A 126,135-nucleotide genomic window follows, 5' to 3' on the forward strand; every position below is an offset into this window, starting at 1 on the left:
TGTTTAAACATTAGGCATATTGTACAGGAATACAAAAAAGGCCTCTGAGCAAATAAGAAACAGCATTTCGACTGTGGCCATAATACTCACCGAAAAACGGTGTTTAGAAACTTTGAAGAGTGCTCAGCAGCGTCCAGAATTAAATATATGATCAGACCAACTACCTTAGTCAGATGAAATGAGATACCAAGGGTCAAAGCCACACTGACCATGCACCGCCGGGCAGGTTTGAACCAGTTGGGGTATCTAAAAATTGGATAGTAGACAAGAAAAAATAATAATGTGTCCAACACTAGGTGGGACCATAGAAAAATTACAAAAGGGAAGTCAAGGAGAAAGAAAAAAGAAGAAAAAAGGAAAAAGACGGATGAAAAAAGTATATATGAAAAGTATAATATGTATAAAATTTGACTGATATAGCATACCTTAAAAGAGGTATAAGGGCCTAGGCATTCAGAGGACAATTCCAAGAGCTGGAAAAGGGGAACGCCCTTAGATAGAAAATATTGGGACACCAGAAGGTAAAGGGTCCATGTGAATTCCCTCCTAACTGTAACAAGTCCAGAAAATATAAACGGTAAAAAGTATATATATAAAGAAAGAAAAAATTATAAATATAAAGAAACAAATAAATGATAATATTATTGGTTGCCAGATAGTAAACTAAAAGATTTAATAGGCACTTGGTTTGTAGGAGAAGTAGTTGATATTTCAAAAGGAACCTGACATTAAACAAAAATATAAAAATATAAGCAGTGATTTTTACCTTGATAATAAAGGACTGGATAACAAGTCAATTCACAAAAATTGCCACAAGATGGCAGCGTTGAGCGTTAGGCTGGAGCGAGGAGTGAGGAAACCCCCACAGTGGAACAGCAATCAGCTGTTGAAAATACAAAACCACTCTTAATAGAGGCATGGTGGCAGACAAAAATAAGCAAGGGTAATGAAGGAAAAAGAATTTGTGTACATACCCAATGCTTGACTAGCAGATGGAACGATCTTAGGCAGTGAAATGGTGTATAGGCCCCCTGGACGTCCGTCCTGGCTGGCATTCAACAAAGAGCAACTGCATGCACAGGCTCTTGTTGAATTTAAATACCCCGCGCGGATGACGTCACGCTAATTGACAATCATCCGACAGGCCAGAAAACAATACACTGCGCATGCGCGTGCGCATGCGCACAGAGAGCCGCGATCAGGCTTTCTGAGTGGATGGAAAACAAGTGTATGCATATGGTGTTTCCCAGATGGAAAAAAGAAATGGGGAATTTTTAACACCATATTGAGAGTGCCATCACACATTCTAAAGTCTGGATGAATAACATCTGACCGGATAGTGTGATGGCTTACCTGGCCACTGGTTCATCTGCTCAACGGCGCATGGCACTGTGGTGACAGGTGGTAAGGCAGGCATAAGTCTGAACATATATAGACGCTGGATGAGCAAACAATAAGAAAAAATGATGAAACATTTATATAGAAAGACATGCAAAATACATGTATAACAGGATTGAATCCATCATAGAGTGGACATATACAACACAATAAATAATGATCATAGTACTGTTTCTACTTATTAATGACAAATCAATAAGGAAACTGCACAAAATTTGTCACAGAACACACTTTTAAAACCTGGACATTGGGAAGGGGAAATGGGGGTGGCCCAAACCGGGGCCACTTTGGCCACTAGGACAGACTAGCTTAATGCTATAGCTTGATCAGGTCACAAGAGATTTGAGGTATTAATTAACCGTATTGAGATTATTACATAGAGAGAAGTGAAGTCAAAACCATTTAGATATATAATGGTCAGACCTAAAATAATAAAACGAAAACCAAAACAAAAACTAAAATACAACAAAAGAAGAAATAATTATGAATATTGTGCAGGTAAACAATCAGCGTTGGAAAACCACCGTTGGTTTGATGGATCGATCTCTAAATATGGGAGCTGCCATACAGGTCCCTCAAAGGAAGGGCCTGTATGATAGTACCTCATTGATCCCCGGTAATTTAGTGGCGCCCAAGCGCTCTATCCACAGGGTCTCCCTCTGAAGAATAGATTTGTCCCAGTTACCCCCTCGAGGGTCACGCGGGACAACCTCCAAAACAAGAAATTGAATAGAAGATGTGTCAAATTTATGAAATAACCCCAGATGGCGACTTATCGGTGTGAGCATCTTGGCGTATTGCGAATAATAAATGTGATCGTAGATCCTTTTCTTAAATTTACGTAATGTTTTTCCGACATAGTAAGCCCCGCATTTACAGGTCATTAAATAAATGACCCCCTCGGTGTCACAACTGGCCTGAAAGCGAGGTCTAAACGTTTCCCCATTGGGCAAGCTAAATTTGGTGCCAGCTTGCACCCAAGGGCAATAAGCGCAATGGCCGCATTTAGAAATGCCTGGACTTCGATTATGGATCACAGGATTGGTTTTTGCTTGATAGAGGCTTGATGTTAGTTTGTTACCAATTGAGGTATTCTTCCTAAATACTATTTCTGGTCTGTGTTTAACATATTTACCAATGGTGACATCTTCGCTTAGGAGGTGCCAGTGTTTTTCTAGGCAGCTACGTAGTTGATAATGTTGGGACGTGTACTTTGTTATAAATCTAGTGATTTGTTGATCTTTATTGTCTATTTTTTGAGGGTGTATAAGAGAGGGTCTATCTCGATTGAGAGCTTTGTTAAAAGCTTTTCTCAAAAGAGATTTGCTGTACCCTCGCAGTAACAAACGAGAGCGTAGCTCATTGGCCTGAGATCTAAAGTCCGTATCATGTGTACAGTTCCTCCTAAGTCGGATGTACTGGGCATATGGAATACTGTGGATGAGATGTGTCGGGTGGCTGCTTTGGGCGTGTAGCACCGTATTCCCTGCTGTTTGCTTTCGATAAAGCCTGGTTGCAATGTTGTTAGAGGCATCTCTGTATATTAATAAATCCAAAAATGATAAAGTGTCTCTATTATATTCAAAGGTAAATTTTAAGTTGAATGTGTTTTTGTTCAAACAGCTTATAAATTCATGTAAACTTTGTATAGTGCCTGTCCATATAAGAAAAATGTCGTCGATGTATCTATACCAACACAGGACCTGGGCCATGAAGTCATCGTAAGCCTCATTGGAGGCTATCTCCCTCTCCCACCCCCCCAGGTACAGGTTCGCGTAAGCCGGTGCGCAACAAGTGCCCATGGCTACGCCCTGTACCTGGAGGTAGTGGGAGTCTAGGAAGGTGAAACTATTATGGTGGAGGATAAATGACAACAGTTTCAAAATGAAAGATTGAAATTTCCAGGTACGATGATCCTCCTTCATGAGGAAGGATCTGATGACTTCAAGGCCCAGGCCGTGCGGTATACTCGAATACAATGCCTCAACGTCAATGCTAACAAATGTAGCGTCTGATGGCATTGTAACGCCATCAAGATGTCGCAATAGGTCTGATGTATCCTTAACATAGGATGGGAGGCTAATAACATAAGGCATCAGAAAGAAATCCACCAGTCTGCTGGCATTTTCAGTAATTGACCCTATCCCCGAGATGATGGGTCTACCCGGTGGTTTGGATTTGTTTTTATGGATTTTGGGGATAGCGTAAAAAATCGCCTCCCTAGGAAAGGCAGTGTTTAGATATTCATAGGTTTGTTGGTCAATTAGGGCTTCGGAAAAGGCAGAGTAAAGTAATAACTTAAATTCTAAATGAAACTGGGCAATAATGTCCTTTGAAATCGGTCTGTACCAAGCTGCGTTTTTGAGAATGTTGAAACACATTTCTTCGTATTGGTCACACGTAAGTAAAACTATATTGCCTCCCTTGTCCGAAGCCTTAATGACTGTGTCCTGCCTAGCCTGTAGGGATTTAAGTGCTTTTTGATGGTCAATACTGAGATTGGAAGATGTGGATGATATAGGCATATTTTTAACCTCATGGACCATAGCAATTAAAAATGCTGAGACTTGTTCGTTAGTGTGTAAATCTGGGAATTGATTTGATTTACGCTTAAAAGCACTGATGTCTTTTTTGCGTGGTAGAGAGTTAGCATTGGTTTCACTGGATGTGGGGATGGCGGTGCCTTCATTTTCCTCAAGTAACAATATAAGATCCTTCAGGGCTCTAAATTCTTTCATTGTATATTTTTTGATTTGCTCTGAAAGTTCTCTCTCAGCCTTGATTCGTTGTTTGTCAGGATCGAAAATGTGTTTATAGGTAAGTTTCCTAGCGAACAGGTAAAGATCCTTGATCACCTCATATTTGTCCATGTTGTTACTTGGGCAGAAACTTAAACCTAGTTTGAGGACGGCTAACTCATCATCCGATAGGGGGTATGGTGTGAGATTAATCACACTCAATTCCTCATAGGTGATGCTCCCAGGAGGGTCTCTCCTAAAGGGATCTCCGATTGTATTAGACGTGTGTGGGCGATTCGATGTGAATCATTGCCCGGTGCATTGAGAGAGCGTGATTGATGGGAAGGGGTACCTAGCATACTAGGTATTCCCGTCTCCATCAATGCTTCCTCTTGATGCAAATTTGCGTTGGATTTGGGGGTTTGCACTGCACTGGGCGGGTGGAGTTGTTTAACCGCTTTAGCTGCTAGGGGTCCCGTATACGAAAAATGGGATAGTCCTAAGTTCTGTGAGGACCCTTCACCTCTATTGGAAACACCCTGTGAGTGACCCTGCATGGGATTGAAACCTGCCACAGTAGTGGGTTTCTTTTTGGTGCTGGGTGTGTTAGGATGCCCACCACCTTGGTATTCCCTCTTACGTGTCCGAGAGTTCGCTTGTGCTGCCGTCGATCTTTGTTGCATCTGTGAAAAAGAGGAAGAGGATAAGGATGAGTCAGATTCAAAGTCTTCTTCTGATAGCCCTGAGTTTCCAAGGCCAGGTGGTGGGTATTTGCGAGAGCCTCTACCTCGGCCCCTGGCTGGAAAATCCCATCTATAGGCATAGCCTTCAACAAAAGCCATGCGATCTTTAGCCATTTTTGACTGTTTTTTTGAAATAATACTCTTATTAAGTTTATCAAGAAACACTTTTAGTTCTTGATGTTTATCGGCATAAAGGGGATGAGTCTTGACATGCTCATATTGGGTAATGAGAAGCGCTAAATCGCGATCTAATATGTTGGTGTCTGATTGGTATTGAATCAATAACAATTGCATGCATTCTTTGCTGCATTTATTCAAGACTCCTTCCCAGGAGTTTTTTAGATCTTCTGAGGCATTTTTAATAGTTGGAAACATTTGTATCCTTAAGCCCATAGGGCTAATGTTTTCTTTTATATATTCCTTGAAAAATTCCATGTGCCAATAAAGGTTTGATTTCTTTTTCAGTAAATATTTCAACTTGCCAAAAAATAGCCTTAGATCATCAACATCCTTATTGGTACCATTGTATGACGTTTGGAACTCGGTCATTAATCCTGACCATGCAGTGCCTACAAAGTCCATACTTACTCAAACCCAATTAAACCAAATGCTAAATAAAGAAAAAAGAAGAGAACAGGTAACACACAGAGATTATTGTCAGCGCTGAATGCCAGCAACAATATATATGGTTATTGCTTAGAATAATCAATAGTGGCATGAGGGGGATTTCCAGGTTTAAAAGGGAGTTTCTGTATAGCAACAATTTTTTGAATACAAAAAAATATAATAACAATAAGAAATTATATGTGTGGGTAAATACGTATACACATATAAAGCGTAAATAGGGCCTAGTCAACTAAGTGGTGACTAGAAGGTGCTTCCACCAATATATATATTTATATTTAGAATTACGATTGCCCTGGGGTGGTAATCAAACACCCCTTAATATAAGGTGCCACATCCTGAATAATGTAGATAAATAGAAAAAGACTGTGAAGTCTGAGACTAGGAGAAAATGGACTTTGTAGGCACCAGATTTTTTTAAAAAAATATAAATAATTTTAATTTGAACAGTACATTAGCACAAAAAACACTGAACAATTGCTCAATTTGATAATCAGAAAAAGAAAAACAACACAAAATACAAATAACTCAATTCCTGTCCCTTTCAGAAAGACACCGCTGATAGCCACAGGGCTAGATGTAAAAATACACAATAAGCGCTGGGTGGCGTTGTAGACTTCAAGAGATGGTGCAGGAGGAGTTTGGATAAAAGTGGGGATCAGCTCAACATGTTTCGCGACGTTGTCGCTTCTTCGGGAGCTTCTGGGTGTTTAAAAGACAAAACAGTGTTGTCATTAGAGATGTATATATATCCAAATACAATACAATATTGTTTAAACATTAGGCATATTGTACAGGAATACAAAAAAGGCCTCTGAGCAAATAAGAAACAGCATTTCGACTGTGGCCATAATACTCACCGAAAAACGGTGTTTAGAAACTTTGAAGAGTGCTCAGCAGCGTCCAGAATTAAATATATGATCAGACCAACTACCTTAGTCAGATGAAATGAGATACCAAGGGTCAAAGCCACACTGACCATGCACCGCCGGGCAGGTTTGAACCAGTTGGGGTATCTAAAAATTGGATAGTAGACAAGAAAAAATAATAATGTGTCCAACACTAGGTGGGACCATAGAAAAATTACAAAAGGGAAGTCAAGGAGAAAGAAAAAAGAAGAAAAAAGGAAAAAGACGGATGAAAAAAGTATATATGAAAAGTATAATATGTATAAAATTTGACTGATATAGCATACCTTAAAAGAGGTATAAGGGCCTAGGCATTCAGAGGACAATTCCAAGAGCTGGAAAAGGGGAACGCCCTTAGATAGAAAATATTGGGACACCAGAAGGTAAAGGGTCCATGTGAATTCCCTCCTAACTGTAACAAGTCCAGAAAATATAAACGGTAAAAAGTATATATATAAAGAAAGAAAAAATTATAAATATAAAGAAACAAATAAATGATAATATTATTGGTTGCCAGATAGTAAACTAAAAGATTTAATAGGCACTTGGTTTGTAGGAGAAGTAGTTGATATTTCAAAAGGAACCTGACATTAAACAAAAATATAAAAATATAAGCAGTGATTTTTACCTTGATAATAAAGGACTGGATAACAAGTCAATTCACAAAAATTGCCACAAGATGGCAGCGTTGAGCGTTAGGCTGGAGCGAGGAGTGAGGAAACCCCCACAGTGGAACAGCAATCAGCTGTTGAAAATACAAAACCACTCTTAATAGAGGCATGGTGGCAGACAAAAATAAGCAAGGGTAATGAAGGAAAAAGAATTTGTGTACATACCCAATGCTTGACTAGCAGATGGAACGATCTTAGGCAGTGAAATGGTGTATAGGCCCCCTGGACGTCCGTCCTGGCTGGCATTCAACAAAGAGCAACTGCATGCACAGGCTCTTGTTGAATTTAAATACCCCGCGCGGATGACGTCACGCTAATTGACAATCATCCGACAGGCCAGAAAACAATACACTGCGCATGCGCGTGCGCATGCGCACAGAGAGCCGCGATCAGGCTTTCTGAGTGGATGGAAAACAAGTGTATGCATATGGTGTTTCCCAGATGGAAAAAAGAAATGGGGAATTTTTAACACCATATTGAGAGTGCCATCACACATTCTAAAGTCTGGATGAATAACATCTGACCGGATAGTGTGATGGCTTACCTGGCCACTGGTTCATCTGCTCAACGGCGCATGGCACTGTGGTGACAGGTGGTAAGGCAGGCATAAGTCTGAACATATATAGACGCTGGATGAGCAAACAATAAGAAAAAATGATGAAGCATTTATATAGAAAGACATGCAAAATACATGTATAACAGGATTGAATCCATCATAGAGTGGACATATACAACACAATAAATAATGATCATAGTACTGTTTCTACTTATTAATGACAAATCAATAAGGAAACTGCACAAAATTTGTCACAGAACACACTTTTAAAACCTGGACATTGGGAAGGGGAAATGGGGGTGGCCCAAACCGGGGCCACTTTGGCCACTAGGACAGACTAGCTTAATGCTATAGCTTGATCAGGTCACAAGAGATTTGAGGTATTAATTAACCGTATTGAGATTATTACATAGAGAGAAGTGAAGTCAAAACCATTTAGATATATAATGGTCAGACCTAAAATAATAAAACGAAAACCAAAACAAAAACTAAAATACAACAAAAGAAGAAATAATTATGAATATTGTGCAGGTAAACAATCAGCGTTGGAAAACCACCGTTGGTTTGATGGATCGATCTCTAAATATGGGAGCTGCCATACAGGTCCCTCAAAGGAAGGGCCTGTATGATAGTACCTCATTGATCCCCGGTAATTTAGTGGCGCCCAAGCGCTCTATCCACAGGGTCTCCCTCTGAAGAATAGATTTGTCCCAGTTACCCCCTCGAGGGTCACGCGGGACAACCTCCAAAACAAGAAATTGAATAGAAGATGTGTCAAATTTATGAAATAACCCCAGATGGCGACTTATCGGTGTGAGCATCTTGGCGTATTGCGAATAATAAATGTGATCGTAGATCCTTTTCTTAAATTTACGTAATGTTTTTCCGACATAGTAAGCCCCGCATTTACAGGTCATTAAATAAATGACCCCCTCGGTGTCACAACTGGCCTGAAAGCGAGGTCTAAACGTTTCCCCATTGGGCAAGCTAAATTTGGTGCCAGCTTGCACCCAAGGGCAATAAGCGCAATGGCCGCATTTAGAAATGCCTGGACTTCGATTATGGATCACAGGATTGGTTTTTGCTTGATAGAGGCTTGATGTTAGTTTGTTACCAATTGAGGTATTCTTCCTAAATACTATTTCTGGTCTGTGTTTAACATATTTACCAATGGTGACATCTTCGCTTAGGAGGTGCCAGTGTTTTTCTAGGCAGCTACGTAGTTGATAATGTTGGGACGTGTACTTTGTTATAAATCTAGTGATTTGTTGATCTTTATTGTCTATTTTTTGAGGGTGTATAAGAGAGGGTCTATCTCGATTGAGAGCTTTGTTAAAAGCTTTTCTCAAAAGAGATTTGCTGTACCCTCGCAGTAACAAACGAGAGCGTAGCTCATTGGCCTGAGATCTAAAGTCCGTATCATGTGTACAGTTCCTCCTAAGTCGGATGTACTGGGCATATGGAATACTGTGGATGAGATGTGTCGGGTGGCTGCTTTGGGCGTGTAGCACCGTATTCCCTGCTGTTTGCTTTCGATAAAGCCTGGTTGCAATGTTGTTAGAGGCATCTCTGTATATTAATAAATCCAAAAATGATAAAGTGTCTCTATTATATTCAAAGGTAAATTTTAAGTTGAATGTGTTTTTGTTCAAACAGCTTATAAATTCATGTAAACTTTGTATAGTGCCTGTCCATATAAGAAAAATGTCGTCGATGTATCTATACCAACACAGGACCTGGGCCATGAAGTCATCGTAAGCCTCATTGGAGGCTATCTCCCTCTCCCACCCCCCCAGGTACAGGTTCGCGTAAGCCGGTGCGCAACAAGTGCCCATGGCTACGCCCTGTACCTGGAGGTAGTGGGAGTCTAGGAAGGTGAAACTATTATGGTGGAGGATAAATGACAACAGTTTCAAAATGAAAGATTGAAATTTCCAGGTACGATGATCCTCCTTCATGAGGAAGGATCTGATGACTTCAAGGCCCAGGCCGTGCGGTATACTCGAATACAATGCCTCAACGTCAATGCTAACAAATGTAGCGTCTGATGGCATTGTAACGCCATCAAGATGTCGCAATAGGTCTGATGTATCCTTAACATAGGATGGGAGGCTAATAACATAAGGCATCAGAAAGAAATCCACCAGTCTGCTGGCATTTTCAGTAATTGACCCTATCCCCGAGATGATGGGTCTACCCGGTGGTTTGGATTTGTTTTTATGGATTTTGGGGATAGCGTAAAAAATCGCCTCCCTAGGAAAGGCAGTGTTTAGATATTCATAGGTTTGTTGGTCAATTAGGGCTTCGGAAAAGGCAGAGTAAAGTAATAACTTAAATTCTAAATGAAACTGGGCAATAATGTCCTTTGAAATCGGTCTGTACCAAGCTGCGTTTTTGAGAATGTTGAAACACATTTCTTCGTATTGGTCACACGTAAGTAAAACTATATTGCCTCCCTTGTCCGAAGCCTTAATGACTGTGTCCTGCCTAGCCTGTAGGGATTTAAGTGCTTTTTGATGGTCAATACTGAGATTGGAAGATGTGGATGATATAGGCACAGTGCCATGCGCCGTTGAGCAGATGAACCAGTGGCCAGGTAAGCCATCACACTATCCGGTCAGATGTTATTCATCCAGACTTTAGAATGTGTGATGGCACTCTCAATATGGTGTTAAAAATTCCCCATTTCTTTTTTCCATCTGGGAAACACCATATGCATACACTTGTTTTCCATCCACTCAGAAAGCCTGATCGCGGCTCTCTGTGCGCATGCGCACGCGCATGCGCAGTGTATTGTTTTCTGGCCTGTCGGATGATTGTCAATTAGCGTGACGTCATCCGCGCGGGGTATTTAAATTCAACAAGAGCCTGTGCATGCAGTTGCTCTTTGTTGAATGCCAGCCAGGACGGACGTCCAGGGGGCCTATACACCATTTCACTGCCTAAGATCGTTCCATCTGCTAGTCAAGCATTGGGTATGTACACAAATTCTTTTTCCTTCATTACCCTTGCTTATTTTTGTCTGCCACCATGCCTCTATTAAGAGTGGTTTTGTATTTTCAACAGCTGATTGCTGTTCCACTGTGGGGGTTTCCTCACTCCTCGCTCCAGCCTAACGCTCAACGCTGCCATCTTGTGGCAATTTTTGTGAATTGACTTGTTATCCAGTCCTTTATTATCAAGGTAAAAATCACTGCTTATATTTTTATATTTTTGTTTAATGTCAGGTTCCTTTTGAAATATCAACTACTTCTCCTACAAACCAAGTGCCTATTAAATCTTTTAGTTTACTATCTGGCAACCAATAATATTATCATTTATTTGTTTCTTTATATTTATAATTTTTTCTTTCTTTATATATATACTTTTTACCGTTTATATTTTCTGGACTTGTTACAGTTAGGAGGGAATTCACATGGACCCTTTACCTTCTGGTGTCCCAATATTTTCTATCTAAGGGCGTTCCCCTTTTCCAGCTCTTGGAATTGTCCTCTGAATGCCTAGGCCCTTATACCTCTTTTAAGGTATGCTATATCAGTCAAATTTTATACATATTATACTTTTCATATATACTTTTTTCATCCGTCTTTTTCCTTTTTTCTTCTTTTTTCTTTCTCCTTGACTTCCCTTTTGTAATTTTTCTATGGTCCCACCTAGTGTTGGACACATTATTATTTTTTCTTGTCTACTATCCAATTTTTAGATACCCCAACTGGTTCAAACCTGCCCGGCGGTGCATGGTCAGTGTGGCTTTGACCCTTGGTATCTCATTTCATCTGACTAAGGTAGTTGGTCTGATCATATATTTAATTCTGGACGCTGCTGAGCACTCTTCAAAGTTTCTAAACACCGTTTTTCGGTGAGTATTATGGCCACAGTCGAAATGCTGTTTCTTATTTGCTCAGAGGCCTTTTTTGTATTCCTGTACAATATGCCTAATGTTTAAACAATATTGTATTGTATTTGGATATATATACATCTCTAATGACAACACTGTTTTGTCTTTTAAACACCCAGAAGCTCCCGAAGAAGCGACAACGTCGCGAAACATGTTGAGCTGATCCCCACTTTTATCCAAACTCCTCCTGCACCATCTCTTGAAGTCTACAACGCCACCCAGCGCTTATTGTGTATTTTTACATCTAGCCCTGTGGCTATCAGCGGTGTCTTTCTGAAAGGGACAGGAATTGAGTTATTTGTATTTTGTGTTGTTTTTCTTTTTCTGATTATCAAATTGAGCAATTGTTCAGTGTTTTTTGTGCTAATGTACTGTTCAAATTAAAATTATTTATATTTTTTTAAAAAAATCTGGTGCCTACAAAGTCCATTTTCTCCTAGTCTCAGACTTCACAGTCTTTTTCTATTTATCTATATTGTTTCTATTACGCAAAGAGTGGGGGCTTTGGAGAAGGCATTAGAAGCGAGACAGCACATAAGGGCAGACGTGGCAGAAGAAGCAGTAATTGACCTACAATTACAGGTGGAGGTTCTAGAGGACAGGAGTCGTAGTAAGAACGTACGTATAAGGGGGGTCCCTGAACCAGCAGAAAATGAGGACTTGGATATGAAAATTAGGTCTATTTTTGAAATGATATTGAAAATCCCGCAAAAGGAGATTGAAATTGAGAGGGCCCATAGAACTCCTGGCCCGAAATCCTTAAACTTAGAAAGGCCAAGAGACATAATCTGCCGGTTACACAGGTACCAACAAAAAGAAATGATCCTTAGGATGGCATGGGACATGCGGGACGTGGTGTATGAGGAGGTGCATATTAAAATCCTCCCGGACGTGTCTCGCGCTACGCTTCAGAGAAGAGCATGTTTGCGTCCATTGCTAGATTTGGCTAGAGAAAATGGGTTTACATATAGGTGGGGATATCCTCTAAATGTAACGTTCCGTAAGCCTGGGGCTGCGTTCACGCTTAGAACTCCCCTGGAACTACCAGATCTGTTCCTGTTTATGGAAAAACCACCTATTCAGATACCAAACTGGCTATTCCCTATGTCGTACATGGGGAATAGAGGAAGACCCCCAACAAGGCCAGGACACAGACAAGGAAAACCCCCACAGACTTATACCCAAGAGGACACCAGCAGACAAGGTGACCCTGTAATTGGGTAGGTAGAGTAAAAGCCCAGACCTACAGAAGAAAAGAAGAAGAGATAACGAACAGCGGGGCTGGAAGGAGTAAATGAGGAGTTAATGAGTTAGTTGGGAAAACAGGGGGCCAGGATTAAATTACCCTACAACCTATTATTTTTAATTCCTTTTTTTTTTTTTTTTTTTTTTTTGCTCCCTTTCCCGGAGGTACTTCATACATGACCCTGGCTCCCTATGCCCCCCCCTTCTTTTTTCCTTTTTACATATCTATATATATTTTTTCTGGAGGGGGAGGGGTTAGGGTGAGGAGGGACTGGTCGACAAGAGTTGAAAGAAAAGGGGATCCTATCCTTAGTACCTTGAAGTAGAATTATCGGGGCGGACAAGAAAAAGGACTAAATGGACTAAAAAGACTAAAACTTTTCCAACTGGGGTGTAATAAATAACTCAAGTGTTAAATATACAGAGGGTGGGGGTTGGTGAAATCATGTGAACAAGGGGTAGAACAAAGAGGGCATATTAAGGGCAGGTTAAGGGGGGGAGTAAAGGTGGTAGTAGGCGGGCGGACGGAGAGGGGGGAGCATAGAGGATTATATACTTTTTTTTTTTTTTTTCACTCACTTCTATTTTTTTTCTTTTTTTTAGGGGTTTTCCCCTTTTTTTTTTTTTTTTTTTTTCAGTTTGTAAGGCACTGGTTCTGCTACTAGGGTCAGTAGCAATACAACAATAATGGCATTAATAACTAATAACTAAATACACTTAATACACTCTAATACACTCTACTATCAAGACACAGACACACACAGCACATAATGCACATAACGCACAATTCAACAGGAAAGTCGCACACAGATTATAAACACCAACATTAGACACAAATAGGTCACATTAAGGGCACAATAGGCCACAATAGGCCACAATGGGCCGCCGCTGTGGGGCACAAGGTGGGGGGGTCTGATTGTGGGCCCAATCGCGGAGGTTCCACCCCCTTTTTTTTTTTTTTTTTTTTTTCTCACCTGCACTAACGGAATACTACACAGGAATGTATACGCCCGAATTGGGGGCCACGAATAAGGGCTAGTGGGATGTGGCTTTTTTTAGAGGACACAGCACTCTTTCTCTAGAAAGGTTTTTTTTTTTTTTTTTTTTTTCTTTTTCTTCCTCTCTCTTCCTCTTCCCCTCCCCCTTTTCTTTCCCCTTGTATGCGGTATAGGTAGGCGTATGTGTTTGCGCGTTAAGGCGTAAATATATACAATATATATACACAATATATACACAATCCCCGATAAGCCACCTACCTGTAATGATCACATGGAAGTTAAGACTCAGTTGGGAGGGGGAAAGAAAAAGGAAAAGTCCCCCCCCCCTTTTCTTCTCGTTTCTTTTTATCTATTTTTTCTGTCTGTTTTACGCGGTAACCATATCATTTTGTCTATCCCATTCGATTAGAAGGGGGAGTGGGGGAAGAGGGGGAAAATGGGACATGTATATGAGCGCATATTAAATGTATGCATAAATGTATATAAATGTATGTAAATGTAAATTTATTTAAATATATATCCCATAAGTTAAACATACTAATGTACTAGTAAGGGGATAGGGGGAGGGGGGTAAAGGCAGAACATGTAAAGGAGGGGATGATGTAGCAGAGAGCAAAGTGAATGTAAGGATTACTATTTGAATGTTTGGTTGGTGATAGCTCTCATGCTCTTTTGTGAATCTTGCTGACCCCCATCTTGTACTGTCTCTATATGCCACCCGGGCATGATGACATGTAAGGAAAATGGGTTTATTTTCCTCTCTTTTCTTTTTTTTTTTTTTATTAGAATGAGGATATGGGAGCCGGCCCCTCAGTACTCCTTTCAGTATCCTTCTTTTTTCTGTTTTTTTCTTTTTCTCTCTTCTCTTTTTTTTCTTCTCTTTCTCAGATGAAGCGAGGAATATAGAGCAACAAAGTGCAACATAGTGCATTATGACTATTGTTTCTGTTTTAAGGAGTCTAGAAGGGTACCGTGGAGAGGCCCAGCTCCAAGCTCTCTCTTTTTTTTTCTATTCTGTGGCTAGCCTGAATAGTGGTTCCGCTCTCTTTTTTCTTGTTTTATGGTTTAGAGCCAGGGGAACTGCTGTTTTGTGCTGAACTTTTATTTTTTCTCTCTCTTTTTTGTCTCCCTCCTGGGGAGGAATACTCGCGCACGCCTGTGTTCAGAGGCCCTCGGATACCGGTTCAGCTTTATGGTGTGAACAGGCTCTTTGAGGGGGTTGGGACGCAGGGGGGCACGGGTTCTACCTGGGGTACACGCCCCTAACCATAGGCTGACGCTCAAATACCGTGTATACGGTGAGTGTTAATTAGCAGATTGCTAAATATTAGAGTTTGATCCTACTCTTTTTTGTATTTTTTTTTTTTTTTCTTCTCTCCCTTTTCCCTCTCTCCCATTCCCCCCTCCCGCCCATATCCTCCCCAATACGACTAAAGGGAATTGAGATGGAGGCTTTAAATATTCTGTCACTGAACGTAAAAGGATTGAACTCACCAGAAAAAAGGAGGGTCCTTATGCATGACCTGCAAAGACTAAGGGTAGACATGGCATATATACAGGAAACCCACTTCAGAGAAGATAAAACCCCGATCTTAAAAAACAGGTTTTACCCAACTGTATATCACGCTACAAATCAAGAGTCAAAGTCAAAAGGGGTATCTATCCTTATAGGAGGGAGAATTAAGTGGACATACACGGATATGATGAGAGACACGAAAGGGAGATATCTATTTGTGAAAGGTAAAATAGGAGGAATCGGGGTAACATTTGCCAACGTATATGCACCGAACGAGCAACAGGAAACTTTCCTGGGTAAAACGATTAAACGTCTTCAAGACTTCTCAGAAGGTCACCTGATACTGGGAGGGGACTTGAATATCCCGCTAGATCCCAAGATGGATACATCAACGGGAAAGTCATCTATCTCTTGTGGGGTTAGAAATCGTCTCAACCAAACTCTATTTAAAAACCAGTTGACTGATATATGGAGATTGCTACATAACAAAGAAAAAGACTATACATTCTACTCTTCACCACATAAAACCTACTCTCGAATAGATCTTTTTCTTATCCCACATGCCCAATTACATTCAGTACGATCAGCTAAAATAGGATCTATTACATGGTCAGACCATGCCCCGATTTTTCTGGAATATGAGATACAAGATTATAGACAGACTAGATCTAACCAGTGGAGACTAAATGAAAGTCTATTGCAAGACAAAAAAACTCTAGAAGAGGTAATTAAAGAATTGGAATGTTACTTTAACACCAACGATACCCCGGAGTGCGATCCCGGAATTATCTGGGAAGCACATAAGGTGGTCATTAGAGGGGTTCTAATTAAACATGGGTCTAGAATAAAAAGGGAACGTACGGAAAAACTGAAAAAGTTACTGGAGGAATTGGCCATGTTGGAGAGTAGACATAAGCAGGCAGGATTTACAACAGGAGAGGAAGAGGTGGTGAGGAAAAGAAGGGAAATTACAGATCTTTTGTACTATAAAGCTCAAGCAGCAATACAGAGGTGTAAAAAGTATGCATACGAATCAGGAGATAAGTGTGGGAAGGGATTGGCTAGATTATTACGTGAACAGAAGACGAGTAACTATATCCCATGTATCAAACCATTAAAGAAACAGAAAGTTTTTAAACCAAAGGATATAGCGAAAGAGTTTCAAGAATATTATAGCTCTCTCTATAATATAAAAAGTAAACCCCCGATCAAAGGAAAGATCGACCAGTATCTTATGGAATCAGCAATACCAAAACTAATGGAAGCAGATAAAGAGAAGCTAGATGCCCCTATAGTTGAAGAAGAAATCAAAGTAGCAGTTAATTCAATGAAACAGGGGAAAGCGTCTGGGCCCGACGGGTATACGGGTCAATACTATAAAACTCTATTCCCATCGCTATTGAAATATATGACGAAATTCTTTAACGCATTAGGGACATCAGCTAGCTTTACGAAAGAAACTTTACTGGCCTATATTTCGGTGATACCGAAAGAGGGGAAAGACTTGAGTTTGTGTGAAAGTTATAGGCCGATTTCGTTACTAAATTTAGACGTGAAAATCTTCGCTAAGATCCTGGCAAATAGAATACAACAATATATCCCAGAACTGATACATTTGGACCAGGTGGGATTTGTCCCCACACGGGAAGCACGCGACAACACGATACAAGCCATTAACTTAGTACAGATTGTAAACAAAACACAGACACAATGTGTACTATTAAATACAGACGCAGAAAAGGCCTTTGACAGGGTGAATTGGAGCTATATGAGGGCAGTTTTACAACATGGAGGTTTTGGAGATAAAATGATAAAATGGATACTGTCTATGTACTCTGGCCTGACGGCCCAAGTTCGGGCCAACGGAATAGTATCAGAACCCTTCCAGATATGGAATGGTACAAGACAGGGGTGCCCCCTGTCCCCGCTCCTCTTCGCCCTGTCGCTAGAACCCTTCCTGTGTACCGTACGCTTAAATAAAAATATATCAGGAATACACATAGGAAAAAACCATTGCAAAATATCTGCATACGCAGATGACATGCTGTTCACACTCACGAAACCACTGATCTCTATCCCGAACCTAATGAGGGAATTCGAGAAATATGGCTCTCTCTCGAACTTAAGTATTAACTTCAATAAATCAGAAGCAATGGGAATTAACGTCCCACAAACATTAATAAATCACTTAAAACAAAAATGTAAGTTTAAATGGACAGAAAAAGCATTAACATACCTGGGTATACAACTTTCAGGGAGAGTAGATAAGATTTTTGAATTACATTTTCCACCATTGCTTCAGAAGGTGAAGATACTACTGGATAAGTGGAACCAGGGGTTCCACACCTGGTTAGGCCGATGTAATGTCATTAAGATGAGTATACTTCCAAAAATCCTTTACTTATTGCAAACATTACCAATCCATATCCCAGCGCAGTTTTTCAAACAATGCCAGAGAGTCATCTTCAAGTTTATTTGGGCACACAAAAATCCCAGAATACAAAGAAAACAACTAATGTATACCAAACAACAGGGAGGTCTGGGAGTGCCAGATATACGGAAGTACTACTATGCTGCCCACTTGAACAGATTAATAGACTGGAATAGGCACGCAGACACTAAACTCTGGGTACAAATTGAACAATCCCAATCTAAAACGCCATTAGAAAGGGCACCATGGTGGTATGCTTCATTTCCAAAAGAACTTAACAAAAACCCGATACTGGGAAATACAGTGAAGATATGTGTAACAGCTTTTTCCATGATGGGCATGGACCCTAGGACCTCTCCACTATACCCAGTACTGGGAAACCCCCTTTTTCCCCCGGGAGATGAGGATGGAGTTTTCCGAGACTTAAGGGAGGGGGGGTGTAGACAGGTAGTGAGTTATATACGAAGGGGAAGATGGCTCACAATAGCTGAACTGATGGAACAAGGGGGGGGATTCCATCTAAAGTTTTGGAATGCACTCCAGATGGTTCACTTTTTGAATACATTACCAAACCCAGGGGTTTTCAAAAGACCAACTACGAGAATTGAAAAAATGTGTAGCGAGAGGGGAAGATTACAACATACACTATCATTATGTTATGATATATTGACACAGTCAGGGAATCATCCTCTGAAATGTGTCCAGGATTGGGAACAGGAACTAAAAAAGGTATTTAGCACGGAACAGCGACAATGCATATATAAACGAATACATAAAACATCAATATGCGCAAGGACACAGGAGACAAATTATAAGATATTCGCGAGGTGGTACAGGACACCGGAGAGATTAAACAAAATCTTCCCGGAGGTGTCAGATAAATGTTGGAGGTGCCTGGGGAACAAAGGGACGTTGTTACACATATTCTGGGACTGCCCTTTGATAAGGAGCTTTTGGCTGGAGATTAAAAGGATACTTCAGATATGCTCAGAATATGAGATACCGGAAGATCCAGAATTCTACCTCTTACATGTGAACCAAATACAAGAGAAAGCATATAGGGAGACAAGTCTAGGTCATCTATTAGATGCTGCAAAAATGTGCATAACAAAAAAATGGAAGTCCTCAACATCACCCACAATAGAGATGTGGATAAATAAAGTAAAAGAAATCAGTAAATTAGAAGAATTAATACAAACAGCACAACACCAAAAGGAAAGATATTTAAGAATTTGGACACCCTGGAAATCTTTTATAGACTCCAGGGCTTGAGGGGGGGAATGGGGGTGTGGGATAATGGAGAGAGTATGGGCGAATTTTTTTTTTTTTTTTTTTCTCCTTTTCTTTGTGGTTTTGTTCTCTTTTCTGGTTTATATATCTTTTTTTCTCTTTCTTTTCTTCTCTTTGCTCCTCTAACAGATGGGTAGGAGTGTTTAGGATCACATCCATAGGTTAGAGGGGATACGCTACAGAACGCAGTGACAAGGTCAACCTATGTGAATTGTATATATATATAATGAAGATGTGTACAACAACAGTATCTTAAAAGTAATAAGCACTGCTATAATTGTATAATGTATAATGTTTTATTAATGTGTATCTAAATAAAACAAAATAATCAGAAAAAAAAAAAAAAAAAAAAAAGATATCCAAGGAATTGAGAATACCAATCAGCAGTGTTCAAACTCTAATCAAGAAGTGGAAAATGAGGGGTTCTGTTGAAACCAAACCACGGTCAGGTAGACCAACTAAAATTTTAGCCACAACTGCCAGGAAAATTGTTCAGGATGCCATGAAAAACCCACAAATAACTTCAGGTGAAATACAGGACTCTCTGAAAACATGTGGTGTGGCTGCTTCAAGATGCACAATAAGGAGACACTTGAAGTATGGGCTGCATGGTCAAGTCGCCAGAAGAAAGCCATTACTACGCAAATGCCACAAAGTATCCCGCTTACAATAAGCCAAACAGCACAAAGACAAGCCTCAAACCTGGCACAAAGTAATTTGGAATGATCAAAACAAAATTTTGCTTTTTGGCCACAACCATAAACGCTACATTTGGAGAGGAGTCAACAAGGACTATGATGAAACGTGCACCATTCCTACTGTGAAACACGGAGGTGGAACACTGATGTATTGGGGATGTGTGTGCTACAAAGGCACAGGAAATTTGGTCACAATTGATGGCAAGATGAATACATTTGCATTCATCAGTCAGCAAGCTCCGCATGGGACATTTCAAAATGACAACACGACAAGGCCAAGTCGACCTGTCATTGGCTACAGCAGAATAAAGTGAAAGTTCTGCACTGCACCCAGAGGAGGCCTCGATCCAAGTAGATTCCCCCCTGCAGAGGGTCTCACAATTCCGGTACTTGGGGGTGGAGATACATAGGGACCTGATGCAGTTTACCCCCCTCAATTTGACCCGGATAGTGTTCCGCCTGACCCAGAAATGCGCTGCCTGGAGGTCGCTGCCCCTCACCCCAGTAGGCAGGGTCAACCTAGTTAAAATGTCCTTACTGCCTACATTTTTGTATATTTTTAGACAATCACCGGTACATATCCCTAACACATCTTTCAAAAAACTAGATACCTTGATCATCTCGTTCATTTGGAATGGCAGTGTCCCTAGAATAGCCAAATCTACCCTCCAGCTGCTTCTCTCGTTGGGCGGCCTCACCCTACCCTATTTTCTTAAATATTATTGGGCCGCAGTAATGGACACGTTGCATTGATGGCTGTCGGAGGAGCAAACCCTGCTTCTACAATAGAGGCGGCACTGCTCGGGTCCTATTCAGAGTTGAGGAATTTAATACACCGCGGACCCAGGTCAAATCCTAACATTACTCCTTCGATGAAAGCTACCCTGAAGGTTTGGGAAATTGTTAGGGACAAGGCCCTGAGGTCCGACATGTGGTCCCCCGCACTCTGTTATGGGGGAACCCGAGGTTGTCGCACTTCCAAACTGTCCCTGATCCGGTGCTATGGGCCCGCAATGGAATCACCACGTTGGCAGACATAATGTCCCCCGCTGGTTTGCTCTCCTTCGATGCCTTGAAGCAACAAAAAGGCCTAACCGCATGTTCTTCAGATACCTGCAGCTTCGGCATGCCTACCGCTCCCAGTTTCCCACGCCACCGTGGGGTGGTTGATGTAAAAAACTCAGTTGGCAAGTTGAACGTTACGTGCGACCCGCTACTCATGCTCATGGAATAGTAGACATGTTGGCGGCCCCTCAGGCCAGGAAGCTGTTTGTCGATCCTGCTGCACTGGAAGGGATCTGCTCCCCTATCTATACAATTTTGGAAAACCCTCATTAACAAGGCCCTCCCGGCTATACAAACTGACATATCTGGGCTGCAATTGCCCCCAAAAAATTGCCAAAATATGGGACTCTTGGGTTCGCAGGGAGCAGCTGGCCTTGGACTAGGAGGTGGAGCACAGGGTCACCGCCATACACTTAAAAAAGAAAAGAGCTGGGACTTTGTATGAGGCCTGAGACAGTTAAGTCAAAAAGGCCTCCATCTCTGTCAATACGGATATTGGAAAAGGGGTCGGGACTTTATATGAAGCACAAAATGAGCTAGTGTGTCAGATATCTATAAATGTATTAAATATATTACAGTAAAAAATACATAGAACACCATAATGCATATTCCATCACCAGGGGTCAAGTCCTGCGGGAACGCGTGGGAACGGAGTCCCTGCACTTTTTTCACAGCAGGAACACAGTTCCCTTTGCAGGACTAGAGCAGCCAAGCCGCCCGAGCCAATCCTTCACTAAGCGGTGATGCCCAGCTCGAATCACTGTCAGGGGCAGGCAAACCTTAGTAATCCTTTATGTTCTTTCTAAATCCCGCGATAACTTGCGGCAGACCTCCGCAATGTCTCCTGGGAACAATGACAAAAGCTCCCAGGAGACATTGCGGCATCGAGGAAGTGATAGAATACCCGCACACTACCCGATGAATCCATATACAGGTAGGGGCCAGTAACATAAAGGATTACTAAGGTACAGTGGATCGAAAAAACATGCGGTTTAGTAATTATGCATATGAGCGTATAATTTATTTTTTGGTGGGGGAGTGGATCTTGGGTGGGAGTTCCCACACTTTTTTCCCCAGGACTTGACCCCTGTCCATCACCCAACATGATTAATACATTAGTTTATGAAAATATTAGATAAAACAGTAAAATCATGAGGTAAAGCTACATGATTCAGTGTGATTGATGCATCCGAAGCTCGGCGCGTTTCGCAGCTCGGGACACTCATCAGGAGCTGATATATAACGAATGTCAATAAAAAACAAGAGCATTGTACCAAATAATGAGTTGTGCTTATTGTAACCGCCATACACTTGTTCATAATAGATCTTGACTATATTTTACTGTAACTCTCACACACTGCCATTGCCCGATCTCCTTTCCTCATGTCCATTGAGGGGTATGCCCCCCCCCCCCCACGTGCCCCCTGAATCCCACAGTAAGGGGGAAAAAAGGAGGGGGAGAAGAGAACAATTTTTTATACAAAAAACATTTTTGGGCATCTCTGAAATGCATGTAAGGCTAACCTCAAGTTTTATGTTGTGACTATACTACTTGATGTACACTCTGCCCTCTACCTTCCTGCCCTGCTCCCCCCCCCTTTTTTTCTTCCTCTTTCCCCACTAGTTTTTAGAAGGAAACATTGATGACTTTGTACCATTTACCTTGATCATTTTGTATGTTGTATCTATGACCAATGACTAATGTCTACGTTGTTTTTTATTTGTTCTTATGGAAAATAAAAAACTTTTCTGTTAAAAAGTAAAGGTTCTGGGAGTGGCCATCTCAGTCTCCTGACCTCTATATGATTGAGATACTCAAACATGCCGTTCATACAAGACAGCCCAAGAATTTACAGGAACTGGAGGCTTTTTACCAAGAGGAATGGGCTTTACCATCTGAGAAGATAAAGAGCCTCATCCACAAATACCACAAAAGACTTCAAGCTGTCATTGATGTTAAAGGGGGCAATACACAGTATTAAGAACTGGGGTATGTAAGAATTGGTATTAAGAATTGGTGAAGCAACACATTTCTTAATTGTACACCACAGGGTTGGGGCAATACATATACTGGAAATGCGCATACAGACACAAACATCACTAAAAACGTGAAGGTCCAGTGATTTCCAAATGTGATAAAAAAATCAATGTGAAAAAAGTGAATCTATTCCAGACTTCCAGAAAATTCCAGACTTCCACCAACAGGATGCACGATTCTCAAAAAGCACACATGTCCTTGTGCTCTTCTCCACATGAATGAGCCTCTTACCAGATTGTGTTGATCCCCAATCAGACACCTTTCACAATGAGGCAGTTTTCATGCGTTTTTAGCTAGAAATAGCGCCTGTAAAGCACCTGAAAACAGCCTCCCATTCATTACAATGGGTGCTTTCACACACGGGCGGTGCACTAGCGGGACATTCAGAAAAGTTCTGCAAGCAGCATCTTTGGGGCGGTTTGGGAGCACTGTATACAGGGAGTGCAGAATTATTAGGCAAGTTGTATTTTTGAGGATTAATTTTATTATTGAACAACAACCATGTTCTCAATGAACCCAAAAACTCATTAATATCAAAGCTGAATATTTTTGGAAGTAGTTTTTAGTTTGTTTTTAATTTTAGCTATTTTAGGGGGATATCTATGTGTGCAGGTGACTATTACTGTGCATAATTATTAGGCAACTTAACAAAAAAAAAAAAAAAATATATACCCATTTCAATTATTTATTTTTACCAGTGAAACCAATATAACATCTCAACATTCACAAATATACATTTATGACATTCAAAAACAAAACAAAAACAAATCAGTGACCAATATAGCCACCTTTCTTTGCATGGACACTCAAAAGCCTGCCATCCATGGATTCTGTCAGTGTTTTGATCTGTTCACCATCAACATTGCGTGCAGCAGCAACCACAGCCTCCCAGACACTGTTCAGAGAGGTGTACTGTTTTCCCTCCTTGTAAATCTCACATTTGATGATGGACCACAGGTTCTCAATGGGGTTCAGATCAGGTGAACAAGGAGGCCATGTCATTAGTTTTTCTTCTTGTATACCCTTTCTTGCCAGCCACGCTGTGGAGTACTTGGACGCGTGTGATGGAGCATTGTCCTGCATGAAAATCATGTTTTTCTTGAAGGATGCAGACTTCTTCCTGTACCACTGCTTGAAGAAGGTGTCTTCCAGAAACTGGCAGTAGGACTTGGAGTTGAGCTTGACTCCATCCTCAACCCAAAAAGGCCCCACAAGCTAATCTTTGATGATACCAGCCCAAACCAGTACTCCACCTCCACCTTGCTGGCGTCTGAGTCGGACTGGAGCTCTCTGCCCTTTACCAATCCAGCCACGGGCCAATCCATCTGGCCCATCAAGACTCACTCTCATTTCATCAGTCCATAAAACCTTAGAAAAATCAGTCTTGAGATATTTCTTGGCCCAGTCCTGACGTTTCAGCTTGTGTGACTTGTTCAGTGGTGGTCGTCTTTCAGCCTTTCTTACCTTGGCCATGTCTCTGAGTATTGCACACCTTGTGCTTTTGGGCACTCCAGTGATGTTGCAGCTCTGAAATATGGCCAAAGTGGTGGCAAGTGGCTGCTCGCTTGACTTTTCTCAGTTCATGGGCAGTTATTTTGCGCCTTGGTTTTTCCACATGCTTCTTGCGACCCTGTTGACTATTTTGAATGAAACGCTTGATTGTTCGATGATCACGCTTCAGAAGCTTTGCAATTTTAAGAGTGCTGCATCCCTCTGCAAGATATCTCACTATTTCTGACTTTTCTGAGCCTGTCAAGTCCTTCTTTTGACCCATTTTGCCAAAGAAAAGGAAGTTGACTAATAATTATGCACACCTGATATAGGGTGTTGATGTCATTAGACCACACACCTTCTCATTACAGAGATGCACATCACCTAATATGCTTAATTGGTAGTAGGCTTTCGAGCCTATACAGCTTGGAGTAAGACAACATGCATAAAGAGGATGATGTGGTCAAAATACTCATTTGCCTAATAATTCTGCACTCCCCGTACAGCGCTCCCAAAACGCCCCTGCCCATAGCAATGAATGGGCAGCTCTTCGGAAGTGCTGCAATACAGGAGTTTTTAACCACTCCTTTAGGGTTAAAAGCACCCTGCTAGTGGCTGTAAAGCACTGCCAAAATGATCGGCGCTTTAGCGTTAACGTGGCCACAGCCCCAGTGTGAAAGGGGTCTTACAGAGACCAATAAAGCATATGAACACTAGGATAATTCCAGGCTTTTAATAGCAGATTTTCAGCATCAAACACCATTGAAGGAGTCCCCAGACACTTCCAGTATCAGTTGGCTTGGCCGGATGGCCATGCACAAATCATATGCAGGATGTTATGCAAATAAACAAAGTCTATACATAGTGTAATTTTGTATTACACGTTTATTACATAAAACAGACCAGTACTCACAATTTAGCAGGTATAAAATGAAAAACCCCTGCAGAAGTGGCGCAATGACATCATAAGCAGAGTCCCTTGAGTCTGGGGACTCCTTCAAAAGTGTTTGATGCTGATGATCTGCTATTGAAAGCCTGGAATTATCCTAGTGTTCATATGCTTTATTGGTCTCTGCAAGACCCCTTTCACAATGGGGTTGTGGCCACGTTAGCGCTAAAGCGCCGCTCATTTTAGCAGCACTTTTCAGCCACTAGCAGGGTGCTTTTAACCCCAAAGGAGTGGTTAAAAACTCCTGTTGTGGCGTTTCCGAAGCGCTGCCCATTTATTGCAATAGGCAGAGACGTTGAGAGCGCTGTATACAGTGCTCCCAAACCGCCCCAAAGATGCTGCTTGCTGAACTTTTCAGAAAGTCCCGCTAGTGCACTGCCCATGTGTGAAAGCACCCATTGTAATGAATGGGAGGCCGTTTTCAGGCGCTTTACACATGCTATTTCTAGCTAAAAACCCATGAAAACTGCCTCATTGTGAAAGGGGTCTGATTGGGGATTAACACAATCTGGTAAGAGGCTCATTCATGTGGAGAAGAGCACAAGGACATGTGTGCTTTTTGAAAATCGTGCATCCTGTTGGTGGAAGTCTGGAATTTTATTTACCTTTGTCTGAATAGATTCACTTTTTTCACATTGATTTTTATCACATTTGGAAATCACTGGACCTTCACGTTTTTAGTGATGTCTGTGTCTATGCGCATTTCCAGTATATGTATTGCCCCAACCCTGTGGTGTACAATTAAAGTGGAAGTAAACCCATCGATTTAACAGTTTCAAAAAACAGTTACATTCCCGGCATTCCAGGAATACTAACTTCACATTGGTTGTGCTCTCAGCCAAACTGTCAAACCATCCAATGACTGGTGTCATAACTAATCACATGTGCAGCACCATGGCAGTTGAAGATTAAACAGGGGCCAAGATGGCAGCTTCCTTGGCTGAAAACGATAGGAAGGTTTTGTAGATCTCCACCCAGCGATCTAGCTACTTAAATCAATATATATGTTCCACAGAGACACATTGTTACAAGGGCATGGGGACAGGTTTGAGAACACTGTATGCATTAGCATGAACTATAGGTTCTGGATGTCGTTTGCTATATAGGACCTAAAGGATTTCAATTTATGTCTAGCCATGTACGAACCAAGATTGTACATGGTAGTTCCCGAGTCCATTAGCTGCTCAGTTTAGACCACGCATGTAACTGTCATGATCTGCTGCAAGTTTAAGGGGCGAAATCCTGGTTTGCATATTATAGCTGATATTAGCGGCCTATGCCAACTTCAAAAAGTCATGTGCTAGAAACCCTTTTTTGTGCGGTGCAATTTGAGCCCATACAAAATTAATGGGCTCAAATCGCACTGCAAAAAAAATCACGGAATTTGGACAAGAATGCGGTGCGATTCCTGACCAAATCACATCGTTTCCCCAACACTGCTCCTGTGTGAACCCAGGCTAACTTTCTGCCTGGACCCAGAGGGGGAGAGGAGATACCCATACTTCAAATCCCAGAGCTGTCAGTGAGAAGAGTAGGGATGATCAGAGGTGCGAGGTGAGGGGTTAACACGCAGGATGAGATCATGTGTACAGTGATGGGAGGTGGCCAGCTGTGCCATGTAAGGAGCGCATAATGGGTTAACGCTGGTGACATCACTCCTCTCCCTCTGGCTGTTAGTGCCAGCTAGCTGTGGAGTGACACACTTGTGTGCCAGGCTCTGGTCACATGGCCTCTGCTCCAGCTCCAACACCATCCACTTCCGCCGATCCTCTGGGCCCTGCAACACTTCTAGAGCTCCTTAACGGCTGGCAACTCATAGCCCCAGCAGATCCATCCAAGGCAACAAGACTGCAACCCCACCCTCCAGCAAAGGGAAGTAGATCTGGTAAAAGTTGCCTCCAAATCATGTCCCAGATCGCTCCACTTCCAGAGAATACTCCCCCCCCTCCCCCCATAGGTGACTCCGACCAGATCTCTGCTACACAAAAAGACCAGGGAAGAGGGGACATACGTCATCATCACCTTTTGTTGTTTGTGTTAAAAGAGGAACTACACACAGTGACTGGAGCTTATTAATCAATCATTCATTCATATCTACAGGTTAAACTCGAAAAATTAGAACATCGTGCAAAAGTTCATTTATTTCACTAATGCAACTTAAGAAACTAATCATGGATAATGATCGACTCACCTGTATCCTTCGCAACACTACTAAGAAATTTGATGTGACATCGGATCCGCGGATATGATATGCATCTTCATCCTAATACACTTCTGGCTGACCCTCCTTTTTTACTTCTTTTCCTTTCTCCTCTCTTTAATGTTTATGGTTTATCAGATACTCTTATAGATACAGGATGTCTTGATAGTACATATGTTTCCATACTGTGAAAACGTAGGGGGAAGGTGCACAAGGGAACCTCCCCTCCTCTCTTCCCCCCCTCCTTTGATTTTTTACTTTACACCTTTTCCCTGTGCTATACTCACTCCCAGAATTACATGCCTAAGTGCCTAGTTGGGACTCTACGTAGTTGAGGCCAGATTCAGGTAGAATTGCGGCGGCGTAACGTATCGTAGATACGTGCTTTGCGCGAAGTGACGTCATTTTTTCGAACGGCGGCGACGTGCGTAGCGTACTTTCGTATTCCCGGACGTTTTACGCAAGAAGGAAAACATTTTTAATTTTGACGCGTGAACGACGGCCATACTTTATACAGAACATACGTGTGCTGTGTAAAGTTAGGGCACCTAAAACGACGACTAACTTTGCGACGGGAAATTAGACTAGCAGCGATGTAGCGAGCGCGAAAAACCGTCGTGGATCGCTGTAACTACTAATTTGCATACCCGACGCTGGTTTACGACGCAAACTCCACCCAGCGGCGGCCTGCATCCTAAGATCCGACAGTGTAAAACAATTACACCGGATCTAAGGGCTATCTATGCGTAACTGATTCTATGAATCAGTCGCATAGATACTCTGAGAGATACGGAGTATCTGAGATACTCCGTCGTATCTCCGCTGTGAATCTGGCCCTTAATCCCTAATGAATCAGATGTTAACCATTATAAATCCTCTTATTACACAAGAAAAGCACTAATTAGCTCCTTGCTCAAAATTAATTTTTACGCTACAATGAAGTTTAAATCACCACACCATGACCTGGTCCATCCTGAGCAACCCTGTTACCAGAAGCAGCCCCTTACAATTTGTGGAGTATTAATTCAACCCCCAAACCCCTTAGACCAGGAAATCACGCAATTGTTTCAGACGAAACTCAAGTCCTTCTTTTCAGCAAATATGGTGGAGAACCATCAAGGAAGCCTTACTTCTGGGCTTGGCTTGAACACCAAGACCTACACAGCATCCAACTCACCAGGGCAACAGGAATGAGGAAAATTACCTACACTGCAACACCAGTCAGGCGCTAAAAATACTGTAGCTGACTTTTAATATAAGGGCACTTACCTGTCCAGGAATCCAACGGTGTCCTCGCACAAGCTGACTTTTCACTCAGCTATCGGGTGTTGGCACCACCATCTTGACTGAGGGAAACCATCAGTGAAGCCTTGCGGCTACACAGCCGGTTCCCTACTGTGCATGGGTGAAGCCCGCTGCACTTTGCAAATGGGCCAGCTGCGGGGGCCAAACTTCCAGCTCAGTTCGCTGTGATAAACTGAGGCAGAAGGGGGAGGGGGGGGGTATCTGTCAAAAGCAGGTACCCGCTTCCCCCCCCAAAAAAGGTGCCAAATGTGGCAGCGAAGGGGGGGGGCAAACAGAGCTTCCACCTTTGTGTGGCGCTCCTCTAGCTTTAAGCCTTTAGGTGAGTGGAAAGGTTGAGGCTGGGTTCACAACGTTATTAATTGGATGCTGCTTCACTGCATCCAATTCGCAATTGCAGGAGACATTGACCGGCTCTCAATGGAGCTGGGTTCACATATCTCCACAGCAGGTCCGGTGCGTTTTGCACAAAAATGCTGTGCGTCTTTTGGTCCGTTTCAGTCCAAAGTTCGGGCTGAAATCGGACCTGAAACGGTGAACCAGGACACACCGTACCCCTGCTGTAAGACGCATGCAAATCATATGTGAACCCAGCCTGACATTCAGGTCCATCATAAAGTTTAACATGTAAAATCATAAATTGTTAGCATACAAAAACCAGACAATTTTATTTAATCAAGTTTTATTTTATTGTGAAATATTGGATTTAGAAAAAAAATATACAAAATGCCAACAGTAAGATGTGCAAGTATAGTATCCCAATAATCTATACAGGTGAAAAAGCTGACTGCGTCATGTTGACACTGCATATCTGGACAAATATACATAATGTAGGTATGAACAATGCGTATTCACAAGCTCTGAATGCACAAACAGATCTCACTGGGCAATATCACTAAACATCTGAAAATATCCTCGGAGTAAAGCACAATACAGTACGTCTCATCTGAGCCACATGAAAAGAAATTCATTTGTTTCATTACAGACCCAAGAATATCATTCAAATATTTTTTTTTTTTCATCCATTTTATACATTTTTTTTTTTTTAAGTTAGAAAATGAGGTTAATATAGTCATATTTAATGTGGACTAATACTGTGAAGCCCCTAAAACAAAAGAAAAGATTTTAGAGCCTTACTCCGCACAGTGTAAAAGCAGGGCAGCAAAATAAAAAATATATAAAAAATAATATTTTGTTTTCTGAAATGGAGACATGGATGTAGCTGTAGACTTGTGCTGTGACAAGCAAGACTGAGCAATTCTCACTCTATACAAAGGGAAAAATGTCCAACACTGTACAGACAGAATTAAACAGATTAGCTAATAAATACAAGGTTGGTTGTTACTGTCCTTTCTACCATGAAAAAAAGGCATAAAAAGGTGGAGTAATGCAATAAAATAAAAAAATACCTGATGAAATTATATATTTAGAAAAAAGTTAATTTTTTTTTTTTAACCTTCCTTTACCTTCTTGACCTACAGATCACAATCCAACCACCAAGCGATAAAATCTAACTTATCTTAAGTTAGTCTTGAATAAAATAAACATATGTATATAGAATATACAAATTTATAATGTACTGCAGTTTTGATTTCTCTTAAATAAGCTAAATATAATAATTCAGACAAATCCGGTTCACCACTAAGATTAAATAACCGCATAAAAAGGCAGACTTGCTTCCAGGGTTGCAATCAAAATATATTTGGATTTAGACTCTGGCTTTTTTTTTAATAAAATACAATTTGAAGCTAAAAGACAAAAATCAAGCAGCATTAAAAGGAGTTTAGAGGAAAAAAAAAAAACAAAAAAAAAATTACAAAAAGCTAATGGAAACGGCTGCTGGCAGTTGTTTTGGATGGGCATGTTGCAATAGAAACATAACAGATTTTATCTGGATAATCAGACCCGTTTAAGCCCACTGATTAAATATTTAATGAATGCAAATCAAAACTATTAAAATTATTGGTTTGGGGTTTTTTCCTCCATCATACTTGCCTAGATCCGATGCTGCCTCTACACTGAGAACCAAGCAATCAAACATCGCCAATGGATCAGCTCTCATAGATCCCTGAGCAGAGAGCTGCTGACTGTCAATCATTAGCTCTCCGCTCTGCTCCTCCATGTTCACTGGAGCGCTGAGCTGTGGAGGGGCAGGGAGTGGCAGTCTTAGGCTCTCAGTGGCTCACTTAGACGGAGACGGCATCAGTCCACTCCCATTGTTGGGATGACGCAGTGCCTGGACCGATTGCTATGATGTCCGCAGAGAGCGGACTTCAGCCCACTCTCTGCTGAAAATGGGTCACAGGAGTGCAAAAAGAATTGCATTTCTGTGACCCATAGGAGAAGCCCAGCCAGATGAGCTTCGGCTGGACTTCTTTAATTTGTCCCAGACCTAGGCTGGCCATAGTCATTGCCTTTCAGTCAACCAGCAGGTTGTACAAAACCAAAAACACGACCCGAAATCCCCATCCACACACTCAATGTGGCTGGGGATCCCTCACTCCGATCTATTATATTCCAACATTGGGGAGACTTCCCATCTGTCAGAATACAGTCATCAGCAATGCCAGCTATATCAAACTGCCCATACAAGGATTGAAAATGGCTGAACCGGTTAAATTTCACTTCAAGTATGGCTGGTTTTAAGGCTCCTTCAGGCCAACCCCATTGGGCAGCATTGCTCAATAGAGTCACAATGCATAGACAAGGTATTTCACCTAAAGTCCTACTGGTTCGGCCCACACCAATACACATTGAATAAAAGTAAGATAGATTGTCTTTTAGGCAGATCAAAAAAGCGGCAAAAAAAAAAGTTGAAATAAATGTCATTTTGTGACATTTCAATAAAGGTGTAAAGATAATAAAAAAAAATAAAAAAAAGTAGCAGAACAGCACAATGCTTTGCACAGCCCCTACACAGCAGCAGACAGGTTTTCTACAGAGCAGAACACATTCCTATTGGTGTAAATAGGCACTTTAGCTGGCCATACACTACTTATTTATTTTTCCAATCGTTTAATGGATTAGTGGGGTCAAATTGATAGTTATTTTTAAAAAGAAAAGAATTTTAATATTTAAAAGCAAAACAAAAAAGACGCTAAAGTACTCGTGAATGACATTCGTCAAGCGTTTCATGGCATTATCAAATGTGCAGATGAGATTTTTCATATGAATATTAGTTAGCCACCAGTGTATGGCCAACTTTGGGCAAGCAGTAAAAGAACACCACTTTACAGCACCAAGGCCCAGATTCACAGCCAAGATGCGACGGAGTATCTCAGATACTCCGTCGTATCTCAGATACTCCGTCGTATCTCTCAGAGTATCTATGCGACTGATTCATAGAATCAGTTACGCATAGATATCCCTAAGATCCGACAGGTGTAATTGTTTTACACTGTCGGATCTTAGGATGCAATATCGCGGCCGCCGCTGGGGGAAGTTTGCGTCGTAAACCAGCGTCGGGTATGCAAATTAGTAGTTACGGCGATCCACGGCGGTTTTTCGCGTTCGCTACGTCGCTGCTAGTCTAGTTTCCCGTCGCAAAGTTAGTCGTCGTTTTTGGTGCCCTAACTTTACACAGCACACGTATGTGCTGTATAAAGTATGGCCGTCGTTCCCGCGTCTAAATTTGAAAATGTTTCCTTCTTGCGTGAGACGTCCGGGAATACGGAAGTACGCTACGCACGTCGCCGTTCGGAAAAATGACGTCACTTCGCGCAAAAGCGCGGCGGAAAATTCAAAAGGGAGCATGCGCAGTAGGTCCGGCGCGGGAGCGCGCCTAATTTAAATGGCACACGCCCCTTTGAATTACGAGAGAGAGAGAGAGAGAGAACTGTATACACTTATCTATTTTTGCCATTGTAATGGTTTATGGTCCGGGGATGCAAAGATCTATTTTGTATTTAAGGCTGCAGTGGACTTTAATGGTACCAAACACTTGGGAATTTTTTATTAATAAAAATTAGATTTAATTCCATTTACAACAAAATATTTAAAATACATAAAAAAGCCCTTTAGAATGTCTTGGGTCTAACTGCAAAGACTGAATTTACCACTTCACTCAGTAAGGACTGTATTTAGCGCGATCGACATGTTTTGCGGAACAATACAGTGGCGGGTGTGCGGCTCGAGGGAGAGTGAGGTTGCAGGTCCACAACCTCTCCTCTTGATGTCCCAGTGGCAACACATTGCACTGCTGTGCGAATGCCCGTTTTGGGGCGGGCCCGGTGGCATCACACGCCAACTGGCATCACATATATATGGGGTTTGTGCAGTTCAGATTGTTACTGCAGCCCTGGGATATTATGTCTTTCTCTCTGTGGGTAGCAAGTTGTTTACCTGCTTGTAGAATATAATTTCCATGGTTACTGGCTAGTGGCTTACGTGGAACTTACTTATTTCATGTATTAGTGGATCCCTTTTCTTGGATCAGGTGGACCCGTGTGCAATAGTTTCAGGACAAGCTACTTTGTCTCTACCGATACTCATAAAAGGTGAGCCTTGTGGATCCCTATGCTGGTATTATTGGATAAACATTATGGCTATATGGTTGGTGGCGCTATGCAGCACATATAATTTTTTTGTATAGGATTCAATTGTTCTTCACCCTTTGATATGGACCCATATATAACTATATTGTTACCTTGCACATTCAGGTCTATCAAATATGCATCTATAAGAAGTTCTCCACGTGTATGTATGTATGTATGTATATATATATATATATATACACACATACATACATACATACACACACACACTATATATATATATTTATTTATATTGTGTGTGCGCGCGCAAGGTAACAATATAGGAGTAGTCCCCCTGTTTTGAACTAGCATACCTTTTGAACCAATATATCTATGCATTTTATTGTAACACTAAGATTTTGAGAGAACACTTCTCTCTATAGTATATGGTAGCCATTATAGTTTTTTTTTTTTTTTTGCAAAATAACTTTATATAAAATTATATTTTATTATGATTAATGTGTTTGTCTTTTTATTCTTAGTATGTCAAAATTTGCTCTATAAACATTGTATATATGCAATATTCTCCTGAAGAAGCGGTGCATTGTTCCACGAAACATGTTGAGCACGCTAAACACAGTCCTTACTGTGAGAACTGGTAAATTCAGTCTTTGCCGTTACACCCGAGATATTCTACAGAACTTTTTTTATATAAATAATGTATGTATTTTAAATATATTGTTGTAAAATGTGTGAATCAGTACCGCTTGGACCTTGAAAGCTTGTCCTGAAAAATTGTATGTTAGTGAAAATAAAAAAAGTATCACGAACAGTACTCAATTTTCTCTGTAAATTGAATAAAAGCCAACATTTTTATGTACAATTTGTTTCCCAAGCGTTTGTATGGTACCATTAAAGTCCACTGTGGCCCCAATACAAAATATTTTTTCTAAATTCATAGGATGAAGGTTACCTACCTACCTTTTTTTTTTATTTATATTTTTTTAGGCACTCCAATTAACTATCATAAAATCAATAAAGTTTTAATAAATAAAAAAAAAAATAGAAACCACAGAATATTACACAACTTATCACCCTCCACCCAACACAAATGTAACAGGTTTGCTTTGTGGGAAATGAGAAGAAATAAAGGAAAACATTTGAATATTGTTCAGTCAAACGATTCTGCAGAAAAGGTTGGGGTTATGGACACGTGGTGTTCTATAAAATAAGCTGCAAAAAAGTAATTAAAACAAGTGTATTTTTTTTAAAGCCTCAATGTCTACTCTAGGCATCTCTGTACATATGGCACAACCAAAAGCATCAGGGACTGTAGGAGAACACCTATAGAAGTGATCCCCAAGGTGACAGGGTCACTTTAAACAGATAAGCCACCACAATCAAATAACACCCAACTTCAGCAAGTCCCATGCTGGTCTTCAGATAGTAGTCACGTAAAGTAATGCTAAAAAGTCACTCGATTACACCAGATTTATTTTTTTAAAGTAGACCATATTTGCTTTATACATATAGGGCTAGATTCAGAAAGAATTTACGCCGGCGTATCTATTGATACGCCGCGTAAATTCAAAGCTGCGCCGGCGTATCTTCTTTCTGTATTCAGAAAGTAAGATACGCCGAAATTAGGCTACGATCCGACTGGCGTAAGTCTCTTACGCCGTCGTATCTTAGTTGCATATTTACGATAACTGCTAAGTGGCGCTTCCGTTAATTTCAGCGTAGAATATGCAAATTAGCTGGATACGCCGATTCAGAAACATACGTGCGCCCGGTGGATTTTTTTATGTCGTTTGCGTAAGGGTTTTTCCGGCGTAACGTTACTGCTGCTATATGAGACATAGCCAATGTTAAGTATGGACGTCGTTCCTGCGTCTAATTTTGAAAATTTTACGTCGTTTGCGTAAATCGTTCGCGAATAGGGCTTTGCGCAAATTACGTTCACGTCGAAAGCATTGACTATTTGCGACGTGATTAGGAGCATGCGCACTGGGATACGTTCACGGCCGGCGCATGCGCAGTTTGTGAGAAACGTAATTTACGTGGGGTCATGTTTTATTTACATAAAACACGCCCACCTCTTGACAATTTGAATTCGGCGCACTTACGCCGGCAGATTTACGCTACGCCGCAACTTACGAAGCAAGTGCTTTGTGAATACTGCACTTGCCTCTCTAAATTGCGGCGGCGTAGCGTAAATAACATACGCTACGACCCGCACAAATTTACGTCCCCCTACCTGAATCTAGCCCATACTTCAGTAGCAGCAACTACTACTGGAAAACAGGACTTGAACAGGCCACTGAATAGTAATGAAAGGTGTGGAGCTAGATTTGGGACAGCTCTATAATGTCCCAGAGAGCCTTCTTAAAAAACAAAAACTACAGGATGCAAAGAAAAAACACATTTCAAGTCGTCATAACATTTAAATAGTAATTTTGATGCAACTTGTGCACGTGTGTGACACATTTAAATGTTAGACTTGCAATGGGTGGAAACAATCCAGTACAATGACTGTGCAGATCTGGCAAATAAATGGCCATGTGATGCCCAACCAGCTCATAGATGTGAGGGTCAGACGTCGCAGGTTTTGTTCATGTAAACTGTTGGCGCTATATAAATCCTGTATAATAATAATAAATAAAAGTATATCTTAAGAATATGTAAAACGCAACATTTTATATTCCTGATGTGCCTGTTGTACCATGTACTTTGTACGAAAGGGTATCCCGTTCTCTTTGTATTGCTCATTTTGTGTGAAATCCTGCCAGTCACTCTGCTTTCCTATTAATAGCTGACCACACTAGGCAGAACACACCATGGTCAGTTCTCTAGCTATGCTGGGAACTCAGGCTGCTCTGCTCCAATAATCAGACTTGTTCTGACATCCCCTCCCCCTGCACACCCATTCACTGAGAAGATCAGCATGTTGTTGCTTTTCCTCCCCCAGCTCTTAAGCAGCTGAGAACAGAGGGAATGTTATCACTTCTAAAACAGGGGAAAATAAAAAGTATTTACCGTATTTATCGGCGTATATCGCTCACTATTTTCCCCTTAAAATATGGGGAAAATCGTGGGTGCGCGATATACGCCGATAGCCGCTTCCCGCGCTCTGTTTGAAATCCTGCGACGACATATACCGAGTGCAGTACACTCGGGTACATTCGGCCAGGTTCGGCTTTGCTCGTGCTCACGCATAAACATCACAGAGCGTGAGCTAAACCGAGCCTTGCCGAATGTACCCGAGTGTACTGCACTCGGTATATGTCGGCGGAGGCATTCGAACTGAGCGCGGGAAGCGGGGACTCGACGTGAGGCGCGCGCTGGAGAAGCCGGGAGGACACCATCGAGGCCGCAGACGGACGCCGGACCGGACGATGGACGCTGGGAAGACACCAAAACTGTAAGTAATAAAATCATATAACTTTTTTTTTTACAGGAATTTCGGGGGCAACATTGGGGGTGCGCGGTATACGCGGGAGCGCGTTATACCGCATAAAAATACGGTATCTTTATTTTTTTCTCTATACACAAAAGTTTTGCCTTTCATCTTAGAGAAGGAGTACAGCCAAATAAGCTTCAGCCCCTCAACCACTTTAGCTGAAAAGACAGCAGCCGGGGGTGTGCACATGCTACATGCGTGTTTTGCTACAGAAATCCCTGTTACTTTTGGCGGGCAGTACCATCCACCAAAACACAAACCAGTCAATTAAATAGAGGCGTACATCAACCATGTGCAATGAAAGCAGTCGAGGTGCGGTAGTATATCGTTTAGGGCAGGGATATGCAATTAGCAGACCTCCAGCTGTTGCAGAACTACAAGTCCCATGAGACATAGCAAGACTGACAGCCACAAGCATGACACCCAGAGGCATGATGGGACTTGTAGTTTTGCAACAGCTGGCGGTCCACTAATTGCATATCCCTGATTTAGGGGGTTACAACAGGTGGTGAGGAGGCAATACAATGCCTCCTCACAGCCTGTCAAAAGCGCTCTAAATCAGCAAAACGAAAGTAGATCGCTCTTCAGAGATCAAACGCAAGTGTATACGATTCCCAAGACTATAGTTTCCCTTTTTAGGGGTAAAACACACTGCCGTTAGATCAGTGTTTCTCAATTCCAGTCCTCAGGCCCCCCCAACAGGTCAGGTTTTCAGGATTTCCATTATTTTGCACAGGTGATTTGATCAGTTTCACTGCCTTAGTAATCACCACAGCCTTTTCATCTGAGGGAAATCCTGAAAACCTGACCTGTTGGGGGGGCCTGAGGACTGGAATTGAGAAACACTGCGTTAGATACAGAACAGAAGACATTAATAGCTGGATTCAGGTAGATGGGCGCATCTTTCAGGCGGCGTAGCATATCGTATTTACGCTACGCCGCCTTAAGTCAGAGAGGCAAGTGCTGTATTCACAAAGCACTTGCCTCCTAAGTTACGGCAGCGTAGCGTAAATGGGGCCGGCATAAGCGCGCTTAATTCAAATGAGGATGAGGGGGGCGTGTTTTATGTAAATGATTGGTGACCCGACGTGATTGACGTTTTTTTTACGAACGGCGCATGCGCCGTCTGTGTACATATCCCAGTGTGCATTGCTCCAAAGTACGCCGCAAGGACGTATTGGTTTTGACGTGAACGTAAATTACTTCCAGCCCCATTCACGGACGACTTACGCAAACGACGTAAAATTTTCAAATTTCGACGCGCGAACGACGGCCATACTTAACATTGGCTAGGCCACCTAGGGGGCAGCTTTATCTTTACGCCGGCATACCTCTTACGGAAACGGCGTATCTTTACTGCGACGGGCGCACGTACGTTCGTGAATCGGCGTATCTAGCCATTTGCATATTCTACGCCGAACTCAACGGAAGCGCCACCTAGCGGCCAGCGTAAATATGCACCCTAAGATACGACGGCGTAGGAGACTTACGCCGCTCGTATCTTAGCCTAATTTAAGCATATCTGGTTTCCAGAATACGCTTAAATTTACGACGCCGTAGATTCTGAGTTACGCCGGCGTATCTACTGATACACCGGCGTAACCCTACATGAATCTAGCTATAAACCTAGAAAAGGTAAGTTGGCTATGCCAACTAGTGTGATCTCTCATTAGCTCAAGCAAACCCCTAATGAAAAGAATCAGCAATACATTCCTTTCATGCAACACATGGGAGATGGACATGATTACAGCAAAACTACCATTCACATTGAGATATACACACCACAAATCTTAATGCTGACAAATACATAATATGTTGCCTCATTCTAAACAGCATGAATCGACACAAAAATAAAATGCAGAACACAAACGGATCAAAGAAAATGCATTCCTATTTTATAACTGAAAAGACAAATCTAAGGGCCTGTTTAATCTCTGCAATTCTACACAGCGGCCGCCAGAGGTAACCTGCAGAACACGGGGGAAATGACCCGAGGTCACGGGAGGTAGATCACAATACTGGGCCACAGTGCACTCTCATACAGTACATGTTACCGTTTTACCATATGCTTTCAGGCTTAGAGGAAAAATGGTAAAAACACGAAAAACAAAATTAAAAAAATAAAAACAAAGACACACACTTTTGTGTATTCTCAACTCAAACAAATGAGAGAAAAAAAAAAAACACACACACAACACATTCACGCACATCTAAAAACAGAAATGATACTGTATACCATATAAGTTGTAAACAAGGATTAGGGGTAGAGGTTGACCGATATATCGGCTGGCCGATATTTGGCGTTTTTTAATTAATCGGCATCGGCCGATTTGTGCTTTAAAAAGGCAGATTTAAACTTCAGCACCGCGACTTGCAAAAAGCTTCTGTAAGAGCCCATTCACACCTCCGCGACAAAACGCCCGACGCTCGTGCCGCTGGAGGGGAGAATTCCCATTGCTGTCTATGGAGATGGTTCACATCTCATAGACGCCGTACGCCTGCAAAAAAGTCCCGGACCCTTTTTTTCAGGCGGCATTGGCGTTCGGCCATACAAAGCAATGGGAAGGCTTTGTTAAAAGTTACACACTCGCGGCAAAATATGCCGCGTACGCGGCGTATCTTGTCGCGGAGGTGTGAATGCAGCCTAATAGAAGTCAATGCAAGTTGCCTGAAGTTTGCCATAGAAGACTTCTCTCTCCTGGGCAGCCTGCCAAGTTTTGAGAAAAGTTATACAATGTTGCTACTTATCAATTAACTGAACTCCGTGTAGGAGAGTTCTCAGTTTAACCATTTAAAAGCTAAATCTTTTTTGACACTTGTAGCTTAAAGTAAAAATCCTGTATTTTCTGCTAGAAAATTACTTGGAACCCCCAAACATTATATATTTTTTTTAGCAGAGACCCTAGGAAATAAAATAGCGATTGCTGCAATATTTAATGTTACACGGTATTTGCGCAGCGGTCTTTCAAACATATTTTTTGGGGAAAAAATATACTTTAAACAAATAAAATAAAAAATAACTAACTAAACAGTAAAGTTAGCCCATATTTTTTTTTTCGGCCAAAAGTTCTCATTACCTGTTTTTGTGTATTACATTTTTTAAAAAATGTAATACACAAAAAAACAGGTAATGAAACATTTTGGACGAAAAACTAAATATGGGCTAACTTTACTGTTTAGCCCAGAAGCGCCTGAAAAAAAATCGGCCTAACATATCGGCAAAAAAAAAAAAAAAAAAAAAAAAAAAAAAAAAAAAAATCGGCATCATAAATTGGCTATCGGCCGCCGCGATTTCTAAATATCGGCATCGGCCAGAGAAAAACCCATATCGGTCGACCTCTAATTAGGGGTCATGTCACACCAACAACTTTGCAACAGGTTTGTATCAGCTACAGACTTGCTGCTGCGACGTTACCTAGGCAGCTACAATCCCTGGTGTGCCGTGGTCATCAGCAGCTGCACCCCAGAACACTACAAGATAGTACTGTAAAATCTGAACTCCGGGATAAGAAAATATTCTCTAAATACAAGTCATGTGTATTCATATATGAACCTTGGTGTGCTTGCAGATTTCTACAGCAGTAGCCTCCGAGTCAGTTTCTAGTAATAAAGACCTCCTTGTAAAAGGTGACTGGTCTTACATCAACCCCCCGCTACAGTCATCCTATAGGGGGCAATGTACAGCACAGTGATTATTTCAAACATTACAAAAGGGTAAAAAACTGGGTTTGTACAGGCGTTTGATGCTCACAAAGTAGGTTTATATTCTTTGTGAATTTTGAGAAATACATTTGACATTTGTGTGCCTGGACTTCAGTTTGATATTGGCAATTCTGAAGCTAGCTTCAAAAACCATGCAGCATGAAGGACATAATGGGCCATTTCCAACTACGCAACTGAAAAATCACCAGTGACTGCTAATTGAGGGAATTGGGGCAATGCCAAACCAGACGTCATCCCTGCCCAGGCAATGAAAGCGGCCAGCAATCGAGACCTGGAAGCCGGTCGCCCAAAGAGGTCAATGGCTGGTTGAGGAACTCAGGAACGCCACATCGCTGGAGCCGAGTATAATTCCACTTTAAAGTGGTTATAAAGCCCAAATTATTTTTTACCCTGATGCATTCCTTGCATTATGGTAAAGAATGTTAAAGGCATCAGTATCCTCTTTAACCCACCCTCCTCCTTTTTTACTTGCCTGAGCTGTGAATGTCTACCATCACTTCCTGGGCTCACAGGCTTTGCTGATGCAGTGGCTCCCGCTACTGTCAATCAAAGCCAAAGGATGAGGGAGCAGGGGCAGGGAGAAAGTTCTGCTGGCTGGGTCAAGAAATGCAATGAGGCTCAAGAGTGAACACGTGTCCCCATAGAAAGCGGATTGCTATGGTGGCACTTGACGGAGGAAAAGGGAAAAGGTGCTCCGGCAGGTGACCTGAGAAGAGGATGTTAAGGGCCGCTCTGTGCAATGGAATTGCACAGAGCAAGTTTATATATATATTATATATATATATATATATATATCAAAAATAGACACACACAGGGTATGGAAAGTATTCAGACCCCCTTAAATTTTCCAGTCTTATCTTGGAGCCATTTGCTAAAATGATTTAAGTTCATTTTTCTAAAATGATTTAAGTTCATTTTTCTCCTCATTAATGTACACACAGCACCCCAAATTGACAGAAAAATACAGAATTGTTGACATTTTTGCAGATTTATTAAAAAAGAAAAACTGAAATATCACATGGTCCTAAGTATTCAGACCCTTTGCTCAATATTTATTAGAAGCCCCTTTTGATCCAATACAGCCATGAGTCTTTTTGGAAAAGATGCACCAAGTTTTTCACACCTGGATTTGGGGATCCTCTGCCATTCCTCCTTTCAGATCCTCTTCAGTTGTCAGGTTGGATGGTAAACGTTAATGGACAGCCATTTTTAGGTCTCTCCCAAGATGCTCAATTGGGTTTAAATCAGGGCTCTGGCTGGGCCATTCAAGAACAGTCACAGAGTTGTTGTGAAGCCACTCCTCCGTTATTTTAGTTGTGTGCTTAGGGTCATTGTCTTGTTGGAAGGTAAACCTTCGGCACAGTCTGAGGTCCTGAGCACTCTGGAGAAGATTTGCGTCCAGGATATCCCTGTACTTGGCCACATTCATCTTTCCCTCAATTGAAACCAGTCGTCCTGTCCCTGCAGCTGAAAAACACCCCCACAGCAGGTTGCTGCCACCACCATGCTTCACTGTTGGGACTGTATTGGACAGGTGATGAGCAGTGCCTGGTTTTCTCCACACATACCGCTTATAGAATTAAGGCCAAAAAGTTCTATCTTGGTCTCAAACCAGAGAATCTTATTAATCATCTTGGAGTCCTTCAGGTATTTTTTTTTTTTTTTAGCAAACTCCATGCAGGCTTTCATGTGTCTTGCACTGAGGAGAGGCTTTCATCGGGCCACTCTGCCATAAAGCCCAAACTGGTGGAGGGCTGCAGTGATGGTTGACTTTCTGCAACTTTCTCCCGACTGCATCTCTGGAGCTCAGCCACAGTGATCTTTGGGTTGTTCTTTACCTCTCTCACCAAGGCTCTTCTCCCCTTATAGCTCAGTTTGGCCGGACAGCCAGCTCAAGGAAGGGTTCTGGTCATCCCAAACGTCTTCCAGTTAAGGATTATGGAGGCCACTGTGATCTTAGGAGCCATAAGTGCAGCAGAAATTTTTTGGTAATCATGGCCAGATCTATGCCTTGCCACAATTCTGTCTCTGAGCTCTTCAGGCAGTTTCTTTGACCTCATGATTCTCATTTGCTCTGACATGCACTGTAAGGTCTTATATAGACAGGTGTGTGGCTTTCCTAATCAAGTGCAATCAGTATAATCAAACACAGCTGGACTCAAATGAAGGTGTAGAACCCTCTCAGGCTGGGTTCACACTACTACACTACTTTCATCCTACTTTGCTCTGCTACATTGGTCCTACACTGATCCTACATCCATCTGACTTTCATGAACAGGATACTACTTTGATCCGACTTTGTGATAGTCTGACTTGTTCTTTGACCAATCAAAACAATCCCTGAGTGAGATAAATTCCTTTTACTGCTGCTGTGATCACATGTCGGATGTCAAAAGTCGGATCGTTAGGACAAGGCTCCTACTTTGGTCCGACTTCAGTGATATTCAATGGGCTGAAGTAGGATCAATGTAGGACCAAAGTAGTACAGGGAGCATTTTCAAAGTCAGACCGACTTGTGTAGGACCAGTTAAGACGGCTCTCATAGGGAAACATTGATTTTCACACGTCATGCTACATGAGCTCCCAATGTAGGACCGTTTGTCGGACAAGTGTGAACCCAGCCTCAAGGATGATCGGAAGAAATGGACAGCACCTGAGTTAAATATAAGAGTGTAACAGCAAAGGGTCTGAATACGTCGGACCATGGGAAATTTCAGTTTTTCTTTTTTGATAAATCTGCAAAAATGTCAACAATTCTGTGTTTTTCTGTCAACATGGGGTGTTGTGTGTACATTAACGAGGAAAAAAAATGAACCTAAAATGATTTTAGCAAATGGCTACAATATAACAAAGAGTGAAAAACTTAAGGGGATCTGAATACTTCCCGTACCGTATGTGTATTCCACATACAGGAAGCCCATAAAGAAAAGGAGTTCCATTACAGATATGAAATGGTTTAGGTGGAGCTGTGATGCTGCAAAGGCTAAAAAGGTTTACATCAGTGTGCTGCATTACCATTACCCTACATATAAAACTTACATTTTGATAAAATCGCACCAAAGCTATATAGTTTTGATAAAAGCGCATTAAAGAAGCAACACGCAAATTTAATGCATCACACCTAAAAACAAACACACTTACAATAAACTGGAGGCTATACCCAAACCGCAGTCAGTTGTGAGGGTTTTACAAGGACTCACGTCATGGTTAGCTCTAGAGCAGTGGTTCTCAACCTTACTAATGCCATGACCCCTTAATAAAATTTCCCAAGTTGTGGGGACCCACTAACTGTAAAATTATTTTTGTAGTGTGGGTTGTCAGCATCCAAGGCTAGCCAACTAATTTGCACCCCTAACCCACGAACATTTAGCACTCTGAGTCCTTTCCACTCGCACTGTATTAAAACCCGTTATGGTACATTTTAGGATGTACCACTCTCTCAGGAGATGGGGTCCCCTACAGCCCCTCCCACTTCACATTACTCAACAGTCAGCTGATCTCTAGTCTCTGCCCCCCAGCCATGCCATGATCTGAATGGGTGGCTGTGAAGAGGCCGAGTGGGCAATTGCTCGCTCCAGGGACAGCCCCGGTGGGCTTTCAGAGACAGCCCTGCTAGGCAGCCGCAAAAAGGCTGGGAGAGTGGTACGGGCTTCAAGAACATCCCAGGATTTGGTGACCCCTGGCAAATCGTCATTTGACCCCCATGGGGGTCCCAACCACCAGGTTGAGAACCACTGCTCTAGAGAAAGTCACCAGTACGGTTTTGTCCTAAACGTCTTTATGGTGTGGAAAAATTTGGGGGCGGCGGTGGGGATAGGAAAATAATTGGATTCTCTTGGTGCTTATTACATTTAAGGCATAATCTAGGCCTCCTCCCCACTCAACAGAAAAGACCCAACAATGATATGCCTGGTCCTTTGGCACAGAGGTATATATATTATATATATATATATAAAAAAAAAGATAAAAGAAAGGTCACAATGGCACCGTCAAACGTATACTTGCTTAGGCCCCTTTCACAATGGTGCAGGGGCAGAGTCATGAGTAAAACGCCGCTATTTTTAGCGGCGCTTTACAGTCAATTTTGCAGCGCTATTCGGACACTAGCGGGACGCTTTTAGCCCCCGCTGGCGGTCAAGAAAGGGTTAAAAACCACTGCAAAGCACCCCTGCACAGACACTTTTCCGGCAGTATAGCCACAGTGGCCCACCGATTTCAATGAGCGGTATATACACTGGAGAGACAGAGTTTCAGGTCGCTTTGCAGGTGCTATTTTTAGCAATATAGTGCCTGCAAAGCGATAATGTGAAAGGGGTCTTAGAACTTTCCTCTATGTGCATATAAAATGCATGTAATGGTTTCTCAATGGTGCCAGTCACACTGCGTGTTTGCCAGCATTATGGTAAGTGTTGCTGTGTTTAACTAGACATATAAAATGTCCAATACATGCAAATGTGCCTAAACCTGCTTTAACCCCTTCAGGCCCAAGGGTAAACCAAATGTTAATGCCCAAGCACAATTGTTTTCTTGCAACTTTGACATGTGTTAGTAAAACTAATATATATATATATATACACACATATATACACACACATATATACATACATATACCACAACTCCTTTGTGCATCCAGGTAGATTGTACCTTGATTTTCTTCAAGACAAAATTGGGCTATCCTTTTATAGGAAATGGTAAAGTAGATTTTTTTTTTTTTTTAATGCAAGCTGTATATCTCTTGTTACAACCACAAATCAACCACCAAAGAGCAACTCAAAATAAATTCTCCTGTTCGCAGCAATACCACATGTGTATGAGATAGAGAGGTGATAGAGGCTACCACAGCGATCAGGCGACCCAGAATCAGGAGTTCCTGGCCCAGATCATTACATAGTGCTTGGTGAGACCCCGGTATCTGTGCTGGGAGCATGCTGTGCGCCGCACTCCCAGTACAAAAACCAGATAGGCATCTATGCACCCCCCATGGCAAAAAGCCCAGTCCAGTGAGGCCCGATATATGCGTTAGGTCAGTGTGAATGGGTTAAAAACAGAAATTGTGCTACAAAGCAGGAAAAATGATCCAGAATGATCTACTTCTCCTGTGTTTAGAAAAGTTAAAGGCATTAGAGCCGATGTAAATGAGGCTTTAATCTCTACCTTTACATGAATGGGGAGTTGCTCTGTGATCTACAACCCCTAGCCTTTTAAATTTCCACAGAAGACTTAAGGGCAATGAAAAGTATGAGAACATCTGTAGGAAAGCATCTTCCCAACATGTGGATAATTAAGAGAAGAACTGTCATAATTATTCATAAAACTGAATAGCCACCAACCCCTACAACAACCAGTCCTCAACACAGCCGATTTCTGATGGGGATGGACACTACATGCAAACCACGCTTATTCTAGGAATTATTAATCCAAAAGCTGTAAATCACGGAACAGTCTTCCATTATGAGGAAGGTCCAACTTCAAATATAAGCTAATGTACTAGATCTTTCATCCATTTATTGATGGTCTATACAAAATAATAAAAAAAAAAAAACACACACCTATAAATTAAAAAAAAGAACACCAAAAAAAAAGGCACTTGCAAGTAAAAATACACAACAGATTTTTAATAAAAAAAAACAAAAAAAAACCCCTACACCTTTTGCTTTCCTGCTGGCACTGTACAAGTGAAAAAATTTGCAGTTTCCCTTCTCTTAAGAAAAAAAGACATATAAAGCCGGCCCGGCCATACACGGTTCGAATTTCAATTTTTTTTTTCGAAAATCGTATCAAAGAGTTTTCGTACGAATTTTGCACCGTTAGTGGGCTGCAGCAACAGCCGATTTTCGTGCGGCATTCAAATTTGAGGAATCCGACATGTTAGAAATTTTTGGGAAAATTTACGATTTTCTATTTTCTCAATTAAGGGAGAATCGTGTAGAATGTAATAGAAAAAACAATGCGCATTTGCAAGAAAAGAATATTCCAGGCCACAAAAATGCTTTTCTGTAGCAACATGAAGGTTTGGTCGGCCGAATTTCAAAAATCAATGGTTTCATCATCGGATTACAAAAAAAAAAAAAAAAAAATGTTCGAAAATTGTCGATGTTTGAAATTAGACCGTGTATGGCCTGCTTTACTTGGATAAATCTTTAAAAAATAATTTACACAGTAGTTTGTATTTTAAAGAAGAACTCCACCCACAAGCTTAGGCCAAGAGTGTTTGGTAATCAGTCCCCACACCCCCAATATGCCATGCTGGTCACATCAATTCTCAAAAATGTTAAAATGGAACATGGGGTAACATTTTTAAATTCACTAAAAAAGCCAACCTTACTAGCAAATACTTTTACTAGGCAAAAATGTGACACTACAATACACTTTAAAGGGGGATGTACTACATGCATAAAATGATTGTGTTCCGAAACGTCAATTATCTTTTTTTTGTAGAATAAAGATCAAAATGTTGCATATAAACATAACTTGGTACAAGCAGCCATGCATGGTGACGAGAACCATTTTTTACTACGGTGGTGTAAGGTGTCCAGTGTGGTGACCTGAACAGCTACACAGATACATGTTTCAGCGGAAGGGCCACTGTGCCTGTCTGGAGCGTATCACAATTTACAAACACTGTATTGTAAAAAAGTACACAGTGTTTATTTTTTCATAAAAAAAAATATTAAAATAAGACAAGTAATCAGACCAAAATGATATGAATCAGCAATTTATAAACTCATACATTTTTAATTAAAATTGATCAAAAAGCCATAATTCTTTCCTTTAATGTCCTTTACACATGATTAGCAATATTCGAGCGGTCAAACAAAACAGGTGCAATTTTTCAGATGCAATTAGAATATCAAATTTGGGATTGTTCACATAATTGGATAGGAAGTTTTGTAGCCACTCTGCAGTTTGACCTATACACAAGTGATAACATATATCTATAATAAAATGAGCGAAGACATAAAACCAAGAGTAAAAGTACTGGAGAAAACACTGTCCGAGGCTTCTTCCAGTGGCATGGAGGTATGGCACTAAACTCTAAAAAGTAAGAGATAGGAGTGCAGTCTGGCTGATCCTCCTTTTACTACAGAACAGATGACCAAAGAGTGGAAACCCGACGGACTGAGACCCCTCCCATATAGTAACTTGGAACGGTCAACTCCTCCCCCAGTACCCCAATCTTAGACTCTGAACTGCTTCCTGACCATTAAAACCTAATAGGTCTTTCAGACGAGTGCTGCACTTAATGGTCATTGCCACAATAGCAATTCAACACTGAAAACATGATTGGTATTTTCTGCTCTGTCCCAAAATAAATCATGGGTCTTAAAATATTTGCTTCACCAAACCCTTCTGCCCAAACTGTTATGGGTGGAGTCCCCCTTTAACCCTTTCTATGACAAAGGGAAACCAGCAGCACGCCATCTTCCATAGCATTTTACCTGTTGCTGATGGCAGAGGGTATAAAGCACCATCATTTAAAAAAAAAAAAACATTTAAAAAACACCCAATTACCCCACCCCCCCAAAAAAAGTAATTTGTCACAGCAGATGTAAAGCGCTCATAAAAATTTGAGCACCAATAAAAAGCCAGCTGCCGATCCGTTTTATTTTTTCCCATTTTTTTTATGTTATTGCCTTTTCCCCCCATCTTAGTGATGCTCTTCCTCCACAGCTGAAGTGGATCAGAGGTGTCTTCAAGCCAGTTGAAGTTGGTTGCGTCTGAGCGCTTTATAATTAAAAAGAGTCCAGGATTCACTATAAAATAGGCTTAAAAAAAAAAAATGTTTAATAATAATAAAAAAAAAAAAAAAGAAGAAGATTCCCTTGTGACTAAAACCATTTTAAGGGCTTCACAGACCAACACTGCATGTCCTCCTGTTAAACAGGTCCTCAAGAGGTCAGGATGCTGCCACTTTTATCAAATTTTTTACCCTTTGACAGAGATGCAACTTGTTTCAGCAAATCCCGGTTTTTGCCCTAAAGACCAAAGAGAAAAAAAAAAAAAAAAGTTAGGACACATATATCCAATCAACTCCCAGTGTAATATGGAAACGTTCAGTCAGCGTTAGCTCCACTATTGACTAAGCCTGGTACACACTAGCAGGTTTTTTTTTCTTCCATTTAATCCAGTGGTCTGAGCTAAAAAAAACAAAACCAACAAATAAAAACCCACACAGAAGAGCTCGGGAGGAGCCACTTTACTAACAATCCAGATGTTATTACAGGCATCTCACCTGCTGAGCTATTGTGTTCCGACAGGACGACACCCCCAACCACCCCCCCCCCCCCCCACCAGGACACACATGTCAGGGGTCTAAACAGAGACCCCTGACATCTCTCATTTGAGACAGAGAAAGGGACAGAGGACATTCATTCCCAAGTCCTTTTCTCTGCATTGAAGATGAATGGAGAGAACGCAGCGTCTCCCCTCCATTCATACACTGAGCAGAGTAACAGTCAGGGATGATCGGTGCGAGGGGGGGGGAGGGTAAGCTGTGAACACCAATGCCCCCCCCCTGCATGGCTTTTCATGTGAAAGCCGCGGGAGGGAGAGAAGCAGATGAAAAAGCCATGCAGGGAGGATCGGTGCTCACAGCTTACCCTCCCCCCCTGCACCGTGAGCGCGCTCTGTTTTTACAATGAATGCGCGTTGCCTCCTCTATGCACGCTCTGGCCAAGGGGAGTGTAGAGGTGGGCAGGGCATCTGCTGACATCATGACCCCGCCCACCAAGCGCCGATGACAGACCCACCCACTGAATCTGCTGTTTTTGGGGACATCCAACTAATAAAACGGGACACATTTGACTGGTATGGATATATGCAGGAGGCATGTATCGCCTTATAGATCAGCACTATGGCAGTAGTTTACAATTGATGAGAGTGGCTTTACATCCACTTTAATATATTTAGCAAATGTTTGTTGATTTTCGATTTTTTAGATCTTTTTAAAAATGGGGCGGTTTTCAGGTTCTTTTGCGCTGGAAATAGTCTCTGCCAAGCACCTGAAAACCACTCCCATTCATTGAATTGTGACTTCTCACACTGGGGCGGTGCGTTTCGAAAAGCCCTGCAAGCAGCATCTTTAAGGCGGTATGGGAGTGATGTATTTACCACTTCCAAAACTCCCTGCCCTAAAAACTGTTTCGGAAGTGCCGCAACGAGCGGCGCTTTAGTGCCAACGTGGCCCCAGTGTGAAAGTGGCAAGAAAAAAAAAAGTTGTTTATGTTTAATTGGATTATTTAAACTAATACATTTTGGAGGTCTGTACAGAATAATTTGTCCCCCATCGCTGAACAGGTACACTTGACAGTTACTGAAGAAATGCATCTTGGGACTTCAAGATATGAATTTTATACATAGTTACATTGGTGCAGCTTAGACCGTGTACCATGCCTGGCCGATGCCCATTGAAGCTGCAAAAATCACTGAAGTAGACACCACTAAAGTAATGCTGCATTCTGAACTGAGCATTTAGAGAATGCTTTGCAGAGCGTCCGTGATCCACATCAAATCAGACAATGCTTGCATTCTTTTAGAAAACGTAAAGCATTCTCCAAATGGCGCCTGTGTTCAGACTGCAGCAGACCAGCCATTTAGCATAGGACCTGGAAGCTAGTCAGGATCACTGGATGAGTGGTGTATACCAATAGCGTATATTGTTTCCAGCTTGCAGAGTCAGCCAGTAGTACCAAATATTTTTTATTTAAATAATGCAATCCCCATACCTGTTTTGTGGGCTGTATCACTACACATGTCAGAGTTTTTTTAAGCAGAAACATGATAGTTCTTGGACATTGCGCCCACATTTATGGAACCAAGAAAGTTATCGAGTTTGCGGCTATTATCATGAATTTATGGTATACACATTTTCATTGCTCCAAACTAGACCAATGTAACATGTATAAAAATATCCATACCTGGAATTCCTCTTTGAATTCCATGGGGAGGTAAAGCTGCAACTTAGACATGCCTCCAAGAACGCAATGCAGAGATCCTCCACAGTCGATTTCAGCTTCTGGCACACTTTTCTGAGCACTGCTTTGCATTACATAGGATGTAGATTTTTCCAAAGCCGAACATTTTTCAGATTTGCACTCAGAGCCCAGAAGTGTGGCAGGTGTGGTCCCTGCATGGCAGCAATGATGGTTGATTCAGTTCTCAGCTTTATACTGCCTTCCCCAGATTCAGAGGCGATTTTTACATGGACATTAAAGTATCAAATTTGAACATTTCTAACAAGACAGACAGCATGGCCTGTGCCAGACAAAATGCATTACACAAAAATAAAAAAATTGTAGCAAGAATGGGACACTCAGCAGGAGATTGTCCACTTCCCAACACCTCTAATTACATGATCCAATGTTGGTGACTGGAGGTAGAGGTGGCAAACAATAGACCACGTTAAGAGAAGCATGTTTTTTTCCCCTTCATACTTGCCTAGGTGGATTCAGCATTAGACCGATGCTGCTGTTCACCGGCGCTCTACACTGAGAACCGAGCCATCGAACACCGCCGATGGCTCGGTTCTCACTCCTCCCCGGGAGGAGAGCTGCTGACCCTAAGTCAGCATCTTTCCTGCTCTGCTCCTCAACACTTATTGGAGCGCTGAGCTGTTGAGGGGCCGGCAGTCTCAGAAACTCGCTGAGAGGCTGAGACTGCCATCAGTCAAGGCAGTTGGCGGATCCAGACTTCAGAAGTCAGGATGACCAAGTAACTCGACTGATTTCAGTGACATCAGCGGAGAGCGGACTTTAGATCGATTTCCACTGAAAACAGGTCACAGGAGCGCAACACGAATTGCACTCATGTGACCCAGAGGAGAAGTCCAGCCTAAAAGAAGTCCAGACTTCTCCGTTAAGGCATGGCTGGCTACCGATTTATACTGCCTAGCCCCTCCCTTCAGACATGGTTGCTGATTTGTACAGCTTCTGCATGCTCTACCCCCCCAGCTGCCTTACCAGCCAATGGATAAACTTCTGCACCATACATAGTATATGAACACAGCCAAAGCTTTATTCCTTTACCACAAAACAAGAATGGCATTCTTTAATACAACAGGAAGGAAACATAAGAAATGCTTACCTGCAACTGCTCATACGATTCCTTGTGGGCCTTTTCCATGCCATTCATCTTTGTCCTCAAGTTATTTTCTTGGAATCGGAAGTCTGCTTTCAGTTCTGTCAACTTTAAAAAAAAAAAATTATATTACACAGAAGTATTTAAAACACCATGTAGTAAATATCTAATGGGGTCTAATCGTGCTAGAAATTTCAAATAAAACCAAAAGCAGGGAAAAAAAAAAAAAAAAAAAGTGTTTATTTCCCTCCCAAAAGTTACAATAAACTGATGGCACAGAAAATGTCGGTTCTTCCACAGAACGGGATCAATTGCATGCAGCATAATCACTTTCTTATTCAATCTTTTAAAACATGAGCAGTTAATTAACCACTTCCCGACCTCCTCATGTACATATACGTCAGCAGAATGGCACGGACAGGCACATGTACGTACCTGTACGTCCTCTGCTAGACGTGGGTGGGGGGGTCCGATCGGGGACCCCCCCCCCGGTACATGCGGAGGTCGGGTCCGCTCGGGGAGCGATCCGGGACGACGGCGCGGCTATTTGTTTTTAGCCGCTCCGTCGCGATCGCTCCCCGGAGCTGAAGAACGGGGAGAGCCGTGTGTAAACACGGCTTCCCCGTGCTTCACTGTGGCGGCGCATCGATCGGGTGATTGCCTTTATAGGGAAGACACGATCGATGATGTCATTCCTACAGCCACACCCCCCTACACTAGTAAAAACACACAAAGTGAACACTAAATGTTATAGCGCCCCCTGTGTTTAACTCCCAAACTGCAACTGTCATTTTCACAATAAACAATGCAATTTAAATGCATTTTTTGCTGTGAAAATGACAATGGTCCCAAAAATGTGTCAAAATTGTCCGAAGTGTCCGCCATATTGTCGCAGTCACGAAAAAAAATCGCTGATCGCCGCCATTAGTAGTAAAAAAAAAAAAAAAAAAAAAAAAAGCAAAAAAACTATCCCCTATTTTGTAAACGCTATAAATTTTGCGCAAACCAACCGATAAACGATTATTGCGATTTTTTTTACCAAAAATAGGTAGAAGAATACGTATCGGCCTAAACTGAGGGAAAAAAATTATATATGCTTTTGGGGGATATTTATTACAGCAAAAAGTAAAAAATATTGCATTTTTTTCAAAATTGTCGCTCTATTTTTGTTTATAGCGCAAAAAATAAAAACCGCAGAGGTGATCAAATACCACCAAAAGAAAGCTCTATTTGTGGGGAAAAAAGGACGCCAATTTTGTTTGGGAGCCACGTCGCACAACCGCGCAATTGTCTGTTAAAGCGACGCAGTCCCGAACTGTAAAAACCCCTTGGGTCTTTAGGCAGCAATATGGTCCGGGGCTTAAGTGGTTAACACTGAACATGTACTGTCTGCATGGCAGGGCAAGTTTATAGGTCTACTTAAAGTGGTTCCCAAGTCGACTCGCACACTGATCTGCCACAATAACGCAAATGCGTTTTTTGCTATGTTTGTAGCGCATCTTTTTTGTTTGGAACTCAAACTGCACAAAAAAAAAAATCGCGAGGGGGGGGTGTTTTGCTGCATTTCCCATTGCTTTTATGGGAGGGCAGAGTTTTTTTTTTCTTAACTGACCAAACCACGCTCCAACACTGCAATGGAAGCGCAATGCCCCAGTGTGAACACATACACAGAATTTAAAGGGAAGCATTTTTCTTAAGCTTTTCTGGCGCTTTTTTATCTGTGCAATGGTATTGGGAAGTAAAACATGTTTGACACTTTGGGAATAAAAAAAAAACTGCGTTAAGAGGCCAATAAGCTGCCAACACTTCACCAGACATATAGGGCAAATCGTCACATAAAAAAAAATATATAGCGCAGCGCTCAAGATAAACCAAATTTAGGATGAAAACATGTATTAGAGCTGCATTAATCGTCAAGAATTATTATCGTGATATTTTTCCCGTTGCAACCTTGAAAAAGTACGGTATTTCCTGATCTTTCTATGCAGAGCATTCTCTCTGCTCTGCTGAAGCCACAGCCTCAAAAGAAAGGAAACAAAAATCTGGGCAGTCTGCCAAATATCACAACATTCTTTATCAGTGGAACTTAAGTCTAAACATTGTAACAATTTGTCCTTTACATCAAAAGGAATAGACTTCCGTATGTAAATGAGAGAAGTTTAACCACTTAAACACTAAACCTTTTTCTGACATTTGTTTGTTTCTAGTTTAAAAAAAAATATATATATTTTAGAGCTGCGCGATTAATCGTTTGAAGATTGTGATCTCGATTCACAACCCCCCCACCGCGATCTCTAGGCTGGATGTGCACGATTTCTTTTCAACTCTCCACCGGATCCAGCGTGGAAAGCAAATGGTGGATATAGGAACTCACGTCAGTCATCAGAGAGCGTGATGCAGCGCCGCTGGATGTCGATGATGCCTGGGTGGAACCACCAAGGTGCACTTACAAGAATTCCAATAAAATCACGCTATGTAATCCTTTAATAGCGTATACAGATCGCAATGACTCCACGAGCATCCGACACATTTTGTCCAATCGGACATTATCTGGGATGACCACCACAGATGTCCAATAGGACGAAACCTATGATACAGTTTTACACATACTACCGCAGATTGCCTGATGTGGTCTACCGCATATTGGGAGCTTTTTATGATGGACTACAATATGATGGTAATTGATGAACATTTTCATTTCACATAATTTTCCATTTTATTTTTCACACGAGTGTTTATTTTGGCATCTTTATTCATTTGTTTTTATAGACCTTGGGAAACCAAGGTTTAGACATATACATGTTTTCATCCTAAAATTTAGTTTATCATCTTGAGCACTGCACTATATTTTTTATATGTTTGACATTTAAACTGCTGCCCTCCACAGCTCCTTCTATTCACTTTCCTGTTGCTCTTAGATGCCAGTAGCGATCAGAAGAGGTCATATGAAAGCTCTAGGTCATGACTTGCAGCTTACACAGGACTAAGGCCCCTTTTACACTTGGGCGACGTGCCCTGCAGCTTGGGGCTGCAAAGTAGCATGACAAGTCGCTCCCCATGATTTCCAATTATAACCATTCATATATGTGCAACTTCAAGAGTAGTCTCTACACTACTTTGGTCTGACTTTCATTCAAGTTGAGGTCCATATACCTCAAGTTTACACAGGCATTCCCTGAAATTGCGGCAAATTCGCTTTGAAGTCATGATAGTGTGAAAGGGGCCTTGGGGCTCACTCACAAGGACCAAGGGATCTCTCTTCACACCCAGGTAATGCTTACACAGGGCAAAAAATACCTATCTAACTGCCCCCAGGTTAAGCTTACGTAGGGCGAAGAGCTCTCTTTCACTCCTTACACCTCCCTCCTGTCTAGTGTCCCCATAGTAAGCAGCTTGCTATAGGGGCAACCGAGCCATTCAGACAGAACTGCAGCCTGGCACTAACCCCCCCCCCCCTCTCCTTATCGGCTAACAGATTTTAAATTGTCAGCAGCAAGAGCCACAGGCGCTTTGCTGCCGTCTCAGACAATAAGGAGGAGAGTCCCAGACAGCCGAGGCTCTCATGCAACATTGCTGGATCAAGATGGGGCTCAGGAAAGTATTAGATGGGCTGATGCACGCAGAAGCCTTTTTATCTTAATGCATAGAATGCATCAATAAAAACCTTCTTCCTTTAGGGGGGGGGGGGGTTAGGGCCAGGCTGCAGCTCTGTCTGAATGGCTCGGTTGCCCCCATAGCAAGCTGCTTACTATGGGGGGGCACTAGACAGGAGGGAGGTGTAAGGAGTTTACACTTTAAGGACAAACCTACATCTTGTTTGGAACCCAGGGGCTTGCCTGTACTTGGATCAAATACTAAAAATCAAACAAAAAGGTGCAGCTTGTCTTTTTTAAAATGGATATAGAAATGTCAAGATTTGTTTATGCAGGAATTGGTATTAAAAAAATATATATACGATAGGGTTGTCCCGATACCACTTTTTTGAGACCGAGTACAAGTACCGATACTTTTTTTCCAAGTACTCGCCGATACTGAATACCGATACTTTTTTTAATGTCATGTGACAGTGGCAGTATTTTTTTTACTATTTTTTTTTTTTTTAGGGGGGGGGGGGGGGGGGGGGGGGGAATTGTCAGTCAATAAATTTTATTTATTTTTTAATATTTATTGCAATTTTTTATTTTCATTTTTATCAGCCCTGTTGGGGGGCTTTGGTGAGATTTCAGGGGTCTTAACAGACCTCTGGCATCTCCCCTTTAAGACAGAGAAAGGGACTAGGGAAACAGATTCCCCAGTCCCTTTCTCAGCAGCTTCAGCTGAAATTAATGGAGGGAAGCTCCTCCATTCATAAACTGAAGCATCAGAAACACAGGAGCTTACGATGCTCAGTTATATGAATGAACAGAGTCAGTGACCACCGACTCTGTTCATTCTGAAAAGGTAGGAGCCGGGCTTAGCGGCTCCTACCTCCGCTCTCCCCCCTGACAGATTGAGGGGGGAGAGCGGCACGGACGGACGGGGGGAAAAGAGAACGGGAACTGCATGGACGGGGAGGGGGGTGGAAGAGAGAACGGGACAGACGGACGGGGGAAGGGGAGGAGAGAACGGCACGGGGAAGGGGAGGAGAGAGAACGGGACGGAGGAAAGAGCACTGCATGGACGGGGGAACGGGAGGAGAGAACGGCACGGACAGCCCGGGGAAGGGGAGGAGAGAGAACGGAACGGAGGAAAGAGCACTGCATGGACGGGGGAAGGGGAGGAGAGAACGGCACGGACGGCCCGGGGAAGGGGAGGAGAGAGAACGGGACGGAGGAAAGAGCACTGCATGGACGGGGGAACGGGAGGAGAGAACGGCACGGACGGACGGAGGAGGTGAGAGAGCAGCAAGGATAGGGGACGTAAACAGCAGGGGGGGGACAACACTAGCCATGGGGGAGAGAAGATTTGCAACTCCCCTGCCTGCCTGCTCAAGTATTGGGTGAAGCATCGGGAGCATTTCCCCGAGTACAAGTACTCGGGGAAATGCTTGGTATCGGTCCCGATACCGATACTAGTATCGGTATCGGGACATCCCTAATATACGACTTTACTTTTGTTCTGCAGAGTTATTCTCAGATTTAGTTTAAAAAAAAAAAAAGTAAGCCAATAGAAGCCTGCGATTAGAGCATGCAGGTGAACCTCTACAAAAAGGAAGAAAATTATGAAAATTGAGCCTGGACTCGCATACCTTTTTATCCTTCTCCAGAATGGTTTGGTCTCTCTGTTGCAAGAGACGCTTCAGAGACATGACTTCCTCTTTCAGCTGGCTGATTAGGACAAAGTTGTCTGTACCACCACTGTCAGTCGACTGAGTGATTGAACTACTAAAATAAAACATGCTGGAATTTGAATATTTATTAGAATACCGAATAATTGTGTTTTTTTCACAGCACAGACATGCCTTTTCATTGCAACAAAACCCACCAACCACTCCTATAATCATTATTCTTACTACTAAAGCAAACCTATCAGGTCGTTTTTTGTATTATTATTCTCCCCCCCACAGTACTGCCAAATGTCTGAGGATCCAAAACAAATTTTCCTTGTGCTTGGAGAACCCATCCAGTTCCCAGGCCAACACACAGTAGACTTCTGTAAAGCACATTTCTGTACTTAAAGCCGCAATATAGCTGCAGTACAGCCATCCTGATTCTTTACCACTTAAATACCGGGTACTTTCACCCCTTAATGCCCAGACCAAATTTTCGATGTGGCAATTTGAATGACAATTCCGCAGTCATACAATGCTGCACTCAAACAAAATGGTTATTTTTTTATAGACAGATGGAACTTTTTTGTGGCATTTAATAACCACTGAGTTTATTTTTTTGCTAAATGAAAAACAAAAGACTGATTTGAAAAAAAAGTAAGTCTAAGTTTGTTACAAAAGTTTGTAAATAAGTAATTTTTCTCCTTCACTGATGTGTGCAGATGAGGTGGCATTGACGAGAACAAATGGGCAGCCTTCATGGGCACTGAAAGGCATCGCTGATGGAACTGCACCATCAATCAATGCACAGATTATCAGTGCAGGTCCCCCTGTCAGAAAAGTCGCCTATTGGCTCTCCTCTACTGATGCTGTCAGTAGGGCAGTGCCAACAGTCATTTCCTATCCTATTTTTTGTATTCCATTTTTAGATGCAGTTGTCTATTAACATCACATTTGTGAAATATTAAAAATTCTTTGCTATATTTTATATACGTGCCTACAAAGTAAATTTTTTCCACATTTCTTCTCAATTCATTCATTATTAGGATGTGGCACAATTGTCATTTATGGTGTCAATTACCACCAAAGGGCATTTGTAATCAATTTATACTCGATTTACACAGCTGATCACATGGTAAAGGGCCTACATCATTGGCTCTTTAGATATGCGGTGCGTCTGAGAGAGACACCACTGATAGTCGCGCTGCACGCCCTGAGCGGCTTGTTCTGAAGGACGTAATGATGTCCAGTCAGAATAATTAAAGGAAGGTGTGAAAATTACCCCCACCTATATATAGTGTGGGCCTGGGATCCAGGAGTTACACACAAAAAAGGACTGGCAAATATACAGACAGCCCAGAGAGGGGAACACAGGAACTGGCAGAACCAGACAGGTTTATTACAGTTTAGAGAAGAACATTAGACAGCACAAGCACTGTGCCGTTTAATGTGCATTAGGGAACGACAGGATCTTTTTTTGGTTAACACACAGACTTTAAGTTGCCGACCAGGAAAAACTAAAGTACATCAGGAATCCTAAACTGATTTTCAGCATTCTTTTTCCAAATTTGTGACTTATTAGTAAATATAAAAAAATATATAATATACTGACAGGTAGGTGTAAGTTATGTAATCCCAATCCAAACCACCAAGACAGGTTGAGAATTTTGAATTCAGAAAACCGGGCAAAGATTGAAGCACTAGATACCGGGCGATGAGGGAAAGAGCAGACACCTAAATCGCTGAAGAAGCAAAATTTGCAAGGTAAGACTGACTGAATTGCTAAGATAGTTTTGGGCCCCGCAGAAGTCGTGTGACAGTCAGACAACAGCATTTCAAGAAGGAAGCCAACAATGGCAAACCCCTGTATGTCTCTTATAACTGCCACTTTAAATGCAACATGGCAGACACACAGGGACAACTATTAAAGTGTTACTAAACCCACAACAGTAAAAATCAGTCTGTATATGCAGTAAAGCATGCTTGTATACTCACTGTGGAACCCAAGGGGTTATCCTTAGCATTGTGTAAAAAAGCTGTTTGATCCCGTCTTCTCCGATTCTGTCCCCCCCCCCCCCACACACAGTCTCCAACCCATCTGCTGATAGTACAGAGCCTTGGGGGCACTTTGCACATGCTCAGTTTTGTGTGTATTGCTAGAGATTTTTTTTCCTTGGGAGAGTGCATGCGATCAGCACAGGGCCAAGCAGCACATATATATGTCGGGTCCTGAGTTTAGCAACACTTTAAGGGAACTTTAGTGTGTAAATATTGCAAAAAAAGGCAAACCTGTGCTCTGCCCGCCCCCCCCATGCCGCTGCAAGCAACATTACTGCTGCTGTCTCCAGTAACAGACCCCAACCCTGTGTAAGCTCTGACCAACGTGACACAGGGCTGTACTAAGAAAATCTATTCTCTTCCCCATCAATATGTGGTTGTGACTAAGCCAGCCCTGTCATAATATGTTGATAACCAAGTATACTACAAACCCCCCCCCCCATTGACCCATTGAATAAAAGGTGACCAAGTATACCTGTCTCCGTTAGATGGCTTTGATTCCAATTTGGGCTTTTTCTTTGGAGTTTCATTCTGAATTGTTGTAGTGGATTTATGACTGGAAAAATAAAAGGAAGAAATGTTTGTCAAAATATAAAAACTCCAAAATGCTGAGAGATTACTAAAGTATACTGGGCACTGATGAAGAGGCACTGCAGGCATTACTGATGGGCACTGATTAGCAACCCTGGCGGTCATGGGTGGGCACCCTCAGAGGGGGGTATGCACAGATAGTCAGTGCAGACCATGCCCCCCCCCCTCGAGGAGAGCCGATCGGCTGCTCTCCTCTACTCACATCTGTCAGTGCGAGTGGGGGAAAAGCTGATAAAATGTCTCTTGCTATTTACACTGTTTGGACACAGCTGATCGCATGGTAAAGAGCCTACATCAGTCAGATCGATGATGCGGTTTGTCAGACTGACACACCATCGATCGACACGGTGCGTGTAATCGCGGCTTATCCTGCTCATATGATGTCCAGTCAGGATAACACAACCACTTTGCGCACGTCATTCTGCTATACCGCGGGCGGGAAGTGGTTAAGGCTAAAAACTCATCAGATTGATACCTGTGTACCTGTTCTGGCAATTCACACCATTTGTTCTGGAACCACTATAACTGGCACCCGAAGAGGTATATTTATAAACCAATGAATGTCACATTCATTACACTTTCACTACAGGTGAATCTTTCTAGTACACAAGTTAAAATTACAGTAAAATTACTCATCTGCAGGGAATGGCAATTTCACTGCTTTCAATGCCCCAAAGTGTGGGAAAAATCTCAAATTTTGAGTTTACACCAGACAATATGGAGGGACATTGTCCATGTCACTTCCTGTGAGCTGACCGAGAGGCATCAAAACAAATCTTTTGTAAAACGTCTAATCTAATCAACCCTTACTTAATGGAGGGTAACAAAAAGGCAGACATATTTAAAGTCCAGGGTGAGCAACAACCATGGCTCACTGCTGCCTCCATGTCCAATAGAAAGAGCGCAGTGCCGCTGCTCTCAGGCACAGCACTGGATCGAGGTCATGATCAGGTAAGTATTTAGGGGAGGATGGGAAGGAGCTGAACCATAGAAGGTTTTTTTGTATCTTAATGCAGAGAATGCAATAAAGACAAGTAACCTTAACCTTCAAACTAGTAGCCACTGTGAAATACATTTCCATGTATTACCATTACTTGTACACAGAATGCCTATACCTTTATTTGCACACCTGTAGAGGATAAAGAAAAAAGGGGCATTTTGTCCAATAAACTTACCTTGGTTTCCAAAGTCCCTGCTCTGATTCTGGGCTTAGACTGCCAACTCTAAAAAGGAAAGAAAAACATAATTATGTTGCTGAAAAAGCAGATCCGCCTCGTGTGAATGAGGCCAAGAATTCTATATCAGGCAAGAATGGAACAACATTCCTCTCCCAAAAGTCCAGAAACTGGTCTCCTCGGTTCCCAGACATTTACAGAGTAATGAAAGAGGGTGCTACACCGTGGTAAACATTGTCTTCTCTCAAAATTTCTGAAACATGTTGCTGCCATCAATTTCAAAATTACCTTATTTTTTTTCTTAAACTGGTACATTTTCTCAGTTTAAACATTTGATAGGTTTTCTATTTTTTATTCTGAATACAATATGGGTTTATGTAGATTTTTAGTGTCCGAACGTTTTAGGAATTGGGGTTGCTGTCACTAACTTGACTTAAAGTAAAAAAAAAAAAAAATAAATAAATTTGACATTCTTACTTGCAGTGCTATTCCTTTTTACTTGCAAGGTGGCTGGATAAAAAATAAACCGCTTAGCAAAGACCCCCCTCCTTCCTTTCTCATCATAGCACTCTCAGTATAAGGAGTACAGCACCACCCTTTTGTCACAATCATCACTGTTTACCTTACTTTAATATTTATACATTTTACATTATGAAAGTTGTATGGATTAATACTCCAAATCACTGGTGGGATACCAGCAGAAAAGAATACAGTCCCCCAGAGCTCACTAAAATATCAGTTTTAGGTGGCCATATCTATCAAATGGAATGATAGGGGGACAGCAGCACAGAGACACTTGCTGTCCTGCATTTATTAGTAAGTGTGACAAGTGAATACCGATCCCCAGTATCCTGCTTGCTCCTTCAGGTGACAAAAATGCTTCAACTTCTCAGTTTGCATATACTGTTTTGCATACGAAGAGAACATTATAAAGATGCAAAACGTAATTCCTAAGTGTTCTCATAGTAAACCCATATGCAACAAGTGTGAAAGCTACCCTCCAGTGCCACATTACCTTTGGAATGTTCAAACGAACCCCCTAAAAAAAAAAATTGCATGTAATTAACTACCATTTACAAAATTGGTATAGGGCCAATTCCTCCCACATGACAGTGACTGCCTTTGTCTATAGATCACTCCAGCACTGAGGCGGGACGGGGTTGGACATTTGACTATAATAACTTACAGGGCTGCATTACCAGTTTTACAAATTGGAAATTTCTGTTTTTGCTTGCCCATGTCTATGGAACATAACCTGTTTCTAAAGCCATCCTACAAGCCTAAAAACCAGCCTCAGACAGCCTGCTTCCTGCATGAATCACACTGCATTAGGCATACAGCCTCTAGACTAGTGATGGCGAACCTTGGCACCCCAGATGTTTTGCAACTACATTTCCCATGATGCTTAACTACAATGCTGAATCCACGAGCACCATAGGAAATGTAGTTGCAAAACATCTGGGGTGCCAAGGTTCGCCATCACTGCTCTAGACTAATGCTCCATATTGACATCAGTTCAAGTATACAGCAGCTCCTAATGCCAGAAAGAATATGCATGCCAAAATTAAACTGCCATGTTCACGCACAACCTGCAACCCATCAGATGACAGACTGTCAGCGGACAGACTTGACAAACCGTTAGATTTTAGGTCTATGTATTCTGCTGCATGAGAATAGTGGAAAGGGCATCCTTAGGAGCCAGGCTGAAAATTTGAATGCTTCTCTACTTTAAAACAAAATAAGAATGACAAACCATCTTTAAACTGGACAGAAGTACTACAAGCAACTTGCAGTGTATGCAAAAAGTATATGTAAACCAGAATACAAACAAGAAAGGGGCTTAAGGGGCTTACTTATGGTGGCTGCCACTATGTCGGTGATGATGATGGTGGTGATGATGGTGAGGTTTAGATTGTTGGTCTTTCTCAGTAAGGGAAGACGTAGAGGAGTTGGAATGGGTGGAGCCCAAACTTTTGCGCTGCTCCTTAGTCTTCTGAAGAACTCTCTTGTAGGACAGTGTGCAAAGCCAACAGAGTAGCTTCCCATCAACCTATATAGAATAAAATATAGATCTTAAAGTCATTGGTCCAGCTAATACAGCAGAAATATCAGGCAAGTATAAAACGATAATCACATTTCTTCAGGAATTTAGGCCAATATGTTTTCTGCTAAAATATTTTTTTTTGGGGGGGGGGGGCATATATTGCATGATTTGCGCAAAAGTTATAGCGTCCACAAACTATGGGATATTTTTTTGGAACCGATCAGTGTGAACCCAGGCTTGTCATAGTGACTTCAGACTAGATACACACAGGAGTAGTGCAGGAACCCGCATGTGATGCAGACAGGAATCGCACCACATTCCTGTTCAAATTACATGCGATTCTTTGCACTGAGACACGAGTTCATTCATTTTGTATGGGGTCAAATCGCAAAGTTCACACTTTGACAGAGAAAAGGGTCTTTCAGATCCCTCTGTAAATATGCTATTCCCTCTGTTATGACACAAAATGTATTGAATGAGTACAAGGTAATGGTTTTTCATGGGCCATTGTTGGATTTTCACACCTGCCTGTCATGTTGGCTTCAATATTTTCAATCACTGAATCAGGAGAATGCAGATCAGGACTGTAGCCATTATTTGCTGCAAAGCCAGAACATTGACATGAAATACTGAAGGGAAAAGCAGGTAGCTGGAAGGGCAATTCAATGCTAAAAGTCTACTGAAGCCAGTTAAATGGCAATAATTCACAAAACATGATGCTCATACCTTTCGTCTCCCTTCCTCCTTCCGATCAAAAGCACATTGTTGCTTGCATTGCTCACAGGTCTGAGGAGGTCCATATTTTTTCTCTGAGTTGGTACAACGCTGGCACTTTGTGCCAATAAATGCAGCTATGATGTTACAGTACTGACAAGGCTTGGGCTGCAAGATAAAAAATATGAAACACTAGAATTGAAAATACTGATTTACAACTTAGATCGTTATTTTACATTTAAAAGGTTGCACACAAATCAAAGCAAATCGTTCAAGTTCATGTATTTGGGTGTTCGTTTAGTCATCTAATCTAATGAGAGCTCAACACTTATCTCTGGCTCACTCAATGGTCACTATACAGCACCTGGTTGATTAAAGTGGAGTTCCACCCAAAAATGGAACTTCCGCTTTTCGGAACCCTCCCCCTCTCCGGTGTCACATTTGGCACCTTTCAGGGGGGTGCAGATATCTGTTTAATACAGGTATTTGCACCCACTTCCGGGAATGACTCCCACAGGAGTCACTCCCCCCGCACTGCCTTCTGGGAAACACACTGGTCCCAGGAGACAGTGGGGACCACTGGGAAAGCGCCGCGCTACTCACGTATGTGCAGTAGGGAACCTAGCAGTTAAGCAGTAGGGAATCACTTCCCGATTGCCTCATTGAGGATGGTGGTGGGAGCAGCAGAGAGACATTGTGGGCGCGCTGGACAGGCAAGTGTCCATTCATTAAAAGTCAGCAGCTGCAGTATTTGTAGCTGTTGGCTTTTTTTATTTTTTTCGTGGGACCTCTGCTTTAAAAGCTACCTCCTGGCAGGTAAACAAAAAAAAAAAAAAAACTAGGTGTACCAATAGGAAATTTTGGTGCCGCATTTTCTGATTGGATGAAGCGGAAAGGAGGGGTAGTGACATCACAAGTGGATTCACTAGTACACTGGACTTTGAGATTGTATGGAAACAGTCACATTTTGATTTTATTTGCAGTGATATTTGCACAATTATTTTAAGCTACATAAGAGGTATACATTTGTTTAAAGTGGTAGTAAAGGCGCTTGCTTTTCTTGTACCTACAGATAAGCTTACAAATCAGGCTTACCTGTAGGTACAATGAATATCTTCTAAATGTACACCGTTTAGGAGATATTCACAGTGACAATCTGCATTCCTGGGCAAACAGTATGTTGTAATAATGCAGAGAGCTGTGCTGCAGCCGGGGCTCCCACATCCATAAGTGACATCATCGCAGCTCTGGCCAGTCAGCCAAAGACCGCAAACCCAGAAAGAGTTCCAATTTTTTTTGCAAGAGAACATACAAAAAAAAATTAAAACCAGCAGCGTGGTCTGATTTAGCTGAAAAAAAAATGTTTGTTTTCTGATAACAATAGGGAAGAGACAAGTACGTCATAATCCCTGATGTGTTAATTCAACTTTATTACGTTTATGGAATGGACGGGGTGCATCAAGCTCTGTCTGATACACGGTCGGCTTACTTCGTAGATGTGGTGCTGCAGTGTTTAAATTTCAGCTCCAGACATAAAAGATTCCCAGACTGAAATTACTTGAACACCCCATTTCCTCTAGACTCCAGACTGCTCTGGCTGCAAGCACAAATCCCAAAACACAAAATGCATCTCCACCTCTCTTGTCCTTACATTTCACAATGAAAAAACAAAAAAATAAACCACACAGCCTCAGGCTTTGTTTTGTGAATGCAGAGATGTGACCGCAGACCTGGGGTCTAGGAGACCTACAGCTATTACAGGCGAGCGGGCACAGAAGTACATTGGGAGGTGTACTTTTACCAGCATGTGAAGAAAATATACCCTATGGCAGTTGGATTTAAAGGAAATGGGGTGTTCAACTAATATAACCCCAGTAAGCTTTTTGTCCAGAGATAAGCTTTATAGGGTTTTCATCCATCACACTTTAGCGGGTCTGATGTCAGGGGGCATGTCACCGCTGACATCCGTGGCTCCATAGAGGAGCACGGAGTGTCCGTTCTGACAGGCGGACCTGAACGATCCCCCCGTGTGAAAAGGGCCTTAATGAAGTTCAGAAGATCTGAATAAATCTCAGTCCCCGGGTTGTGTTGGAATCATAAGCTGCAGATAAGTATCCAACCTAAAAGTAGATATGCATAACAAAATCCAAACTTACCGTTCCAAATTGCTTAACATTTTGCGCACATTTCTTGCATATAGTGTTGGTTTTACTAGGAAAACAAGAAAGAACAATAAATCAGGGTGTATACATACAGCATGGTAATAAATAAGTTCACAAGAACACAATAGGGGTTATTTACAAAAGGCAAATCCACTTTGCACTACAAGTGCAAACCACAAGTTGCTGTAGATCCGAGGGGGACATGCAAGGAAAACAAAAACAGTATTTTAGCTTGCACATGATTGAATGATAAAATCAGCAGAGCTTCCCTTCATTTCAGATCTACCCCTCAGATTTACAGCGACTGCACTTCCAAGTGCACTTGTAGTGCAAAGTGGATTTGCCTTTTGTAAATAACCGCCAATATCAGTTGAAAATGAAATAGAATTCTGTTAGATGCTACATCGGGTTGAATAGAGGACATTTCAATCACTCTAGTTTGGGTGTAGTTCAGTTTTCACATTAAAGTTGATAATGGGAAATGGTCACTGAACAATCCTCTTAGTGCTCAGATGGACGGTGTGCTTTTTAAATTGAAAAGACATGCGAGAATGACAAAAATGCAAAGCTTGGTATGCTTTGCCTGGCGTTCAAATGCATCTCAATAGGACATGTTGTGCCCAAAGAAACTGGACAGACAAAAATAAGTCAAAACATAGTCTGGGAAGAGAACTACCATATGTACTGCTCAATTAAAAAGGTGGGATATTGCTCACCTGCATTCCAAAAATCTTAAATTCAAGAAAACAATGCCCATTGACACGGGACCTTAGCAAGCATTTCCAAGCATGAACTAACAAAAGTTAAATTTTTTGCAGATTTTGGGTTTATTTAGCCCGCCTCCCTCTTCGTACTTAATGCAAGTAAAGCCTTACCTAGCACCTGTCCACAACTCAGTTTAGATAGAAGTCCTGGCTGTAGTATCTGCTAGGGAGTCACATGGCTGGTGCCCTCATCCAGGAAGCTTTTGCAACAGAGCCACTTATTGGCTAACTCAGCCTAAACACCCAATCAGCCACTTCCTTTCAGGTGACACTGCTATCATGGCTACAATAGAAACCTACAACCCAACTAAGCCAAGGACAGGTGTTCTACTTTTCTATTTGTCGGGTTGGGTGAAAAGTTATTCATACATTTGCATTATTCTTGATTTAAAAAATAAATAAAAAATAAATAAATAAATAAATAAGATGGCTCCATAAATAGACAGGAAGTTTCCTGGGAAAAAATAACCCTCCACAAATATGTAGTCTGCCACTGCTGTTCTCTCCTTGCAAAAATTCTAGCGGCCCAACTATCATGCTGATGCCAATGGTTTTAAGGGGTCCCAAATCGCTGACCTGGGGTAAGTATGCAGGTAGAGATTTGACTTGTGATTGCATACTTCCAGGTAAAGCGACCCAAGGGCTGGTACACACCACAAAAACACACCCCAGATACGTTCCGGATGCATTTCTGCTCACACGTTTTTGAACCATTCCAGATGATTTTTCTCCGTACTGGGGTGGTCTGGCAGGTTTTTCTTTTTTTGATGCATCCCAGTGCATTTGTGATGCGTTTTACCGCATTCCAGTACAGAAAAAATGCAGCATATTCTACCTTTTTTTTCTGGAACTGACGGCACCGGTGTGAACTATTGGAAACCATATAACCTCCTCTCCTTGTGTTTTTAATGCAAAAAAAAACAAAAAATACTGGACTGCATGTGGTGTGAACCGGCCCTAAAACCAGAGACATCCAGGCAAGTAGCATGTACACAGATCAGTAATGGCAGCCCCCAACTTCTTCCCCCAGATAAATATTTCCTTAAAGCGGAGCTCCACCCAAAAGGAGGGGGAGGCTCAGCCTATTCGCCGCAGCGACCTCCAAGCATTTCACCACCTCCTTCCCCCGCTGCCTTCTGGGACACAGACAGGTCCCATAAGATGGCGGGACCATTCATAAAGCACAGCGCAACTCACATGCGCAGTAGGAAACCGGCTACAAAGCCTGAAGGCTTCAGGCTCAGTTCACACTGGTGTGCCGTCTGACATTGGATGCGATTTGCACCACAAATCACATGTGATGCGAACTAAGCCATACAGATTGTTTGCTTGAACTTGCATCGCATTCAGACAAAACTCGCACTGGACCATTTTTTTGGTCCGTACCAGAATCGGATCGCATGGGTGTTCACACCCATGTGATCCGATTCCGGTCTGAATTGACAGTTCGCACTGCAACATGCAAACAGATTTGGGGTGTCATTAACTTTCTACTGACACACCCAGCATTTTGTATATGGTGGTGTGAACTGCCTGCGAGTCGGGAATCCGCAGTGGATTTGCAGGGTTCTCGCATTGCACCAATGTCAACCCGAGCCTCACTGTCGATTACTTACAATGCCAGTATCTGCACGCAAAGTCGACTGACGAATCAGCTCAGGGTGCCGAAATCACTGGATAGGCAAGGATCCTTATATTAAAAGCTAGCTGCTACAGTATTTGTAGCGGCTGACTTATTTTTTCCCCGGACCTCTTTAGCGACGCGTTAGTTTGAGGAAACGTTCATGCTGCCACGTTTTAGGTACCATAATTAACTTTGCTCAGCATTGCTAGGCAGTAGAAAACACACAACTTACATATTTATTATACATCTCTAAAATATAACTTATCGAATCAAAAAACGTTACTTTTAAAGCCACCCAAAAATGGAACTTCCACATTTCGGATTCCTCCCCTCCTCCGGTGTCACATTTGGCACCTTTCAGGGGGAGAGCAGATACCTGTGCAATCCAGGTATTTGCTTCCACTTCCGGGTATAGATTGCCATAGTACCCGCGGTGATCTATGTCCAGCCCCTCCTCTGTCTACTGGGAGACACACAGTGGGATTGCGCAGAGCGACTCGCACATGCGCCATAGGGAACCAGGAAGTGAAGCCGCAAGGTGGCGGTGCCTCCACCCGAGAGACAGATCGGCTTTGAGTGCCAACATCTCGGGCGCCCTGGACAGGCAAGTGTCCATATATTAAACGGATTTGTAGCTGCCGAATTAATTTTTTTTGGGCGGAACTCCACTTAAAGTGGATTTTTAAGATCCTTGCTAATATAATGCAAAGTCCAGGAATGTTCACAAGCACTCATCTCAGTGGGAAAGCTCTCAATGGAAAAGGAGAAATAAATCACAAAAGCAAACAGGACTTTGAGTGTGTTGTGCCATCTTGACCACTAAAAACGACATACCTTTCTTGCTGGAACTCTGATCGGCAATAGGTACATTTTACAATTGGGTGTGCAATTCGGCACTCCTAAAAAAGAAGAACATAAAAGGTTAATGTCACGACAAATGTCAAATCACAAGCAACTAACAAGTGCACAACATGTTGGTAAAGGTCCAGGGCATGATCCAACCTGTGAATGTGTGACTGGAAGTCAATATAACATGTACACCTGGTTTACCTGAACATACATTTAGCTAAATGGCTAGGACCAAGGGAATGGTTTGTGTGGGCACTACATTAAAGTGATCGTAAAGCTTTTTTTTTAAATAACAAACATGTTATACTTACCTCCACTGTGCATTTTATTTTGCACACAGTGGCCCCGACTTCTGGGGTCCCACTGCGGCTCTCATGGCTCCTCCCTGCATCATATAACCTCCTAGGAGAAGCGCTCTGGGGGGTTACCTTGTGGGCGTGTTCCTGAGTCCAGCATTCCGCATCCAAAGCTGCTGCATTTAGGACTTGGCCCTGCCCCCTGTGTCATTGGATTTGATTGATAGAAGCGGGAGCCAATGGCTGCGCTGCCATCAATCTATCCAATCAAGAGCCACGAAAACCCGGGCAGAGGAAGAGCGTGGCTCTGTCGTGGGAAATTCCAGGGCTCAGGTGAGTAAAACGGGGGGCCAGTCACTAGAAAAAGTTTTCTAGTGACTGGCATTAGGATGCATGAGGGTTTACAACCCCTTCATGGTTGCTTTTGTCAGCAGGAGCCATGCTGCAGGCTGATCTAATATGCAAGTCTCAACACTTAATCCTAATACCTTCCTGTCACTATGTGGGCAGCCGTCCTAGCCCATAGAAAGAAGCACCTTATTGAAGGTTTAAAGCGCTGCACACGGTTTAGTACCAATATCGCACCGACAGGTTTAACCAGTCACAGTTGGGTTAATGCAAGAATCCAAACAGTCATATACGTGTAGGCTTACTTCACCTCCTCACTACCGGCTCTTGCCAATTGACAGCGGCACAATAGCACTCTTGTTTTGAGAGAACGTCATATGACGTCCTCGTCTTTCAGAGCCACTAGGGGGCGGGCACGAACCCGACGCGTTACTGGGAACTCGATGCGCGTGCCCGCGATGGCTACCGGGCACCCGCGATTGCCCAGTAACTGAGCAGGACCGTGGATCTCTGTGTGTAAAACACAGAGATCCACATCCTGTCAGGGAGAGGAGACCGATGCTGTGTCCCTTGTACATAGGGACACCGATCGGTCACCTCCCCCAGTTAGAAACACTATGCAGGGCACACATTTAACCCCTTCCTCGCCCCCCTAGTGTTAACCCCTTCCCTGCCAGTCACATTTATACAGTAATCAGTGCAGCACTGATCGCTGTATAAATGTGAATGGTCCCAAAAATGTGTCAAAAGTGTGATGTGTCCGCCATAATGTAAAAAAAAAAAAAAAATCATAATTATGTCCCCTATTTTGTTTTACGCAATCCAGTCAATATACGCTTGAGATTTTTTTTTTACAAAAATATGTAGAAGAATACGTATTGGCGCTATATATATATATATATATATATATATATATATATATATATATATATATATATATATATATATATATATACACATATACATACACACACACACACACACACATATATATATTACACACACATTATATATATGTGTATGTATGCAACACATAATGTGGCATGCATGTTCCTTGATAAAAATGTTCTCAAGCAAGTTATGGGTAAATCTCAGATTTTAACCACTTGCTTATTGGGCACATATACCCCCTTCCTGCCCAGGCGAAACTGGGCACATATACCCCCTTCCTGCCCAGGCGAAGGGGGGGGGGGGATAAAGATTATATATATTATTTTTTAATTGGGATATTATAGCAAAAAAATAGTGTTTATTTTAAATTGTCGCTCTTTTTTTGTTTATAGCACAAAAAATAAAAACCACAGAGGTGATCAAATACCACCAAAAGAAAGCTCTATTTGTGGGGGAAAAAGGACGTCAATTTTGTTTGGGAGCCACGTCGCACAATTGTCAGTTAAAGCGACGCAGTGCCGTAAGCTGAAGTTTCGCCTGGGCAGGAAGGGGGTATAGGTGCCCAGTAAGCAAGTGGTTAAAAATCTGAGATTTACCCATAACTTCTTAAAGAGCATTTTTATCAAGGAACATGCATTCCACATTACCGTATTTATCGGCGTATACTGCGCACTTTTTTCCCCCTGAAAATCAGGGCAAAATCATGGGTGCGCGATATACGCCGATACCCGCACCGTGTTTGAATGCCTGCGCCGACATTGTACCCGAGCGCAATATGCTCGGGTACATACGGCTAGGCTCGTAGTCACGCTCTGTGACATTTATGCGTGAGAAGCCGAGCCTGGCCGAATATACCCGAGTGTACTGCGCTCGGTATACGTCGGCGGAGGCTTCAAACTGAGCGCGGGAATTCGACATGAAGACAGCGCGGGAGAACACCACCGAGGCCGCAGACGGACCAGACGAGGCCACCGGGCAAGACACCAAAACTAAAGTAGTAAAATGTAATAAAATGATTTTTTTTAACAGGATTTTAGGGTCAAAATTAGGGGTGCGCGCTATACCCCGATAAATACGGTAATTATGCCGCCATCATTAGTGCATGATGTAAGTCGCCTCCAGCATGACTCGTTTCTTCTTGCTGGAGGCCAACAGAGGACGTTATTTGTATCTTAAAAAGTGGAAACTTGCGAGTTGGCTACTGTTACTTATTACCATTGGCTACTTTATATGCTACTGTATCAGACTGACCACCTCACTCAGGGTCACCAAGGCCCCTTTCACACTTGTGCGACTTGTCCTGTGACTTGGGACTGCAAAGTCGCATGACAAGTCGTCCCCCTATGATTTCCAATAACAACACTTCATACCAGTGCGAATTCAAGTCGCACCGACTGTACAGGGGTGTATGTAGGTGACAGACTGTGCGGCTGTGACTAAAGCTGGATAATACCCTTGTTATAGGTGTAGGCCATTTATGTACCTTATGAAGGGATGTATGAAGGTGACAGACTGTGCGGCTCTGACGAAAGCTGAATGTCCTTGCTAAAGGCCAGTGATGGCGAACCTTGGCACCCCAGATGTTTTGTAACTACATTTCCCATGATGCTCATGCACTCTTCAGAGTAGCTGAGCATCATGGGAAATGTAGTTCCAAAACATCTGGGGTGCCAAGGTTCGCCATCACTGCTATAGGCCATTTATGTACCTTATGAAGCCTGACTGGAAAACTCCCAGGATGTTGCTTAGATTCATTCTCCACATCGCAGGAGAGAGCACACGTGAAGGGGTTGAATCAGAGACTCAATTACTCCTGTGATGGTGAACGCCGGTCTTAAAGCGGGAGTTCACCCATTTATTTAATTGTTGCCCTTTTCCCCTTAGATGGATGCTCGTTTGGTCTAGGGGAATCGGCTATTTGTTTTAAAATATGATCCGTACTTACCCGTTTTCGAGATGCATCCTCTCCGTCGCTTCCGGGTATGGGTCTTCGGGAGCGGGCGTTCCTTCTTGATTGACAGTCTTCCGAGAGGCTTCCGACAGTCGCATCCATCGCGTCACTCGAAGCTGAAAGAAGCCGAACGTCGGTGCGGCTCTATACTGCGCACCGACGTTCGGCTTCTTTCGGAAAATCGTGACGCGATGGATGCGACCGTGGGAAGCCTCTCGGAAGACTGTCAATCAAGAAGGAATGCCCATTCCCACAGCCCATACCCGGAAGTGGCGAAGACGATGCATCTCGTAAACGGTAAGTACGGATCATATTTTAAAACAACTAGCCAATTCCCCTAGACAAAACGAGCATCCATCTAAGGGGAAAATGTGCTCTCTGAGGGTGAACCTCCGCTTTAACAACATCCTGAGAGTTTTCCAGTCAGGCTTCATAAGGTAGATAAACGGCCTACACCTATAACAAGGGTATTATTCAGCTTTAGTCAGAGCTGATGAGTCTGTTGTCACCTACAGACATCCCTCACCTGCATACACAGTGTTTAGTAAAGGTGAGCTGCCCCTCCAAGGGTAAAGGCTGACTTGTTGCTATAGGCAACGGGCGCCATATTGGCCCTGGAGTAGCAGTTCGCCTTGGTGACCCAGAGGCTTCAGCACTGCGACTCCCCTAGCAGGCCGCACAGGACTGCGCAGCCGCACAAGGCCCCCTGTTCGGGCGGACTCACCTTACACAGTTGCTGGCCCTGGGAGAGCTCCTCGAACGGGTACCGCTGGTGACACTTGGTGCAGGCGTACAGAGCCGAGGCCATCCTCCGCTGGCGCTCGCTTTACTAAGGAAGAGGGAATAAAAAGACGAGAAACTGCCCGACCGCTCCGGGTCACACCACAGGATCAATCGACGAGGGAGAGAATCCGACCGACCGCTCAACCACAAGATCTCCCCCGTGTCCGGCCTGCGCTCTCCTCCCAGCACGGACCTTTCCTGTTGATTTTTAGAGTCCGCCGCCCGGCCGTCTCATTTATTTATCCTTTTTATTTTTGTGTCTGGCGCCCGCCCGTGTGCTTTCTCCTTCGTGTTACACAATCCAGGTCGGGGAGAGGCGGCGGTGATTCCCGGCTTCTCTACTCTCTCGGGGGAAGCTTCTTCCGTATTCTCCCGTCCTCGCCGTAAACAATCAGCCGGTGCCGCTCCACTACTCAACAAGACAATTTTTTTTTGTTGAAAAGGAAGAAAAAAAAAAATACGGAGCGCTGCGACCGGATGCGGATCACTCTTGCATCACCACAAAGGAAGGGCAGCGGCGACCAATGGGAGCGCCTTGCGTCGGAGCGGGAAACACCCGTTTGAATCAGTCTGGCCAATGGCTGAAGGAGGCTGCAGATCTTCCACCAATCAGAGGATGGAAGAAAAAAAAAAACAGCAGCTTGGATGGCAGTTGGCTGATTTTGAAGCCAATGAAATCGCCGTAGGGGGCGGGTCATAATAGGCCTCGCCCACGTGGGGTTATTATTGGTCAGCGGCAGTGCGGAGGAGGAGTGACTTGTGGTGGCTCAGTGAAGATCCATATAGGAAGCAGTACAAGCTCTGGCCGTCCGTCATCTATGTATCTGTAGGCAGAAACAGAAGGGCAACAAATAAGAGCCTCAAATGCCTTGTCGGAGAAACGTTTTCTGATTGGTCGGTGCGGTTGTCAATAACGGGCTGGTGGCCGTGTTTTGATGACGTCACCTGGTCAACCTGTGTGAGCGAAGGGGGCGGGGCTGACCCTGCTCAGAGGAAAAAGAGATGAGCAGTGCGACGCTACAGCCTAGGATGGTGAGATGTGTGCTGTGATGGGGGCCTGGCATAGGGTGGGCTCTACTCTCTCTGATTGGTGTGTATTCTATACTAAGCTTCCCATTGTATCCCCCTCTGCACACACTTGTAGCAGATCAGTGCCTACTGAATGCCCCCCCTACACCATTGTGTTGTCTCTCCTCCATTGGGGCTTCTAATTCTCCATTCTATAATATAGAAGGCTTCTCAGGGATCCTATAGCAAGCCTTGTCCTGTATAATCCCTGATGAAGGGGGGCATGTCCCTGAAACATGTCGCCTGTCTTTAATATTCCAGTTATTTTTCGCTCTGGCCTCATTCACATAGTGCATGAGGACCCATACTTCATCCCATTTACCGGAACAGAGATACACTGCAGTTGCATGTGTCCCTGGACAGGCAGTCCCATCGCAACACAGCTGCTGCTTCCAATGTTACATAGTAGGCGAGGTTGAAAAAAAGTCCAACCTATGTGTGTGATTTTATGTCAGTATTACATTGTATATCCCTGTATGCTGTGGTCGTTCAGGCGCTTATCTAATATTCAATGCGCAGTGGCGTCACTCGGTGCGGTAAAACATGGTGTCACCCCCCCTGTCTAGGCTGCCCAGCACCAAGCAGGCAGCGCACGGGGCACACCCCCCAAACCAGCCCCTGTAAATGATAGTATAGGGCAGTATAGTGGCAGGTTGGTGTAGTGGGGTGGTATAGGACAGGTTAAGGTGATATAGGGTAGTTTGGGGTGGCATAGGGCAAGTTAGGGTTGCTTAGGTCAGATTGGGGTGGTACAGGGCAGGTTGGGGTGGTATAGTGCAAGTTGGGATGGCATGGAAAAGGTTGGTGTGGTACAGGGCAAGTTATGGTGGCATAGGGCAGATTGGGGTGGCATGGGAAAGTTTGGGGTGGTACAGGGCAGGCTGGGGTGGTACAGAGCAGGCTGGGGTGGTACAGGGTGGGATTGCACATGGCAGGACAGGGTGGGATTGCACAGGGCAGGCTGGGGTGGCACAGGGCAGGCTGGGGTGGCACAGAGCAGGCTGGGGTGGTACAGGACAGGGTGGGATTGCACAGGGCAGGCTGGGGTGGTACAGGACAGGGTGGGATTGCACAGGGCAGGCTGGGGTGGTACAGGACAGGGTGGGATTGCACAGGGCAGGCTGGGCATGTCAGCAAAAAACGGGATGGTGTCACCCCTCTAGCGGGTGTCACCCGGTGCGAACCGCACCCCCCTAGCAACGCCTCTGTCAAAGCGGGTGCACCGCCCTAAGCCCACCTAGGGTATGTTTGGTGCCATGCACCTGTATGGGTGTCCCATTGGGAGCAGCTGCTGTGTTGCAATAGGACTGCCTGCCCAGGGACACATAGAACTCCTGTGTATCTCTGTGTCCCGGGAATTGCAGTGGAATACGGGTCCCTATGCTACATGTGAACGAGGCCTAAGTGGAAATAACAGGAATGCTGAAGACAGCTGACGCGTTTCAGGGACACGCCCCCTTCATCCGGGATTATACAGGACAAAGCTTCCTATAGGATTCCTGAAAAGCATTCTCTGTGTGGTCCCAATTGACTGTATGGGGATTCATGAAACACCTGTGCGGGCACATGACCCCCACATGGGCGTACGGGTTCATGCACCTTGTGTGGCCAAGACTTAAATCGGCAATAAACAATTGCGCCTCTTTTATTGTAGAATTTCATTGGAAGAGAGAGAGAGAGAGGGGGGTGGGGCGAGCCATGGCTCTGTGTGTGAATGGATGTGCAGGGCAGCGGCTCGGGAACAAGCCTGCTTGCGTTCCCCCCACAGCAAGCTGCTGGATGTGGGGGCACTCGACAGGAGGGAGGGGCCAGGAGTGCCAGTGGGGGACCTGAGAAGAGAAGGATTGGGGCTGCTTTATTATTATAATGCAAGATTTACACAGCGCTTTACAATATAAAAGGGAGACAATAAAATACAAGAGGATTAAGAGGGCCCCTCTTAGAAGAGCTTACTATCTCTCTAACGTGTTTTTTTTTGTATTGACTTTCAATATCACTTAAAAGTGGTACTCAATGCAGGCCCCCCCCCCCTCCCCCCCAAAAAAACAGTGGCTCGGCACCACCTCTTTAGCTGACTGCCTTTTCGGGTGCAGAAAGCCAGTGCCAATGGTCGCTCTGTGTGCCAGTCCTGCAGCCTCCAGGGAGATGTGATGCAACTATCACAGGAGGCTGCAGGACCAGGTTACATATTATTCTCCCCGGAATAGTGATAGGGGTGTAAAAATGGGGGGGGGGGCTTCCTGCAATTCTGCTCTTGGAAAGTACAAGTGGAACCAACACCTTTTTTGGGGGGGAGAGTTTGGTTCTGCTTTAAAGCGGAGTTCCGCCAAAAAAGACAAATACTGCAGCTGCTGACTTTTAATATATGGCCTTGGGGCTTCACTTCCTGGTTCCCTACTGCGCATGCGCAAGTCGCGCTGCGCAATCCCACTGGTCTCTGCTGTTTTCTGGGACCTGTGTGTCTCTCAGAAGACAGCGGGGCGAACAGAGTAGGTGCCAGGTGTGGCGTAGATCACTGTGTGATCTATGCCGAGAAGTGGGAGCAAATACTTGGATTAAACAAGTATATGCCCCTCCCCCTGTGAGGTGCCAAATGTGACACCGGAGGGGGGGGGGGATTCCGAAAAGAGCAAGTTCCATTTTTGGGAAAGTTTGTTTCTGCTTTAACTTTAGCCCAGCACCTCGGTGCACTAACATGCACATTCCCGCAGTGAAAGGTGTGAATCCAGCTTCTTTAAAACCCAAATGTATTCTTTTACACGTGACTTTTCAGCGCACCGCAATGTATGGAAGCGCATTATTGCATGATATCAAACACCTGTGCAAAAGTACACTTGGGTTTGGCTGGAGCTGGTTTCACACCTTTGCACTGCGGGAATGTGTGTGTTGGTGTATTGGGGTGCTGCGGTGCCATGTATTTGTTTTTGTCCATTCTGGTGCCTAGGTTGTCTCACCACGTGACATGAGGTATGGAACACAACGCACAAGAATGGCAGATTGTCGGTCTGCCCTAAGGGCTAGTTCACACCATCAGTGTTGGCTTGCATCCCCAAAACAAGGCAATTCGTCTTATGTCCTATAGCAGGGATATGCAGTTAGCGGACCTCCAGCTGTTGCAGAACTACAAGTCCCATGAGGCATAGCGAGACTCTGACAGCCGCAAGTATGACACCCAGAGACAGAGGCATGATGGGACTTGTAGTTTTGCAACAGCTGGAGGTCCGCTAATTGCATGTCTCTGTCCTATAGGTTCAATCAATGCTAATGCAGTGATGGTGTATGCTGGGGGAAAAAAAGGATTTTTGTGCAGCGCATTCCGATGCAATGCATCAGTGCATGGTAAAAACATAGTTAAAAAGGGGTGTCCAAATAAATGCCCTGACACCTGCATTAAAAGTGTGAGTTAAAAAATAAAATGCATGCCAGTGCATGTATGTGTTGTGCGTTTTTAGGCACGCACTGCTGCATGATCTGGTCCTAAAGCGGAACTCCAGTTAGCCATAAATATAAGTTCTTTGTGGCTTACCTGTCATGACCAGATCTTCCTTCTTTTACAGAGTAAAGCCTCGTACACACAATTTCAGGCTTCCCAGCCTAGAGGTGAGATGTGGGGTCTTATTGACCCCACATCTCACTATAAAGAGGTCCTGTCATGTTCCTATTACAAGGGATGTTTACATTCCTTGTAATAGGAATAAAAGTGATCAAACTTTAACTGCCCCTGTCCCCGTGTGCTTACACGCACAAGCGAACGCATACGTAAGTCCCGCCCACATATGAAAACAGTGTTCAAACCACACATGTGAGGTATCGCCGCAAACGTCAGAGCAAGAGCAATATTCTAAACCTCCTCTGTAACTCAAAGCATGTAACCAGTAAAAAAAAAATTAAAGCGTTGCCTATGGGGATTTTTAAGTACCGAAGTCTGGCGCCATTCCACGAGCGTGTGCAATTTTGAAAAATTGCTGCACAAATACTGTGCAAGATAAAATGTTGCAATGACCGCCATTGTATTCTCTAGGGCAGGGGTGTCAAACTTAATTTCCTCATGGGCTGCATCAGCATTATTATTGTCCTCAAAAGGGCCGGTTGTATCTGTAAGATTAGATGTCCAGCACATCCCCTCCCCATATATTGGATGTCAAGAGCCACCGAACCATCAGAAGTTGAGTCCCCCACTCTCCCTTACATCACAGTGCACCCCCCTTTCTTTATGCTCCTGCTGGGAAGAAGCTGGATGCATTGCTTGAAAGCAGAAAGTAGGGGTCTGGAGGAGGACCAGAGGAGGGCTGGAGCTCTCCTGCAGGAGAGGTGCGAGGGCCACATAAAATGACCTGGAGGGCCGGATTCGGCTTGCGGGCCTTGTGGTTGACACTTGTGCTCTAGGGTCTCAACTAAAAAACATATATAGTGTTTGGGGGTTCTATGTAATTTTTCTAGCAAAAAAAATTATGATTTTTTTGCATGTAGGGGCAAAGTGTCAGAGTTGGCCTGGGCGTGAAGAGGTTAAATATACTGTAAGGGGTTAGTTCGGTAGCGGTGTGTGTGACCCCTTGGATGGGTTCACTACACACTGAATTTATACAGACAGGCAGTCGAAGACGGTTGAAAACAAAGATTTGGGTTTATTCTTCCATCTTGCTGGAAACAAGTGCAAACAGCATAAACAAAATCAAACATAAAATAAACCCTGGCCACTTTGGGCGTCTACCTTCACCACACAGGAACCTATCTAGGGAGTCTAGTACAGCCTACTGCTGGGTAGACACTGCTGGTCATACAGCAGAAAAACAATAGTCTTTTGATTTTTATCACACAGAAAAAAATCAATTTCCTCCTCTCCTCCTCCGAAGACCTTCAGCTACTGCTCTCTTTCACTCGGAAAGCCTCAGCATACAGTAAATCAGTGGCAATCCCCTGGATTACTTATAGAGGCCTTAATTGCCTCATTCTGAACAGCTGAAGTCTTCCAACTCCCTCAAACCTTTCCTGGCCACATTTGCAGCCAACGCCTAATAACAATTGGTGTATTGTCTAAACAAGGCAGAAATGTATGTCCCGTCTGTGACCACACCCACAGATTTACCTGACTTCCTGTCACAATACATAAACACAACATGCTGCCCTTGCTCCACCAGTTTGACCTATCATATTGGAGTATAAGTACATGCATGAACCCTTCAAAGAACGTACAGTAGCAGAATTTAAGGTGGCCACCAAAGTACCGACTCGATGCGATGGAAACTTTCCAGTGGGTTTATGATATTGGTGGTGAAAACACAATGAAGCTGTGTCAAGCAGACTTGCTTCAAAGATGAAAGCTGTAAGCAACTTCTCAATTAGTAAGTTGTTGTAGATCAAATCTTGGAACCGAGTATGCATCCTTTGTATTGAAATTTGAATGTACTATATACTCCCAGATAAAGGACCCAACTTTAAAGTATGTAAATTCTTGAGATTGTTGGCAAAGAACCGATGGATTCACCAAACCCTGGTCTAGAGGAGGTGACAGTGGGCGGAAAAAATTACGATTGTAGCCAGCAGAATGCATTTACGCTTAAACGCCATTGGCGCATAAAAGCGCTTACATATTGGGTGTTTTTGATGCCAAATTTTGGCAGAAAAAAATGCTTATTTTCATGTGCCCGCGTGCATGATGCCTAAAAAGTTCTGTTTTTGTGTCTCTTCTGTTTATATACAGTGTACTCTGCTTCCCATTACCTGCTGCTGAGATCTACATTTTATGTGTTGTGTGTTTTTTTATTTTTTATCTTGCATTTTTTAAATAGATCGATGAACGTTCCGACTCTCGGGTTTCTTTTTTTTTTTTTGTGCTATGTCCTATTAGTGAAATTCACTCTCTGCCCCGGTGACTGTAGAAGTAAGGAAGAATGCAGCTGTTTAGGTTCCCCCCTCTATTTCTGTTATGAAGATCTCCCCCAATGGGTTTTCTTATTCTAGAGACAACCGCCTACAACAGGACTTGCTTCACTATGGAGAGATTTCCTCTTACTTCCTGTTGTCTCTATAGGACAGAAAATGAATAGGATGTTTATGGCAAAATTAAAAACCTGATAGATGTTTAAGCAATATCTATGCTTAGTCTATGGATACACATGAACTTTTTCCACTTCTGTTGTTTTTCACCAGTAAGCTATAATTATTCTTACTTTGTGTTTTTACTCTGTCGTTTTAGCTGAACAGTCCCTTGGCTGGATCTTCTAAAGGTGCACAGTCCGGCACTTCGTATATCTCTTACCCCAATGGAAGGCCATTCATAAATTCTGATTTCCAGAGATCTCCAGACCGACCAGGTCATGCCTACCCAGAGAGCAATGGCAGAGGTAACATTTGATATAACAGGTCATCTGTCAGTTAATATTAGTTACATAGTCTGGCTGAAAAAAAAGTCCATCTAGTTCAACCGATAAGGGGGAGGGGGCATGCGGGACGCACTCCAATGCAAAATCTCCCTTTAGGGAAAGAAGGAAAACGCATTCCAATGGCAGCAGTCTTGTCTCCTGTAAGCTGGTTCTTGACCATCTCTGAAAAGTGGTCCACCTGCTTTTTAGAGGTGTGTTTAGCACCACTGCGCAGGTGAACAAGGCCTTAAAGGAGAAGTAGGCCGAAAACTATTTTGGCCATACTTCTCCTGTAGGTCACAGTAGTGCACTTCGTTCTGCACCCATATTCAGCTGACAGCAGGCTAAAATCAGCAGGGATCCCGACTTTAATGTTGGAATCTGCCCAGATGCCTGAGCTGCAGCTGGCTCAGCCTCTCAGCATGCTACTTGGAGCCTGTGGCAGCCGCTCCTGCCCCCTCCACAGCTCAGCGCTCCAGTGAGCACTGGAGGGGCAGAGCAGACAGCGGTGATTGTCAGTCACTGATTCTCTGCTCACAGATGATCGGGAACTGAGCAATTCCCATTGTTTGATCGCTCAGTTCTCAGTGTTAAGGTGTCAGGGGACAGATGCAGCATTTGACCAATATGTGAGAATATGAGTGTCTATGTATGTGTTTTTTTTTTTTAGAACTCGTACATCTCTTAGTAATTATTCCTATTCAGATAAACGTCTTCTGTAATGTTGATATTTCACAACATCTCCAAGCCACATCTTTAGTTCTGTTGAGTGTCAAGAGCATACCCCAGCATTTATATCCACACAGGTAGTACATCCAAAACAAATGGCACCACTCCAGACCCGTGCCTCCTCTCCACTGTGGCCACCTATGTGCCAGCACAAAGGGCCCATCCATGCTCAGTTCAGAGGCACTGATGAAAATGGTCCCTGTGTGGGGGACGTTTTGCACGTTCTCATGTTGCTTGTGGTTTGATAATAGCTTTTGGAAGAGCTACCGTATTTATCGTGGTATAACGCGCTCCCGCGTATACCGCGCACCCCTAAAGTGGCCCCCAATCCTGTGGGAAAAAAAGTTTTTTTTGTACTTGCAGTTTTGGTGTCTTGCGTGGCGTCCATCGGCGTCCCTCTTCGGCGGGTCCGGCGTCCCTCTTCGGCGGGTCCGGCATCCTCGCGGCGTCCCCGCTCGTTTCCCGCCACGAGTTTGAATACTGCGCCAGCATATACCGAGCAAGGTACACTCGTGTATTTTCGGGCAGGCTCGGCAACTGTCGCGCTGACGTCCTGTACGCTCAGGACGTCCGTGCGAGAGGCGCCGAGACTGCCCGAAGATGCACGAGTGTACTGCGCTCGGTATATGCCGGCGCAGTATTCAAACTCGTGGCGGGTATCGGCGTATATCGCGCACCCACGATTTTGCCCTGATTTTCAGGGCAAAATAGTGCGCGGTATACGCCGAAAAATACGGTAATCGCCATGCACCAAAATCCACATAAAAACAGAATGCAATGATTTGCAAATCTCCTAAACCCATATTTTATTCACAGTACAAAAATGAAAACCCGAAATGTGTAAAATTGAGAAAATTTAAAAGTTTTAAAAAAAATTAATAAATAAGGTAACTTTGAAATTGATTGTAGCAACACGTCTCAGAAAAGTTGGGACAGGGCACCAACGAGCTGCACTAACAAGGAAGAGCCAGGAGAACATTGTGCGATAATTTGGTTCATTGGCAACAGGTCAGTAACATGACTAGGCATAAAAAGAGCATCTAATGCCGCGTACACACGACCGTTTTTAATGTCATGGGAAAAAATGCAGTTTTTCTCAACGTGATTCTTGTCAAGCCTGCCTTGTATACACACGATCATAATAAAAAATGCTCGAGCAAAGCGCAGTGACGTACAACATGTACGACGGCACTATAAAGGGGGAAGTTCCATTTGAATGGCGCCACCCTTTGGGCTGATTATGCTAATTTCCCATCTCATAACTTGCCTCTGAGCATGCGTGTTTTTTTTCCCCTGTCATTAAAGCCTACATACGACCGTTTTTCACGTTGAGAGAAACTACGAGAAAAAATCATGTTCTAAATTTTTTAATGCCCATTTTTCTTGACGAGAAAAATGCTCTGGAGCGTACACACGACCGTTTTTAACGACCAATTAAAAAAATTGCATTTTTTCTCGTCATGAAAAGCGGTCGTTTGTACGCCGCTTTAGAGAGTCAGAGTGTATCGGAAGTAAAGATGGGCAGAGGTTCACCAATTTGTGAAAAGGTGCATCTAAAAATTGGCAAACAATTTTATAATAATGTTACTCAAGATAAAATTGCATTGGCTTTAACTATATCCTCATCTACAATACATAATATCAAGATTCAGAGAATCTGGAGAAATCTCTGTGCCAGGGACAAGACTGAAACGCAATACTGCATGCCCGTGATCTTCAGGCGCTCAGACAGCACTGCATTAAAAACAGACATGATTCTGTGGTGGACATCAGTGTATGGGCTCAGGAATACTTCCAAAAATCACTGTCTGGTAACACAGGGCCAGATCCACAAAAACCTGGCGTAACTTAAAAAATCCCATTTAAGTTACACTGCCTTAAAGTTTCTACCTAAGTGCCCGATCCACAAAGCACTTACCTAGAAATTTCAGGCTGTGTAACTAAAATTCCGCCGGCGCAAGGCGTTCCTATTCAAATGGGGCGAGTCCCATTTAAATGAGGCGCGCTCCCGCGCCGGCCGTACTGCGCATGCGCGAAGTTACGTTACGCCGAGTTTTGAGGATCGCGACGGCTTAAAAAAGTTGCGTCGGGAAAAAAAAATGACAGCGGCATGCATTCCTGAGGGAGAACTCCATGCCAATTTTCAAAGAAAAAACCGGCATGGGTTCCCCCCCCAGGAGCATACCAGGCCCTTAGGTCTGTTATGGGTTGTAAGGAGACCCCCCCACGCCGAAAAATTGACGTAGGGGGTCCCCCTACAATCCATACCAGACCCGTATCCAAAGCACGCTACCCGGCCGGTCAGGAAGGGAGTGGGGACGAGCGAGCGGCCCCCCCCCTCCTGAGCCGTGCCAGGCCGCATGCCCTCAACATGGGGGGGGTTGGGTGCTCTGGGGCAGGGGGGCGCACTGCGGGCCCCCCCACCTCAGAGCACCCTGTCCCCATGTTGATGAGGACAGGACCTCTTCCCGACAACCCTTGCCATTGGTTGTCGGGGTCTGCGGGCGGGGGCTTATCGGAATCTGGGAGTCCCCTTTAATAAGGGGGCCCCCAGATACCGGCCCCCCACCCTAAGTGAATGGATATGGGGTACATAGTACCCCTACCCATTCACCTGTAGGCAAAAAGTTAGTTAGTAAACACACAACACAAGGCTTTTTAAAATATTTTATTATTCTGCTCCGGATGCCCCCCCTGTCTTCGTTATTAGCTCAATTAGCAGGGGGGGCTTCTTCCGCTCTCCGGGGGTCTTCCACTCTCCGGGGGTCTTCTCCGCTCTCCGGGGGGGGCTTCTCCGGACTCCGGGGGGCTTCTTCCATCTTCTCCCCTCTTCCGCTGTTGACTCGGCGAACCCCGGTTCTTCTGCAGCTCTCCGGTGCCTTCTTCTTCAGCGCTGGCTGCCTGCTATGTTTGTGTGTTAGCTCGATTTCAAACAGGCAGCCAGCGCGGTCTTCTGTGACGTCAGGGTCTTCTCTTCCCTTCTTCCGTTGTTGACTCGTCGCCTGTTGTCGCTGTAATGATGGAAGCGCGCCTTGCATCCCATTTATATAGGCATCACCGTCCCATCATGCTCCGGTAGGTACCCACGTGGTGGGTGCCTACCCACGTGCACCCACCACGTGGGTACCTGCCGGAGCATGATGGGACGGTGATGCCTATATAAATGGGATGCAAGGCGCGCTTCCATCATTACAGCGACAACAGGCGACGAGTCAACATCGGAAGAAGGGAAGAGAAGACCCTGACGTCACAGAAGACAGCGCTGGATGCCTGTTTGAAATCGAGCTAACACACAAACATAGCAGGCAGCCAGCGCTGAAGAAGAAGGCACCGGAGAGCTGCAGAAGAACCGGGGTTCGCCGAGTCAACAGCGGAAGAGGGGAGAAGATGGAAGAAGCCCCTCCCGGAGAGCGGAGAAGACCCCCGGAGAGTGGAAGACCCCCGGAGAGCGGAAGAAGCCCCCCCTGCTAATTGAGCTAATAACGAAGACAGGGGGGGCATCCGGAGCAGAATAATAAAATATTTTAAAAACCCTTGTGTTGTGTGTTTACTAACTAACTTTTTGCCTACAGGTGAATGGGTAGGGGTACGATGTACCCCATATCCATTCACTTAGGGTGGGGGGGCCGGTATCTGGGGGCCCCCTTATTTGAGGGGACTCCCAGATTCCGATAAGCCCCCTCCCGCAGACCCCGACAACCAATGACAAGGGTTGTCGGGAAGGGGCCCTGTCCTCATCAACATGGGGACAGGGTGCTCTGAGGTGGGGGGGCCCGTAGTGCGCCCCCCTGCCCCAGAGCACCCAACCCCCCCATGTTGAGGGCATGCGGCCTGGCACGGCTCAGGAGGGGGGGGGGGCGCTCGCTCGTCCCCACTCCCTTCCTGACCGGCTGGGTAGCGTGCTTTGGATACGGGTCTGGTATGGATTGTAGGGGGACCCCCTACGTCGATTTTTCGGCGTAGGGGGGTCCCCTTACAACCCATACCAGACCTAAGGGCCTGGTATGCTCCTGGGGGGGAACCCATGCCGGTTTTGTCTTTACAAATTGCCGTGGAGTTCTCCCTCGGGAATGCATACCAAATGCCGTCGCTGGAATGGGCTTTTACATGGTGTGACTAGTTTACACTTTGTAACATCAGCCCTAGTTTTACACTTGCAAAATAACACTTACGGCGAAAAAACGAAGCTGGAAAGCTTTGTGGATCGCCTTAAGTGCTAATTTGCATACTAGCAACGGCATTTCGACTCGAAATGCCCCCAGCGGCGGATGCGGTACTGCATCCTAAGATTCGGCAGTGTAATTCAATTACACATGCCTGATCTTCTGCCTAACTTTGGAAAAAGCCTTTTGAGGATCGTTTCCAAAGTTACACACAGACTGAACAGCAGTTAAGTCTGCGTATCTCTTTTGAGGATCTGGCCCACAGTTCTCTGTACCATCCAGAAATGTAAGGTAATGCTCTATCATGCAAAGAAGAAGACACATCTGAGCATGATCCAGAAACGCTACCATCTTCTCTGGGCCCTCATTTAAAATGGTCTGCTGCAAAGTGGGAACTGTTCTGTGGTCAGATGAATGGAAATTTGACATTCTTTTTGGCAACCATGGGCACTACGTCCTCCAGACTAATAAGGAGAAGGACCTTCCTGCTTGTTATCGGCACTCCGTTCAAATATCTGTATCTCTGCAGTTATAGTGGTGCAATATTACATATAGTGCGGTAGATCCACGTACCTCCGCTGCGCCCGGCGCAGATGTGAGATACGCTATGCTGCTGTAACTTACCCGGCTTTGGTTAAAATTAGGGTTGTCCCGATACCGAGTATTTGCGGGAGTACTTGTACTCCCGCAAATACCCCCGATACCTAAATAGAATACTTGATACAACCACCCATCGACCCCACCGCCCCCCCCCCCGCCGCCGCAATGATTGCCGCCGCCGACCCCGTCGCATACCGCAACAACGCCGCCGCATGGGTTAAACAGTGTGCGGGGAATATCACAGCTTTCATTTGAATAGCTGTAGTATTTCCCGCCGCGTATAGACACTCCCCCTTGCTCGGGATCTGTCCAATCCCGAGCAAGGGGGAGTGTCTATACGCGGCGCAGCGGGGAATACTACAGCTATTCAAATGAAAGCTGTGATGTTCCCCGCACGCTGTTTAACCCATGTGGCGGCGGCATCTATGTGGGGGACATGGCTGCATATGTGGGGGGACATGGCTGCATATGTGGGGGGACATGGCTGCATATGTGGGGGGACATGGCTGCATATGTGGGGGGACATGGCTGCATTTGTGGGGGTACATGGCTGCATTTGGGGACACATTTAAAAAAAAGTATCGGTATTCGGTATCGGCGAGTACTTGAAAAAAAGTATCGGTACTTGTACTCAGTCCTAAAAAAGTGGTATCGGGACAACCCTAGTTTGAATCCTCAATGAATTTGCGCCGTAAGTTACGGCGGCGTAGTTTATCTCTTGCGGCGGATTTCAAATTGGGCGGGTAGGGGGCGTGTTTCATTTAAATGAAGCGCGTCCCCGCGCCGAACGAACTGCGCATGCGCCGTCCCTAAAATTTCCCGCGTGCATTGCGCTAAATGACGTCACAAGGACGTCATTGTTTTCAACGTGAACGTAAATGGCGTCCATTCACGGACGACTTACGCAAACAACGTAAAATTTTCAAAATTAGACGCGGGAACGACGGCCATACTTAACATTGAGTACGCCACCAGATGGCAGCTTTAACTATACGCCGGAAAAAGCCGAACGGAAACGACATAAAAAAAATGCGACGGCCGCTCGTACGTTCATGGATCGTTGAAAATAGCTAATTTGCATACTCGACGCAGACTACGACGTGAACGCCACCTAGCGGACACCGAAAAATTGCATCTAAGATCTGACGGCGTACGAAGACGTACGCCTGTCGGATCTAACACAGATGCCGTCGTATCTTGTTTTGGGGATACCAAAACAAGGATACGACGCGCAAAATTTGAAATTGCGCGGCGTATCAAGAGATACGCCGCGTAATTTCTTTGAGGATCTGACCCAAAATGCGCAGCTTGTACATCTAGAAAGGAACCATCAATGTCGAAAGATATATTCAGGATGTAAAGCAGCATATGCTCCCATCCAGACGATGTCTTCTTCAGCGAAGGCCTTGCATATTTCAGCAGGATATTGCTAAACTTTCTTATGGCTTCATAGTTGAAGAGTCCTGGGGCTTTATTGGCCTCCCTGCAGTCCAGACCTGTGACAGACTCGGAACCCTCTTATGTCTAAAATCATCCTATGTCCACTAGGGGCATAGGATGACTGAGAAATGATATCTTGGACTACCTGAGATGGGAGTATTATGTAATTATTATCCACAATAAATTCCAGGATATCGGTAAAGAACTATTTACTGGTTGTTGATTCTGAACTCAATGGGTTAATTGTAAGAGTGACTCAGCCATCTGTTTGTTCTCTGTGCTAATTGACCCTGCTATTATATATATAATCTATCATTTTTTTATTTTAATGCTCCTCAATGCAGCACAACATTATGCTGCCTAGAGAATCTGTGCAAATGTGCCCATAGCCTTCTATACTGCTGCATACAAAACTCCCCCCCCCCCCCCCGATAATTGGCCTTTTACAAGTTTAGCTTCAAAGGGGCTTGACCGAAAATGGTCTGCCAATCGGCGCTGGCCGGGGTGTTTTGATGTGCCCCGTCAGAACAGCTCAGTGGGGGAGATCGCTGTACTAACATTAGATGGTTAGTACAGCAACTCTTCAGGTTTTTTTTTTTTTAAAGAAAAAAAAACTAGTAGTGTGTACCAGGCTTAACTCAAATTATCCCAAAATGTTTTTTTTACCCCCCCCCCCCTCTTTCCATCTATTCTGTATAAAAAAAAAAAAAAAAAGTGTGTGTGCTTTTTTTAGAATAGTTAGTGTTGGGCTTTAAGACCCCTTTCACACTGTGTCACTTTGCAGGCGCAAAAAATAGCGCCTGCAAAGCTCCCTGAAACAGCCGCTGCTGTCTCTCCACTGTGAGCCCAGAGGGCTTTCACACTGGAGCGGTGCGCTAGCAGGATGGTAAAAAAAAGTCCTGCTAACAATATCTTTGGAGCGGTGTGTATACCGCTCCTCCTTCGCTCCTGCCCATTGAAATCAATGGGGTACTGCGGCTATACCGCCGGCAAAGTGCTGCTGCAGAAGCGCTTTGCGGTGGTTTTAACTAGGGTTGTCCCGATACCACTTTTTTAGGACCGAGTACAAGTACCGATACTTTTTTTCAAGTACTCGCCGATACCGAATACCGATACTTTTTTTTTTTTAAATGTGTCCCCCCCACATATGCAGCCATGTCCCCCCCCATACCATTACCTGGATGCCGCCGCCGCATGGTTGATCAGCGTGCGGGGAACATCACAGCTTTCATTTGAATAGCTGTAGTGTTCCCCGCTGCGCCGCGTATAGACACTCCCCCTTGCTCGGGATTGGACAGATCCGTCCAATCCCGAGCAAGGAGGAGTGTCTATGCACGGCGGGAAACACTACAGCTATTCAAATAAAAACTGTGATATTCCCCGCACGCTGTTTAACCATGCGGCGGTGGCGGCATTGTTGCGGTATGCGGCGGCATTCGTTGTGGCGGCAGCGGGGGGGGGGGGCGAGTATCGGATGAGGCATCGGGGGCATTTGCCGGAGTACAAGTACTCCCGCAAATACTCGGTATCGATACTGTTATCGGTATCGGGACAATCCTAGTTTTAACCCTTTCTTGCCCGCTAGCGGGGGTTAAAAGCACCCCGCTAGCGGGCAAATACGATGGTATAGCACCGCTAAAAGTAGCGGCGCTTTACCACTGATGCCCCCACTGCCCTGGTGGGAAAGGGGCCTTGTCCTAAAGTAGTAGTAAAACCCAACACTAACTTTTCATAACGTTCCCTCCCCTCTTGCCTATCCTGCATACTTTTATGTAAAAAAGATCTGTGTTATTTAGAAGATCTGCTGCTGTCTTTAAAAAAAAATAATCTCATCAACTCCATTAAGTGATCTGCATGGAGCAATTTCAGTTTAAAAAAAAACCAATGCTCTTTATCAGCAGTCTGAAGGTGGACCAACTCCTTATGATCCTTGAAGAGCAACTGTAATATAAGTATTATGCATACATACTATCATCCTATGAAATAATAAAACAACATTTTGTATGTTTATTGTCTATTGCCAGTTTTATATACCATTAGATTGATTGTTAGTCAACTTTCCATTTGATCTTGAACGGTGTAAATAATTTCGGAGGTTGGATACTGATAGTACTGATTGAATTATGTATGAGTTGCCTTGTTGGTAACATCTGTGCTGTGTCATGAGCGACGTGTGTTTATTGAAACGGATATCCCTGGACTGCCTACTGTCCTACATTGGTGAGCTGGAGGATTGGGAGATCCTGTCAAGGTTTCTGTACAGAGTCCATAGATATAATTCTCAACCATTAAAGACCATGTAATTGGGGCACACAATTAAATGTTCATGATTAGCTACACCCTAAACTTCTATGTCATCCGCTGCTACGAAATTGCCCTTATGAGTAATAACTTTTTTTTTTTTTTTTAATTATTATTATTCAGTGGGTTGGTACACTCTTAGATATGTGAGAAGGAGCAGTGATGCATAAATAATGTATGCAAATATGGCTGCCTGGGTGTACCTGGAGTGACAAACTATACATAGAAACACAAGCTTAGCCTCACTTCCCTGAAACATGACAGAGGCAGTATTTTCTGAGCTGTGCTTTATTTACTTTGTTTACAAAATTAAACAAATCTTTTAGCGAAGGCAATACCATATTGCTACGATAATTTACAGCATGCACATTATTTTATCATTTTAATATAAGGCTTTTTTTTAAAGTCTTAGGCCCCGTACAGACGAGCGAACATGTCTGCTGAAACAGGTCCGCGGACCAGTTTCAGCAGACATGTTCGGTCGTCTGTACAGCCGAGCGGACAGGATTCCAGCGTACATTTGCCCGCGGGGCCTTTTTCCAGCGGGCAAATATTTCCAAACTTGTTTAGAAACAGCCCGCTGGAATCCTGTCCGTCGGACATGTTCGGTCTGTACAGACCTACTGTACATGTCCGAGCGGCCGCCATACCTCGCATGCGTCGAATGACTTTGACGCATGCGTGAAAGCATTGAACTGGCAGGGCCGCGCACGTCATCGTCGCGGCGACGGCGCGGCCTCGTCGCCGCGTATCGCGAACGCGCGGATTTCTGTATGATGGTGTGTACATGTTTGCCCGTGTGTACAAGGCCTAACAGTTCATTTTCTTTAGGAAGCAGCCTCAGCATGAGTAGGCAAGCCTGTCCTCTGCCAGCATGTTGCTGAGTGGGGCCGTTGCACTGGTGTAGAAGCAGTGGCCTCTATGCAGAGTGCCAGCATGCCCATGTGTAATGCCCTGTACAAGTTTTTTCACCTTAATGCATCCTATGCATTAAGGTGAAAAAACATCCAATGGTTACCGGTTCTTGGTTTCCCAGCCTGGCCGTTGATTGTCTAGGCTAAGCGGATTGATAGCAGCGCAGCCATTGGCTGGCGCTGCTGTCAATCACAGCGGATGACGTGGCGCGCAGGGAGGTGGGGCCGAGTGATACATCGGCGGCCATAGCCGCCGACTGTATCACGGGAGCGCGCTCGCAAAAGCTTTCCACCATGCGAGGGAGCTCGCATGAACGTGGAAAGCTTTTGCGCGGAGGAGCCGAGACAGCCGCCGAAGGACCCCAGAAGACACGGATCCGGGTCACTCTGTGCAAAACGAACTGCACAGCGGAGGTAAGTATAACATGTTATTTAAAAAAAAAAAAAAAATTCTGCCTTTAGTGTCCCTTTAATATATATATGGGTAATTAGACTTGAGGGGGTATTCATTCAGGGAAACATTTGGTTGACCTGGAAGAACCCCTCCCTCCAGTGTGAGACCAGCATTTGAGACATTCAAGCTGGCATTCAGTCAGTCTGGTCACTGAGAATATCCTCTGTGTATTCTCTGGGTATGGCACAAGTATAGGAAAAGATGAGACTTTAAATTACTCTGTTGGATTTGTATCATCTGTGGAATTTGGACTTTGTTCTGTATTGGAAATCAAATAAATGCACTCTCTGGAGAGCCTGGGGTATTGCTGCGGAACAACCTAATTTATAGTCATCATACTAACGTCTAAATATCAATTATCTAATCGACTACAAGTGCACCAAATGCACTCTTTTATATCACTACACACACAAGCAGAATTTCCGTCGGAAAAAAGTTGGATGGTTTTTCCGACGGAATTCCGCTCAAGCTTGGCTTGCATACACGCGGTCACACACAAGTTCTCTGAACCTTCGAGCGTTAAGAACGCGGTGACGTACAACACTACGACAAGGCGAGAAAAAGACGTTTAATGCTTCCGAGCATGCGTCGAATTGTTTTTTTTCCCTGTTGGAATTGCATACAGACGAACTGATTTTCCGATTAAGAACCTGCTCTCCAACCTTTGCTGGCGGAAATTCCGACAGAAAAAGTCTGAAGGAGCATACACACAGGTGGAACAAAAGCTCACATCAAACTTTTCTTGTCGGAAATTCCGATTGTGTGCGACATAAGGCCTCATTCACTTTGTAGTAAAGAAACTCATTTACAATCTTTTTTTTTTTTTTTTTTTTTTTATTACAATTCTGAATACAACTGCATTGTTTTTCAATGGAGACATTCACACAGGTGCATAAATGTGCACTGCGTTCAGAATATCTCTAATCTCAGAATATGTATATAAATGTATGCCATTCAGAAAAAGAACACAACAATTTTTATGCTTTAAAAAAATTGATCTATTTACTGATCATTATTTTTTTCTGTTCCTTGTTTTAATGATCAGTAAAATTTAACAATTAACATCGTATAGCTAAAGGCACGTGCAATACGTGGAATGCATTACTTGGTTCAATAACCATAATACGTAGCGGTGCACCAAAATTACATTTCAGGTATTAAAAAATCAGGATGCACTTGCCTGAAACCGATAAGGTTTAAAATAAAAAATATATATATATATATATATATATATATATATATATATATATATATATATATATATATATATATATATATATATATATATATATATATATATATATATATATATATATATATATATATATATATATATATATATATATATATATATATTTTTTATTTTAAACCTTATCGGTTTCAGGCAAGTGCATCCTGATTTTTTAATACCTGAAATGTTATATATATATATATATATATATGTACAGACCTTCTCATTCAAAGAGGTTTTCTTTATTTTCATGACTATGAAAATTGTAGATTCACACTGAAGGCATCAAAACTATGAATTAACACATGTGGAATTATACATAACAAAAAAGTCTGAAACTGAAAATATATTTCATATTCTAGGTTCTTCGAAGTAGCCACCTTTTTCCTTTGATTACTGCTTGGCACACTCTTGGCATTCTCTTGATGAGCTTCAAGAGGTAGTCACCTGGCGCAGCACCCCATCACTCTCCTTCTTGGTGAAATAGCCCTTACACAGCCTGGGGGTGTGTTTGGGGTCATTGTCCTGGGGAAAAATAAATGATGGTCCAACTAAACGCAAACCGGATGGAAAAGCATGCCGCTGCAAGATGCTGTGGAAGCCATGCTGGTTCAGTATGCCTTCAATTTTGAATAAATCCCCAACAGTGTCACCAGCAAAGCACCCTCACACCATCACACCTCCTCCTCCATGCTTCACGGTGGGAACCAGGCATGTAGAGTCCATCCGTTCACCTTTTCTGCGTCGCACAAAGACACGGGGGTTGGAACCAAAGATCTCAAGTTTGGACTCATCAGACCAAAGCACAGATTTCCACTGGTCTAATGTCCATCCCTTGTGTTCTTTGGCCCAAACAAGTCTCTTCTGCTTGTTGCCTTTCTTTAGCAGTGGTTTCCTAGCAGATATTCTACCATGAAGGCCTGATTCACACAGTCTCCTCTTACCAGTTCTAGAGATGTGCCTGCTCCAAAAGGTGGCTACTTTGAAGAACCTAGAATATGAAATATATTTTCAGTTGTTTCACACTTTTTTGTTATGTATAATTCCACATGTGTTAATTCATAGTTTTGATGCCTTCAGTGTGAATCTACAATTTTCATAGTCATGGAAATAAAGAAAACTCTTTGAATGAGAAGGTGTGTCCAAACTTTTGGTCTGTACTGTATGTGTGTGTGTGTGTGTGTATATATATATATATATATATATATATATATATATATATATATATATATATATATATATATATATATATATATATATATATATATACACACGCATACTTTTTATTTTTTTATAAATGATTGTATTCTATTCGACAGCCGTTATTGGCACCTTTTTTGAAGTGGTGTATATACTTGCTGTATTTTTGGTGCACATTTGGCAAACTGCACCAAAACCTACCTCCCCATTGAAAACGCAGAAAGAACTCGTCAAAAATGCAGCCGTGTTGCGTTTTTGGTGAATTTTTTGAGTCGCATGACTCCTAAAAAAAAAAAAAAAATGCACCATAAGCAAGGCAAAATCGCAGGCATTTTTTTGGAAAACCATTATCGGCATTTTTTTTTTATATCGGCACAATGCTGAAAACCCTATTTTCAAAGGATGATTTTCAGTGGCTGACATTTTGGTGCATCACTGATATGACACACATCCCAGGCGCATTTACAGGTGTCAAGAGCTTGGGCGTTAATTCATTTCATTGACCAGAATAATAATATTTATTCTGGCCATTGAAATTAATGCTCAAGCTTTAAATGCGCCCATCATTTAGGCGCGTTTAACAGCTTTAAGTGTTTTTCTTCCTGCCAAACTCTGCTGCTCCTGGACATTTTTTTTTTTCTGTCTCCAATGGCCCCATGCCAATAATAAACACTGCTAAAAGCCTATGGGCCAGATCCACAAAGCAGTTACGCTGGCGTATCTATTGATACGCCGCGTAACTGCTAGTTTGCTCCGGCTTATCTTTGTTTTGTATCCACAAACAAGATACGCCTGAAGCTGGGCTAGATCCGACTGGCGTACGTCTTAGTACGCCGTCGGATCTAAGGTGCATATTTACGCTGGCCGCTAGGTGGCGTTTCCGTTGATTTCCGCGTCGAGTATGCAGATTAGCTAGATACGGCGATCCACGTACCCAAGTCCGGCGGCGCATTTTTTTTACGTCGTTTCCGTAAGGCTTTTTTTGGCATATAGTTACCCCTGCTATATATCTGGCGTATCCTATCTTAAGTATGGACGTCGTTCCCGCGTTGAATTTTGAAAATTTTACATTGTTTGCGTAAGTCGTTCGCGAATAGGGCTTTGCGTAGAATGATGTTCACGTCGTAAGCATTGGCTTGTTGCGGGTTCATTTCGAACATGTGCACCGGACGGACGGCGCATGCGCTATTCAGAAAAAAATTCATTTACATCAGGTCAAGACGTGTTGGCATAAAACACGCCCCCATCTCATCCATTTTAATTGCGCGCCCTTACGCCGACAAAGATACACTACGCCGCCGTAAGTTACTGCGCAAATTCTTTGAGAATACGGGAAATACGCTGTAAGTTACGGCGGCGTAGTGTATCTGAGATACACTACGCCGGCCGTAAAGAAGCGCCGCACTTCGTGGATCTGGCCCTATGTGTGCATGGACAGATAGAATAACATGCATGGGAGAGACAGGAAAAAAGAACGTCGGCTGCAAAAATGTCCTGTGTGCAAAAGGCCTTACTCTTTCACCAAAGACCTTCTCTTCTTATGACGTTGCATGTTTTTTCATTCCTACAGCAATTATCTCCGCTTTAAAGAATCTTCAGGAAAAGCTCCGGCAGCTGGAACTGGATCGAAAGAAAGCCGAGGAGAACATAAACCAACTGGAAAAGGAGTCTTTGGATTATAGGCAGCACCTGGATGAGCAAAGACAGTCCAAGGACAGCCTGGTGGACGACGTGTCCAGAAAGAATAAAGGTACAGTAGAGGTTCTCCTGCCACGGACAATCGGTCAGGTCACAGCTTCTCCTCTGTTTGAGCTTACAGTGAGAAAACTAGCACCGGATTGGTTGCTGAGGGCAGGCCAAGTATTTCTCTCACCTTCATTTTTCATGGGGTGTATTTTTTTTTAAACTGTTACCTATTGGTGACTGATCTGAAACAGCCAGGTTCCTGCCCACCTGTCCTCGTTTGCCATCCTGATCACTGTAGGGACCCTCTGCTCGGTTTGTGACCCCATAAGTGGGATATCTTTTTAGTCCAGTCACACCAAGAAAATAAAATGATTGGAGCTGGTGTCATCAAGACAGACGCCAAAAATTCCTAGTATTTTCAATCTCTATACAGTACCTAATGTCACGTCTGCTTATAGCGAAAACATGAATGAATGTACTTTTAAGCGCACTGCTTCAAAAGGGCATTTTATTACAGCATAAAGTGGAACCTTGGATTACGAGCATAATCCTTTCCAGGAGAATGTTCCTAATCCAAAGCACTCGCATATCAAAGTGAGTTTCCCCATAGAAGTCAATGGAAACAAAAATAATTTGGTCCGCATTGACTTCTATGGTATGCAATACCGCATGTGGCCAGAGGTGGGGGGGCACCGGAGAGCCTCGGAAAGGCACAGGGACAGTTCGGCTGAACTTGGCAAGGCTCTGCTCGGCTCCGGCGCCCTCGTCCTCAGGCCGAATGCAGTACTGCACACCGCTGTGGCTTGAATCCTCCGTTTTGCGAGACAACACCCGCAAACCAAGTCAGGATTTTCAAAAATACAGTGCTTGTAAATGCTCGTTAACCGCGTTACTCGCAGTCCGAGGTTTCACTGTATAGAATTGCATGTCTCAATACATTTTTTTTTTTTTTTTTTTTTTTTTATTTAAAAATGAAACATTTTACTCTAACGTTCATTGCAGTTTCCTCCCATTTGCGGTGCGAGAAGAGCATTCTTGGTTTGTGGCCATGCCCTTTCGTTTTGCCACCGCTCCTTGGGCTTTCACCAAGGTGCTGGCTCCAGTCTTGGCCTATACATCCAAGATGATGATTATAAGTTATTATTATTAATAAATAAAAAAAAAAAATATATATATATATATATATATATATATATATATATATATATATATATATATATATATATATATATATATATATATATATATATATATATATATATATATATATATATATATATATATATATATATATATATATATATATAAAAATAAATATTATTTTGAAATTAATTTACATTTTTTTTTTTTTTTTGGTGAACTTATCCTTTTAATTTTATAAGCTCCTATTAAAATGTTATTACCTTTTACCTTGCACTGTACTTTTTAACTGATTAGACCAGTAAATGCTGGTGTAAGTTCTTCAGTTTGTATACACAGTTGCTGTAATCTAACAATGGCCAAGCAAATATCCCCCAGAAGCCTCCAGTTCTCATGCATTGTAGTCTGGTCATATACATGGTAGTGATTTCTCTGCGCTCCTTACAGATCTCACCAGACAGCTTTTGACGGCACAGTCCCGATGCAGCTTTTTGGAAAGACAGCTAGAATACATGAAGAAGACGATACAGAGTGCAGAGAGTGAAAAGAAATCTGTGCTCCAGACACAGGTAAATTCAAGTGTGTGTGTGTGTGTGTGTGTGTGTGTGTGTGTGTGTGTGTGTGTGTGTGTGTGTGTGTGTGTTTTTTTTTTTTTATGGGGTGTATTCATTAGCATCAGTTTAACACAATATAAACTCTGTGATTGTAAAGGCTCTTTTACTTGCCTGCTCAGTGTAATGGATTTGCACAGAGCAGCCCAGATCCTCCTCCTCTCGGGTCCCTCTTCCCTGCTCCTGGCCCCTCCCTCCTGCCAAGTGCCCCCACAGAAAGCAGCTTGCTATGGGGGCACCTGAGCCAAGCTGCAGCTCTGTGTGTTCATTCAGACACAGGGCTGCTGTTCATCCCCACCTCCTCTTTCCCCCGATTGGCTAAATTACTTTGACAGCAGCGGGAGCCAATGGTGCCACTGCTGTGTTTCAGCCAATTTGGGGGGGGGGGGGGACCCTCATTCTATCCAGCACTGTGCATGTCTGCATCTATTCTCTCCTTTTGCTTCCGGGTCTCACTGGCTTTGCTGGAGCACCAGAAGCCATTGCCTCCGGCTGCTGTCAATCAAAGCCAGTGGGTGGGGCTGAGTCTCGCTGTCTGTGTCAATGGACGCAGTGGCGGGGCTCGGGACCGAGCATGCACAGGAGCCCCCCCATAAGGAGCAGCTTCCCATGGAGAGAGAGTCCAGTAGCCCCAGTGCCATTTACCCCCCGCCCCACTCGTCTCCATACCAAGCAGCAGAGAGGACCCGATTGCCGCCAACACCTCAGGTAAGCGGCAGAAGGCACCGGAGAGAGGCGGGAGAAACAAATCCTTCTACATACAGTGAGGGAAAATAAGTATTTGATCCCCTGCTGATTTTGTACGTTTGCCCACAGACAAATGATCAGTTTATAAATTTTAATGGTCGGTTTATTATAACAGTGCGAGACAGAATAACCCAAAAATCCAGAAAAAAGCGTTTTAAATTTAATTAGCATTTTAATAAGTGAAATAAGTAATTGATCCCTTATCAATCAGCAAGATTTCTGGCTCCCAGGTGTCTACTATACAGGTAACAAGCTGAGATTAGGAGCACCCTCTTAAAGGGAGTGCTCTTAATCTCAGCTTGTTACCTGTATAAATGACACCTGTCCACAGAAGCAATCAATCAGATTCCAATCTCTCCACCATGGCCAAGACCAAAGAGCTGTCCAAGGATGTCAGGAACAAGAGTGTAGACCTACACAAGGCTGGAATGGGCTACAAGACCATCGCCAAGCAGCTTGGTGAGAGGGTGACAACAGTTGATGCGATTATTCGAAAGTGGAAGGAAACACAAAATAACTGTCACTCTCCCTCGGTCTGGGGCTCCATGCAAGATCTCGCCTTGTGGCGTTTCAATGATGAGCGGTGAGGAATCAGCCCAGAACTACACGGGAGAATCTTGTCAATGATCTCAAGGCAGCTGGGACCATAGTCACCAAGAAAACAATTGGTAACACACTACGTGAAGGACTGAAATACAGCAGCGCCCGCAAGAACTGGGTGAAAGTGTTGTGGTCAGATGAGAACAAAATCAAGCTCTTTGGCGTCAACTCAACTTGCTGTGTGTGGAGTAGGAGGAATGACCCCAAGAACATCATCCCCACCATCAAATATGGAGGTGGAAACATTATGCTTTGGAGTGTTTTTCTGCTATGAGGACAGGACAACTTCACTGCATCAAAGGGACAATGGATGGAGCCATGTACCATCAAATCTTGGGTGAGAGCCTCCTTCCCTCAGCCAGGGCCTTGAAAATGGTTTGTGGAGGGGTATTCCAGCATGGCAAAACGCACAGCCAAGGCAACAAAGGAGTGGCTCAAGAAGAAGCACATTAAGGTCCTGGCGTGGCCTAGCCAGTCTCCAGACCTTAATCCTATAGAAAATATGTGAAGGGAACTGAAGGTTCAAGTTGCCAAACGTCCGCCTCGAAATCTTAATGACTTGGAGAGGATCTGCAGAGAGGAGTGGGACAAAATCCCTCCTGAGATGTTTGCAAACCTGGTGGCCAACTACAAGAAACGTCTGACCTCTGTGATTGCCAACAAGGGTTTCTCCACCAAGTACTAAGTCATGTTTTGCGAAGAGGTCAAATACTTATTTCACTCATTAAAATGCAAATCAACTTTTTTTTTTATAGGTAGATTCAGACAGAGTTAGGCCGGCATATCAGTAGATACGCCGACCTAATTCGGAATCTGCGCCGTCCTAAGTTTAAGTGTATTCTCAAACTGAGATGCATTTAAACCTAGCTAAGATACGACGGCCTGCGCCGTCGTATCTTAGGGTGCGCTTCCGTTGAGTTCGGCGATGGAATATGTAAATGACTAGATACACGGATTCACGAACGTACGTGCGCCCGTCACAGTAAAGATACGCCGTTTCCGTAAGAGATACGCCGCGTAAAGATAAAGCTGCCCCTAGTTGGCCTAGTCAATGTTAAGTATGGCCATCGTTCTCGCGTCGAAATTTGTAAATTTTACGTTTCGTCCGTGAATGGGGCTGGACGTAATTTACGTTCACATCGAAACCAATACGTCCTTGTGGCGTACTTTAGTGCAATGCACACTGGGATATGTACACGGACGGCGCATGCGCCGTCCGTAAAAAAACGTCAATCACATCGGGTCACGTGTAATTACCATAAAACACGCCCCCCATCCTCATTTAAATTAGGCGCGCTTACGCCGGCCGCATTTACGCCACGCCGCTGTAAGTTAGGAGGCAAGTACTTTGTGAATACAGTACTTGCCTCTCTGACTTAAGGCGGCGTAGTGTAAATACGATACGCCGCCTTAAAGTTGCGGCGGCGTCTATGAATCTAGATAATAGACTGATCATTTCTTTGTGTGCAAACGTACAAAATCGGCAGGGGATCAAATACTTTTTTCCCTTCACTGTCAGTTGTACCTGTTTATCTGCAGTCTTCTCTTCTCCACATCTGTCTAAAGTCCAGAACTTATAAAGCTTGTCTGAGAGTTCAGAAAAGAGTGGAGAGCAAAAATTACACTGCAGAGCTCAGTGAGGAGAGCTGATTGGTGGGAAGGTACGCACCCCCCTTCAGTCAGCTCACATGAACAGAGCTGAGGCTGTCAATCACAGGTTGCATGCTGGAGATCCCTCCCCTGTCACCTTTGTTTTTTTGTTGTTGTCAGGAAAACTTGTCTGCTGATAACAGAGGAAGGAAGCACAGACAGAAATTACACTTGGTGCTTTAAATTGAGACAAGTACACACTATAGAGGGATATGCTTTGTCCATATTTCATGAGCCTATTTCACACAGGTTGGATTTGATGGACTAAAACTATTTTAAGGCAGAGCTGTACTGAACTTGGACCCCCCCCCCCCCCCATCTCTTTCTTTAAATACCGCATGCTTGATTATTATGGCTGACTTATCTCTTCGGGTGCCCTCCTTCACAGACGTGAGGTCTGTGCTTCCCTCATTGAATGGCATAGAAGCAGCTCTTTGAGCTTCTTGCTTGCAATCTTTATCCTTTGAATAGCTTTCAAAATGTGCATTATAAATATGAGAGACTTTTTGCATGTGATTTGTATGTTCTTCCCATGCTTGGCTGGGGTTTCTGTAATTTGATCCAACTGCTGAAACGCATACTGATTATTCCATTCAATGGAACTTCCCACATACAATATTTCGTGGCTCCGTAATGCTAATCTGCAATATTATTGTCATTTCTGCAGGTGACCCTTGAAAGTGATAAAGCACTTGAGAAAATTAATATGCGAGAAAAGGTAGATAAACTGGAACAAGAATACTTGAAGCTTACAACAATACAAGTTGTGTCAGAGGTAAGTCGTGTCTAAACACTGTAAAGTGATTAAGGGTGAATGTTTTATGTTTTTTACCTTCATGCGTTCTGTGCAAACTTCAGTGTGCAGCTTCCCCCTCAGCCCCCCTAATACTTACCTGAGCCCCATCTCGATCCAGCTGAAGCTCTCCTGGGTTTCACCCTCCTCATTGGCTGACACACAGCTGGTAATCACAGCCAGTGAGAAGGGAGCCAAGCCATGTTTTTTACCTGTTGTATCGGGCCAGGAAATCATTAGCATAGCAGGGGGGGGGCCAGCAGCCTCAAAGGTGATTTGTGTAATGGTGGGGGGAGGTACAAGCACTGATCTCCCTGTGTGGCTTTCAATAAAGCCTCTACCAGCCGCTTCTTCTCCTCTCCCTCCTGTCAAATGCTTTATTGAAAGCCACACAGGGAGATCGGTGCTTGTACAGCCCCCCTCCCCCCCAATTGCACCGATTTGTCCCCTGTGTCCTCCTCCCCTCGTCCTTAATCTCTCCGAGTCCCCCTCCAGCCCCCTTGTATGGTTCTCAATCTCTCCGGGTCCTCCTCCGATTTTCCACCCCCCCCCCATATATATCAACTAACTTAAACCTAAGCTGGTGCATTTTCAGAATGAACATAGCATGGAAATTCATGTCTAGCAAAACCCATAATATGATACATAGAGACCTAGGAAAGGGTTGGGTACATGTGTTCAATTTATTAAGACCATATAGCATAACATTTTGCATTGAATTCTTGGGAAAATACATGCGTTTTTCATAGGAGATGCAGGTGGGCGAGGTCCACGGCCAACAAATAAAGCTTGAAAAACTGTAATCACTAAATTAGGATCCATTAGGGATCAGTCACCAGAGTCTAGCAGGCACAGTAGGTTATTCCCCAATAAGCCGCTTGGCGTACCAACAACCTCGGCCCAACACGTCCTTAACTTGAGGCATCCCCACAAAAGATAGATAAGGAGCTATCCCTTTTTGAACATCATTTATTTTTTCAACCATTGGCTATTTTATAGGGATTGTAAAGTCAGGTTTTCTATCTTAATGCATTCTATGCATTAGGAAAAAAAACCTTCTCTGTGCAGCAGCCCCTCCAATACTTGCCTGAGTCCCATCTCTATCCAGCGATGTTGCGAGACACTCAGCTGGCCGGGACTCCTCTCCGACGCCATTGGCTCCTGCTGCTGTCAGAGTCAGCCAGCTGATCAGGAGAGAAATGGGGCAGGGCCGCGGCTCTGTGTCTGAATGGACACAGGGAGTCTTGACTTGTCTCGGGTGCCCCCCTAGCAAGCTTCTTGCTGTGGGGAGACTCAACAGGAGGGAGGGGCCAGGATCACATAAGGACCCAAAAAGAGGAGGATCAGGGCTGCTCTGTGCAAAACTATTACACAGTGCAGGTAAGTATAACATGTTTGTTATTTTTAAGGGGGGAAAAAAAACAGGACTTTACAATCACTACTATTTGATGACCACCCACAGTATATTTACTGCAGATGGGCTGTACAGGCTGGCTGGCCAACTTGCCTGTATGTCATTGTCTGTCTTCCTACATGGGAACCGCATGGGTTTGGCAGCAGACTTCAGCCAAAGATTGTGGCTGAAACCTGCTGATCAGCCGTGACCAATCACACACAGAGTTTTGTGTTTACAAGCATACAGAACTCTGGCGATCTGGCTGTTTTTTCTCCCTGAAAGGCAGGGAGAAAAAAAAAAAATATATATATATATATATATTTATATATATTTATATATATATATATATATATACACATACATACATACATACATACATACATACATACATACATACATACATACATACATACATTTTCTATCCTATCTCTCTCTATATATATATATATATATATATATATATATATATATATATATATATATATATATACACACCCTATAACTTTCACATAAATCCAATAATATACACTTATTGGGATTTTTATTTTTTACCAAAGACGTAGCAGAATACATTTTGACCTAAATTTATGAAGAATACCTGTATTGATTTAATTAAATATATTTTGTAACAAAAGAAAATATATATATTTTCTTTTTATTGTAAAAAAAAACCCCAGCAGTGATCAAATAGAAAAAGAGAGCTCTATTTGTGTGGAAAATATGATCTAGATTTCATTTGGGTACGGTGCTGCATGACTGCGCAATTTCCATTTAAAGTAGCACAGTGCTGAATAGAAAAAAATGGCCTGGTCATGAAGGGGGTAAAAGCTTCCGGAGGTTAAGTAAGGATCGCAAATTTCTGCTTCCATGATGTTGGGCCATTTTGAAGGGATGTTAAACCTCTGGAATACAAGGGTGTACATGATTTGCAGCAGAAGTTCAGAGAGCTGGAAGGAGAGAGTGTTGGTATTCAAAAAGCTTGTGTTATGTGGTGCGGATCTCCCAGTAGAAGAGACACGTGAGACCTGCCAATACAACTTTCTGAATTGAGAACGGCATCCTCTTCTGTGTTACTTGAACATGGCATTGGTCATGATAATGGTGAAGCACTGATTATATATATATACGGTATTAATTATAAAAGAACGCAAATAAACTGAGAATAAGGAAATATAGGGGGGGGGGGTCTCACAATACATTATACAATTCTGAATTGTTTCAATGAAGATCATATTGACATCACATAATGCATTTCCTTTTCCCCTCCAGAACAAAATTCGGGACATTGAGCAGAAATTAAGAGAAGAGGAACACCAGCGGAAACGGATTGAAGAGAAAGCAACACAGGTATGTTCAGTTCAGCCAAACCGACCGATCTGGCTCATGATCTGGTCATGTGACCTCTTTGGATTTGTGGGCTTTTGTGTTAATATCTGCACAAAAGAGCAGTGATTTGCAGTAACCCATGGCAACCATAATGTAAGATGTACACAATGTAAGATTATAAATGGGTTGTTCTTGGTTACTGCAATTTGCCTCTATATGGCCACAAAGCCAGTTGTATTGAGGCTCGGTTCACACTGAATTCGGATGCGGCTTACAGCGGGGGTCCTGTGCGTCCCTGTTCTCCATTTCCTGGAGGAAGTGGGCTTGAATTTTTTCCTGAATTGGAGCCAAAGACGCACAAAACCCCTGTGCAATTCGCTTCGCAGCCGCCGCCATGAAGAGCCGCTTACAGTCTCCTGTTTTGCAGATGCAGGGAAAGTGTGAACCCAGCTGGTAGAGCTTTCACCAGCTAGTCTGGGTAATTCAGGCCCCAGTATGGTGAGACTCAAAATCCAAGGCACTAGAAGTCACCTTGTGGAAGCAGGACTTTTACATTTAAAATTTAAATAGAGATTCACCTTAACCACTTGTGAACTGCTCTTCCGCAATGTACTGCGGACAAGTGGCCCGCACAGGCAAAGCGACTTACCCGTACATCGTTGCTTACTTCCGGGTTTAGGGCGCGTACTTACTGGCACCTGCTGTGATTGTACACAGTGGGAGCCTGCCAGCAAGTCCCAGACACTTATTCATGGCTGCTGATAAGCTGTGTACAATCACAGCCCAGAGCTCTGTGTTGACAATCAACACAGAGCTCTGTACAGAGGGAACAATCTTTGTTTCTCATCCCTGCAAATCGGGGATCAAAAACAAAGAGATCTATTTGTAAAAGCTGCACACTTTACATATATTACACTTGGGCACACATTGACCTTGCCATTTAAAGTAGCGCAGTGCTAAATGGCAGAAAATGACCTGGCCATAAAGGGGGTAAAATTTTCTGGAGCTCAAATGGTTAAAGTGGAACTAAAACTAACTTAGAAAACGACAAGCAAGCAGCTTTTTATTGCAGAAAACATGCTGTGTCTCATCTACAATAACACAAACTTAAAGCGGTGGTTCACCCTTAAAAACAAGTTTCTACCATGAAATGCAGCATACTAGCGTGAGCTACAGTATGCCTTTATTTATTTTTGCGCCGTACTCAGTTTAATCCCGTAGTTAAGTTTCAGACTCCCCGCGGGGAATGGGCGTTCCTATGCAGAGGGGAACATGATTGACGTCCGGCTATGGCGCGTCACGCTTCCTGAAAATAGCCGGAGTAGGACTCGGCTCTTCACGGCGCCTGCGCACAGAGTAGGAGCTGACTGCGCAGGCGCCGTGAAGAGCCAAGTCATATTTCGGCTATTTTCGGGAAGCGTGACGCGCCATAGCCGGCCGTTAATCATGTTCCCCTCTGCATAGGAACGCCTACTCCTCGCGGGGAGTCTGAAACGTAACTATGAGATTAAACTGTGAGTACGGCGCAAAATAAATAAATAAAGGCATACTGTAGCTCGCGCTACTATGCTGGATGGCATGGTAAAAAAAATGTTTTTTGTTGTTTTAGGGGGAACCCCCGCTTTAACTGCTGCTTGTTATTTACAGAATGTAAGCAGTTCAGCGAGCATTCCCGGCACACTTTGGCTGTGTCAGAATAACTAAACCCTGTGCACATGTGTGGGATGATGGGGGGGGGGCCTGGCCAATGAAACAGCCCAAAACCAGGCACCTGGGGTAATGATGACAGCTGGCAGCGAGGCATGTGACCGCCGGATTGTTGAAAGGTGGAGGGGAGTTTAGTTCCGATTTAACTCCAGCTGACGAGAATACAATCGTAAAATGTGATTTGTTGCTTTTGGATACTACACTTTTGAGATCATCCTTCTCTTTGTATGGACTCATTAAATCGGTCTATTTTGTATTTTGCAGCTGCAATCAAGTCTGGAAACCAACAGAATTCTTTTTAAATCTTTAACATCACTCCCAAAAGATGCAAAGAGCGCAAAGCCCACCACTTATACTGAGAAGGTAATGATACGTTATTAATACAACTCCAAAACATTTGGGACGCTGTGTAAAATCTACATAAAAACAATGCAATGATTTTCAAATCTCACAATAGAAAACACATCAAATGTTTAAACTGGGGAAAATGATAATGATATATGTACAGTCTTTGCAATTTTTACGTGAGGAACATTATTCTGAAATGGCCAATTTTCAGACTCGGATTTTCACAGATTGGGTATAAGGTTTACCAATCATGTTGCTGACCTGTTGCAAATTAACCTAATAAGTTACAAACTGTTTTTCCAGCTATTCTTTGTTAGTACCACTTAAAGTGGTTGGAAACCCACTTTAGAAAAAAATAAATAAACTAACACCTGCAAGACAAAGGCATAATGAGCTAGTATGCATACTAGCTCGTTATGTAATACTCGCCTGGGATCGAAGCCCCCGCTGTGGTGCCCGTACACAGCACTGGCCAGCCAGCAACATGTCATCCCGGAGTTACTTCCGGGTATTGCGGCTCCGGCGCTGTGTATGGCCGGAGCCGCAATGACATCACTCGCGCGCGGGAGCTGCCAGTCATGGCATGACCTCCTTTAGAAACGGCACGATCGCGCTGTAGACATCGGCGCACGTCTCTATTGTAAATATTCCCTAAACCGTGGAGGTTTAGGAAATATTTCGAGCACCTACAGGTAAACCTTAATCTAGGCTTACCTGTAGGTAAAGGTGGTTGTACAGGGCGTACAACCACTTTAAGTAGGGTACACACTATATGAAAATCAGGCAAATGTTCGTCTTTTTTTTTTTTTTTTTTGTTTTTTTCTCGCTGTTTCACAACAAATCGGAACCGATGAAAGAAAATTCTTACGAATATTCTCGTACGGCAAAGGCTAATTTTGTTTGTTTCTGATCATGCTGCAGTCTTTTCAAATTTTTCTTGTACGAAAAACTGTACACCTTGAATATAATTTATTCGTCCTGTTCCCGCACGAGAAAACTTTGGAGTTCGGACGAAAATTCTGAATCGACTGTAGAAAGCTGTGTACACACTATACGAAAACCCTACGAAAATTCTCTGGATTAAAATGTTAGCCCGATTTTTCTTAGTGTGTACGAGCCATTACATTACTTTTTGTTGCCCTAGCCCAACTTTTTTGAAACGTGTTGCTGCCATCAATTTCACATGAATTTTACACAGTATCCCAATTTTTTTTTAAAATCTGTGGCCCAGATTCAGGTAGATTGGAGCAATATTTGCGTGGGCAAAGAGCAAAGATTTTTCTCTGCGCCCGCGCAAATATTTCGATTTGCCCAGCGATTCACGGAGCAGTAGCTCCGTAAATTGCGCGGGCGATATGCTAAACAGCCGGGCGTAAGGCTGCCTAATGTAAATGATCCCGCCGGGGGCGGGAATCATTTAAATTAGGCGCGCTCCCGCGCCGAGCGAACAGCGCATGCTCCGTCGGGAAACTTTCCCGACGTGCATTGCGGCAAATGACGTCGCAAGGACGTCATTTGCTTCTAAGTGAACGTGAATGGCGTCCAGCGCCATTCACGAATCACTTACGTAAACGACGTGAAATTAAAATTTCACGAGCGGGAAGCGCAGCTATACTTTAGCATAGGTTGCCCCTGCTATAGCAGGAGCAACCTTGCGCTAAAGTCGCCGTACGGAAACTCCGTACCTTGCGCGCGCAGGGCCCGCGCAACTTTTGTGAATCGGTGGTAGTATGCAATTTGCATACTACGCCGATCACAATGGCCGCGCCCCCTAGCGGCCAACGCAAGAATGCAGCCTGGGATGTGAAGGCATAAGGAGGCTTATGTCTGTCAGATCCTAGGCTGCAGTCGGTGTAACGAGGTTCCTGAATCAGGAGCACTCGTTACACCGGAGCAAGTAAGCACTTGCACCGCGCAACCTATGGTTGCGCGGGCGCAAGTGCTTCTTGAATCTGGGCCTGTGTTTTTATATCAATGTCCCCCTCTTTTTTTTTTTTTTTTTTTTATTATATTATGCAATTATGTATTTGGAAAGGCAGTAGAGAACATTTAAGAAATTCTGGAATTTGGGGACTACTTTCCCTTAAATCAAGCTGGTTTATGAGGTGTTAAAGACCATCTCTGGGCAAAACTCATCCCCATGTCACCCACTGAACAGTAAATGCAGGAAAAGGGTAAAAAAAATAACGCCTGCAAAAGATTTTTTTTTATGTGCTCTTTTAAAAGTGCACACAGCAACTCCTTGGTTTAAAGTGTACATGGCCAACATGCGAAGATGAGGCATTCTGGCAGAGTCCGGCATGTATTAGGAGATCTGTTTATTACTGCTAGTGGTAATAAGTGTTATCACTTTGTCTTTTACTACAGAAGGCCAGCTCATTAAGCCATAGCAGACAGACACAACCCCACTACAGGCTGAGCCTGGGAGATGTTCCGTTTGTGGCAGGCAAGGTAAGCTGTAATTATCGCAATATAATAACTTAAAGGCTAATCCTAATAGGAAAGGCATTTGTTTTGCACCAGAATAGGCTACATTGATGAAATAGGAGAAAATAATAAACTGTGTGTGTGTGTGTGTGTGTGTGTGTGTGTGTGTGTGTGTATATGTATGTGTGTGTGTGTGTATATATATATACAGGCCTTTAAAGTATTCATACCCCTTAAAATTTTCCACATTTTGTCATGTTACAACCAAAAACATAAATGTATTTTATGTAATAGACCAACACAAAGTGGCACATAATTGTGAAGTGGAAGGAACATTTTTACAAATATGTGAAAAGTGTGACGTGCATTTGTATTCAGCCCCCTTTTACTCTGATACCCCTAACTAAAATCTAGTGGAACCAATTGCCTTCAGAAGTCACCTAATTGGTAAATGGAGTCCACCTGTCTGTAATTTAATCTCGGTTATAAATTCAGCTTCAGAGGTTTGTTAGAGAACCTTGGTGAACAAACCGCATCCTGAAGGCCAAGGAACACACCAGACAAGTCAGGGATAAAGTTGGGGAAACCAGGGTTAGGTTTAAAAAAAAAAAAAAAAAAAAAGCTTTGAACATCTCAGAGCATTGTTCAATCCATCATCTGAAAATGGAAAGTGTATGGCACAACTGCAAACCTACCAAGACATGGCCGTCCACCTAAACTGAAAGGCCAGGCAAGGAGAGCATTCATCAAAGAGAAGCAGCCAAGAGGCCCATGGTAACTCTGGAGGAGCTGCAGAGATCCACAGCTCGGGTGGGAGAATCTGTCCACAGAACAACTATTAGTCGTGCTCTCCACAAATCTGGCCTTTATGGAAGAGTGGCAAGAAGAAAGCCATTGTTGAAAGAAGTCCCATTTTCAGTTTTTGAGAAGCCATGTGGGGGACACAGCCAACATGTGGAAGAAGGTGCTCTGGTCAGATGAGACCTAAATTTTACTTTTTGGCCTAAAAGCAAAACGCTGTGTGTCAGAAAACTAACACTGCACATCACCCTGAACACACCATCCCCACCGTGAAACATGGTGGTGGTGGCAGCATCATGTTGTGGGGATGCTTTTGTTAAGCAGGGACAGGGAAGCTGGTCAGAGTTAATGGGAAGATGGATGCAGACAAATACAGGGTGATCTTAAAGAAAACCTGTTAGAGTCTGCAAAAGATTTGGAGACTGGGGGCAGAGGTTCAGCTTCCAGCAGGACAACGACCCTAAACATACAGCCAGAGCTACAATGGAATGGTTTATATCAAAGCATATTCATACGTTAGAATGTCAAAGTCCAGACCTAAATCCAATTGAGAATCTGTGGCAAGACTTGAAAATTGCTGGTCACAGACGCTCTCCATCCAATCTGACAGAGCTTGAGCTATTTTGCAAGGAAGAATGGGCAAAAATGTCAGTCTCTAGATGTGCAAAGCTGGTAGAGACATCCCCAAAAAGATTGCAGCTGTAATTGCAGAGAAAGGTGTATCTACAAAGTATTGACTCCGGGGGGCTGAATACAAATGTACACCACATAATTTTTTTTTTTTGTTTGGAAAACCATTTATCATTTTCCTTCTACTTCACAATTATGTGCCACTTTGTGTTGGTCTATCACATAAAATGCCAATAAAATAAATTTACATTTGTGGTTGTAACATGACTGGCACAAACAGGACATGAGGGGCTCAACCATGAAAACTTGACCACATCTTTCCAAAAAAGGCTTTACTTTGTGTTGCACTTTGAATGAGATCACTAATGCATGTTCATGTTTGTGTGCTTTTGTCTTTCAGTCAACGGCTCCAAGCCACTCAGTGGGTGCAAATGTACAACATGTTCTGCATCTCATGAAACAGCACAATAAGGTCCTATGTAATGACCGTGTGGTCAGTGACCAGCCTATAGACAGCAAAATGTATGGGGTGCAATGGAAGAACGATACAGATTCCAGAACCTATCGGGACCTCTCTGAACTTTTACTTACTCTAGAAGATGAGTTTGGCCAGATGAGCTTGTGAGTAAAAGATGATAAAGATTGTATTTTAAATGCTTCTGCCTAAAAATGTAATACAGGTAGATGGTAAAAAATCCAACTTTTTTCCCCCCTCTTTAGCTTTGTACACACAATCCGATTTTGAGGACAAAGCGTAGGACTTTTGTCCAAAGGGCGTTGGCCAGGAATTTGTCTTGCATACAAACACGAAACTATGTGGTTTTTCAGCTCTTTACCCATGTGATCAGCTGTGTCCAATCACAGCTGATCACATGTAAACAAGGAAATTACGGCTATCTGCTTTCCTCTCCTCACACTGACTGCGTGTGAGGTGAGGAGAGCCGATCAGCAGCATTTCCTCACAGGGGAGACTGTACAGATGATCAGTGATGCCAGTTGGTGCCCCCATCAGTGCTGCATGTCAGTGCCCATCGGCGCAGCCTCATCAGCGCACATCAGAGAAGGAGAAAAATGTACTTCTTTACAACATTTTCTACCAGAAACTAAGAAAACTAAGAATTTTTTAGGGCTGTGGAAATTAACTATTAATTCATCGATTTCATTTTTTTGATCGATCAAAATTATTTTGTAATTATTTATTAAAAAATTTGATTTGTACTCGCCTCTCCGCTGGCTTCAGGGAGTTCCGTTGGAGATCCGGTGACGTCACGGACAACGGCGGGGCTTGCCAGGTCCATCTGAAGGGCTCCTTTGCTGTGCCTTCATATCTGCATGCCGGCGGGACCTTACTATCTGCCACACGCAAGGGCTGTTACACTTCCCTCTATCACTTCCCTCTATCAACCTGGGATTCTACAACCATCCACTGGGAGTTGTGATAGTTCCCTTCATGGGACATCTACATGCCAACGGACTGATGTTAACTTCTCATCTGGATTCAGCAGTGACATCATTGTACACCTTTTTATACCAGTATCATACTTGGCTACATGTTTTTATGACTGCTTTTGGTACCGTTTGGTATTACTTGCACCATTTTTACAGTTTATGTAGCTACATCGATTTTATCTCCAGTGCAATATTTATTTTGTTACCTACTTGAAGACTATAAAAGTTTTAATGCTATTCCCATCGAGCGCTGCCTTTGTGTGTTTTTTGTATCCTGCTATCCATTTTTCCAGTGGTTGGTAGCTGCACTGGGAATCGGCCTGCAAGGAGATCAGCTAAAAGTAGTTGGATCTGTATGTGCGTTATAATTAATTGAAATTAGTCGATTAAAAAAAAAAATTGATTAATCGAACACAAAAATTTTGATCAGTAACAGCCCTAGAATTTTTGTTTTTTTTTTCGCAAAAAAAAAACGTGTCAATTGAATACCACCAAAAGAAATCTCTCTTGGTCTCAATTTTTAGTTTTTTTATTATAAAAATGTGTGTACAGTGTTGCATGACCACACAAACATCATTTGAAAATTGGCCTGGGCAGGAAGGGAGTAAAAGTTCCCGGTATTGAAGTGGTTAAAGAGACACTCTACTAAAGGAAAGATGTATTTTTGTGTCTGTTTTTGGAGGTAGAATGAAAGCTTCCCCTTGCTTTTCATTTTGTCTGACACACAAACCGAATATAAGGAGGAGCTTTGATGCTACCGGGTATTGCCAAGCTTTCCCTGATTTGAATAGCTTGCCATTTGGACAGAGCAGGTATGTGCACCTCTAGGGCTCTGCTCTTCATCTTCCCGGTCTGCAGCTTGTGGGGTGAGCGTGTTTTTTTTTTTTTTTTTGCGGTGTCCATTTTAATTGTTGCTGTTCTGCTGGTTATTTTCAATAGGATTGTATTACTTTTTTGCTTCCTTTTGTGTAGGAGATTCAGATAAGAACCATCTCTGTTCTGTAAGATAAATGACTTGCCTTTTTTTTCCTCCCAGTGACCATCAGGAGCTTCTGAAGCAGATTCATAAAGCAAATTCCGACCGCCTAAAAACGGATCTTGAATATGAATTGGCAGCTGTAGTGAGGAGAATGGAAGCAAAAGCTGACCAGATAACCAAAGTACGCAAACACCAAACAAGGGTGGGTCACACACGTTGTACAACCAATGATGAATTCTAAATATACCTACTGAGGATGGACCAAAATATGTAATTAATCTGATAAAAAAAAAAAAAGGCTTTGAGGAGGATTTTAAAGTGTCTCTCAGGATAGTTCTCCATATAATCCACTAGAGGGCCCTTGACACTCATTTTATCTTGACAGCTGCAGTGTTTGTCTCCTATACATTACTAAAGCCGCCCAACGGCACCAAACTTGCAAAACACTGATCTATGCTTGAAAGCCTAAAAAGGATCCAGATGTTGGCATAACACTTTTCTAGTAGCCTAAAAAAAAATTGACATGACAGCCAGTTTTCAATAGCAGAGGTCGGCAATGTCAACTTGCCTTTTTCTGTAATGACAGGTAAATCTTGTTAGTGATTCTAAAGCCCTGTACACACGATCGGTTTGTCTGTTGAAAACAGATTGATGGACTGTTTTCATCGGACGAACCGATCGTGTGTGGGCCCCATCAGTCTTTTTTTCCATTGGTGTAAAAAAATAGAACATGTTGTTTTTAAAATTTTTCCTATGGATAAAAAAACGATATAAAAAACGATCGTCTGTGTGGAAGTCCATAGGAGAAAAATCCACGTATGCTCAGAATCAAGTCGACGCATGCTTGGGAAGTATTGAACTTCATTTTTCTCAGCACGTCATCGTGTTTTACGTCACCGCATTTTGTCACGGTCGGATTTTTGACTGATGGTGTGTAGGCAAGACTGATAAAAGTCATCTTCATCAGATATCCGACAAAAACAATCCATTGGATTAGATTCCATCACATATTCGATCGTGTGTACAGGGCTTAAGGCAAACTTTTTATAAAGAAAACCTTGAGCCTTTTAGAACCACTTTAATTTATTATCAACCTTGTTTCTGCATACATTCTATAAATATGTGTACATGGGATCAGCAATAGTTGCTCTGCTGCATTGATTCCTAAATAGTTATGCTGCAATTTTTTTTATTTTTGCTGCCTCATCATCTTATCTCACCTCAAGTCAGCAGTGACATGTCGGTCGGATTGAAAAAAATTAAAATAAAAACAATATGGCCATCCTAGCTTACGGAAAAGTGCATGGCGCAATTTTTTTTTTTTTGGGGGGAAAACAATATGTAGGTTTTTGTTTTAAAGAAATTATGCAATTGGTTAATAGCTGACTTGTGCCATACTGATTCACGTCAGTGAAATTTTTTATTTTGAATGAGATTTATTTATTTTTTCTAGAAAAGTACTCAGAACCTCCAAACATTTTTTTTTTTAGCAGAGACCATAGGGAATGAAATGGTGGTCATTGCAACACAGTATTTATGCAGCGATCAAACGCGTTTCATGATTACGTTTAAAGGCCCGTACACACGATCAGACTTTTTGTCAACAAACCTCAGACGGACATATTTTTGCAGACAATCCGACTGATGGAGCGTACACACACAAACCTTTTTCCGGCAACAAATGTCCGATGGAGCAAATCCAATCGTTTATACACAAATCCATCAGACTAAGTCCAAAGTACAAACACGCATGCTCAGAACCAATGCTAAAGATCAGGCAACAGTAGCAAAAGTTGCCCAAAGGGTGGCGGCAAAGAGCAGAAAAAACACGTAGTATGTCTATTACGTCACTGAGTTTGTGTTTGGCTGAAAAAGTCCTACCATGTGTATGCATACCAAGTTCAGCTCCCTTCAGAGAAAAATCCACGGAAAAGTCAGTTGGAAGATCGTGTGTATGAGATTTAATCCTTGCAGTGGAAAATAAACCCAAAGAAAGGGACTGATCACTGTCCCAGATGGAATACAAAAAAGGGGGCCTAATGGCACAGGGCCTTAACAATTATGTGGGGATCACAGCATAGAAGTTACATCTTCATAATATTTTTGAGCTAGAACCCTGCGGTAATAAGAGATGAGTGAATGTAAAGTGGCCTCCTGAATCTGTAGTCAGCAAACTACCAACCTAACGTTGATTTCATGGTAACAGTGGGAAAATGGAGCAAGTGTATGGGGGATTAGGGAGATGAAAGAAAAGAGCATAGAGAAAGAATGCAAAGAAGCACAAGGCCAAGCAATGAGCCAAAGTCAGACAGGCTTTTTTTTTTCACGGAAAGTCTGGCCGTGTGTAGCCTCCATCGGACTTTTTTTTGTCCGACGGACCTTAGAGAACCTGTTCTCTTTTTTTTTTTTTTTTCCGCCGGACTTCCGGCAAACTTTTGCATGGTCAAAAGTCCGACCATGTGTACGAGGCATAAGGGGTAGATATAGCTTTGTGAGTGGGAATAGATCCAATAAGATAAGATCTGGGACCCTTGGGTTCCTCAAGTACTCGAAATATGTCATGTGCATCTAACAGAATGCTAGATCACTTCTCAGTAATCATAAACATGGAGATTGGTTTTGTCCTCGCTATTTCTTGCCCACCTGGATCATTTGGAGGATGCCCAATGCAGGAAAGGTTCATGTGATATTTGATGAGCTTCCACCTCATGTATAAAACGAATATTGGAAATTCTGTTCACTCATACAACTTTACCTCTACACAGCTTACAAAATTACTGAGGGAATCGAGACCGAAAAGAGAGCAATCCACCCAAGCCTTGAAGTCTCACCAACGCGGAAAGGATAAACCACCAGCAAAGATCCGTCAGGGTAGAGGCAGTCCGGGGGAGAAGAGCAAAAAGAACCTCCAGTTATTACGAGACATGCAGACTTTACAGAGTTCTCTGCAACGGGAGGACCTGCACTGGAGCTAACCGTCTTCCTGACAACCTTTACATCTCAGGGACCAGAACATGCCGCATATGGCTGACTTTCTTCCATACCTAGTGGTGAATGTGCGGCTCAACCATTTTGTCTTGGTTTCAGGGAGAGGACCAACTAAGCACCGATTTCTATGAATGTATTTATATTTATGTGTGCATACAAATACAGAATCTGCTCTGTGGTACTTTTTATCTGCCCATCATTAGGGAGGTATGGAGACTGAATCCATATATTAGTGCCTGGTAGAAGAAAACGGCTCACAAATGGAGGGGGGGGAGGGGAATGTATGTATGTGCTGATACCATTCTCTTCATGATACTACGTTGAGGTGCGTTCAATTTAACAAAGAATGTATTACAGCCATATCCTGGCACAACCGAGGGACCATGGAGCCAAAATTAGAAGAGCTCTATGGCAGCTTGTAAAAAGTCTGAGGTTTCCGGGTGTGTCAGTGAGCATATCGGCCACTTGGTGTTGTCGGTCAACTTGCTGGTCGCTACTGTGACAATTGTGCCTTGTACACAGGCAGGTGAGGCCATACATCGGGGTGTATTTTTGCACCTGAGAGACACGTTTGTAGCATACAGCTCCTCATAATTCAGTCTAGCTGTACGCAGGAATACACCATATATATACACACAAGATATTTACACCAATGCGCGGGTTATACTTAAAGGGTCACTAAAGGAGTTTTTTTTTTTTTTTTTTTTTTAAGCTAAATAGCTTCCTTTACCTTACTGCAGTCCTGGTTTCATGTCCTCATTGTTCGTTTTTGCTCTGATGTTGCTGCAATTCTGCTCTGTTCTGGATACTTCCTGGTTGTCTGTTTCCTGATGACCACAGTACTGGGAGTTTCTAGTTTCGTTTTTCCAAACCATCACTGCTCTATGGCTCTATACAGCACAGAGGCAGGATAACATGCAAAAAATGAATCTGAAACTACAGGTACATTATATGATTGATTTTTATCTATTTTTTTTTTTATCGTTTTTAAAAGGAATCAGTTAACTATTATGTCTCTATACCCTGTAAAATGTTTTCCTTTAAGTACAGCGTATACCTGCCTACAGCTAGTGTCATTACTATGGTTGTGTCCCTGGCATGGAAATACGGACGTATTTTATGTTGTATGGCCTCAGACACCTAAAAGTAGTGACGCATCGGCCAGTGAGAGAAACCACAGCGCCAAGTAGTAGATGCGCTCATGAGACACCTGAAAACCTCATATAACAGTGGACCATAGGTGCATGAGGCCCAACCATATAGCTTCAACTAAAACTTTCACTTAAAGGGTTAAAAAAAAGTTATTTTTGATATATAAACATTTTTTTTTCACAGCTGCAAAATGCACTGGAAACGTGGCAAAAAATGCATATGCATTTTTGCAGTGGTGCAGCGTGGAAGTTGTCTTGGTAGGGAGAGAGGGGGGGGGGGTGAATGCCTCAATCTGATGGTTTCTCCTCACTGTTCAGTCACGGGCTGTGGGAGGGTGGATATGTTTAACTACAGTGGAGAATGAATAGGCTTCCTCCCCTGCCTGACAGGGCTGTGTTGTGTGGCCAGTCTCAGGTTGTGTATTTAGCTCTCTTCCTGGAAAGACCCCTCACCCTGAGTGTAGTTTGCATAGTCAAAGTGATTGTAAAGGTTGTTTTTTTTTTTTTTTAAATAACAAACAAGTCTTACTTGCCTCCTCTGTGCGAGGGTTTGGCCCCAATCTGCCTCTTCTGGGGTGCCCCTCCTGGCTCCTCCTTCTCATTGAGTGCCCCCATGGTAAGCCACTTTCCATGGGGGCACTCGTGCAAGCATGCTTCCGAGTCCTGCTGCGTCTATTGACACAGACAGCGGGACTCGACCCTGGCTCCCGTGTCACTGAATTTGATTGACGGTAGCAGGAGCCAATGGCTCCTGCTGCTATCAATCTATCCAATGAGGACCTGACACAGCGGCTGGGGCTGCTGGGATGATCAAGTTCATGTAAGAAAAAGTGGGGGCTCTGGGGGGCTGCTGCAGCATAGAATATGAAAAACCTTGAGACTTTACAGCCCCTTTAACTCCTTCCTGTCGCTGCCTCCTGGCCCTTTAGGAGCTTCTAAATGCCAAGAGGTGGGCATTGGGGTCATGTGACCACTGTGATTGGCTGTCACATGATCAGAAAGCTCCCAATCGCTAGTGTGCATCGGAAGCTTTCCATTTCCTGCCAGTGTCTATGTTGAAAAGTGTTTGCTTGGGGCCGCATTTATGTGTGCTCTCTGCTGTGTTAATGTCCACCATGTCGGCGGGAGAAGGTTGGGTACTAACTGTTATCTTTTCAAACAAATCATTTTTTTGGTGTTAAAAAGATTTGTGAAGGATAATATCATCTTTTGGATTTTTATTGCTGTCGATGTCCAAAAAAAAGGAGACGACGAGGAGAAAGCCAAGCTTTGATAACTGGCATCAGAATAGGTGACCCCATCGGGAGAGTTCCCGTCTTTATTCCTGTTTTGGTGATGACTGTAAAATATTTGATTTCTCGTCATATTCTTTCCAGATGAGAATGGTCAATAAGACAAATGGAGGGCGATTGTCTCCGATGGAGGCACAGGCAGCGATGAAAGCGTGACGGAGGTTTGAACCTTCCCACCTCTATCTAAAATTCAAGAACAAAAGGATCGAGTTCCATTTTACCTTTTCTTAAATGTTGAAGGCTCTGATTCCTGCAATGCAAAGTGATTTTCTTCCTCTAGGAATGGCCTTTGAACTGTAGAATAGAAGAGTAAGTTAAAGCACTTTAAGCCGGCTGTACATGGATCGAAATTTGGCCAATTCTGCAGGGACCAGGAGAATTTTTTTTATTCATCCCCAGATTCCGAGGTCATTGGTGGCACAGAAACCATTTTATAATCAAGCACAATGGGTATGTCCCAAAACCTTGGAGCTCTGTTGGAAAGAACATCCACACTTATATAAAAATGAATGTATCTCACAAGACGGGAATCATTAGATGGGTGACCCAAGGATTGTCATTCAGATACATATCAAAGTACACCTACCTGGACATAAAAGTCCACGTTTTGCCTTATTCCGATTTTCTGTGACTATTGCTGCATTTTCTGTGTTAAGGTTTACATATTTATACGCCTTCCAGTCCTATGAGAGGAATCATGTACCGTATATTTTGTGAAAGGAAGCTCTTATTTTAGAAACTGTATAGAGTAAAATACAAGTTCTGTTTATTCAGCATTATGGGGTTACTGCCGTTTATTGCTCTGTACGTTGTTAAAGATTTTGTGTATATGAAATTATATTTTCTCACCATTTACCAGACATTGTTAATATATTGCTATTTATTTATTTAGATCTTCACAGAATCTTCTTCTTCTGTTATGTAAGTTGCTTGGCTGTAAGATATAAAAAGCTATATGTTCTGCTGGCACTTAGTGTAAAGATGACTCCTATTTTATAGACCCCTGTTCTTACCTTTCTAATAAATGTCCATGCTTTTCTCAGTTTATTGCTAAACTACTTAAATAGGATCTACACCCTAGGAACAAAAAATATTAGCATTAGCTGCTGCCGTTTTTTTTTTTTTTAACAGAAAAGTTTTTATTTGTCTCCAGCAGGAGAAGTATAAAGACATAAGCTGCTGCCTTTTTAACCACTTAAGGACCGAGCCTCTTTTTGAGATTTGTTGTTTACAAGTTAAAGTGGTTGTAAATCCTCTGGCGGAAGTTAAACCTACAGATAAGCCTAAATTAAAGCGGAGGTTCACCCTTAGAGAGCACATTTTCCCCATAGCTGGATGGATGCTCGTTTGGTCTAGGGGAATTGGCTAGTTGTTTTAAAATATGTGCAGTACTTACCCGTTTACGAGATGCATCCTCTCCGTCGCTTCCGGGTATGGGCTGCGGGAATGGGCGTTGCTTCTTGATTGACAGTCTTCCGAGAGGCTTCCGACGGTCGCATCCATCGCGTCACGATTTTCCGAAAGAAGCCGAACGTCAGTGCGCAGTATAGAGCCGCACCGACGTTCGGCTTTTTTCGGCTACTAGTGACGCGATGGATGCGACCGTCGGAAGCCTCTCGGAAGGCTGTCAATCAAGAAGGAACGCCCGCTCCCGAAGACCCATACCCGGAAGCGACGGAAGAAGATGCATCTCGAAAACGGGTAAGTACGGATCATATTTTAAAACAAATAGCCGATTCCCCTAGACCAAACGAGCAGGAATCTAAGGGGAAAAGGGCAACAATTAAATAAATGGGTGAACTCCTGCTTTAAGGCTTACCTATAGGTGTTTGCAATATCTCTGAGACCTACACGGTCTCGGAGATATTTGCAATTTCCTGGAGCGACTCCTTCTGCGCATGCGCCGTCTTGAAAGGGCACGCTGTGCCGTTAAAGGCGGCTCCTGCGTGCATGCGCAGGAGTGACATCACATAACTCTGGCCAGTCACAGAGCCGGAGTTCGTGGCCCCCAGAAGAACAGGGGTGAAGATGGACGCTCGCTACCATGGAGGAAGATGGCGATATCGTGGGTTTCTACTACAGGTAAGTGTCACATAGGGTTTACTTCCTCTTTAAAAACTTTTTTTTTTTTTTGCTAGAAAATTACTTGGCACCCCCAAGCATTATACATTTGTTTTTCTAACACCCTAGAGAATAACATGGCAGTTGTTGCAATACTTTTTATCACACCGTCTTTGCACAGCGTTCTTACAAGTGCATTTTTTTAAAAAAAATACACTTTTTTGAATAAAAAAAAAAAGGCAATTTTTTTTTTTATATTGTGAAAGATAATGTTACGCTGAGAAAATTGATACCCAACATGTCATGCTTCAAAGTTGCGCCCGCTTGTGGAATGGCGACAAACTTTTAGCCTTAAAAATCTCCATAGGGACGTTTAAAAAATTCTACCGGTTGCATGTTGAGTTACAGAGGAGGTTTAGGGCTAAAATTATTGCTTTCGCTCTACCGATTGTGGTGATGCCTCACATGTGTGGTTTGAATACCGTTTTCATATGCGGGCGCTACTCACGTATGCGTTTGCTTTTTTTTTTTTTTACACTTCTTTTAAAAACAATAACAAATTGTGTCACTTTTGTTCCTATTACAAGAAATGTAAACATTCCTTGTAATATAAAAAAGTATGACAGGACCTCCTAAATATGATATCTGGGGTCAAAAAGACCTTATATTTACACTAAAATACAGTAAAAAAAAAATTGGCATTTGAAAAATAAAAAATTTCCCTTTTTAAGAGTTATGGACGGAAGTGACGTTTTGATGTTGCTTCCACCCTGCCATGGTATGGAGACGGGTGGCGCCATCTTCCCTTCACTCGTCTCCATACCCAGCCACAGGAAGGACCCGATCGCCTCCACCGTTGCCGATGGCTCCGGTAAGCAGCGGAGGGCACATGAGGGGGGGGGCCCCCTCTCCCGCTGCCGATAATGGTGATCTCGCAGCGAATCTGCCGCAGAGACCAGCATTTCTCAAACCAGGCCGCTGGCTGAAGACAAGGATACCTGGGTTATGGCAGCTAACCGTTGCTATAACAGAGATAGCCCTCTTCAAACAGTATATACCGTATTTATTGGGGTATAGCGCGCTCCCATGTATAGCACGCACCCCTAAAGTTGCCCCGAAATTCCTGTGAAAAAAAGATTTTTGTACTTACAGTTTGGTGTCTTGCACGGCGGCCTCGTCTGGTCCGGCGTCCGTCTGCGGCGTCCTCCTCGCTCGTTTCCCGCGCCGAGTTTGAATACTGCGCCGGCATATACCGGAGCGCAGTACACTTGCGTATAGCCGGCAATGCTCGCTCTGACGTCCTGGACGTAAGCGCGAGTGTAGCCGAGACTGCCCGACTATACACGAGTGTACTGCGCTCGGTATATTTCGGCACAGTATTCAAACTCGGCGAGGGTATCGGGGTATATCGCGCACCCACGATTTTGCCCTGATATTCAGGGCAAAATAGTGCACGGTATACGCCGATAAATACGGTAGTCGTGCAGCGGCATAACCACATACACTGCATATATCAAAGTGTTACTAAACCCTCAATAGTAAAATCAATCTGTATATTATTTTTATTCAGGATTTATAACAGTTTATGCAGCGTTTTGTAACATGGGGACAAGACCGTACAGTTAAACTCATACAAGCTTTAACCAGACACTGATAGAAGTCACAAGACTACTGAGAAAAAGTTTTTATCAGTTTATATTTACTAAAACTATTGCATTTCCATGTTCTGTGTACTGTGGGAGACCAGATATAGTGAATTCTGGGTCCTGGGTTTAGTAAACATTTTAACTCACCAACATGGCACTGTATTGTTCCTTACTTATGCAGATTCCCTATAGGCCAAGAAAGCTTTTACATGACTTGCATGAACAGTCAGCAGCCTGGAAAGGGACATTTAGACAATTACGGGCCAAGATGTAGATTTGGGTCAGTCCAAAGCTGGCCATACACTGATCAAAATTCAACCAGTTCAGCAGAGACTGGCTCTATTTCTATCAGTGTGTGGCCCATCCCTGCTCAAGAGAAGTCGATAGTTTGATCAACTCCTGTTGAAGGGACATGCTGGAAAACATTTATCGATCAGCAGCTGCTGATCACTGTATTCTTACAACTGCAGGCGACGCTGTCAGAATACAATGTCCCAGGAAAAGTGGGGGGGGGGGGGGCATGGGGGGATTCCGCCACTTACATCATTTGTGTGGATGGAACCAGTTAGTGTTTTTTTTTTTTTTCCTCTCTTCATTCATTAACATGAACAGTGTATGGCCAGCTCCACACTACTGACTCCGTTCACCTTTCAGCCACTGAACACTGCCCACTATAGATCGAAGGCGGTATAAACAGTTAGTTTCATGATGATCATATATGTAATACATACTGTACACGCAAGAAAAAAATGATTCAGTCAACACAGAAAGAATATACTTTTTTTTTTTTTAAATAATCAGTTGTAAATGGTTTTATTCTGGTTGTTTTTCCATTTTAAAAATCAACAGTTCTGCTATATTAAAAAAATATCATCATTCGTACATTATAAAAGTAATTACAGTAGTTTTAGTTTATGTAATTACTACAGTACAGTGCTAGTTCATAAACATTCACTTTAGTGCTTTTATAAATACAGAACAATTACCTTAAAGTCCAATTAAACATTTTTTTTACTCTAATCCACCTGATTTTTTTCTTTTTTTTACTCTTTTATTTAACAGGTAGCTCGCCCATGTGAAGGCTGTGTTTACTCACAAGTGAATGCACAGGCGTTGAATGTAAAGCCTGGTACACACGATCGGATTTTCTGCAGACAAAGCATAGGACTTTTGTGGGAAGGGCGTTGGCCAGGAACTTGTATTGCATACTAACAGCAAAGAATTGTCTGCCAACAAACATGAAACTATGTGATTTTTCAGCTCTTTAGCGCCACCCTTTGGGCAACTTCTGCTAATGTTGTGTTATGGTGAGCATGCATGTTTGTACTTTGGAGTTTTGTCCGATGGACTTGTGTACACAACGATCGGATAATCCGACAACACACAATTGTTGGCAGACAATTTTAAAGCATGCTATCCCACATTTGTCCACGGAAAATCAAACAACAATTGTCCGGTGGAGCATACAAACGGTTGGATTTTCTGACAACAGCCTGTCATCACACAATTCCCGTCAGATAATGTGATTTTGTGTATGGGGCTTAACGCAGTGCAGGAAATCCCATTCATGTAAATTAGGACGACGCAGCACGAACACATTCGCTACTTCTGATATTACAGCCATGTGGTTTCAGGTGCAGACATCTGCCTTTGGGACCATGCATTTGCACAGATATCAAATTGGAAGCAGCGGATGTGCCTATGCAGCGGCTGCACCCCAACTGGCATGAATGGGACTGCCTGCTGGAGGATGCATGCAACACCCATGCATCTAGGTGTGGAAAAACACAGCCCTTACACGGGTGTACACTGTAGTATGCCCATGTTAATGAGGCCATAAATGCTGCAATAATCTGGAGCGTCAGGCCGCCCAGCTCTCCAATGTCCCCCGAGAACGGTGCACTATTAAACAAAGCTGCTCAGGTAGTTAGAGGGGTTTGGTATGGGGCTCTTGTTGGATTGCTGGAATGCAGGGCTGCTGCTTTGTATGAGAGACGCAGTCTGGCACTTAAAATAGCGGCACTTGGCAATTAAATAAAGGAGTAAAAAAAAAAATAATTACTGTATATGCAGCTTGTCTGAATTACAGTCACAAATTGTGCATTCAAAAGAGATTTACAGTGTACGTCGTATGGCCAAATATTTTAACGTTTTGGATGGCGTAGGGAAGGGTTGTTAAACCTCATTGTTTTTGGCAACAAAATGTCACCAGTTGTACCCAAAGCAACGGTCCACATTGGAAGTTTTCCCGCTTTATTCTCATTAAGTGACAACTCAAAATGTTCCATCTCTTTTACTCCCAATGGGGACACAGACAGCAAAAAAGACATGACAGAGGGTCTAACACTTCCCTACTTCATATATATATATATATATATATATATATATATATATATATATATATATATATATATATATATATATATATATATATATATATATATATATATATATATATATATATATATATATATATATATATATATAAAAAATGTTCTTTAAATAATTATTTTTCTTTCAGTGTAAGGCACGTAGGGAAAAAAACAAAGCATGCAGCTTTCTGTATCTTCTTTTAATCAGTTTTGAAAAACTTGCCATCACCCTCTGGCAGTTAAGTATGAGCAGTAAGGCCCCTTTAACATGGGCTTTCTGATCGGGTCTACCTGTCAGTTTTTGAGGCAGACCTGATCGGAGCCTCCATTCACTCCTATGGAGCGGCAGATGTCAGCGGTGACATGTCCGCTGACACAAGCTGCTATCCGATCCGAACCGGTCCATGAAATCCAGATGGATGGAGACCCTATTTTCCATCCGTCTGGGAGATCAGATGAAAACAGACAGACGGTCCATATTCATCCGATCCCCCCATAGAGGAAAGCAGGACTCTGACAGGTCCATCTCTGCACAGTGAGAGAAGACGGCTCTGTCATCTGCCTGCTCAGTGGAGTGATTCCCCCGCTGAGCAAGCAAAGTCCACTGGACGGACCACCCGTGTGAAAGGACCCTAACTGAACAAAGCTCATACTTCCTATAAGGCATTAAGGGCCAGATTCACAGTGGAGATACGACGGCGTATCTGCTGATACGCCGTCGTATCTCTGTATCTATGCGACTGATTCATAGAATCAGTTACGCATAGATAGCCATAAGATCAGGTGTAATTGTTTTACACTGTCGGATCTTAGGATAAAGTACCGCGGCCGCCGCTGGGGGGAGTTTGCGTCGTAAACCAGCATCGGGTATGCAAATTAGGAGTTATGGCGATTCACAACGGATTTTCGCGTTCGCTACGTCGCCGCTAGTCTAGTTTCCCGTCGCAAAGTTAGTCGTCGTTTTAGCTGCCCTAACTTTAGTCAGCAAGTGTATTGCTGTCTAAAGTATAGCCATCGTTCCCGTGTCGAAATTTAAAAATCAACGTCGTTTGCGTAAGCCGTCCGGGAATACGGAATTACGCTACGCGCGTCGCCGTTCGAAAAAATGACGTCACGGCGCGCAATGCACGACGGGAGTTCGGAAACGGAGCATGCGCGGTAGGTCCGGCGCGGGAGCGCGCCTAATTTAAATGACACACGGCCATTTAAATTGGCCCGCCTTGCGCCGGAGTAGGTTTTCATCGCAAGTGCTTGGTGAATCAGGCACTTGCGATGAAAAATTGCAGCGGTGTAACGTATCTACGATACGTTACGCCGCCGCTCTCCTATGTGAATCTGGCCCTAAGATTCTGAAAGAACTGTCAAACCCCTAAACAACAAATCAGCTTCCAATGCTTCTGATAAATGTGAATGGAATCTTATTTGTTGGTTAGTCCAGCACGGACAGTTGCTCTTTCATACACTGATAAATGAGGCCTATAATGGGTACCTCCCCTGTATATTCATTCGTATATCAAACATACCATACCGCTGTACATACTGGCAATTATAAAGACATCTAACATTAAAGGATACGTGCAATTTAATACAAAGTGCATTTATCCATTTTGCCCTGACCAAAATGAACCTACCCACCCCATCCACAGATGCATACTAACCTGACAGCCATAATTCCGCTTTTTGTTTACAACCAATGTCACAAGTCTTCAGTGTCCTGGCCTTGCATTACAGCCCCATTGACTTCTATAAGACTGAGGCTGGAGATGAAGGGAGATGGAAGGAAACAGCCCTGAAGAAGTCTATGGGGCTGTAATGCACAGGTGTGGCCAGGATGTAAACAAACACCAGCAACCACGGCTGGAAGATGGGTCTGTTTACGTCAGGGCGGGGAGAAAGATGCACATAAAAGGTTTTAAATGCGGAGAATGCATTAAGGTAAAATACCTTTAGCCTTTACAACCACTTTAACCACTTAAGGACTGCCCCACGCAGATATACTGCGGCAGGGCGGCCCTCCTGCACAAAATCACGTACAGGTACGCGATTCTGTCCAGTGGGTCTGGGGCACTTCTGCTGTTATTGGACACGGTGGGCCACCCGCCATCGTTCACAGAAGAGTGGACTGTCTATGTAAAAAAGGCAGACCAGCGTTCCGTGATGGAGGAAGATGGAGATCTTGTGTTTCTGCCAAGCAAAAACACAGATCTCTGTGTTCCTCCAATCACAGTACCCCCCCCCCCCCAGTTAGAAAGCACTCCCTAGGAGCACACTTAACCCTTTGATGGCCCCTGATGTTAACACCTTCCCTGCCAGTATCATTAGTACAGTGACAGTGCATATATTTTTTAGCACTGATCACTGTATTAGTGTCACCGGTCCCCAAAAAGTGTCAGGTGTCTGATTTGTAGCCCACAATCCCGCTAAAAATCGATAATTGACGCCATTACTAGTAATAAAAAAATAAATCCATAAAAATATCTCATAGTTTGTAGACACTATGGGCCAGATTCACAAAAGGGATACGACGGCGTATCTGCTGATACGCCGTTGTATCTCTGTTTCTATCTATGCGACTGATTCATAGAATCAGTTACGCATAGATAGGCAGAAGATCTGACAGGTGTAATAGTTTTACACTGTCGGATCTTAGGATACAGTACCGCGGCCGCCGCTGGGGGGAGTTTGCGTCGTAAACCAGCGTCGGGTATGCAAATTAGCACTTATGGCGATCCACGAAACTTTTTCCCGTTGTTAAGTCGCCGCAAGTGTTAGTTTGCCGTCGCAAAGATAGGGCACCTTTTACAAAGTGTAAAATTAGTACACCATGTAAAAGTATACCCGTCTTTCCCGCGTCGCTTTTGAATATTTTTTTTTTATTTTTTATT

At 43.2% G+C, this 126,135-nt stretch overlaps 2 protein-coding genes across 4 annotated transcripts; one reads left to right on the top strand and one right to left on the bottom strand.

The window, feature by feature from the left end:
* Nucleotides 1–47,113: 47,113 nt before the first annotated feature.
* On the bottom strand, nt 47,114–73,420 carry FAM76B (family with sequence similarity 76 member B). Of its 2 annotated transcripts, none has more exons than XM_040340177.1 (10): nt 72,930–73,420; nt 68,705–68,769; nt 65,477–65,531; nt 63,333–63,488; nt 62,416–62,612; nt 60,563–60,610; nt 59,272–59,352; nt 56,718–56,868; nt 51,497–51,598; nt 47,114–48,390 (listed from the first exon to the last, which is right to left on the bottom strand). In XM_040340177.1, exons 1-10 carry the CDS (start codon nt 73,011–73,013, stop codon nt 48,304–48,306), a joined length of 1,026 nt encoding a protein of 341 aa, XP_040196111.1. In that variant the 5' UTR covers nt 73,014–73,420; the 3' UTR covers nt 47,114–48,303. The 2 variants fall into 2 exon arrangements, with proteins under 2 accessions (XP_040196111.1, XP_040196112.1); XM_040340178.1 differs by having other exon boundaries at nt 56,718–56,853; nt 72,930–73,419.
* A 157-nt stretch (nt 73,421–73,577) lies between these two features.
* On the top strand, nt 73,578–114,914 carry CEP57 (centrosomal protein 57). Of its 2 annotated transcripts, none has more exons than XM_040340174.1 (11): nt 73,578–74,020; nt 80,253–80,400; nt 95,021–95,200; nt 96,724–96,845; nt 100,552–100,659; nt 103,343–103,420; nt 105,371–105,469; nt 107,822–107,905; nt 109,713–109,933; nt 111,798–111,942; nt 114,506–114,914. In XM_040340174.1, exons 1-11 carry the CDS (start codon nt 73,991–73,993, stop codon nt 114,713–114,715), a joined length of 1,425 nt encoding a protein of 474 aa, XP_040196108.1. In that variant the 5' UTR covers nt 73,578–73,990; the 3' UTR covers nt 114,716–114,914. The 2 variants fall into 2 exon arrangements, with proteins under 2 accessions (XP_040196108.1, XP_040196109.1); XM_040340175.1 differs by having other exon boundaries at nt 111,798–111,921.
* Nucleotides 114,915–126,135: the final 11,221 nt, after the last annotated feature.

Source organism: Rana temporaria, chromosome 2 (assembly GCF_905171775.1).
Source record: "Rana temporaria chromosome 2, aRanTem1.1, whole genome shotgun sequence".
Lineage (NCBI taxonomy): Eukaryota > Metazoa > Chordata > Amphibia > Anura > Ranidae > Rana > Rana temporaria.

Excerpts from the sequence above, each read along its gene's own strand:
- FAM76B (XM_040340177.1), bottom strand. The coding sequence starts at position 73,013 with ATGGCCTCGGCTCTGTACGCCTGCACCAAGTGTCACCAGCGGTACCCG. Across the intron at positions 65,532-68,704 it reads TCAGAGTTCCAGCAAGAAAG|TAAAACCAACACTATATGCA; the intron begins GTATGTCGTTTT and ends TTGTTTTCCTAG. Across the intron at positions 51,599-56,717 it reads TTCTGGAGAAGGATAAAAAG|TTGACAGAACTGAAAGCAGA; the intron begins GTATGCGAGTCC and ends TTTTTTTTAAAG.
- CEP57 (XM_040340174.1), top strand. The coding sequence starts at position 73,991 with ATGAGCAGTGCGACGCTACAGCCTAGGATG. Across the intron at positions 95,201-96,723 it reads CGTGTCCAGAAAGAATAAAG|ATCTCACCAGACAGCTTTTG; the intron begins GTACAGTAGAGG and ends CGCTCCTTACAG. Across the intron at positions 100,660-103,342 it reads CAATACAAGTTGTGTCAGAG|AACAAAATTCGGGACATTGA; the intron begins GTAAGTCGTGTC and ends TTTCCCCTCCAG.